The sequence below is a fragment of the Peromyscus leucopus genome, chromosome 11 (assembly GCF_004664715.2).
Source record: "Peromyscus leucopus breed LL Stock chromosome 11, UCI_PerLeu_2.1, whole genome shotgun sequence".
Lineage (NCBI taxonomy): Eukaryota > Metazoa > Chordata > Mammalia > Rodentia > Cricetidae > Peromyscus > Peromyscus leucopus.
In genome coordinates this window covers 37,425,569-37,569,747 of record NC_051072.1, presented here as the reverse complement: position 1 = coordinate 37,569,747, position 144,179 = coordinate 37,425,569, and the positions used below count along the sequence as shown (strand labels likewise).

The 144,179-nt window shown below is 40.7% G+C and overlaps 1 protein-coding gene across 5 annotated transcripts; it reads right to left on the bottom strand.

Moving 5' to 3' along the window:
- Positions 1-36,291: 36,291 nt before the first annotated feature.
- Positions 36,292-115,030, bottom strand: Gpbp1 (GC-rich promoter binding protein 1). 5 transcript variants are annotated; one of them, XM_028884372.2, is made up of 13 exons: positions 114,625-115,030; positions 112,368-113,326; positions 86,721-86,840; positions 68,520-68,643; positions 68,167-68,390; positions 63,924-63,990; positions 62,907-62,966; positions 55,899-56,083; positions 54,496-54,636; positions 52,995-53,162; positions 51,528-51,715; positions 47,977-48,079; positions 36,292-37,280 (listed from the first exon to the last, which is right to left on the bottom strand). In XM_028884372.2, exons 3-13 carry the CDS (start codon positions 86,781-86,783, stop codon positions 37,122-37,124), a joined length of 1,482 nt encoding a protein of 493 aa, XP_028740205.1. In that variant the 5' UTR covers positions 86,784-86,840; positions 112,368-113,326; positions 114,625-115,030; the 3' UTR covers positions 36,292-37,121. The 5 variants fall into 5 exon arrangements, with proteins under 5 accessions (XP_028740205.1, XP_028740197.1, XP_028740214.1 ...); XM_028884364.2 differs by having other exon boundaries at positions 112,382-113,326; XM_028884381.2 differs by lacking the exon at positions 62,907-62,966 and having other exon boundaries at positions 112,382-113,326; positions 114,625-115,028.
- Positions 115,031-144,179: the final 29,149 nt, after the last annotated feature.

Below are 144,179 nucleotides of genomic sequence, written 5' to 3'. Positions count from 1 at the left end.
TGTGTTTTGACAAATGGTGTTTATGTAAGAAACCACTGTTGATGTGATCTTTCTACCAACCCTGCGCGTGTGACGTAGATGGACGTTGTTCTATTTCAGGATAAGCCAGGCCTCCTGAAAGAGGAGAATCATCGCTCTGTACAAAGACTAGAAGTCCCCCATAGGTCACACGCCATACACAGTATGACCTTCATGAGCTTTGGTCTCTGTGTCAGCACGTCACGTCAGCACTATTGGCATTTGGACCGGATAACTGTGGAAGTTGTTCAGCATCCTACAACATCCTGACCCTCCCCCAACTAGGTGCTAAGGGTACTCTCCCAAGTTATAGAAAATATTAAATACTGTTAAACGTCCCCCGGAGGAGTGGACAGAGTCACACACTCACCACCCACCTGCACTAAGAGACTCTGCTCAAAGTTAAAAGAATGTGATTCTTCTAAAGGCCAGAAAAGACATAGACCGTTTGCACACTGAACGGGGTGGTCCGGTTTGCTCCCTTATCTGTATCCTCAGAAAGTCCATACTGGTCCTGCTTGCTGAAACCTGGAGACATGATTATCTAAAAGACCTTGAGGACCATTTCCAGAAAACTCAGAAGCAGCCAAGAAGGATGAGTGTACACCCTCCATTAGTCTGCTCCCTGGGTTCTTTTTAAAATGCCCTTCCTGTTAACTTTAAAAAGGAAGGAAATTTGATGTGCTGTGATGTGGAGGAAATGTAAAGACATCACACTAAGCACAACAAGCCAGTTCCACAGACAAACACGACATGATTTCACGTTTGCACAGTGCCTCAAGTTAGCCAAATCACAGACACAGAAGACGGAGTGGTGTATCCCAGGAGCTGGGAATGGGGCTAACGGGGAATTGTTGTTCACTGGATATAGAATTTCAGTTGTGCAAGATGGAAAGAGCTCTGGAGAGCAGATGTATGGTGATGTGCACGTTCATAGCATTGCCAAACTGTACACAAAGAAATGGTTAAAATGGTCAAGTTTTATGTTGTGTTCTTTTACTGAAATAAAAAAAAAAAATACTACTAGTAAAGAACACTAGGAACAAACAGCAGGGGAAATTATCCCTGTGCTCTACTGGAGTCAGATCAGAGGCCTAAAGGGTCATCAAGCACAGGCCTGGGCCCCTCCCTCTGTCCTAACCTCCCAGGCTGAACCCTAACAATGAACTGAATCCACCCAATGCCCTAACTGAGAAACAAACAGCTTTTCCTTACACATGTTTCTCCAATGACTCCTTTTAGGATGTTTTAAATATGTACATCTAAAACCATCTCCTATCCCTATTTTAGCCAAATTTCTAACGTTTTGGCTTTTTCAAGTTGATAATTAGGCCCTCAAGAATTAAAGTGACGTGCTGAGAAATTCCCACCCAGGACCTACTAACCCCAGTACACACCAGAACATCAGTAGCATATTGGCGTAGGTGGGACAGAGCAAGGTCATAGAAAGAAGATGGAGACTGAATTTGGAGGTTATTAAGAGTCTGGTTCTTTCTATGGTGACCAGGAAAGGACTCCCACACCTTAAAATTTGGTGACTAATGATCCACCTGTAGCATCCTCAGCTAAGTAGAAACCACTGTCAATCACACATAAGTCATATGCTCTTTTGTGGCTTCCAAAATAGTTACACAGATTGTATGCTCACCTCCTCTGGTGAGGACACCAAATGGGAGTAGAGAGTGTTGTACTCAGTCCTCGTTAGGGGCCAAGAGCTGCTGTCAATGATTACCCCAGCCCGCCTTCCTCACTACCTTGGGATTCTTTCCTGTTGCTGCCCAATGCCAGTCCGTGTTTTTCCTAATCTGTAGTGGTGTCTCTAAACTGCATTCCAAATAAGGCATGTGTGTGTGTACTGGAGGTTTTTTTAAGCTATAAAATATGAAGTTATATCATTTTCAGAAAGTGGATACAAACTGTAAATAATTATATTAATCTAATTAAGCCAATCACAGAAAGACAAATATTGTGAGTTTTTTCTCACTTGTGCTTCCTAGATTTTATAAGTATATAAAATCATATATATGACATGGAAGTAGAACTATGTAGTAGGACAAACAGAAGGAAAAGGGAAGGAAGGAAAAAGGAAGGATTCGAGAATATAAGGAGGACACATACAGGATATACATATATGAAAGCTTGAAAATAAAAGCATATGCATATGTATAGCATATAGGTATAATTTATAGTATATGTACTATGTATAGTGTTTAATAGCATGTATATGATAGAGGATAGCATACATATATATAATATATGACACACAAAGTAATATATGTACATGCACATATAAGAAAAATGCTGTAAGCCTGTATTTAAGACCTCCTCCCTCCTTCAATAAACAGCATTTGGCATTAAAAAAATATATATCAAAATAATAATAATAATAATAATAATAATAATAATAATAATAATAATTTGGAAGAAATTCATTACATGGCAAAAGTACACACTCAAGAAGTGAGTCCAGGCTTCGCAATTCAATCACTATGTCTATACTCCTCCCCATATTTTTTAAACTTGTATGTATGTATGTGTGCCTGTTCAAGTTTATGTGCACCACATATGTGTAGGTGTCCATGGAGGTTAAAGGCTATCAGATCACCTGGAATGGAGTAATAGGTAGTTGTGAGCTATCCGATATGGGTGCTGGGAACTGAACTTGGATCCTGTACTCTTAACTGTTGGCCCATCTTTACAGGCCCTGTCTGTAATTTTAAATGGAGCTACTAATTGTACTCTTTTTTGTTGTTGTTCTGTTGTTTTTTTTTTTTTCAAAACAGGGTTTCTCTGTGTAGCCCTGGCTGCCCTGGAACTCACTTTGTAGACCAGGCTGGCCTCGAACTCAGAGATCGGCCTGCCTCTGCCTCCCAAGTGCTGGGATCAAAGGTGTGTACCACCACACCTGGACCTAATTGTACTTTTAAATAGGGCTACTAGGAGATTGTTTCTCATTAAAACTTTTATTACAAGCAAAAAATAAAAATGCTAAAGATAACAGTATAGCTTATTACTCTAGAAAACAATGTAGCCTTTCATGGGTATCAACGTTAATGAAATCAACATGACATTCAGTTAAGTATGATGATTCTGTATTTTACCTGAAACACTATTTGCCGGGGGGTTGGCATTGAGACGTGGTTTCTCTGTGTAGCCCTAGCTGTCCTGGCATTTACTATGTAGATCAAGCTGGCCTTGAATTCACAGAGATCCACTTGCCTCTGCCTCCGGAATGCTGGGATTAAAAGCATGTGCCACCACGCCCAACTTGAAACATTATTATTAAATCAATGGTGCAAGCGGGCAGTGGTGGCGCACACCTTTAATTCCAGCCCTTGGGAGGCAGAGGCAGGTGGATCTCTGTGAGTTCCAGGCCAGCCTGGGCTACAAAGTGAGTTCCAGGAAAGACGCAAAACTACATAGAGAAATTCTGTCTCAAAAAAAAAAATCAATGGTGCAACCATAGTTATCTCAAATCAATGATAAACTGCCTCATAATCATCTGAGAGGTCACCTGACCCCAGGATAGTCCCATATTCAGACAGGATGTTCCAAAGCATTCATGCAAAAGATGAGCTGGTAAGGCACTTCCTGGTGATCGAGAGCAAGGAAGACTGTCCCACCAACAGCTGTCTCCTACATAATGACAGCTTGAGGATGTAGATTGACCCTAAAAGCCACAGATTTTTTTACTGAAATATGTGTATTTCACTCACTTATTTCCATGTTGCAATATCTGAAAAATAGTTTGCATTAAAAGTATATCTCAATGACTCTCGAAGTATATCTAACCCAAATATGAAAAGAATCAGAATTCTCCAAAGTAAAAAACGAAAAATTTCTTTCTTGCCAAGTATGGTAGCTCATGCCTTTGATCCCAGCACTCAGGCAGCAGAGGCAGACAAATCTCTGTGAATTCAAGATCACCCTACATTGAGAATTCCAGGACAGCCAGGGCTGTGTAGAGAGACCCTGCTTAAAAAAAAAAAAAAAAAAAAAAAAAAAAAAAAAAAAAAAAAAAAAAAAAAACCTTTTCAATTCTATCTTTACTTTCTAAGAAGTTGAAAAGTAGATATCCAATAACAAATAGTTGATCATTTCAAAGTAGGTTAATCTGTATTAAGCTAGATATTCTAAGATGTAGACCTTGCATTCACGTTCTTTTTACTACAGTGATCTCAATACAAAGCTAGACTTCCACATTCGGCTGTAAATTTTAAAATACATAATGGACTACACTCATGATTTTAAAAGATTTATTTTTAGCTTTAATTATCTACACACTTGTATGGGTATGTGCAAATAAATGCAGGTACCCATGGAAACCAGAAGCATTGGAACCCTAGGAGCTGGGGTTACAGATGGTTTTTAGTGGCCTAACATGAGTGCTGAGACTAACTCGAATCCTCCGGAAGAGCGGTACACACTCTTAATCACTGAACCCTCCTTCCAGCCCAACTGAATTGCCTTAGATGTGGGGGTCAGTAGCAGGAATAGCGTCCCTTTAGCCACATGAAAACAGGAACAAAAACCTATGCTATATTCTATCAAATTCACGCCTCATCCTCCTGCCTGGTGGGATTCCAGACATGTGTTGGCATTCTTGCTAGTAGGAATATATTTTTGCTTTACCTTTACATTGTTCTGAAAGTGAGGGTTGTCTGGGTTTGTTTGGTTTTTTGTTCTGTTTTTTTTTTTGTTTTTGTTTTTGTTTTTTTGTTTTTCTAGACAAGGACTCACTATGTAATCTTAGCTGGCCTAGAACTCATCATACAGAGCAGGCTGGCCTCAGACTCATAGAGATCTACCTGCTTCTGATTCCTGAGTGCTAAGATTAAAGGCATAAGGGTCCCCTGCCCAGGTATTTTTTTTTCAAGACTGGGTCTCTCTGTGTAGTTTTGGTGCCTGTCCTGGATCTCACTCTATAGACCAGGCTGGCCTCAAACTCACTGAGATCTGCCTGGCTCTGCCTCCCAAGTGCTGGGATTAAAAGCGTGTGCCACCACTGCCCAGCACACAGCCATTTTTAAGTCTTCATAAAACTCCCTTTTATGTTACTTTCTATCATTATGTTCTAAAATGGGTGATAAAATGTGATTATCCCTTACAGTAACTGATAGCGTGTTTGCTGTCTGCTGTAATCTATCTGTATGCTCGTGTATTGCATTAAGTTTCCTCCGGTGCTTTTGGACTGGTCTTAACTGTATCATGTGAGTTCATGTATCCTCCTTACCTGAGTGAGCTCTGGAATCTTCCTGCTGACAGACCTGGCAGACCTAAGGCAAGCTTGATATCAAGCACAGTAAAGGGTTAACGTTGGTGACAAGACACGGTAATACTCTTGGGTGCTTGAGGAGTTTTCTGTTGCAAACAGCTAGCAGATTTATGACACCAGAGGTCAATAACTTTTTTTAAATGAGGTAAATTGGAATTCTTGGGTTTTTTTTTTTTTTTTTAAAGTGTAGGAAGGTCAGATTGCCATGTTGCTTCTCATCCTGCCGTGTGACCGGGCAGTGATTTATACAGGACATGCAGAGTCCTGATGACGGCGTGTGGGAAGTTGGAGAGCACAACCAGGAAGGGTTTGGAAAAGCTATTACAGTTTGTAAGGGAGGTTCTTCCCTATAAAGCTTGGTCAAATCTGAATGGTTTAAGCGGGTCCTGTCCCTAAGAGGGCAACATCTGTTATGAAATCCATGGATCATACTAGAAGGCTTTGAGTCATACGCATCATCTTCTTTGTTAATTATACCAAGATCCTAGAGGGTGTGTGTGTGTGTGTTGTGTGTGTGTGTGTGTGTGTGTGTGTGTGTGTGATGGAAGAAGTATTTATGCTTCAGAAGCATTGGTGTGTGATTTCTCATAGTCATTTCTTAAGGAAAGGGACCTGGGTGTGAAAAATCAAAACTCTATCGAGCCCAAATGAGATGGTCACCAAAGAGTGACCCATCAAACCCAGAAAGTTGTACAGAGGCTACATTGTGGGTTTCATCAAAGGAAAAGTGACAGTGTGGTACTCTGGGCCACCCACCTCCCTTTGCCCAGGCCAGCTCCACTTCCAGGGGCTCCTCCCGCAGGCTTCCCATGAAGAGTTCTGCTTCTCTCCAACAGTCTGGTAATCCACACACAGCTGGTGCATTATCCTTTTTACCATTTCAGCAATTGACCCCCCACTCCCAAAACTGGAGTCTCAAATGCAATCAAGTCATAAAACTAAGAAAATAAAGAAATAGAATGAATCTCCCGACTCAAGAAATGTACATTGTAATGGATCCAACAAAATGCAAAGAAAAAAATTATTGCCTTGTATTCTAGAGGGATCTATAAGACGAAAATGAAGCAAAACAGATTCTTCTCCTCTTGGAGAGAAATAAGGCTCGGGAAAGATTTGCAGTGGGTGTGGGTTGTTGGAAATGGCAGGACAGGATACTAGCTACTTCAGATAGATGTGTGACCTGGAGCGGAAAGACAGCCAAGGTGGAGGTCAAACATGCCAGAACCAGAGCTGGGTGAAGGACACCAGAACATGAGCTTCCGATGATGACATCAGAGGTGCTGCAGAAACAATACCTTGATGGCTGCCACAGTCCCAAGCTTAGCAGCACCAACAGAAAAAAAAAAAGGTGGGGCAGTTTGGGGGTAGGAGCTGTTGGAGTGATGTGCCGTTGCTCAAGAGAGATCAAACGTGCGTTAGCATTAGCTACTTCCGAGTTTCAAGCACCCTGCCCATCCCTCCATCCATCATCAAACGGGCTGAAACTAAGAGGAGGGGAGAGGTAAGAAAAGCCCTGAGCAGCAGTCACTACACTACAGAAGGCATCTTGGCACATTCCAGGAAAAGAACCAGCAAGTGTGGAGAACTGCCGGTCTGCCTCTCCAACCAGCCCTCTTTCCACCATGCCATATTAGGCCACCTGGGTTGACCTCAACCATTTCTGTGAGCGAAACAGCCAGAGGACATCACTGGCCCAGACAGACTTAGCTGTTTGTTTTCCACGGGTACCATAGCAAACCTTTGACAACAGAGACGTATTGTCTCAGCTCTGAAAGCTACAAGAAGGTGTCGGCAGGGCCGTGGTTCCTCTAGAAGATGTGGGGAAGTTCTTCCTGGCTTGTCAGCAATCCCTGGCATTCCTTGGCACGTAGATGTACCATTCCCATTGGCTGTTTTCACAGGGCACTCTCCATGCATGTGCAGCTGTGACTTCACATCGTGTTTCTATAAGGGCATCAGTCACATTGCATTAGGGGCCCCCCACTCACACCAGTATAACTTCATCCCAAAAAATCACATCCACCATCAATGAATTTCCATTCTGAGGTACTGGGAATTAGAAATTCAACATATCTTCCCAGGGACACAATTTAACCCTCAGCAGGCCAGCACTGAGTTTGTGGCACAAACCATGAAAGGGAAGTTTCCTCCTCATGTGGCTTGCTCAGTGACCTTGCCCACTCTAAGGTCAAAGACAGTAGACTGGGATATAATCTAATACGGAAAGCAAGTGTAGCTTAGTGCTTACAGGAGCAAAAGATATTGAGCCCTCCTAATGCGAAAAGCTTGTATTAATCTGAAACCCACAGTGATCTATGCCTCTGAAATCTACTGCTCCATAAACATCAGATTCCACAATTTGCCTCATTCTACAAGACCATACAGCACTTTATGGAAACATAAAATTGGCAACTCAGCCCTTAAACCATATGTTTTAATCAGTTTTCAGCTAATCAGGCAAAGAGTTTGTGTGTCTGCTATTTGGGGACTATTTCAACGTCTCCCAAAGATTGTAAATGTCCTTATTTGCAGCAAACTGTACCCACGACGGTAGCAAAATCGAAGCCAAAGCAGTGCAGCTCTGCTACCATGAGGCTATGCTCCCCACAGGTGAGGAAGTAAACACAGACATGGCAATTAGGAAGGAAAGCTATCCATGAAGAGGAAACTCCAGGCAAAGGCAGGGTGAGGGGAGGCCGACTCCATGCAGGCAGCGTGGAGCTCCAGTGCACATTAATTTACCTCTGTCTAAATACTTAGAGGTGTGCAAGGAGATTAGTTGTCCTGGAGCCCGGAGTTCAATTCGTTATGAACTTGGCTCAGAACGAGTCTCTAAGAGTCCTGATACAATCAACTGACCTTTCTATTCTCCTGATACAAAGAACTCTGAACGTCCAGGTGACTTTCTGTTGCCCCTGTGTCTTAGCTTGCTTTCTCTGTTGCTGTGATAAAAACACTGACTGCAAGCAACCTGGAGAAAAACAGGCTTATTTCAGCTTCCAGGTTAGAGTCCATCATCAGGGAAAACCAGAGCAGAAACTGTGCAGAAACCTGGAGGCAGACGCCAAAGCGGAGGCCATGTAGGAGTGTTGTTTATGGAATTGCCGCCCATGGCTTGCTCAGCCTGCTTTCTAATACAGCCCACGGCCACCTACCCAGGAATGGCACTGCCCACAGTGGGTTCGGCTCTCCCACATCAATCAACAGTTGAGAAACTGCCCCATAGATATGCCCACCAATCGATATGATGGAAGCAATTCCTCACTGAGATTCCTGCTTGCCGGGTATGTCTAGATTCACATCAGGTTGACAAAAACTAAGAACAGCACTCAGCAAATGATGACAGCTATGTAAGCAGAGAGTATTTCAAATACGATGATCCGGAAGCTTTCGGACACACCTGGGGGTCAGGGCACCTTGTATCCACCAATAGCGTCATTTGAGAAGAATTTGCTTCTTTTCGCAGAATCCTGATTTTTTTTTTTTTTAACAGCAACAATTAAGAGCATCAAGATTCAACCAAGAAAGCTGGGCATGGTAGAAAACACCTTTGATCACAACACTCAGGAGGCAGAGGCAGGCCCCTCTCTAAGTTTGAGGCCAGCCTGGTCTACAGGGCAAGTTTCAGGACAGTTGTGGCTACACAGAGAAACCATGTCTTGAAAAAAGCAATGAACAACAAAAAAAGATTCAACCAAGCAATTCTCCACTAAGTAGCAACTGTTAGAATCCTGCTCCAAGCCCCTCGCCATAGCTTACTGACCAGGCTGGATACATTAAATAGTTCCTATCCATTGTTCTCATAGCCCGTCATAAGATGCAGTGGCCCCACAGCCCTCTTTTCACTCTCCCACCGTCTAGCATCTTCTTTGACTCACTGAAGTGTCCCAAATGTGCACTTGAGAGTTCACAGTCCGTTTCCTTACTCATCCTGGCCCTCTGCCCACCCTGCCACCACCCTGCCTCTTCCAACAGAAGGCAATGACACAAACTGTACTTTTTTTCTTTCTTCACTTCCGCTAGAGATGTCAGCCATGTAGCAGACCTCTGACACCCTCATTTCCAATCCAGCATCTCACCAGACACGAAGGACCCTCTCTAAATCAGGAGAGTACAGGGTTGTGAATACAGGTCCCACACAGGGGATCCGCCAGCAAGTGCCGCATAAAGGCTTTGCCTATTCCCCCATCCTACCCGTGTGGAAGTCCTCTTCAGCCGCAGGCAGTGAATAGCAGATCTCCTGTGGGTATTTATTCAGACACACTCAACCAGAGCCTGGGGTCGGTCCTATGTGGCCACTTGCTTCAGACGCTGAAGGCTTTTTCTCCTCTTACTTTTTTATTTTTTTTTTTTTTTTTGCTTTGTTATTTTTTTACACTTATTTTTTTCCTGGTCATTTTTTTATGGCATCTTGGCTCCATGGGTGCTGGCTAGTTTTGTGTCAACTTAACACAAGCTAGAGCCACTAGAGAGGAGGGAGCCTCCACTGAGAAATCAGGCTGTGACAAACCTTAATTTTCTTAATTAGTGATCAATAGAGGAGGGCCAGCCCATTGTGGGTGGGACCACCCCTGGGCTGGAAGTCCTTGGTTCTATAAGAAAGCAGGCTGAGCAAGCCATGGGGAGCAAGCCAGTAAGCAGCACCCCTCCATGGGCTCTGCATCAGCTCCTGCCTCAAGGACCATGCCCTGCTTGAGTTCTTGCCCTTAGTGGTTTTGATAAAGAACTGCAATATAGAACTGTGAGTGAAATAAACTCTTTCCCCCTCAAGTTGCCTTTGGCCATGATGTTTTCAGCAACAGTAACTGTAACCCAGACCCCATGTGTCACCTCTGCGATCACATTAGACTATCTATACCACTCTAAGTTCTAGGAGTCTTCAGTTAAGGGCTGGCCACTACCACTGCTTGTTACTCAAAGAGGGTGTGCTCATTTCTCAAAGCAAATCATCCTCAAGCAGGCGGTTCTCTGTGAGTTCTAGGCCAGCCTGGGCTACAGAGCGAGTTCCAGGGAAGGCACCAAAGCTATACAGAGAAACCTTGTCTTGAAAAACAAAAAAAAAAACAAAACAAAAAAAAAAAAAAAAGAATCATCCTCAAGAAGGAATGTCTCAACAGCAGTTATGGGACCTGAACTGTAGCCGGAGAGCTTCTCTCCAGGTTCCGCCAAGCCCCAAAAGTCCCACAACCCACATATAAAATAATCACTCAGATGCTTATATTACTTATAAGCTGTATGGCTATGGCAGGCTTCTTGTTATCTAGTTCTTCTATCTTAAATGAACCCATTTTTATTAATCTATAAGTTGCCAAGTGGCTCGTGGCTTACCGGTACCTTACATCTCGCTTGTCATGGCGGTGACTGGCAGGCCTATCTCTCTGCCTTCCTGTTCCTTCAATTCTCCTCTCTGTTAGTCCCGCCTATACTTCCTGCCTGGCTACTGGCCAATCAGTGTTTTATTTATTAACCAATCAAAGCAACACATTTGCCATACAGAACATCCCACAGCACTGAACCCTCCCCTCTTTTATATCCTGGACAAGAAGAACCTAGAGACCAAGGGTTCTGTGATTCTGACTGTGAGTAGCAGGGCCACCAAGAGGCACCTAGTGCACTATGGGAACTTCCAATATCCAAAACAAGAATGCAGCAGGAGCGGAAGAAATAAGAGAGAGCAGTGGCGGAGGGGGGGGTGAGTAGGCTCAAAACACACTAGATACATAGATGAAATTATCAAAAATGAGTAAATAATATATCAAAAGCAACAAAGGGCTAGGAATGTAGCTCAGTGGCAGAGCCTTAGTTTCAATCCCTAACGAGAGAGAGAGAGAGAGAGAGAGAGAGAGAGAGAGAGAGAGAGAAACAAAATCTATATTATTAAAACCATGAATATTACATAAGTGTGACTCACTGTACTGAGCATCTGGCTAATGTAAAAAACCAAGGTGGGTGTATTACAGTTTCCCACCCAAGAGACTAGAGTAGGCTGGAGATTGTCTAAGTGTGGTCCCTCAACCCAGCACCTGGGAACTTGTCTGAAATGCAAATTCCAGCCTCCTGCCCAGATGAAGTCAGCCCAGGTGGGATCAACAGTCCACACTGTAGCACGCTCTGCTCTGACCCAATGGCATGCTGAAACTTGAAAGTGGTAGCCAGTGGAAGAAACGCTTGCAAGCATTCAAAAATAACCACCCGTGGCCTATAGCATGAGGCAGTGTGAGTGAGCACGCGTGCGTGCGTGTTGTGTGAGCACCAGCTCAAGTCTGGAGAAAACACAGTGTGAGAGTGTGTACTTGCACGTGAGCCCCAGCTCAAGTCTGAAGAAAACACAGTGTGAGAACGTGTACTTGCACGTGAGCCCCTGCTCAGGTCTGGAGAAAGCACAGTGTGAGAGTGTGTGTTTGTTCTGTGTGAACCCCAGCTCAGGTCTGGAGAAAGCACAGTGTGAGGGTGTGTGTTTGTTCTGTGTGAACCCCAGCTCAGGTCTGAAGAGAGAAGTTTCACTGCTTTCTCTTAACCTGCAGGTTCTTTCCTCACCTCTTACAGGGTGATGATTCAGGCACCATGGTGAGACTGTCAGTGAACTGCTAAGATGCACTGTTCTCATCTGAGTTTCATTTTGCCTGTGTGATACAGGACCCCGGGGTCACAGGTCCTCAGGAACAGGCTTCCTGTGTTGCAGTAAAGCTCTGTGCAGTGAAGGGGCTTCTGGTGAACTCCGAGCTGACTTTTGATGGGCTTAGAAGCAGAAAAAGCCACCAGAAATTTTTCCTGTGGAAACAAACACAAGCCAACCTCCACAGATCTCCCGACTCTATTTCCATTTACAGCAGACGAGAGAATTCTGAAGACAACTTTTAAAGACAGATGAAACATACGAAAATATTTTCATAAAAGGATCAAATAGCTAGCAAGAGAGTGAGGAATTACTTGGCAGGGATCTAGTGAAAATTGGATATTCGGAGACACGGGACCCACATCTGGGGCTGTTGTTGCCCCTACGAGGCAGATAAAAGACAGAGCAGTGTTTTTGACGTTTTATGAGAATAACAGGAAAAAAGGTAGTCTCAAGTCCAGAGCCTCCAAGGAGTCACCAGCACTCAGGGTTGACTTCCCGGTGGCTGCATACTGGAAACTTCTTCTCAACCTGCTCTCACACGCAGCTTGCCTGCAGGTCTCAATTTCTCAACTCCATTAACATGATACTGGATTCTATGTCCAAACACCTCCAGGCACCTAGTGCAGGCCAAACAAAATCCTCTCCAAAGGAAGATATCGTAATAAATCTCAAATTATGTTTGCACATTTTTCAAACCCAGTGCCTGGCACATGGACACGTGGCAAAATCGGACCTCACTAAGTGTGGTGGCACCTGTTTATAGTCCAGCCCTTGGGAAGCAGAAGCAGGAGAATAATGAGTTCAAGGCCAACCTAGACTACACAATACATTCTACACTTGCCTGGGTTCGATGAGAGCCTGTTAGAAAACTATACAAAATAATATGATAGAAGCAGGCGTCAAGGAGACAGGGGAATGTGAACAGGCAAAAAAAAAAAAAAAAAAAAAAAAAAAAAAAAGATAAAATACGTACTTTCGTAGTCCATATGATGACTATGTTCAAAGAGATCAAAACAAAACTAAACAATTCACCAAGGAGTTAGAAAAGGCAGGCCATAACAATACAGCTTTTGGAAAGGAAACTGTGAAATTCAGAAACCAGGGAATACAATAATCAAAATCAACACAAGCTACTAGATTACAGCCAGAGTGAAGAAAGACAGAGTGGACTGGAAGATCTACCAGAAGAAACAGAATGAAACAAAAGGGATGTAAAGGATGCAATAGAGAAGGAGTTCATGAATCTAACAGTGAAAACACCAAACGTATTTGACTGGACACGCAGGAAAGAGAGTGACCCAGGCCCAGACACGCTCAGGTGACTTCCCTTCTCACTCAGGCAAGGTGATCATTTTCATGACAGTCTTGCAAGTGACTCTACACACCACAACAGACCTGAAGGAAGTCAAAAGGGAACATTCACCCACTTCAAACAAGGACTTTCCAGTCGGTACAACCCAAGTGATTCAATATTTAAATCCTTCCTTTCTACCTATGTCAAAACACAAATTCAACACCAGTGGTTAGTTACAACATTGTTCAAACAGAAAAACTTAGCTGGACACTGATCCCAGCACTCAGAGGTCAGAGGCAGGTGGATCTCTGTGAGTTGGAGGCCAGCCTGGTCTATGGAGTGAGTTCCAGGATGGCCAGGGCTGTTACACAGAGAAACCTTGTCTTGAGGGGAAAGAAAAAGAAAAAGCAATTAAGCACCATCTACTTTGATATAGTAACTCTAGGAAACTCTAAATGACCGGGTTTTGTAGGACTACGTGCCATCAATTACACAACATGGTTAAGGCATCTTAGAGGGGAACAGAGCAGGGGACAGCAGTACCTTCCACCCCCTGTCCTCACAATAAGGCTTAGGTTTGAGCCCTGTGCTAAAATTTGGACAGAAGCGAAAGAAATTGTAGAATGCTCTGACCGATGAGACTTAAAAGTGCTCTGAGCTGGCAGGGTGGCAGTCCCCAGTTCCAGGAGCATAGCTTTCAGTTGGCTCTAAGGAATGGAGTAGTCAACCAGAAACTTAGAAAGGTCGGAGCCCTGACGGGGGCAGGGGCAGGGTGAAACAAGCGCTCCTCGGCCTTTGCAGCGGACACCCAACACCGAATACTGAGTTCCTAGTCCTTTAGAGCTGTCTAAGCCAATAGCAGACAGAACCCAGCAACATTCAAGTAAGACAGTCATGGGTTCCCACCCAAAAGTAAGGTCTCTATGCTGTTGTTAACTGCTGGTTCCTTACAGGGCTCTGGTTACGCCTTAGGTGCACAGGGAGACGAGGAGTAGTTCAGCCTCAAGGGCAGAAATTGACACTGAGACAATGGGTCACTGCACAGCCTCATGTCGTCCTCAGAAACAACTGGCAAATCAGAAGCCAGTGGAGGAGCAGGATTCGAGACTCGAACAGAAACCTCTCACCTCGCCGTTGCGGTATTATTCTAGGAAGAGTCCAATGTAAGCATAAGGCCAAACGGATAGACTAGTGTTAAGCAGTCATTCTTAGCCTGTCTTTTGCCTTCCTTTAAATGCCAGCACTACAAGTGACGCTGAAGAGTTGTCTGGGCCTCCTGCTTCCTTTGAGTCAGGATGCCAGACTCCTCAGGAGGCACCGTGTGTGTGTGTGTGTGTGTGTGTGTGTGTGTGTGTGTGTGTGTGTGTGTGTGTGTAAAGACTCATTTCCTACGTCAGTGTGATCCCAAAATGCCTCCTCAGTAAATAAGCTGTTTGTGTTGTCCCTCAGAAGACACCCACCTCTGTTTTTGCTATCACAAGGAAGAAGAGTATGGGCAAAGTACCTGGACATACAAAGAATTTTTTTAAAGTTTAATCTGAGGCCCAAGACAGAACTATGGCCCAAGACAGTCTCCTGGCATGGAGGAAGGGATGTGGAGACAAGGACAGGGTGAAGTCACCATTTCTGCATCTCTCTGTCTCCTTCCCCGACTTGCTCTCCTGTGTTTCTTTAAAGGTCAGCCCCAAGTAAACTACAGTGGGTGTTCTTTACCTCTGAGGTCCCACTTACCATGAAACCTACATTTGTAAGCAACCATAAAGGGGCAGGCTTTGGGGAGGTCCTTTGGACCACAGGGTCCAATGTTTAGTGACTAAAATGAACACGCCATGAGACATTTCCTCAGAGCAACAGCTTTGGGTGAGGTGGAGAACTCAAGTGTGGGGCTGCTGCAGTCCTCGGAAAGTGAAAGAGAAAATCCAGAGAGTTCCTTCACTGGTCACAAATTCCCGTTAACCCTGCCGGTTGCTGCCTCAGAGAGCCTCCCGCTTGATGTGGAGTACGGTACTGATGTGTTAAGGGGTATTACTCTTCATAATGCACACAGTGCTTTATGTACATAATACCTCATTGAATCCTAATCTTCAGCCCAGGGAACAAGCAGTGAGTTTTTATACTTCCCTTTGAAGAGCAGCAATTACTGGAGACAGGAAATGAAACGCCTTGCCAACTCTCCTTCCAGAGATCAGCCTGCCAGTAGGTGACAGTTGCTGGCGCTGGGACATCCATTCTTTCCAGGACACATATCACTCAGCCACTTGAGTAAATTTCACTCAGTTCTCAGCTCTCATATCCCGCAGGTGGGGTCCATTTTTGTCATATACAGTCAAGTCACTGATGTTCAGAAAATATATAATGATGTCAATATATCCTAACCTAACCAAGTTCCCGTTACTACATTACTATACTAGCTGTGATATACTAACGTGTGTGTGTGTGTGTGTGTGTGTGTGTGTGTGTGTGTGTGTTTGTCTGTCCAGCCTAGTTTAAATAATCACCTTGGAAATGTATTACTGTTTCAGAAATTCAAAGACTTTCAGCATTTTTTGATCCGTTGTTGGTGAATAATGGATCGATGGATGGACAGTGAGAAAGAACACTAGCAATGATCTAGCATAGATATCCATGCCCTACGGAGCACACCAGAATTACACTTCTCCTCTGCCACAATACCCAAATATATACCACAGACCTATGCCACCAAATGTGTGATTTTGTAGGAGAAGGTGAAATTTGAGATCTACTTCAAATCAGACTCAGGGGCACAATTCTGCTTAAGAGCCAGTATCTAGAGTGACTTCATTTTCTAAATGAGGTAGAAGAGGTTATGGGGCGCACTCACAGTTGTATAACTCAGGAAAGACTGCCACCATAACCTGGTACTCCAGGCTCTGTTGGCACCTCCATTAGAAGTTCTTACCAGAGCACATCACCCAGCATCAAAGCCATTTTCTATTTTTCAATAGAAAGCTCCACTCTCTGCCATCAGTGACCACATCTGGCCATCTTGCACACAGGAAAGTGTGGCACATCTTTTCTCCCACAACGTGGATGGGGATTGGAAGTGTTAATTGAGAAGATATCCCGGGTTATCAGGTCCCATGTTATGCAGAAGAAAGAGGGTTAGAATAAAGCATGTAAAAAAATAAATAAAGCCAAACACAGCCTAGCTTTTTGACTGCAGAGAGCATCTTTCAAGACACTACTGGGTCATCCCTCTGAGCATGCTCACATGACCCCCAGAATCTATCACCTGAGGGAAGGAAGGGTATTGGTGGAATCTGCTTTAATAGAGAGACACGAAGGTGGAGAGGCTGTCTTTCCCCAGAAGATATGGTGTATCCTCAGAAGACCAAAGCTAGCAGTCTTTGGAGAGGAACTGGGAGAGTTCCCTGCAGGGATCAATGTTCAGAAACACTGACTACAGCAAGTGTGTACTTCATGAGAAAATCACGGTGCCAGGGAGGTCATGTGGAGGAAAACACAAAGCAAGCACAAAGATTTGAGTGAGATCGTGTAGAGAGAAGCATTTCCAATATCAGGGCAGCCCTTTTAGGAACTAGTTAACAAACACCATTTTTTCAGGAAAACAGCCGCAGAGTTGGAATGAATTTTTTGCCAACGGTGTTTTGCTGCCCTCTGGTGTTCAGTTTTTATTTTTAAAAAGGAGTTTAACAAATCTGAATTAGTTTGGCTTTTCTGTCCCTTCCAATCTCCCAGAAGTCAATGATTCCTCGACTGTCATTGTAATCATCAGATTATATCACAAACTGTGTTCAGTTAAAGACAAGTTTGGTGGTTGTTGATTGAGACAGGCTCTTACTGTATAGCTCAGCCTGGCCTTGAACTCACAATCTTCCTACCTGGCCTCCCAGATGCTGGAACAGGCATGCACCATCATGCCTGGTACACATGGATATTTTTATGAAAATGTAACATACACATCTGAGTGAACAGAGTTAGCGATAATGTACTGTACACTTCAAAACAAAGCAAAGATAAAGAGTTTTTAATTTTTTCACCAAAAAAGGGGGCAAATGTTTGAGAAGACAGACATATTTACCATCATGTGAACATCACATAAAATATACATTTACCAAGACATCATGTGGTACTGATAAATATGTAAAAATGTCTGTAGCAATTTAAAAATAATACTTTTAAAAATCTAACAGATGACTGTTGTTTGTTTTTGCTCTTTTGTGGGGCCCCACCACCCAACTCCCAAGTAAATCACACATGGAGGCTTATTCTTAATTATAAATGCTCAGCCTTAGTGTGGCTTGTTTCTGGCCAGCTTCCCTTAACTTAAATTATCCTGTCAACCTTTTGCCTCTGGGCTTTTTTCTCTTACTTCTGTAAATCTTTTTTGTTGTTGTTGGGTTGTTTGTTGTTTTTGTTTTTTGAGACAGGGTTTCTTTGTGTAGCTTTGGAGCCTTTCCTGGAACTCGTTTTGTAAACCAGAATCGCCTTGAATTCACAGAGATCCGCCTGCCTCTGCCTCCGGAGTGCTGGGATTAAAGGCATGAGCCACCACCACCCTGCACTTCTATAAACTTACTCTTACTCCTTGGCTTGCTGTGTAGCTGGGTGGCTGACCCCTGGAGTTCTCCTCCTCTGGCTGCTTCTTCTTCTTCTTCTTCTTCTTCTTCTTCTTCTTCTTCTTCTTCTTCTTCTTCTTCTTCTTCTTCTTCTTCTTCTTTTCTCCTTCTCCTTCTCCTCCTTCTTCTCCTCCTCTCCTGCCCCCTTCTCCTCCTCCTCCTCCTCTCTTCCTCCTCCTCCTCTATATATTCTCTCTGCCTGCCAGCCCCGCCTATTCTTTCTCCTTCCTGCCTTGCTATTGGCTGTTCAGTTCTTTATTAGACCATCAAGTGTTTTAGACAGGCACAGTAACACAGCTTCACAGAGTTCAACATATACAACATAAACAAAAGTAACACACTTTAAAATAATATTCTATAATACATGACAACTTCTTAGCACATAAATGTCCTTTCTGGGTAGAGAATTTCAGTTATGTGCGATGTATGCATTCTTGAGATCTCATGTGCAATGATGCCTATAATTAATAACCCTGTATTATGCACTTTAAAAGGAAATTTTACAAACATTCTTCCTTTCTCCTTCAGGTACCACCCACTAAGCTGAGCTGCAAGGTGATTCCCACAAATAGGAAGGATACTTGAAGGAATACATGATAAAGCCAGACTACAAGTCACTATTTGGGATACTCTAATACAGTCTCTAAGAAGAGTCTAACACCTGCCTGAGAGAAGACCTTCGGTGCCCTGTGGCTTCCAAACCAGAGCGGGCATCTGAAGACTAGTGGTTTATGCAGATAGCCCCAGAGCTTCTGAAAAAGTAGTACCAAGATATATTATAAGAAAGAGGTGGGTCAGGATAAAGAAGAGACAGCTCCCCATGTGGGGCTGGAGAGATGGCTCAGGGGTTAAGAGCACTTGTTGCTCTTCCGGAGGACCTGGGTTTGATTTTTAGCATCCACATGGTGGCTAACAACTGTTTCTAGCTCCAGTTCCAGAGGATCTGATGTCTTCTTCTGGCCTCCACAGGCACTAGACACACAGGTGGTGCATATATACCATGCTGGCAAAACACTCACATGCATTAAATAGGATAAAAATAAAAATAATGTGTAGGGCCTGGGGATGCATACCTTTAATCCTAGCACTCAGGAGCCAGAGGCAGGAAGATCACTATGAGTCTGAGGCCAGCCTGGTCTATATAGTAAGTTCCAGACCAGCTGGGACTACAAAAATAAAATAAAATAAAAATAAAAAATTAAGATTTATTTAAGTGTGTAAGTGTTTTGTCTGCGTGCATGTCTGCACACCGGAAGAGGGCACTGGATCCTGGGGACTACAATTTTAGACAGTTGTAAGCCACTATGCAGGTGTCAGGAATGGAGCTCAGGTCCTCCGGAAGAGCATCACAACTCCAGGGTGATTCATCTATATGCTCAAGCTCAGACACTCCTGACCTGCTGCTGAAGCAGAGATTCTTGATAAAGAACAGACTAAAATGGGATTTTTTTTTTTTTCACTTTTGATAGCAGAGAAGGACAAGGTGGCCTACTGCAGCTCGGGATTGAGTCTGAACACCACACAGGATGGTACTTGGATTTGGAAGAGGAACCCCCAGTAGGAGGAGGATGCTGAGGGCTGGAGCACTGAGAAAGGGGGGTGCATGTCACTCACATGCCCAAGGTCATGATGCTCACCGTCTTTGCTCTCCCAGCCAGGCAGTAACAAAGCCTGACTGGTGAACAGCCGAGTATAGTTAAGTTAGAGCAGGCAGTGAGAATCGAGAGTAAGCAAGGCCTCATCTACCATAATGTAAACTGGACCTCTCCCTGACCCTGTACTTACATCACTGAAGGCCGCCCGTAGCCAATGCCTCCTGTTGATAAACACACACAAATGACTAATACACAACCTCCGAGGGACAAAGAGGGGACTCCTGAATTCCTATTGGAAAGTTTTGGGGTTTTCAGCCATATGAAGGTATCCCTTTTTTTTTTTTTTTTTTTTTTTTTTTTTTTTTTTTTTTTTTTTTTGGTTTTGGTTTTTCGAGACAGGGTTTCTCTGTGTAGCTCTGCACCTTTCCTGGAACTCGCTCTGTAGCCCAGGCTGGCCTCAAACTCACAGAGATCCGCCTGCCTCTGCCTCCCGAGTGCTGGGATTAAAGGCATGCACCACCACCGCCTGACCTTTTTTTTTTTTTTTAAGCATTATTATATTTGTTAAAAAATTGTCACATGAAATCTCTGTAGCAGGATTTAAAAAAAACTGCTTTACAGAAGTGGACATTAGTTAAAAGCTAAAGACAGTGAGAGAGAAAACTGTCTTTCACTAAGGCCCCTCAGTACCTTTTTAAATGTGCACTTTATTGTTAAATTACTTAAAAAAAAAAATAACGATGTTCTTCCCAAGTCAGTGGTCAAAATGGCTGGTTCCTACGTGGTGTTTTTCCCAAGTCATTTTCCCAAAATGGCTCTTTCTGGAGCGTGGAATTGGAGAGACTGTGGAGGAGGCATGCTGTCTTCTGAATCGTTCTGTAGCTTTGTATGCAAAAGGATTTTCCTTCTTAACTCTTGGGATTCCTGAAAAAAAGATGTCAGGGCAATTATATGAATAAATTAGCCTCACTTCCTTCAGAAAAATGAGAGCTGTAATACTTCTTGGACACAAAGTTTAAACGTTGTGCTGCGCCAGGAGCTCTTTGGCTCCCTCTGCTGGTCACTGATATATATGTTTTTGTTTTGGGATTGTTCTGTTTTGTTTGTTTTTGGTTGGTTGGGGTTTTTTACAAAAATACTCAAGTCTAAGAAGCTAATTTGAAGCTAGAAAATTCATTAGTTGAAATTTCTGAGAGGAACTATATAGAGATATAGAGATAGGTAGGTAGGTAGGTAGGTAGGTAGGTAGGTAGGTAGGTAAATAGATGATAGACAGACTGACAGATCCCATTAACTCTTCAGATATACTTGACATTTGCTACCAAGTCAGAAAAGATATTATTTCTTTCCATTTCTGTGAATTCAAAAGTCCTCCATTTTTTTCTCAGCCAATAATTTCACAAAGCTCCAAGATGTGTTTCTCTAAATGCTGCATCTATAGACAGACTAGAAATAGAAACTTCTTTATGACATTTGTTTGCTTTTCAGGTAAGTTCAAGGGGCTGTACAGACAGAACCCTTTAGGGATTCCTGAGTATTTACAGTCTAAAGATAAAGAGGGCCAGGCAGTGGTGGCACACACCTTTAATCCCAGCACTCAGGAGGCAGAGGCAAGTGGATCTCTGAGTTCCAGGACAGTGTGGTCTACAGAGCAAGTTCCAGGACAACCAGGGCTATGCAGACAAACCTTGTCTTGAAACACTCCCCTCTCCCCCCAAAAAAGATGGTCTACCTTCTCTAACTTCTGCTCACCAAAGGACATCCTGGCAGAGAACCAGTACTGGTAAAAACCTACCTACCTGATGCCTCTCATGTATCTGGGGGGCACAGGTAGCTAGCTCTTAGGTACCTTATGGATTCTCAGGGTTTTGGATTACATATACTATACACTGGCCTTTAAAGCTAGACAATATTTTATTCTTTTTGGGTTTTTTTTTTTTAATTTTTCCATCCTGGCATAACACATACATGAATCCTAGGACCTGTGAGGCTGAGGCAAGATAATCATGAGCTTGAAGACAACCTGGCTAGAAGAATAACTCAGTGGGCAAAATTCTCACAGTGCAAGCAGCTCGAATCTCGCCACCCACATAAAAAGCCAGGTGTGACAGCACAAATTTGTAAACCCAGCGACAGTTTTAAAAATTATATGGTGGTGGTGCTGGTTACCACACAGAAAGGTCACAAGCCACAACAAAACCCAGTATCAGAGCTTTTTTAGGAGGAAGTGGGGGAACAGAAAAGAACCAGGCCTGGGGGAGATACACGTGCAGAGAACAGAGAGAGAGAGAGAGAGAGAGAGAGAGAGAGAGAGAGAGAGAGAGAGAGAACAGAGAGAACAGAGAGAACAGAGAGAACAGAGAGAACAGAGAAGTGAGGAAGGGGTCTGTGTCTGGCTTTTTCAGGAGCAGGTGGGCTTACAGAGCTATGCCAGGCATGCGCTGATTGTGACACTGCAAGTAGTCACCAGTGCACACCGATGACGTAAGATGCAAGACCCTTTGCTTAGCTCCTGAACTGCACATGTGCGGTCATGCAGCTGGAGCGAGGGCAGAATTCTAACACCCAGTACTAGGGGGATGGAGACTGGAGGATCCCAGGGTTTGCTGGACAGGTAGTCCAGCCAATCACTGAGTTCCAGGTTCAGTAAGAGACCCTGGATGGTGGTTTGAATGAGAAGCATCTCCCCACACACACACCAACATAGGCTCATCTATTTGAATGCTTGATCCTAATTGGTAGAACTGTTTTGGGAAGGATTAGGAGGCTGGTTTATTGGAGAAGCTATGTTACTAGGAGTGGGCTTTGAGGTTTCAAAAAACTACCAGACCCTCTCTCTCTCTCTCTCTCTCTCTCTCTCTCTTCTCGCTCTCTCTCTCTCTCTCTTCCTCCAACTTGCAGATAAGATGCTACAATGGCAACTCCATGCCTGCCTGCCTGCTGACATACTTCCCACCATGATGGTTGTCTTAGAGTTTCTGTTCTGTGAAGAGGCATCATGACCACGGCAACTCTCATAAAGGGGAACATTTAATTGGGCTGGCTTACAGTTTCAGAGGTTTAGTCCAGTATCATCATGGTGGAGACGTGGCTGCACACAGGCAGACATGGTACTAGAGAAGTAGCTGAGAATTGTGGTGATATACTGTATACCCCAATATATTATGTACCCTAATAAACTTATTTGGGGATCACAGAACAGAGCCAGCCACTAGATTAGACATAGAGGCAAGGAAGTGGTGGCACACAACCTTAATCCTATCACTCAGAAGGCAGAGATCTGTCTGGATCTCTGTGAGTTCAAGGCCACACTGGAAACAGAGCCAGGCATGGTGGCACACGCCTTTAATCCCAGCACTTGAGATCTCAGGCCTTTGCTACCAAGTATTTGGGACGCACACACGCCTTTAATCCCAGCCCTAGGAAGGAAGGAAGGTGGCAGGGCACAGAAAGGTATATAAGGCAACAGTAAACAGGAAGTCTCTCTCTGGAGGTCAAGGAATTGGTAAGGTGAGGTTGGCTGTGGCTTGTTCTATTTCTCTGTTCTTCCAGCTTTCACCCCAATACCTGGCTCCAGGTTTTCAATTAATAAGACCATTTAGCAATTCATGTTACAGATAATCCTATATCTTTCAAGCAACAGGAAATGGCCTGGGACACTGGGCTGTATCTTGAGCATATATAAGACTTCAAAGCCCACCTCCACAGTGTCACAACCACCCACTACACACTCCCTCCAACAAGACCACACTCGCTCCAACAAGGCCATAGCTTCTAATTTGGGGGGCCTTTTTCTTTCAAACCACCACATCCCACTCCCTGGCCCTCAAAGGCTTGTAGCTATGTCATAATGCAAAAAAAAATTGAATTTAGCCCCACTTCAAAAATTCCCATTGTCTATCATAGTCTCGAAAATGTAAAGTTCAAAGTCTCTTCTGGGATTCATGCAATCTTTTAACTGTAATCCCCTATAAAATAAAAATGAAAAGCAGATCACATACTTCCAACATATAATCACACAGGATATATATTACCATTGGAAAACATAAGGAAAGGAGCACAGCAAGGAAATGCCGGACCAAAGCAAGACCAAAAACCAGCTGGGCAAACTCCAAACTCTGCATTTTGCATCTCCATGTCTGATGTCAAAATGTTCTTCAGATCTCCAACTCCTTTCAGCTTTGTTGACTGCAACACACCCCTTTCTGTTGGGCTAGTTCCACTCCATTAGCCGCTCTCCTCTGCAGGTATCCCACGACTCTGGCATCTCTACATCTTGGGGTCTCCAAGGTAATCCAGGCTTCAATTTTATAACTTCACAAAATAGACTCCCTGGGCATCCATTCAGGGACGCCCCTGACACATGCCTGGCCTCAGGGGCTTTCCTTAGGAATGCAGGTAAATTCCATAAACCCTTTCTTTTATTTTTGACTCTAAAACCAGAACCATGTGTCCAAAGCTGCCAAGTTCTGCTGCTTGCTGGACTGGAGGATGGCCCCCTCATTTAATTACATCTTCACCAGCTTTCTGTTTTCAATGTTTTCCTTCAGTGTCTTAAGCTTGGCTGTCCTGAAACTGGATCTTAGACCAAGCTGGCCTCAAACTCATAGATCTGCCAGCTCTGCCTTCCCAGGGCTGGGATTAAAGGTGTGCCCCACCACACTCAGTTCTAAGCTTTTCTTCAGTTCCTTTTCACAAGCTGGAAACTTAGCCAGGTGGGATCTTTCCCTGAGGTCACCACTCTCTTTATTCCATTCCTTAATCTGTTTACAGGTTAAGAACACAGGATTTAGCTCCATTCTACTTTTGGGGCTCCTTTTCTCCTTAAATTTAACATTTTATAATTTATCCTGCTCAGCTTGCTCTTCTTCATTATAAATCTTCATTAGAGTTTCCACTAATAACCACGTGACAGAGTCTATACTAGGCGGTGTTCAGATTCCTCTGCCAATGGAAGTAATCCAAAACTCTTCACTTTAGTCTTAGGCAGACTATTAGGACAAGGGCAAAAGGCAGCCATATTCTTCACCGAAATATTACAAGAACAATGTCCAGGCCACAGACTAATATCCTTCTCCTCTGAAACTTCTTGAGCCAGCCCCTCAGTCCTTCAAATCACACTCAGCACCATTGTCTTCAATGATCCTACTAGTATGGCCCAGTAAGCAGCAGTTAAAATGCTCAACTGCTTTTCTAATCCATAGTCCCAAGGCCCATATTCCTTCAAACAAAAACATCATTAAGCCTATCACAATAATACCCCAGTCCCTGATACCAACTTCTGTCTTAGGGTTTCTATTTCTGTGAAGAGACACCATGACCACAGCAACTCTTATAAAGGAAAACATTTAATTGGTGTAGCTCACTTATAGTTCAGAAGTTCAGTCCATTATCATCATGGCAGAGAACATGGTGGTGTGCAGACAGACATGGTGCTGAAGAAGTAGCTGAGCATCCTACATCTTTCAGGCAATAGGAAGTGGTCTGGGACACTGGATGGAAGCTTGAGCATATATGAAACTTCAAAGCCCACCTCCACAGTAACACACTTCCTCCAACAAGGTCACATCTCCTAAGAGTGCCACCCCCATTGGGGGGCATTTTCTTTCAAGCCACCACAATGGTCATGGACCTACCTTCCAAAACTGTAAGCAAGCCTCCAATTAAATACTTTATTTAGTAAGTTGCCTTGGTCATGGTGTCTCTTCACAGCAACAGAACAGTAACTAAGACACCCTGCCTTAAAAAAAAAAAAAAGTGTGGGAAGTGTTCAAGGAAGAATTGACCTCTACCCCTCATTGGTACATGTAAGGAACATGCATATTACACACAAGTAAAATAAACATTTAAAGACATCCTTTGGATTATGAAATATAAGTTGGTATAGCCTCTTTTAAAGGCACTTTCACAAAATTAAATAAAGGCATATCGACAGAATCTACTTTTAAAATCACTTTTAAATTTTTAAAATTTTTATTCCCTATGACCCAGAATTAATATATTTTATTATTATGTGACTCCTCTTCTAAAAAGGACAGGCTGGTAGGATTGTTCAGAGGGTAAAGTTTGATGGCCTCAGTTCAATCCTCGGGACCTTCTTGGTGGAAAGAGAGAACTAACTTCTGCAAGTTGTCCTCTGATCTCCACAAGTTCACAATGTTGCAAACATCACACAGGGACAGACAGACACACACCCATACACAGACATATCAATAAGTAAACAAACACCATTTTAAAAGTCGACAAGCTTTGGAGTAGAAAATATGCTGTGGGATAACACTCTTGTACACTGTAAAGATTTGTCAATCCTATTGGTTTTGTAACACGCTGATTGGCCAGTAGCCAGGCAGGAAGTGTAAGCGGGGCGACCAGACTAGAAGGCTGGGAAGAGGAAAGGAAGAGATGGAGTCGCCAGCCTGACGCAGAGGAAGTGAGGTGAGAATGTTAGACTGAGAAAAGGTACCAAGCCACGTGGCTAAACGTAGACAAGAATTATGGGTTAACTTAAGCATAAGAGCTAGTTAGTTATGAGCCTGAGCAACAGGCCATTTTATAACTAATACCAGCCTCTGTGTGTTTATTTGGGAGTGAACTGCTACAGGACCAGGCAGGACAGAAACTTCCGTCAACAAAAGTATATCATAGAAAGAGCCTTACAATGTAGTTTCATACATTGTTAAATGCATAAATTCTCTCTATGAACATACATATCCATATAAATGAACAGAAAAACATTAGGAAGGCTACATGTTACATGAGAACAATAAGACTAGGAATTTCATTCAAAGGAATCAGCTTTGCTCTGTCTTAGTCAGTGTTCTGTTGTTGTGAAGAAGCATCATGACCACGGCAACTCTAATGAAAGAAAGCATCTAACTGGGGCTGTCTTATGGTTTCAGACGTTTAGTCCATTATCATGGTGAGGAGCACAGTGGCTCGCAGGCAGGCATGGTGCTGGAGAAGCAGCTGAGAGTTCTACACCTGGATCCAGGGGCAGCAGAAAGACAGAGACACTGGGACTGGCTTGAGTTTTTGAAACCTCAAAGCCCACTCCCAATGACACACTTCCTTCAGCGAGGCCATACATCATAATCTCTTCATAGAGTGCCACTCTCTGGTGACTAAGAATTCAAATCTATGAGCCTATGGTGGCCATTCTCATTCAAACTACCACAGTCTCTAAACTTTAATTATTTACAAACATAATGGATTTGTTGATTACTTGAGTAATTAAAGCTTAATACATAATTTTCTCTCCTTTCCCATCCAGCTCCCTTCTGCAGAAACAATTACTTCTTAAAAAGTATTTTACAACTTCCCCATGCTCAGATGCACATGCATGCACATATACCTCTTTATTTTCTTTTTAAATTTCCTTTTAAACTAGAGCCATGCCATATGTAATATTCAGCAGTTTTCCTTTTTCACTTAATATTTCAAAGGTATCCTCCAGGCAATATGCAGAGCTATTCAATCTCTCTTATATTTTTACAATAGTTCATATTATGGCTGTAATAATTGAAAGGATCAGTATTGGCTCAGGACCTCCCTAGATGAAGTTCTCAGCACAAAGGAGATTTGTTTGCCCCAGAGGGACAAAGTGCAAGGAATAAGAGACAAAGACAGGAGATAGAGGATGAGGGAAGAGGGGAAGGGAACAGGGAAGAGGGGAAGGGATATCTGTCCCAGAACTGGAGACAAGGACCGCTTCTGGATAGAAAAGACAGACATGGCCCATAGGAAAACAGCAGTTTACAAAGGTAAAAGGGGAAACCCAGTATCAGGACAAGGTGTTTCATTTTAATTGGCGTGTTAATTAGGGCAGCCAAAGGCAGCTTTTTGATTGCTAGACTTTAGTACTTTGATAGCTGGACCTTGGCAGTCAGCCTCAGGAGGAAGTGGCCAAATAAGGGAACAGGCCTCGGTGGCTAGCTTTAGGAAAGTAATCCAATGGTTTTTTTAGGAAGGCAGAGAAAATGGGGAGAAGGGTAAGGCCTACCAGAGCCATGTTTGCCATGCTCAGGCTGGCTAGAGTCCCTTCAATTATTTGTACAAAATTCCAGAGAGACCCTGGGAAGAGGGAGAGAAAGGGAGGTAGGAGGACAGGGCAGAGAGAAACTGTTTAACATGGTAGGTGAGATAGCTTAGCAGTTAAAGCAAAAGCTTGAAAACCTTGTCTGCTCACCAGACAAAAGGGAGAGGGAGAGAACTGAGTATCCAAGTTGTCCTCAGGCCTTCACACATGCACTGTGGACTGTGTAACCTCCCCACCCAACACACACACACACACACACACACACACACACACACACACACACACACACTACACACACCATACACATATACCATAATAATGTTCTTTAAATATACATTTTTTCCCTTCTCACAGAGTCACTTTGTAGCCCTGGCTGGTCTTGAACTCACAAAGATCCACCTTCCCCTCTGGAGTGTTGAGATTAAAGGTACTGGAAACGATGTCTGACAAACAAGTATTTTTAATGTAAATGTTCTACTGGGCTTTTTTTATTTTAATGACTTTGAGATAGTATCTCACAATATTGCACGGGCAGGTCTTCAACTCCTGGGCTTAAGTAATCTTTCCACTTAATGAAAACTGAAGGCCGGGTGTGGTGGCACATGCCTGCAATTTCAGTAGTTGATGGGTGCAGGATCAAGGCTGGCTCAGCTACATAGTAAGCCTGAAGCCAACATGGGCTGCATAAAACCCCGTCTCAAGTAAAAAAGTACAACAGAAGAGGGGCCGTATCATAAATGCACTTGATGGAAACCTCTACACCAGATTTTCAATCACAGAACTGTAATTCTTTCAACCTTTCCTTTCAGGTGCTTTGGTGAACTTCAGGGCCACATTGCCCTGAACTGCCATCCCTATGACAAGCAGTTCTCTGAATGTAGTCATCCACTGCTATTCCATAAGGGAAGATACCAAAATCCAGAGCCTCAGGTCCCTTATATAATTGTATAACCTACATACATCCTCCCAAATATTTAACAAACACTCTACATACCTCTTATACCAATACAGCGTGAATATCATATAAATTGTCATACTGTATTATTTAAATAATGGTAAGAAAGAAGATTGTGTGTATTCTGATAGTCACATTTTTTTTTCAGATATTTTCAATTCATGGTTGGTTGAATCTATGCATGTAAAACATGCAGCTAGAGAAGGCTGACTATACTGATCATCAGGGTGACTGAATGATCTGAAAGTCAATATGCCTGTAGCATGTTCTCAAGTTTGTCAAATTCCAAACAGTAACAGGGACAAGGACCCACATTATCCTATTCCTGTGAGTTCCATGTAAATAGTTTCCTTCACTCTTTTAACTTGAAGTTCATGAACCCACAAACTGACATGAAAATGTGTATTTTGTAAGAAGCATAACAAAAAGTAACCTCAATAGAAAATGCAAAAATGCCCTTACCATTCTAAATGAGATAAATATCTACTCTCAAAAGAAAAGCAGTCACAGAGGAGTAAAATAGACAATGGTTAGGAAGACAGGCCCAAAATAGCTCGAGAACCCTGCCAAGTACAGAACTCACTCCTCTTAGCCAGGACACTAACTGCAATAGTACAAGTCGCTAAGTTTTCCTGAGTAATAAGAAATGAACAAATATGGTACACTTGTCAAGAAATGTATTGTGTAACTATCTCACAATGAATAGGGCCATTTTAACTTGTATCAAAGTGAAAAAGGTGGGGATAAAATTCATATAGTTTTTTGTATAGTGTAGAAAGTCTTATTAATACATAGAAATAGCAACCTACGTCTAAAGTGTGCTCAAAATAATAATGCATACAGTAGTCTTTCTGGGACATTTTGCAACATTATGCCACTTGAGGGCACCAGAGATCCATGCTGTCAATGTAACTTGTTTTTTCCAAATTCTGCTGGACACGCCACACAACTGTAATCCTGACACCTGGCAGATGGAAGCCAAGAGAGTTCAAGGTTATCCTTGACTACATAGCAAGTTTGGGGACAGCCTAAGCAGCATGAGACAGAACAACCGATGGGGGCGGGAGAGAGAGAGAGAGAGAGAGAGAGAGAGAGAGAGAGAGAGAGAGAGAGAGAGAGAGAGAGATTGTTCATGAAGAGTTCACACCCTTTCAGTGAGCACTGTTATTTTATGGACAAAAAGTAAAATTTTTTGCTAGTTTTTCAAGACAAGGTCTCCTGTGTAACTCTACCTGTCCTGGAGCTCATTGTGCAGACCAGACTGGCCTCAACCTCACAAGAGACCCACCTGTCTCTACTCTCTGAGATTAAAGGTGTGCACCACTATTGTGCACATAATTGTATTATGGTGGTGGTGATGATGATGTCGTTGTGTAAAGGTATTACTGATGGGCTGCCTTGGCCAACTTTTTTTTTATTATTATTAATTTCAAGCTAGCCTTAAACTCACTATATAGCCAAGGATGACCATGGACTTTCTGAGCCTCCTGCTTCACCTCAAGAGCTATGACTATAAGAATGTACTATGGATTGAACCCAGGGCTTTATACAACAGTTACGTCAACTCCTAGTTTAGTACTTTCCTCCATGGTTAACATGCTCCTCTCGATTTTACATAAGGTGCAAAGGACGAGATTTCAAGTTTTCCTTCCTTATTCATGACACAGTTTTAAGCAAGAGTACAGACTTTGAAATGAAGGTACTCAAAGATAAATTGAAGGTCCATTGAGTTTGGCATTCCAGTTTTAACATCTGATGACTCCTTGCAGTAGTATGTGGCTCACCAACCTTCTTCTTCCCCTTTTCTATAGGTTCTCATGTAACCAAGGCTGGTCTCTATCTCCCAAATGCTGGGATCAGAGTCCACCACACCTGTCTAGTTCCACCACTCTCATTCCCTTATACCTTTTCCGAACACCATGAATTCTCCTGAACCCAAAAGCTCTATGTTAGATGCCTTTGCAGACACTTGTTTTGCTTACAAGTTCCTTCCACTCCTGCATCCCCTTAATAAGACATTATTCACTTATTAAGCCCCAGGATGCTGTAAGATTGTCAACTATTTTCCCATTACTTTACACTACCTGATGCTGTGACTGAGAATATTTATCTATTACTTTCCTTGAATATAAAAATTCATACAACTTCCAGGGTGGACCGTGTAATCAATGTTTTTGTATCCCCAGCCATGAATACTATTTTATTCCCTATAAAACATCTACTGCTGAGAAGCCAAGAAATTATCTCGAAGCAGGGTGTGGTGGCATATGCCCTTAAATCCCAGCACTCTAGATGCAGAGGCAGGCAGATTTCCATGAGCTCAAGGCCAGTCTAGTCTACATAGAGTTCAGGCTAGCCAGAGCTACATGGTAAGACTCTGTATTAAAACAAAATAAAAATCTCCCTTATGGAGAATGAGAAGGTCTGTGCTTTAAAACTGGGCCCCCCCCCCACACACACACACATTCCACCAGCTTTCCCATTTTCTCAGTAAATCTTCGTTTATGTTATGCTAAATTTCACTAATTTAGGATAATTATTTTCTTTCATAAATACAGCATTACAAATGCTTTATAAACAAGGAAAGGTTTTCTTATAATGCTTAAGCACGGCTTAAAAAAAAAGCACAAGTAATGGTGTAAAGACTAAAAAACACACCTAAATTTGATGTTTCTAGAGGCCTACATTGTAATCCAACAGGTAGCAGCAGCCCACTGCCCACAGTTAAGACTCTCCACTAAACTGACACACAATTCCAGCTGCTTTGGTGATACAGTGGCACAGTTGAACACATGCAACAGAGATCACAGACTTGAGGAAAGCTAATAAACCCAAATAAACACCTTTCTACCTCACCATGTTAGGTCATTAAAGGAACTCCTCTACTTAGTCATTGATGTTTCCCCTTCCTTTAGAAATGGCATTAAGGTGTTGGGCATAGTGGCATACAGCCTGTAACTTCAATACTTTAAACGCAAAGGCAAGAGGGTAGCTAGTTCAAAGTCATTCTTAGCGACAGAATGAGTTCAAAGCCAGTTATGGGTTACTGTGCTAAAAAAATAAATAAAAATTTTAAAATCCGGGCACCTGTAGAGATGACTAAGGTTAAGAGTGCTATTCCTGCGGAGAACTTGAGCTAGGTTCCCAGCACCCACCACAGGCAGCTCACAACCACATGTAGCTGAAGCTCCAGGGGATCTGAAACAGTCTCCTGGTCTCTGCAGACACCCACATGATATGAGCATGCATATACTCATACACAAACTCATACACATAAACACATGCACACACAGAAAAACAAGCAGTACACGTTGCCTACTAAGAAACAGCACACTAGAATCTAAGTTGTTTTTTTGTTTTTTAAATTATAGAGTAAGCCTACAACTTAATTTTCTCAAAATATAGATGTCACCTTGAACCTGGTAAGCTTAAGATACCAAAATACCCATTATAAGTGTATTCTCCAGCTCATTACCCTTATACCTTTAGCATTCCAGAATGCAATAAACCTTCAAAGAAAGGAGTTGGCAAGCCAAACCAAACTTACCTTATTTCCACAAAGTTTGAAATGGTATGACTAACAGAAATAGCTTCAAGTATCTGCCAAGTATGGAAGCCTAACCTTCCAATTCTTTCACACTCACACACAGTTTGACCACTGAAGTCCAATGATCACACTTTGTCAAAATGGTCAATCTTTCTAAAGGCTGAATAAAATTAAACTGCCAGCTTACAACTGAGCATAATGGCAACTAAAGAAACAAAAATGATAGCTATTTTAACTTAACTGGGAACTCAGATAATTCATGCCATTACAACACTGCCTGTTTAAAAAGTCATTTTAAATGTAGAATACCAAGACTGTAAAACAACAGCTTTGGTGGTACACACCTCGAAGGGAAAAGACAGGTGGATCTGTGTGAGTTCGAGGCCAGTCTGGTCTACAGAGCAAGTTCAAGGACAGCCAAGGCTACACAGAGAAACCCTGTCTCCAAACAAACAGAACTTTTGAACTGTTTACTATGGCTTAGGAGTCAAGTCAAGTGTGTGAAATTATTCTTCTTATTCTCACAATAACCCATGTGGAAGTGAGATTCATGTCTACAGTGAGGTATCTGTATTAAAGTCACAAATCTTAAGGGGTAAAGCTTCAACTAGGTGGACTTCTGACACCTTGTATGTCCTTAATTTAGGAGTCCTAGTTAAATCGACAGCTCAGGCCACAACCATCCAATACAAGTTCTGAGTGGGGGTGACACAACACTTACCTGTCCTTTTAAGCTAGTCAGTCCACCACCAACAGGCAGACAGTTTTGAGAAACACTACTCAAGTATTCTCACATATCGTAGCAGTTAGGGACCTGCTGTACGCAAGCACCACACCAATGTCCTAACAGACCTAATGCTTCCATACTCCAACCACCTGCCCGATTGTTTCTACAGAATACAACTCCACAGTGGATCACATAGCCACGGTGGGTACCTACAGAAGAGCTACAAAGACTGGGAAACAGTAGAGGGAGGGGGCTCATAGGGCCCCTACCCTTCCCCGAGTAATTAAAACATACCCTAAATTAAGGGTTGACAGGGGAACAAGAAACATTTCTCCAGTGCTGGAGTCACTGGTAGGGTGGCCACAGTAAACAATAAAAAAATTCACTGGGTCACCAAAAAACCACATCCAGAACAAAACTCAACAAAATTCCCACAAGAAAAGGGAGGGAGGGAGGGAGGGGGGGGGGGGGGGGGGGGGGGGGGGGGGGGGGGGGGGGAGGGAGGGGGGGGGAGGGAGGGAGGGAGGGAAGGAAGGAAGGAAGGAAGGAAGGAAGGAAGGAAGGAAGGAAGGAAGGAAGGAAGGAAGGAAGGAAGGAAGGAAGGAGAGAGAAAGGAAGGAAGGAAGGAAGGAAGGGAGAGAAAGGAAGGAAGGAGGGAGAGAGAGAAAGAGAGAGAGAGAGAGAGAGAGAGAGAGAGAGAGAGGGAGGGAGGGAGGGAGGGAGGGAGGGAGGAGGAGGGAGGAAGGAAGGAAGGAAGAAGGAAGGAAGGAAGGAAGGAAGGAAGGAAGGAAGGAAGGAAGGACCAGGTGGAAGTTGATAGATGTTATTTGGAAAGTGAGACTAACAAGACTAGAAGGGGATAAAAGGAGGGGGAGACAATATGGCCAAAATATTTTGTTCATGAAAGAAATGTCATAATAAAACTGTATAATGTATTGCAATAAAAGATATTGAATATCACAAAATATTCTAAGTGTTTAAGTTATACCCAGCTAATAAACCAGTCATAAAATCTGTCTAATGAGGCTAAGTACTGAACTATACATTCCCAAATACTAAACTAAGGTTAAAAGGATCAAAGCTCTGCTTGGAAACCATCGCTATGGTTAAATCCGTCTTCGGCCTTACCTCGGGAAACATGGTAAGCAGGAAGGAGAAATGAGGCCTCTGCACCACTGGGTCTTTACAGATTTTGCTACTGCTTGAAAAGTCTTCTGCCCATTGCCTTCCCAGCTACCTTATGAATTCAGGAAATCCTGACTTCCCAAAAGTCAAGCATCCAGTTTCTAGCTGCTGATACTTTGAATTTCCATAAATCTATCAAACTCAAATAAACAAAGTGTCAACCCAAACATAACCAGATTTGTTTATGATACCAATTTTATGTTAAAATTTAGGCTGTTGGGAGGTTGTGGTTTTTAAACTTTATTTCTTTTGACTATTTATTGTTAGTTTATTATATAAACATTCATTTAAAATTAGGGATATGCCAAATGATTTTTTTGGTGACTTAAAATTGGTTTCCAGCCGGGCGGTGGTGGCGCACGCCTTTAATCCCAGCACTCGGGAGGCAGAGGCAGGCGGATCTCTGTGAGTTCGAGGCCAGCCTGGGCTACCAAGTGAGTTCCAGGAAAGGCGCAAAGCTACACAAGAGAAACCCTGTCTCGGAAAAAAAAAAAAAAAAAAAAAAATTGGTTTCCAACATCAGAATTTCTTTGGATGCTCCATAATTTCTTCAAAACTTCATAAAAGCAGTTTTAAGATATAATTTAGGTTAGACGGTGGTGGCACACGCCTTTAATTTCAGCACTGGGAGGCAGAGGCAGGCGGGTCTTTGTAAGTTCAAGGCCAGCCTGGTCTACAGGAAAGGCGCAAAGCTATAGAGAACCCCTGTCTCGAAAAACCAAAAAGATATAATTTAGTCGGAAATTAGGAAACTAAGCTAAAATTGACAACGGAGTTGCTTAAAGTGAGATCTGTATTATTTTCAAATAAAATTAGTTTTTCGAAGAATTTAGTATACTTATGGAAATTATATTCACTCTAAATCATCTTAAATTCAAACAAGATACATTTTGATAAGCCATTTTAAATCATTACCATAAGATTTCCCTCATTAGTTACAACTGATACAAGAAATGTGGGAGTGAGGAGTCAAAGAACTTACAAAAAATAAGTCCCAAGAATTTTGGGGCAATGTATTAATGGTTCACTACCTTGGTTGTGGTGACTGTATAAAGTTTTGGCAATGTATACCTCAACAAAATACTTGTTTAAATACTTGCTGTGCAGAAAATGAAATGAGTATTCAAACTGTGCCCTTAACAACCACAAGCTAATTCTGTTCAATAATTGCACACTAGACCTGCAACTGAACCAAACCAATCTGCATTTGTAGACTCTCCTTTCAATATGATCCAAACTTTTATTAGGAGCCCATTCTTTAGATAGCCAAGTTAAAACTGTGCTAGCTTTAAACATGTGTGTCTATCTCCTTAATAACCAAATGTGTTTATGCATCATTTGATGGCTAGAACTATATTGCTTTAACTCACCATATTTATAAAATAGTAATTCTATTAAAGTATAACAAACACTAGCTAAATGCTATCTAGATTTCAATCAAGGCAAAAAAAACTGCCTGAATATAGATACCCCAAAACAATTTTTCATTATCCTAGTATGCAAATAATAGCACAATCCAAAGACACTCAATTTTATACTGCCAGCTCTGTTGTTTGATCCCTTAGGTATTTTTGTGGCTGACACAAGTTAACTTTTCCCATTTAGATTGAATTGTGGCAATTTTCCAAATTTTTTTTAAAAGGCCATTTTTAAACCTCTATTTAATACTTTGTTAATACTTAGCCTCAAAAACTTTATGGAGGTAAAAACGTTGGGTTTTTTGGTTTAATTTATCCATTACCCCAGGTCTCAGTGGGAACCAAAACAAGAAAAAAAAATAAAACAAGTTTCTGTAAAAGCTGGAGACGGATACAGAAATATATAAAACATTGTAGCCTTCTAAGAAAGCAAAAAGACCAGTCTGGCGTAACACTTCTGGTCTAAGACTACTCTCTTTACAATAAGAATATACTGGGGCTAGAGAGATGGTTTAGTGGTTAAACTAAAGAGTGCATACTCCTCTTGCATAGGACCCAAGTTCAATAACTGGACCCACACCAATATCAGGCAGCTTACAACTGCCTGTGACTTCAGCTCCAGAGGATCTGACACCCTTCTGTCCTCCTCAAATGCAGACATACACACATACACATAAAAAAATAAATAAAAGTATTTTTAAAAATAGAATATACCGATATGAATGGGGTTGGATAGAGCAACAAAAGCAACTGAGGGAAAAACAAAGCTTAAAAATTGATTACAAATATACAGAACCAAAATAGTCTAATACACCATCAAAACAGAAATGATTCCAAATTTTCCTTGCAAATGAAAATAGTCAAGATTCATTCAATAGCTTTGTGAATTGGTAAAAATTTAAGCTTTTTCTAACCTCAAAGAAATTACATTTTTTTAATGAAGAAAAGTATAAAGTTAAGACATTAATACAGCATGTTGCACTTGGAGACCGGTACCTTGAACACTACAGAGAACAACAATATTCTGAAAATCCAGTTTATTTTCCATGTTGTGGACAGATCCAGTCAGTGTGATCAGGTTTTCTGCATGTGTAATAATTTATCAAAATAAGTTTTCCCACAAGTCTTCCAATCAGCTATGAAAATCCTGATCTGACAATACACCAAATAAAGAAAGCTCTTGACAAGCACCTCCTAAAGCTCGAAGAACGCCTGGAAGAACACCTGGCACGTCTCCTCTCTCCCATCCACTGCGCTACAAAGGGCTAAAGAGCAATGTTTTGAAAGGTGACTTAGTACAAGACTTCAGTTCGAGAAGTTAATGTTTTAGTGCACTTTGCTCCAGTTTTAGCCAACATGCTATGTTTTCCTTTTTGCTGTTTTGTTTTAGGGGGAAGTGGGGCAAGAAGGTGCACAAAGTAGAGTTGATGGTTTCCACTGTTGGAAAAAGGTTTGACTCTGCAAGCAAAACTGTAAGCTGCCTTTGACCTTAAGACCTGAACATTTTAAGACAGAAGCTTTGCAAAACATTACACAATTTTTTATTATTAAATGAGAAAATCTCATTTGTTACATCGTCACATTGCTAGTCAGAGAAATGCTGCAGTGATGAAGAGAGTCTATGTTGGATCAACCAAAGTCCTCATTTCTACAACATTCATTTACAAAGAAATAATGTTCAACACAGCCCAACACAACATTCTTGGTTTTCTTCATATTGAAGTCCCCCAAAAAAATCATCTTCTAATGGGGTAGTTCACTACATAAATTATAGTTCTTCATTTTTACAATTCACCCCAAACGGCATGAGAGATGGATCACACTAAAATGTCTAAAGCTGTTAGGAAATCCTTCACACATCGTCGTCATCTGACGTGTCACTGCTACTTGTCTCTGTGTCGTCATTCTCAAGTGTGGGTTTGAAAGTGCTGGTTTTCCAGGGTCCAAACTTGAAGTCACAGATCAGGCCATTTTTCAAAATACCATTTTTCCTCAGCCCATTCTTCTGTAACTAAAATGTCAAAAACAAGCAAGTTAATTTTGCCCCAAGAGTTAATACTACAAGCATAACCATGAAGTTTATTCATAATCATGAAATAATTAAATTTTCATTGAAAATTCCAGATATAATTATATCATGCCCCCTAAATAAGCTATTTCAATAGTCATGGGTAATTGACCATATTCTAACATGGTGTTTTCTAATAGCATCAACCTAAACCTATTCTTAGTTGGGCACAGTGGCCTATCTGTTAATCCCAACACCTGAGAGGCAGGAAGATCTTAAAGTCAAGGTGAACCCTAAGCTACACAAGAGTTCCAAGCCAGTATGGCTACAGAGCAAGACCTTGTTACAATAAGAAAAGAAATGGAAAAATAAAATCTACTTTTTGGGAACAAACATTTACCACCACCCCCAAACCACGGGGGGGGGGGAGGATCTTTTAAGTACCAAGAGCAGAAGTGACTCAAAATTGTCACACTAAGGTATCATGCTGTGGATGAGTTACAATTTCCTCAGTTATGATAAAAGATAAGTTAAATATAAAGCCTTAGACTCACAAATATAAGACAGACAGGATATCTTCTTTAATATTGTAACTGTAATTCTTGCTTGATAATTTTGTTATATGTAATTTTACTATGTTAAAGTTAAAACTTCCTTTTTGAATAAAAAAGAAAAAGGGGAAGTGCTGTGGATGATTGATTGATTAATAAAACAGATTAGCCAGTAGCCAGGCAGGAAGTATAGGCAGGACTAGCAAAGAGGAGAATTCTAGAACAGGAAGGCTGGGGTAGAGGAGACAGTGCCAGCTGCCACCATGAGAAGATGTTAAGGTACCGGTAAGTCACGAGCCACGTGGCAACTTATAGATTAATAGAAATGGGTTAATTTAAGATATAAGAACTAGATAACAAGAAGTCTGCTGCAGCCATACAGTTTATAAGCAATGTTTACTCTGTGTGTTTCCTCGATTGGGTCTGAGCAGCTATGGGACTGGTGGGTGAGAGATCTGTCCTGACAGTGGGTCAGGCAGGACTCTAGCTCCAGTATCAAACCTTCCCAAACTTCTGTTGTTTTACATAAACATTGCAATAAATATACTTGCAGGTGCGACTAAGGCAAATAATCCAAAACCATTAAACTAATCTCTTTATTATCAGGACCTAAATTAAAAAGGCCGGCAGGTGGTTTTATTCACGCTTTGTAAAATAAGTAAAATGAAGTATACAAAGTAAGAGTCCTATACTTAACCACGCAAAATTAAGATACAAGAAAAAAGCCTCAATACCCAAAGTAAGAAATAAAAAATAAAGATTAAGCCAGGCAGTTGTGGCGCACGCCTTTAATCCCAGCGCTCAGAAGGCAGAGGCAGACAGGTCTCTGTGAGTTCAAGGCCAGACTGGTCTACAGAGCGAGTTCCAGAAGAGCCAGGGCTGCAGAGAGAAATCCTGTTTTGAAAAACAAAAACAAACGAACAAAAAAAGTAAAGATTAATGATGATGATGATGATGATGATGATGATGATGATGATGATAAACCTGAGTCAAAAACATTACCTCTCAAAATGGGGGAAACAGACACCCCAATTAAAAATAACATAAAACTATAAAACTAATGACAATATATACTCTTATTAACTCGGACCTTTTGAATTTCTCATGAAAACCATGAGGCTAATGTTTATGTGCATCTCTAAATGTTAAGTTTGCAGAGATCAAATTAAACTAAATAAGTTAATATTTAGAACTGTCTATAGGTTTTACAGATGATGGTTCTTTATGAGAATTTCTATTCAAATCCAAAGAGCTATAGCTAATGTTAAATACACAACACACACGTACATACATAGTGGCTTAAGCTTTAAGTTTCCCTTCCCATTTCTGTCTTAGCATGTTTTCTATCTTGATTTAATTTTGATGCTCACCTCCCATCAGTTTAAACAGTGTCATCATCTTTATTTCAAAAAACCACACGTCCATCTCTAATGTTCCCAGATACCTGACATTTACAAGTATGTCTGGTCCCTCTCGGAAAAAAAAATGCTTCTCTATTCATCAAAGTTCTATTCTTACTTCACCGAGTTTATGAGCCAATATAACCTCATTTTGTCACAGCTTAAAATCATCTGTGGACAACTTCAATGAAAATGAATCTAAATAAGTATGGTGGCATAAACGTGGGGGGGGGGGGTATAGGTCCATGTCAAGTGTCTTCTTCAAGTGGTCTCCATTTATTTGCTTATGATTGTTGTTTAAACAAACAAGGGTCTATAGTTAAACCTGGAGTTCTGCTTGTAACACGTGGGAAGCAAAGGAATGAGGACTGTGAATTCAAGGCCAACCTGAACTACAAAGTCCCATAGCTGAATGGGATATATATCAAGACCTTCAATTAATCATATCTAGTAATCATATCTAGTAATCAAGCCATCCATTCACCTCAGCTAGCCAACAATTCTATCTTTTCTGTGTGTTACCGGTTCGTGTGCATGTGTGTGCACGTGCTGACATATGTATCAATCAACGGACATGGAGGGTGGGGAGGTCAATGCCAGGTGTCTTCCTCAATTTCTATTTTTAAAGGGCCCATCTCTGACCTTGGAGTTCTGCTTCCTATTATCCAGCATTGAGATTACAGGAACACACTGCTTATGTCTGGCTTTTCTTTCTATAAAGGTGCAAGAGATCAGCTCTTCATGTTTACACAGCAAACACTTTACCAAGGAAGCCATCGCATTCCAAATCTATGTCTTTATTCCTTAAGTTTTCTATAAGCCTGTGCATCACCCAGTAACATCTACCTTGACATTTTAAAGTTTCTTAAACCAGTTCCTCTCTCCTTCTACACTACTTATAATAAATATACTATCATTACATTCAGGTATTTCAAAATCCTCATGATTGTAGTTCAGATCTTTTATTCTTAGACCTAACATTTCTCCAGTGTAGGCTGCAATCCTAATTGCTGCAATATATTCCCAACTTATCAGCCTGATTCCACTCTTAAGAACCACACTCACAGGAGGCAGAGCCAGACAGATCTCTGTAAGTTCAAGGCCCAGCCTGAACTACAGAGCGAGATCCAGGACAGGCACCAAAACTACACAGAGAAACCCTGTCTTGAATCCCCTCCCCCCCCCCCAAAAAAAAACCTTACAGTGTATCCTTTATAAGTGTACCTATCTTACCAAAACTTCTAATGAACCTAATAACGACACAAACTCCTGACATGACATTTAAAGCCCTTCATATTCTGACTCCAGTGTATCTTTCTTCAACATACCCCTTTACCATGATTAAAGGTAAGTAGAGTAAGTAATTCAGCTGAACTCAGGCTCAAATTCTAATTGCTCAATTCATTAACTGTGTTATAGAAGCTCTAATTTTCTCATGTATTGGGTAGTATTAATAAACCTACTTCACACAAGGGCTTAAGAAAGCACTTAACATGGTACCTAGTGGAAATTACGAGCTAAAGTTAACAATACATTGTGAAGTCACACTTTAAAGCTTTCCACCCAATTCTCTTTCTGCTTCTACGAGCCCTAGCAAAATCTCTTACTTTTGCCTGTTTACAATTTGTTCCAACAATGTAATTCTTTGATCTTATCTGTCAAAGGCCAATTCAAATCCATATCCTTAATTAAATTCTCCGAAGTCACTGACCACTGGGGAGTAAATTCTATGAGGAAAATTACTGATTTTGCATTTCTCTACCACCCTACTCATTCGCTCTTTGATCCTCACCTGCAACATTTAGACTATTATCACAATCTGCTTTACATGGGAGTTTATACTCTCACTAAACTGTCTGCTAGAAAAAGGAGTTCAACTCTGGATAGTGAAGAATATCTAAACACTCAGTACATGTTTGTTAGAGAGGAGAGTTTAAAAGCAGAATCATTAAGCTCCAACTCTGTTACCAGGTACAATGCAAACCCTTCTAAAAACATCTTTAATGATCTTTTTTGGGTACCTAAATATCAAATGTTTTATATAACACTTAATATAAATATATCCATGCCTTCATCATTAGTTCAGAAAATACAGACTTTATATATATATCATTAGTTTCCTATTCACAGCGTACAAAATTAATATCTTTGTGGCAGTTACGTACTTTATTATCAATAAGGTTTTAGCTACATGCCTCAGCCATCACATGATTTTAAAGTCTTGGTAATATAATATTGCTTTCCTTGGAATACTATTCATAGCAATGGTGCTTAAGTACATTTTGAATGGTACCTTTCTTTAAACTCAAAATAAATCATTCAAGCTGGGGATAGCTTAGTGGTAGAGCACTTGCTTAGTAGCACATACTCCAGAAAAACTAATTCCTAAGGACAGAAAGCGGATTGGTAAATGAATACCAGTTAGAATTAGGTATAATAAAGACTGAATACAAGGGCAAATGAAAAAATCTGGATGGAGAGAAAACTATTCATCTGGATTATGATCAGTTTATACTACTGAATAAAAAAAAGCTCTCAACTATTTAAAGTGAAATTCTGTATAAAAACTATGCACATGCCTAACAAAAAAAATTAGACTTTCAAAACTACTATTATCTATGGTCATCAATTTCACAATCATGTTAAAAACCAGGTTCATTAAGAACTTCTGAATTTAAAAAAAAAAATTAGTTGGAAAGAAGTAAGAAATAGCAAAATTATCTGTTTGCAAAAGACGAAATTCCAACACCAACAATGTCCTCACCACCAAAAACTATTGTGAATTTAATATACACCAAGGTTACAGTATATAAAAGTCAACATGAAAGATCAGCTGATTCTAAGACAATGAATACTGATAACAAATGACTTAAAAAGAATTGTTTAGCAAACAATTCCATTGCTGGGCAGCGGTGGCACACACCTTTAGTCCCATAAGGCAGAGGCATGCAGCCCGAGGCCAGCCTGGCCTACAGAGCAGGTCCCAGAACAACCAGAGCTGTTACAAAGACAAACCCTGTCTTGAAATCCCTCCCCCCAAAAGAAAGGGGGGGGGAGTAGGAAAGGAGGGAGGGAGGGAAGGAGGAGGGAGGGAGGGAGGAGGGAGGGAGGGAGGGAGGGAGGAGGGAGGGAGGGAGGAGGAAGGAAGGAAGGAAGGAAGGAAGGAAGGAAGGAAGAAGGAAGGAAGGAAGGAAGGAAGGAAGGAAGGAAGGAAGGAAGGGAAAACTTCATTTATACAATGTAAAGAGTTTTAAAGTCTGATATACTTGCACACCAATGGAAAAACATCCTCTCATGCTCATGGTTTAGAAGATTTAATATTGCTGAGATGCTAATATTACCCCCAAATGACTTACAGATTCAATGCAATCACATTTGAAATAACAATGTTATTTGTTTGAGAAAAAAAAGAAAACCCACTATTTCAGTAAAAAAGGGAAAGGCAGACAAGAGAGGGTAAGGGGTGGGTGAGGGCTATGATCAAATTCACTACATACATTTGTAAAATCTCACTGAAACCATTATTAGTTTGTGCATTAATATACATTAATATAAAAGGCTTTAAGATAAGGACAAAAGAAAATTCCCTACTAAATTTTACATGGAATATGTTAAAGAAACCACAAAACAACCTTTTAGAACAAAGTTGGAGGGCCATACTTCCTGACTCTCAAAACTTACCACAAAAACACAGTAATCAAAGCGGTGCAGGGCTGTGGAGTCTGCCTAGCCAGCACTGCCTGGCAATCCCCAGCACTGCATGAACTAGGTAGGTCTACCATTTAGTCTGAGAAACCTGGCTAGAGGGAAGGGTGGCCAGTGCTAAAGACTCTGTCTTAAAGGGGCTCTTAAACTGACACCGACCCAAGAAATGGAGAGCCCAGAAAGAACCCCTGTTTATATAGATGTTTAGCTAGGGTACTTGTTATTTATCTGTTTATTTTAAATTTTTATTACATTTAGAGTGAGAGTATGAGTGCATGCATAGGTCCACAATGCTTAAGAGCTAGTTTAGTTCTCTCCAAAGGGTCCTGAGGATCAAATTCAAAGTTATCCTTAAGTTTCTCTCTCTTGTCTGCTGGGTCACATTAACCCAAAAAGTAATTTAATATGCACATGAAGTTGGACCTTTACTCTACATTATTAAAGACAGAAAAAACTAAACACTAAGATCTAAAACCTACCATCTGTCCTGCCTGCAAGAAGTGCTGGGGAAATGGTGGTGAAAACTTGTGAGAGTGGCCAATCCATAACTGGTCCACCTTGAGGCCCGTGCCACAAGAGGGAGCTCATGCCTGACCTTGCCTAGACAGCCAGGAACCAGAGGCACAAGAGCCCAGAGACAAAAGATAGAACCAAACACAACTGGCACCCCCCCCCCCAAAAAAAAAAAAAAAAAGAAAAAGAAAAAAGAAAAAGAAAGAATAATTCCTAATGATACTCTGCTCTACTCATAGATCAGTGCTACCCCAACTGTCAAATGGGTGTCAGATGCAAAGACCCACAGCCAAACATTAGGTAGAGCCAGGGGAACCCCGCAAAAGAAGCGAAGGAAGGACTGTAGGAGCCAGAAAGGACGAGGACACTGCAAGAACACAGCACATGCAGCACACACTCAACTAATAAGCAAGGCTCATCGGGGCTCACAGAAACAAACACAGGTCTCTGCATGCATGTATCTTAGAGTTGTTGTACTGACTCTTTTGTCTATGCTTGGGATTGGGACCCTTTTCCTCCAACTGTGATGAGGATTGGTGTCATCTTATTTGTTAGGCCATGTTCAGTAGGAGGCCTGCAGGAACACGTTCATTCATGATCTCGTTCTCTGTCTCTGTCTCTCTCTCTCTCTTTCTCTCTCTGGAAACAGGAGGAATTGATCTGGGGAAAGGGGGAGGGACTGGAAAGAGGAGAAACTGTGGTTGGGATGTAATGTATTAGAGAAGAATAAAACAGTGTGTGTGTGTGTGTTTATGGACAAGGATGGAAGGGAGTGGGGAGATGGCTCAGTGATATAACACTTGCATTAACATGGGTTATTAGCCCTGGCTATGATCTCCAGCATGTAGTCAAGAGGGAGCACAAAGGATCTGAACAGATATTTACTCCCAAAGAAGCAATATAAATGGCTAATAAGACTATAAAAAGATGCTCAAACTTCATTAACTGTAGTGGAATGAGAATAATACCCACATAGAACCTACACCATTTCCACTTCTTTCTCCATTCCTCTCCCCTCCCCTCCCCCTCTTCCTGACTCCTACTTTAGGATTTAAGCTCTGAGTTACAGTTTCGGTGCAGCCATCCATGCCTGTCTGTCACCATGATCCCCACTATACTGATCATGGACTCTAACCCTGGGAAACTGTAAGTCCCAAATAAACTCTCCCTTCTATGCATGCCCTTGGTCATGGTGTCTTAGCACAGCAATAGAAAAGTAACTAAGACACAAATGATTGGAGAAATGCAAATCAAAAACACTGAGTTAACAACTTATACTATATAAGAGATAAGATACAAACAGAAAATAATAATGTGGAGACACTGGAGCACTTCTTGTATATACACTGTTGGCAGGAAATGTAAAATGATATATCCCCTGGGAAAACAGTAGTCTTGCTAAAACCTTCTTTAAATTACATTTATTTATAAAGACTTATTTTCATAGCATGTGCATATGTAGCATGTTTGTGCACCATGTACACACCTAGTACCCAGAGGTCAAAAGAGGTAATAATGGGACCCCATTACTGCCATGTGAGTATTTGGAACTTAACATGGGTCTTCTACAAGAAGACCTTGACACTGAACTCTATCTCCAGGCCCCACCTATATTCATCAAGGAATATGTGGGGAAACACATGTGATAGAGGACAATACATAGGCTCAGTTCTCTCCTATCCTGTGGGTCCTGGGAATCCAACTCAGGTCATCAGGCTGTATCTAGCACCTTTAACCACCGTCATCTCGCAAACCCTAAAAATTTGGGTTTTTTAGGTTTTTTTGTTTGTCTGTTTGTTTGTTTGTTGTTGTTTTTATTCAGCCAAGGGCAGGGCTTCCATGGATATCAACCAAACATGCATATTGAGTTGCAGTATTAAGGCTGGACAAGGCAACCCATTAAGAGAAATAGAGTCCGAGAGGAAAAAGAAAGCATCTTCAACAAATGGTGCTGGTCTAACTGGATGCCCACATGTAGAAGAATGCAAATATCTATCACCTTGAACAAAACTCAAGTCCAAGTGAATAAAAGACCGCAACATAAATCAAGACACACTGAACCAATAGAAGAGAAAGTAAGGAATAGTTTTGAACACATTGGCACAGGAAACAACTTCCTAAATAGCACACCAATAGTGCAGGCACTAAAAACAGTTAATAAATGGGACATCATGAAACTGAAAAGCTTCTTTCTATAAGGCAAAGGACACCATCACTAGGACAAAACAGAAGCCTACAGAACTTCACCAACTCCACATCTGACAGAAGGTTAATTTTCAAAATATGTAAAGAACTCAAGAAACTAGTCATCAACAAACCAAATAACCCAATTCTCTAAACAGAGAATTCTCAACAGAGGGATCTCAAATGGCCAAGAAACACTTAATGAAATATTCAGTATTCTTAGACATCAGGGAAATGCGGATCAAATTGGCTCAGATTCCACCTTACACCTTTCAGAATGGCTATGATTAAAGAAAAAAAAAAGTGACATGCTGTCCTGGATGGGAAGCAAGGGGAACAAGAGGAACAGTCTTCCATTGCTGGTGTAAGTGCAAACTTGTACAGGGACTTTGGAAACCAATATAGCAATTTCTCAGAAGACGAGGAATCGAACTACATATTATTAAAAAGTTTACTCTTCTTTCCATTTTTTTTTTTAAAGGAAAAAACTTCCACTTTTTGACAGGTAAGAAAAGACTGAAAGAGAACTAACCATTTTGATTTGTTGGGCAAGTGTACTGTACATGAAGCAGTAACTTTAAAAATTTCTGCTTCTTTTAAGGACACATGTTATAATAAACTGTTGGATTTTTTTAAATTGCACTCCTTAAATATTTCTGTTAATTCTATTTGCACATCTTTCAACTTTTATCTATTACACATCAAGGTGGTATCGATTTCATACATTTTTTTCAAAGTCTCAAAGATTATATTAGCACTCACAAGCCCTGAATAGTATTTAACATGCTAGTCCTATTTTACAGAGGAAGAATTAGGGTCATTTAAGTAAAACAATTTGCTTACTTCATAGCTATACCAGCTATTCCACTCTTGGGCATATACCCAAAGGCTGCTCCATCATACCACAAGGACACCTGCTCAACTATATTCAAAGCTGTGTGAGGGTTTTGGATCCTCTAGAAATGGAGTTACAAGCTGTTGTGAGCTGCCATGTGGGTGCTGGGAATTGAAACCAGGTCCTCTGGAGGAGCAGCCAATGTTCTTAACTGCTAAGCAACCTCCCAGCACCGCATCATGTGAATTTTTACAATCAAAGTCAGGTTGTCAGGTTTGGTGTTAAATGCATTGACCTGCTGAGTTATCACCTGGGGCCAACTTTTTTTCAGTAGCAATTTTACTGTAGACACACAAATTGAAATCAAGAACTTCTACATTCAGGCCGGGCGGTGGTGGCGCACGCCTTTAATCCCAGCACTCAGGAGGCAGAGGCAGGTGGAACTCTGTGAGTTCAAGGCCAGCCTGGGCTATCAAGTGAGTCCCAGGAAAGGCGCAAAGCTACACAGAGAAACCGTGTCTCAAAAAATCAAAAAAGAACTTCTACATTCATTTTCATACCAGCAATATTCATAGTAGCCAGAAGGTAAAAGAAACCCAAGTGTCTATTAACAGATGAATGAATAAACAATATTCGATACATGCAAATAATGGAATACTACTCAGCCTCATCCCAGGAAGTGCTACATATACAAACCTTGAGAGTATAATGCTAGGAGAAATAAGACCATCACAAAAATACAAATAGTATATGGTTACACTGATATGAGGCATGGGAAACTATCATGTTCATACAGACAGAAAGCAGAATAGTAGTTTCCAGGACTAGAGGAACAGAAAGTTACCATTTGTGGTACTGGGTTAGTGTTTAGAATACAAAAAAAAAAAAAAAAAAAAAAAAAAAAATTGTGGAAATGGAGGGTGGTAATGGTTGTCAAACAGTATGAATGCATTTAAGACACTGAGCTGAATGTAGGGGTAGGGGAGATGATTAAATTAGTAAATTTTATGTGGTATGTTTTTAAGCAAATTTTAGAAGTACAATGAGGAAAATACTAAATTCACTTTGACCAGAACTATTTTTTTAAATCTATAATAGATTTAGAAAAATAACTTTTTGATGCTCTATCAAATGTTTCCCAGTACTCTTTCAGAAAGGAAAGTATACAGACCTAAAACAAGATTGTTTAGAATATTAAATATTCTTTTTTGAAAGTATCAGAGGCGAAGTTAATTAAAACTTGTCACCTATGTCAAATCAATAACCAAATTAAAGGTCTAGATAAGAAAAAAATTGTAAGTATTTTGTTTGCCTAGACACTGTACACACAGTAAGTCACTGCAGATTTGTCTCAAAGGAAATTCTGGCCTATGGAATGATGGCTAATAAATTCCTAGATAAATAAAACTATTAGGCTGCCCCCACCACCATGGTGTCTACTTATAATTTGGTTGTTCTACTTAAGGAAGGGCTGTTTTAAGAGTGAATCTAAAAGGCTTAGGTTTCCTTACCTGTTCACTAATAACTTGGAATTCTCTCATTTCATCCTCAGTTAAGGGAGCACATGTTTCATCATTTTCACTGTCTTCCTGCCAGCCCATCTCCTTTAATAATCTGAAAAGAAGAAAAGTAATTTTAATTTAGAGCTTCACCTGGGTAATGCAATTGTACCCTTAATACTATGTACAAGAAAACACGATTCACAGTCTGCTACACAGTTCCCCAAGATACAAAAGGACTTCTGAGTTTATTTTCTTAAAAATGAGTAATTGAGCAAGCAAACCATATTTAGTAGTAAATAAGAATGAATTGCTTGACTGCTTAATCTTCAGGGTCAAGGTTCTCTATGCTGGAAACTTCCAGTAGGAAAGTCAAAAATAAAAAATGGCAAACCCTTGTACTATTTAGTGATAATGCCATTTTTTTCTTTTTTTTTTTTTGGTTTTTTCGAGACAGGGTTTCTCTGTGTAGCTTTGCACCTTTCCTGGGACTCACTTGGTAGCCCAGGCTGGCCTCGAACTCACAGAGATCCACCTGCCTCTGCCTCCTGAGTGCTGGGATTAAAGGCGTGCGCCACCACCGCCCGGCCATTTTTTTCTTTTTCAATACCACCACAATCCAACATATTCTCAACTGCTCATTAGATTTTCTACTTGGAAAAGAAAGGCTGCAGAAGAATGCCCTATCTTGCATTTTACAATTTATCTTCTACCAATGTCTTGGGTGTATGACATTCACTATCCTCAGTACACAATTCATTCTAAAAAGAGGGATTATGTTCAACAATAACAGAAAAATTATTTTTCAAAGTTATCAGCCTGGAACTATATAATGAAAAATAAAAGTTTACACTTTTCACTTTTTTTTTTAAAGAAAATACTTCCATTTTTAGGAAAACAGAGCTAAGAAAAGACTAACAGAGAACTAGCCATTTTGATTTGTTGGACAAGCATGCTGCACATAAAGCAGTAACTTTGAAGTTTCTGTGTTTTTTAAGGACACTTAAAAAGGTATTTTTAATTGTACTCCTTAAATATTTGTTATTTCTATTTGGACATCTTTCAACTTGTATCTATTACATATCATGGTGTTATCAATTTCATACATTTTTTCAAAGTCTCAAAGAATATATTAGTACTCAAGAGATATGAACAGTACCTAACATGCTACTCATATTTTACAAAAGAAGAATTAGGGTCACTTAAGTACAACAATTTGCTTACTTCACAGCAAAGAAAAAGAATTTTAGTATTCTGCCTCCAAAATTATTATGTTCCACACTGAACTATTGCCTCAAAACCAATACAGTCGAGTCAGCATTAATTATTTCTTTGATTTCTATTCACTGGTTTTCTGATACACTGTCTTGACTATAACATAGATGGCTGCCCTTAAAAATGGCATTTCTACTTAACCTAATCATTCAATATCACCTAATCTAAAGCTCATAAACTAAGACTAATAGAACTTACTGCTTTTGCTATGACCATTTTTCCTTCTTTTACTTATAAGAATAGAAAAACATTTGTGATACCCTGTGCTCAATCAACAACACTAAAAGAAATGGAGAAGGGAACAAGTATTCTTAACTCTCCCGCTGGATTATTTAATACAAAAGAATTATCTCTAGAAACTATTGTTCATTACTGATAAATGCATCCACTATAAGCATATGTACTTATACATCCACTATAAGTTATATGTACTTATGAACTGCAAATAAAGTTAAGTGAAAACCAAAGCTATGATATCTTTTTTCACATATGAAATCACATTTTCATAAAGAAATTAAACCTGAAGTCTACAAGTAAACTAGAAGAAATCTAAATGCAACTTTGTAAGCTTCGAGAAAAGAATGTTTTATGGGCTTAAGGTATAGGACTCAGTGGCTGAAAGCTTGTCTAGCAGGACAGGTTCAATCCCCAACTCCCCCACAAACAAAAGGAGGTTAAGAATAACCATAATTTATTTGCTCTAGGATTAGATTTCCTAAATTTAAATGTTAACTACACAATTTACTGATTTTGAGACACTGAATAATCAACATCTGCCTTGACTCCTCTGTGAGACAGAAATAGTCAATGAAAAACATACAAGTACATATAATCTTTTAAAAAGAAACTGCCTATGTATATATACATTTGTTCATTTCTGTATGTGCACATATGTTCATACAAATATAAGTTTTCATTAATTCAAATGGGCACTTTTCATTTTCCCTTTACATACTAGGATAATACCCAATACAGTATTACTAACATGTAACTTGCACCCATGTAGAGACTGCTCCAAATTAATATAATTGGATGTGCTTGGTTTCTATAAATTTCTACCCAGTGTTATACAGGATGTGCAATTCTGCTATTAGTAGCTTTTACATAGATTCTCATTTTCAATCTCCCATCATTATCTTCTTATGAATATAGTTCATATACCTCACTGTGCACCAGTCATTATTTTCATTTCTCTACATAAATCTATCTCATTAATTTAGGCAGAAGCCCTAAAGAAACATTTTCTTAATGTTCACAAAAACAAAACAAACAAAACATCTTATACATGAATGCTTGTAAAGGCATTACTTGTAATACTTAAGAAGTGGGGGAAAAGACCACTAGATACTCTTTCAGAAAACCAGGTCTCGATTCCCAGTATCTACATGGCAGCTCACAACCATCTGTAACTCCAATTCCAGGTATCTGATGCCCTCTTCTGGCCTCCATAAATACCAGGTATACATGTGGTGGTACAGACATAAATGTAAGCAAATACTTAAACACATAAAATGAATCTTAAAAATGAATATAAAGTCATGCAGCCATACAATATACTACTGAGCAATAAAAAAAGAACAAAGTAATGGCATACTCTAAAACAGGAATGAAAATAGGCTTAATCAAAGCCAGCATGAAAGAGCTGAGATACAATCCTAAACTCCATATAGAAAACAAATCAATGATTATGTAAGTCAGGGTGAAATGATTAAACCACAGGGGAAACACAACTGTAAATTCAATAAAAATCATCTGCCCATTTAAAAGCAAATCAACCTTATTTTTAATAAACATGTTAAAAAGCAAACAAATTAGAGTTAGGTGTGGTAGCACATTCCTTTAATCCCAGCACTCAAGAGGCAGTGCCAGGCATAGTTCAAGGCCAGCTTGGCCTACATACTAAATTCCAGGCTGGCCAAGGTTATATGGTAAGATCCAGTAACAAAAGAAAAAGAAATAAATTCAGGGTTAAGACTATAGCACTTGTAGCCGAGCGGTGGTGGCGCACACCTTTAATCCCAGCACTCGGGAGGCAGAGCCAGGTGGATCTCTGTGAGTTCGAGGCCAGCCTGGGCTACCAAGTGAGTTCCAAGAAAGGCGCAAAGCTACACAGAGAAACCCTGCCTGTCTCAAAAAACCAAAAAAAAAAATAAAAAAAGACTATAGCACATGTAAAGTAACAAGTGAGAACCTAGATCCAGTACCCATCAAGAAGCCATCAATCACTTAAACTTGGTAAAATCTTGAACAGAGATTATGGTGGCTAAAAGGTAGAAATAATTACTAACCTGTGTTCTGCCTCAAGTGAACTGGAAAGAACATCAGTTTGTGGAAAGGTTGAAGAACGAATGATCTGTTGAGAAATCACTGAAGCATTGCCATTCTCTTGTGGAATTTCATTTTCATCAAAGTTTCTGTTTATATCTCTTTCTTGGTGAGTACTATTGCTGTTATGCAAATTAAATGAGTCGTCATCCTGAATTTCAGGGAGTTTAAAATATAAAGAGTGAGTTCTAAAGAACAGTTACTAACAACTAAAAGAACCTATCTAGACTCTCATGAAAAATACATAAATCTAAATTATTCATCATTAAATTTCAAAGGTATTCTCACAAAATACCTAAGGCCAAAAAGGTAACGATGAAGGAAAAGAAAGAGCAGTAATTATGCAACTGGTACTTACTATGTAGTCCCTGCTGGACTCCGTCTTGCATCAATCCTCCTGTTCCAGTCTACAGAGTACTGGAATTACAGGCATGTACCACAGTGCCAAGATAAAAGGATTTTTAAAAAAGGATAGATTTGTGTCCAGGCATGGTCATGCACACCTGTAATTTCAGCATCTGACTGGGAAGCTAAGGCAAAGGATCATAAATTACATGTCAGCCTAGACTACTTACTTAAGACCCTGTCTCCAAAAAATAGAAATAGAAATAGAAATAAAAATAAATAAATAAATAGATAAATAATAGATAAATAGATAAAACAAAATCCATGTGTTTTTGCATAGAAAAATACAAAATGAGAAGTTTCAGGAAAAAAAGCTAACTAGCTTTCTTAACAGGGAGATAAAATTTTTTTTACTACAATTTCAAAATAGGTTTATTGAAGGCTTATTTACAACTGTGTGGATAGAAGCACCCCTAAGGATGGAGGCCAGACAATAGGTCTAAGAGAAAGGGGAAGACACCACGGAGATCATCATTAGGGAGAGAGTCAAGGAAGTAATCTGTTGAAGATGCACACAGGAAGGGAACCAGGGGATTAGAGGCTCTGATCTCACTAACTGCCTTTTCCATTTCCTGCTAGGGCTTCTCAAAACTGAATCAAGCAAAGAAAGCAGAGCCCATTTCTAATCCTGCGAAGGTATTCAGTGACTACACAGAACAGCAATGACAACCAAGTCCAGCACATCTGAAACAAGGTACAGAGCCGACCTGGACTCTAGCATCAGGGTTAGGCGCCATCACAAATACTTCTGCCCAAACCAGGTGTGTGGGTGTCCAGCTTTCCAGAGGTGGAGGCAGGAGAATAAGAAGTTCAAGGTTAGCCTCAACTACACAGAGTTAAAGATCAGTCTGGGTTATATAAGACCCTCAAATATTCCCCAAAGAAGACAGGAACCTGCTGGCATGGGCTTAGGAGGGGGAAAAAAAGACCAAGTTTTAATTGGAGTTATCAAGGTTCTAAATATTTATCCACATAGTTGAAAAGTACGTTCCTGTCAGATGAAGAGTCACTGCAATTTCAATTACCTTCTCTGAGCCAGCATGGCTCTCATCTTCATGTTCCTCTTCTACTCTGTCCCTTTTCAATGCTTTCAAAAAGTCACTCTTCTTATCACTGCGCATTCGTGTCAGTTTAGTTAAACGAGGCTGCTGATTAAGTTTGTCAACAGGCGAGGAAGAATTTGAACGATTACACTAATGGGAAATGCAGAAATACTAGTAAACATGTAACTAGATACTCAATGTAAAAATAAAGTGCACAATTATCACAGCTTTTTATCATACACTTATTTGTAAGGTGAAACTGATTTCAAGGTATAGATCACAGTAAACTGTTATCTAAAAGGGTTATTAGCTCAAGAACTTTCTTATTTCAGATATAATAAAGGTCAGATAACAAACAGAACTTAAAACATAAAACTTAAATACATAAAATCAGGAATTTATTGACTTTAAATATTTACACAGCACATAAAAAGCCATTTTTCTGGCCATGCTACAGAGTGCTAGGGTTCTGAAACACCTCCAATAAGATTTTATAATCATTTATGCAATAGGATGACATTACATTGGATTTCCCCAGAGATTTCTGTGAGAGGAAGAGAGGGGGAGAAAATAGTGACTTTTCATTTTGTTTTCTCTTGATGCTTAAGCAGTAGAGCACAAACATCTGAATGTTACAACTGTGTGATAGCAATTTTTTAGTCCACAGAAATAAATCATAAGGCTTAATTGCTGAAATTGAAGTGTGTATTAGAATTAAAGAACAATAAACCAGTTAGAAACACTGGTCCTATTTTAACGTGAAAATTCTACAGATGAGGACATAAATTATATATAGTTTTCATATTCCAATATGGGACCTAAAACAACTTTTAGTCCAAGACTCCAACCAGCAGAGGTGTCTTTGATCCTAGATTAGTCAAGGAACTCCCTACTCTGATTTTCAAAAAAATACAACTACTTGAGGTACCACATACTCATATATACTTTTCTTTCTTCTCTTAATTTATTGTTACTACTAATAATATATCCATCACTCCCAAAACAAAATTGTACAAATTCTCGTTCATAGCCAAGATTTAATTCTACAGTGAAACTCCCACAAGCATCAAATAAACTGCAATTATTTTAACACGTGTCTGAACTAAATTCACTGAAAAAAATTAAAGCATCTCACCTTTAGTAAGTCTATGCATTTAATAAATTGTTAAACTATCAGGATTTAGCAAGTGGGCTTCACAGCACAACCTACGTCCGGAAGCTAACTAAGGAAGAATGGTCATTTATGAAAAGAGGCTCCAAACTAACCTGGGCCACACAGCAATACCCTGCCTGGTCTTTACTTTTAAATACAGTACCATCCTCAGCCAGGAGGTGGTGACACACACCTTTAATTCCAGCACTTGGAGGGCAGAGGCAAGGGGATCTCTGTGAGTTCCAGAACAGCCAAGGCTACCCAAGTGAAACCCTGTCTCGAGTGTGGGGAGGAGGGATTACATTTCTCAAGAAATGGTCAGTGGCCTACCTCTTTCACTGAATTTGTTGATGGACTAATACTCTTGGCAGTTGACTTGAAAGTATTAAAGTTACCAACACCATATGTAGATTCATGAGGAAAAGAAGTCCCAACTTTGTTTTCTTTAGTTTGGCTTTTCCATTGTGTAGGCTAAAGAAAAACATAAGAATCTATAGTTAGCAAAAACAAATTCATGAAAACAGAGAAAAAGTGAACACACTGAACAATGATTGCATATGGCTCACAGAAGTTCTCTTACACTACTTTCACCATCTCTCCATGGTTCTTTGACGTTCCTGACTGTCATTTATTATTCGTTTTTTGTTGTGGTTTTATAGAGACAGTATCTATCTATTCAGCCCACGAGTTAGGCCAGAAGTCACTATCCTCCTTATCAGGCCCTTCAGGGCTAGGATTACAGGTGGAACCCCAGCATATGGCTCCATCTTTTTCTACAAATAAAACAGAGGTTTAATATACAATAAAGACATCTAAATTTGGGGCTAAGAGATGGCTCAGCAGCTCTTGCAGACAATCCAAGTTCAGCTCCCAACACCAAAGTCAGATGGCTTACAAATCACCTGAAAAACCTGACAGCGCTGGGCAGTGGTGGCGCACCCCTTTAATCCCAGCACTCGGGAGGCAGAGCCAGGCGGATCTCTGTGAGTCCCAGGAAAGGCGCAAAGCTACACAGAGAAACCCTGTCTCGGAAAAAAAAAAAAAAAAAAAAAAAAAAAACACAAACCTCTGACCTCTTAAGGCACCTGCACATAGACACACACACACATACTCACACACGTGATTTAAAATAATAAAGGGAACTCGGGTGTGCCGGCACATGCTTTTAATCCCAGCACTCTGGAGGCAGAAACAAGTGGATCTCTGTAAATTTGAGGCCAGGCTGCTCTACACAGCAAGTCTAAGCCAGCCAGATTTCATAAAGACCCTGTCTCAAAAACGCAAGATGAGAAGTTGTTCTCTAACCTCCACCTGGGCATTGTAGCACGTGTGCACAGACAACTACACACAAAATGTGATTTTTAAACTAATACAGTAATTTTTTAAATCTAAATCAAAATTCTTTAAGAGTTAAGAGATTTCTTTTTTGTCTTATAATAAAACTCATGAGCATTTTAAAAACTTAAAACTGAGTACCAAGTAAACAGTATAATGCATGTACCAAGCAAATAAACCCTAGTTCATCCAGTAGAGCAGAAATTATAAAAATTTAATTCTCTCTGCTCCTAAAGTAAAATAGTTCATATGTATATGAAGCTTCTTTTTACAGCAGATGGAGACTACTACAAAAAACCAGCAACTGGTCAAAGTGCAGAGAAAAACTTGAGTTTGGAGTGCCACTTCACAAATGGGACATCTATCCGTACCAAACTTGGCTTAAGCGCAGGACTTACTTTTGTAGGTGGAACAGCAGGTTTGGGGACTAAGCCTTTATAAACACTCGGACCAGTTCCATTCTTAACTGGCTGTGACGGAAGGTTTCCTGCTACTGGGAATCCAGATAGCTGTAAGTCTTTTGTATTACCTTTCTTAATGACCAGCATTCTTGGAGCTCTAGATTTAGGATTCGGGGGATATTCTGCATAAATAAAGCACAAGCATGTGTTATATACAATTTCAAATTTTAGAGTAAATGATCCCATCAAAACCTTAACTGCATTATAAAAAATAATACCAGCTGGTTTGGGGCAAAATAATCTAAGTGAGTAAAGTCAAATTCCAGCTTAAGCATAACCTTATGAAATATAAGAGTTTGGGCAATGCCTACTAATACAGAAGACTGCAGGCTAAGATGTAATTGGAAAACAAGAATTAGTATCTTTACATTCTTCACTTATTTAAAAAAAACTTTAAAATTTTTCATTTTAATGTGACAGTTCTAGTTTCCCCTTAAGCCAGTATTAAAAAGTCAAAATTTCCTATCTTTTTTCAATCCTTTCAATATACTAACAAATTAATAATCAATGAGTGAGGACCCACAATCCCAATACTTCTAAATGTCTATTAGATCCAACTATTAGTTAAAAATAAAAATTATCTCATAATGTCAATTCATTCAAATATTTACAGTCCATATTAATGTAACTTTAGGCATCATGTAAAGTCAGTGTTCTGAAGTCAGTACTGGGAATAACTGCTAAATGAAGACATTTTTAAGATTACTGTACTTGCTGGGAATATGAAATTTTCCCCGGAATTTAATCAGGTTGTATGTATAATCAAACAGGTATTACACATACCTATCATTGTCACAAAGAAGTATATCCTTCATCCCTTACAAAAAGTTCTGAAAATATCAGTTTCATAATTAGAAATTTTACAATAGCTAACTCAGATCAAAATCTCTGAAAAATTCTAAATTTAAATTAGCTCAGGATATAAATGGCATACTTTATTAACTGGTAAGATGGGTAGATGCTTGTGCTGGTACCCTGGCTCCAAACTACCAACTTCCTACTAGATCATCTTAAACTATGAGCCTGGGCCGGGCGGTGGTGGCGCACGCCTTTAATCCCAGCACTCGGGAAGCAGAGGTAGGCGGATCTCTGTAAGTTCGAGGCCAGCCTGGTCTCCAAAGCAAGTTCCAGGAAAGGCGCAAAGCTACACAGAGAAACCCTGTCTCGAAAAACCAAAAAAAAAAAAAAAAAAAAAAACTATGAGCCGAGTGGAGCACGCCTTTAAGCCCAGCACTTGAGAGGCAGAGCCAGGCAGATTTCTGTGAGTTTCCAGGCCAGCCTGATCTACAGAGCGAGATCTAGGACAGGCACCAAAACTATGGGGGGGGGGGGGGGGGGGGGGGCGCCGCGGCCTGACCCGACACTATGAGTACTTCAAACTCTCCAAAAGATAAAACTGATTTATCATCTACTTCCATGCTGACAGATAAAGAATGAGAACTTAGAATTAAATGAAAACAGGGTTACCATACCAAAAATTAAATACATGTTGAATTACTAGGGAAAATATCCTATATATTGGTATCTAAAAGGCCTAATAGCTTTAAAAAAAAGAAAGAAATTTCAAGCACACAAGAACAAAGTATGTATAATTTTACTGAAGATTTTATTATACAATGAAGTCAAGGAAACCAAAAATAGGGGTGAAGATCTCAACTAGAGAACAATGAAGGACACGACTCTACTGTTAGTGGTTTTTAATGAAAATATAATAAAAATTAATAAAAACCCAAGGATATGGCAGCCAAGGCAGGAGGATAGTGAGTCTGAGGCCGGCATGTGCTTAAACTGAGACCCTGCTCGATTCCTCCTAACAAAAAGGTTCTTTGAAGACGGTCATGATAGCACCTATACTGTCTAGCACTTAAAAAAAGGAGATGGGAGATTACTTGTGCCTAAGAGGACCAAAAATGTCTTCATGGCTGGGCAGTGGTGGTGCACGCCTTTAATCCCAGCACTCAGGAGGCAGAGGCAAGCAGATCTCTGTGAGTTTGAGGCCAGCCTGGGCTACAGAGTGAGTTTCAAGAAAGGCTCCAAAGCTACACAGAGAAACCCTATCTCGGGGAGAGAACATAGTATGATCTCATCTCACAACAGGGGGAGGAGAATCCCGATAGTCCAGTGGTTAGGATTCAGATTTACAAAAGGGGATGGAGGGTGTTAAAATTAAATATAAGACAATTATCTTAGCCTTTAAATAACAGCAAGGAATCTGAGGCATAACTGATGTTTACAAAATACAAAAGGTAATTTTAAAGGTATCATCGCAGACATCAGGCTTTGAAACAGTATACCACAATTAAATATGACTAATGACTTCAATAGGGCTAGACAACTAAGTTCATCTTCCTTCCCTCATAGATTCTTCTATGTTAAGTTACTGTAATGGGCTGAGCAGTGGTGGCACACACCTTTAATCCCAACACTTGGGAGGCCGACACAGGCGGATCTCTGTGGGTTCCAGGCCAGCCTGGTCTACAGAGCGAGTTCAGGGCAGCTAGGACTGTCACAGAGAAAGCCTGTCTCGAAAAATTAAAAAACAAAAAGAAAAAAGTTCCTGTAATGGGGAAGGAAGACAGATCGACTGTGTGGGAGTTGTCAGCAGAGGACTGATACACTCCTATACACACTGCTAGATGGAGACGTGAAGGGAGAGTTTCAGTTTAGAATATGCACAGAGAAATACAACAGCTGAGAATGATTAAATCTGCCCTACGGACTCTGGGAAGCAATCACGTAAAATGAAAATACCAAGATATGGCAGAAGAAAAGAATTTTTCCAAGCAAAATTATATAATTCACAACCTAGTCTATGTGTTTAAACACCAAGAAAATGGGTTTGACACAAGCTGAAGACATATGAAGAAATACAATTTAATATATTAATCACTGATTTTTAAAAGTAGAAACAAGATATGTTTGGTGGTGCGTGTCTAAAAACCCAGGATTTGAGAAGGTCCACATCAGCCTGCATTACATACTCAGACCGCTAACTGGAAAAGGGGGTGTGGAATAAGAACAGGATGAGGCAGAGAAGACAGAAAGTAGATTGATAAGTTGTTTGTTTCTTTGAGCCTCAAGTTGATTCTGACTACAAATTTCACCTTTCCTAAAATTGGATTCCTTGAAGCAAGAAAGAGTCTGGCTGTTTCTTCAATGAGGTCCTCAGTGCAAAGAATGATGGAATGCCCTATAAAGAAGAAAGGTGAAGCCTAAGAAATCACTCTCAGAAGAATAAGCAGCAAAAGTAAGAGATCACAAAAGTACCAGATGAAAGATGACAGGGAATTAGAAGGAAGAGAAGCAAATACTGTGTTATGCTCTAAGCATTTAAAGTATCATGATGCAGGAAAATGGGATTTTTGTACATGATTATCAAACTCTAATACTAACTTCCAAGTAGCTCTAACCAATTTATTATACAACTTTATAGAAGTTGGTCTATTACTTATTAAGATGCAGACTTCTCTCATAATTATTACGAATTTTTGATATTTAACTTATACAAAATACACAGAAAAGGCATATGCTATTTTCAACACAGTAACAAATCAAAAAAGTACACTTTTCTTAGAACTTAGCAATAACATGTAAGAGAAGAAAAAAGAAAAAATTATAAGAGAAACATGTAAAGACATCTATATCCTATAAAGCTATTCTGAATAAACTTTACAGAAGTTGCTCAGTTAAGAAAATTTTGAGGCCAGTGAGATGGCTCAGCAGGAAAGGACACGTCACCACACCTGACAAACTGAGCTCAATCCCCAAGGATCCACATGTTTAAAAGAGAAGTGACTTCCACAAGTTGTCCTCCGATCCCTACACACATGCCACTGCCATTTGTAAACACGCAACCACAAAATAAATAAATGCGACATTTTATGGAAGTTTTCTTAGGGATTGGAGAGATGGCTCAGGGGTCAGAGTGCTCACTGTGCAAAGTTCAAACCCTTAACACCCACATGAAAGCTGGTGTGGCCCCACGTGTTCCTGAAATTCCATGATTGTGGGGAGCAGAGATAGGAGGACCTCAAGTTCTTACTGACTGCCAGGTTCAGGGAGATAACCCATCTCCAACAAATAATGTTTAAATAATAATTAACAAATAATGGCAAAGCAAGAAACCCAACATTCTCTTCTGGCCTTGGTAGCCAAGTTTGGTCCAAACCTGGGCTACAAAGTTAAGACCCTGTGTCAAATAGTCCCACAGAGAGAGGGTGCTCTTATTGCAATAACAACCTGTAAGTAAAGAAGGAGTAACAAGGAAACTACTCTGTACACTTAACTTACATTACACTGTTTTATTATTTGTCTCTTTAGATTATTTCTCAATTCTTACACATCTTTGTATGTAAGTTTTTAGATTCACATACTATCTTAGATCTTTGACAACTGTTAATGAACTCCATTGAAGAACTCTGAAGGTAAGTGTTTTCAATTTTCATAGTATTTCCTCCTAGCTCCCTAAATAACTTATCTTACAGTAAGTGACTTTTATTGTTGTCTTGTCATGTGTGCCCTCCCTTCTACCTACCAATGCAAGAATTAGCTCTTCAATTTCTTAAATCAAGGTCTCTGGTAGGGTGAAAACTGGCTTTTGAAAAAATTAGAATATTGTTACAAATAATAAAAAGTATTCAGGTAGCTAAAATTGGAAGATTGAACATTTGAGGACAACCTGAATACAGAGCTTGAACACTTCAATTCACTGATTCAATCTTCTTTTCTGTTTTTCATTATAGTTTTCAGTTACCCAATTTCCTATCATGAACACTTATTTTTACAGAGAAAAACAATCTGCTAAAAATTATTTCTAAAAAAACATAGACACTGTATTTTGCTGTTTCAATGTTATTTAACAAATGTGTTTTGATCTACAGATGTTTTAATCAAGTAAGTTACTACTGTTAATTTTACATTAGTATCAACAGACACAGTGCCTTTCCTTTATGAGGTCTCCTGCTTTATTCATATACAGAACAGGTTTAAAGATACTTTACCAAGCCATATGTAATGGCAAATACAGGCAGGAAGGTCAGAATTCAAGCTCATTAAGACCCTGCCTCAAGGTGGATGGGGGAGCTGGGAGGGAAGGGCTTTGCAAATATAAACAACTCCTATGATAAGCAACCGCAATGTCTCTCCTTTTAAAATTTTAATCCTTCTTTCTATCTGTGCTTCCTGAGTATTAGGAATTGTAAGTGTGTACCACCACACCCACCTAAGCAAGTCATGTTCCTGACTGAAGATTTATTTTCCTCAAACTGTCCACTCATACTCCATTAACTTATCCTACTCAGTCTTAAAGAAGTGCTGCCTTCCCCTTATGATGGGAATTTTTTTTTTACTGTTTTTACACAAGACAGATAGTAAAGGAATGTATTTCAATACTCAAGCAAAACAATCCACCAAAAAATTCTTAATCTAGTTTCTCAAAGACTTTACTGGCTTTCAATACATTATACTTCATTTAGCATAATTTCATTTCTCAACCTGTATGGTTCAAGCTAGCTAAGTTGCAATTCTGTAGCTAAAAAAAAATGGGGGAGGAGGTTGATAGTGGGAGACTGGTCACTAACGTGCTTTGGTTTAGAAGGTAAACAAAAATATCTTAATAATGTACCTTATACTAAAAGGCACTCTATCAGCTATGAGAAAAAAACAGGTTTATCATATCATCAAATACACAAAAATATAAATGCTGACCAGAAAATTACAGTAATTAAAACATTATTCTTGAATGACTGCGTATCTTAAGCACTGACTGTTACAATAATCTTGGTGGTATCCATATAGCATAGTCTATTAGTATTTCTGAATATTTCCAAGACTATCAATAGCCACTGTGGCCTTGATTTCTTACACATACATAAACACTCATTTTTTTCTTTGTTCCTCAACCTCCAAATAAAAAAATAAAAAAATAAAACAATTATTTTAAATTTCTCAGTTACTCACTGCCAAGTATCTTGAATTGCTATTTTAGCATTATGTTATTAAAAACACAGAGATTTCTTAATAGTCATTAATCTTTTGTACCAAATAGCTGTGATCCTGGTTAAGACAAAAATAGTATTGAAGTCCTAGATATATAAAGGTTGAAAGGTGTTACCAATAAAGCCAGCTAAATCCTAAGTAAAAATAAACTTAGGTAATGACTTTATTTTAAATGGCTTAATTAATTTCCCTCAAGCCATTTTTTTAAATTGGAGTATTATGTTATGAATAGGCCCATGTATGATTGACAAAGTCAACAGTTTGGGAAACAAACTATTTTTCTTTTTATACATACTAAATTTTTGTTAGTAAATTTTTGCTTACCTGGAAGTATCACTAGAAAAGTTCTACTGAAGTCTTTGCTAAAATCCTCTCATCTTCCTCAGGAACATAGATAGCTATTCTAAGTGTTGCTATGAGGAAAAGCATACTTGGGAACCCAGGGGGTAAAATGAGAAAGGAATAATGAAGTACGATACAATGAACAGTATCATTGTATTTCTATGGGAAGTACTCGAATTTAACAATTAACCATTCCACAATTAACCTTTTGTTTTGTTTTTAATGCAAACACATATCTTAGTTTACCTAAACAAACAGTTTTACCTCCCATTTAAATATCTTTTCAACTAGTATTCAAAATCCTTAAATCACCTCTGAAAACAGAACCAAAATCTTTATAATAATACATTTTAGTCTAGTTTTCATAACTGTCTTTGTCTTTAAATCATTTCTAAGATTAAGTGAACCAAGGACCGTACACCACACTAGTATCTTATAGTTTGTATGACAAATGCTGACATTCTTGACTTTTAAAATGTACTTTCATTACACTAGAATCCAAATTATTCCTAATTTCTTAGAGATTCTATTTAACACTTTTCAGGAGATTCTATATTCTTATGCAATCAGTTGTTCCCAGAAAAACTGAATAATAAGGAAACATACCTAAGAGAGGAGCTTGGGAGATTTTTTTGGTTGGGTATGTGTGTGTCTGGGCGTGTAGGCCTGGGGAGAGTGGTAGAAATACTAATTTGCAATACAGAAAAAACAATGCCATTCACATGGTTCTAACAAAAATGTCTGACCACCCCCTCCCCCACCCTCAAAAGCCATTAAATAAAAAGGGAGATCAAAAGAAAACAAAATAATTCCCCAGTTTCACCCCCATAAATACAATTAAGACCAGCACAGGGAGTGGCAAAGTTTAAAATAATGCCATTATTATTAGGACTAGCATGCTACCATAAGCCACAATCCTTTTGTTTTAGTAGGCTGTTGGTTTTCAATTAAAAAAATTACAAATGAACATGTGTACAAGTTTTAAAATGGATAGCACTTTTAATTTGGTATCAAGTTTATTTTTCAGAAATCTTATAAATTTTCCATTATTTTAAACTTCACTTAAATCTTTTAAAAGCTTTCTAATTTGTACTATGAGTGCAGTTTCTTCTGTAAGATCTTATCAAATTCAACTCAGCAGTTTTAAAGGGAGTTATTTACCAGAAACTCAGTAAGCTTAAAAATCAAATTTCAAATGTAGACTAATCAAAGGAAAATCTATACAAATAGTTTATCAGTCTACACACAACCATTTTCATACATAGTTATTTCATGTTACAATGACAAGTACTTATTTTCCCAGTTAGACAAATTTCAATGATAAAAAACTAAAAATATAAACTATATATTGAATTATTTGAGATTATCAAGACTACTCTCAAAACTGCATTAACCTGGAATCATTCTCAAAAACGATCAAATACTTAATGTCACTAGCATGTGTAAATTAAGTATTTCAAATAAAATTTATACCCAAATTCCTTTCTTTTAAAGGTATTACTTCAGTATCTTAGCAAATCAAATGCAGTGATTAAAGAGTACCCTATTTTATACTTTTTAAAAAGGCAACCTACAAATACAATATATTTTGTCCCTCAAAAAAATAGGTAAAACATTACTTACCCCATACACCCGCAGCTAAAGATTTATTCTGATTTGGTTCTCTCTCATATTCAGGATTTAAAGATGGCTGAAAGAAAATTAAATTTAAAAATGTAACAAGGCACGTAAGTGTTTCACATAGCAAAAGTCCTTTAAACAATCACATGGTTACACATCTTTCATAACTGAGGAACATGGTCTGGTCAGGTCTTAGTTATAATACTAATTCTCCATAAACTTTGCTTTCAATTTCCTCTGCTAACCATCAAAATGTCTACTGTTTATTCTCACTGCTAATTGGAGACAAAGAGAATCTTTACCTTCATCTAATTATCTGAAGACATCTGGACTAAAGTAGAGAACATAGACACAGGGTGGAAATGTAGCATAATGGCAAAGTGCTGGTCTCACACATGCCAGGCCCTGAGTTCAGTGATAACACTACCCACCAAAAGACAAAAACCCCACAGAGCCAAGGTGTCTACTGGCCCCTATAGTAGCTGCTACTTAGAAAGGATAGGAAACAATGGCTTTTGTCAAGTAGTTCAAAGCAGAGCGAGACAGCAGCAAATGGAAAACCCCAGTCAGAAGTATAATGCTTTCTGCAGTACACAGTTATAACCAAAGAGATGAAAATTACACTCTTCACCAATTCTATTATGTTTTGTATCAATGGAGTGTTTCTGTTAACACACTCATTCTCAGCACTTGGGAGGACGAGGCAAGAGAATTCAGAACGCCACCCCAAGTACATAATGAGTTACTGAGGACAGACTGGGCTACATGAGAGCCGTCTCAAAGAAACAACAGAAAGAACTAAATAGAACTGTATGCTAGTCAACTGTTTCTGCAACTTGCATAGATAAACCCAGTCTCAAGAGAAACAGAAACCAACACAGACATTCCCAAAGCAAAGTGTGAAATTTATTTCAAAGGGTGCTTAGGATTATTCAAAAGAGATATGAGCATTAATGGCACTCTAAAGCTAATCTTGGTAGATGTTTAGACTCTAGAATCCTAAGACTTAACAGTTTCTTTAGAGTAACTTCACAGTATACCAGGTTACTTTTCATATTACCTGGCAACATAGTCTGCTTTCTTTAAGGAAGACATTTAATACTTATAATAAATAAAATGAATCTAAGTACAAATACTTTATGTACAGAAATTAATTATTATTAGCATGGAACTAACATTACTAAAAAGCCCCATAAGAACATATATGTTTACCTGTATAAGTAATTTCCTCACAGAAAAGAACTAAATAAAACTAAGAGTATTTGGTGGCTATATATCCTTTTCTTAATTATATGATAGTATTAAATATACTATTATAAACTGTACAGTTTATTTGCATATATAATTTATATACATATGCATTTATATATACATTAACTATAAACTATGTCTATACTCCAGGTCTAAAAAGTTACAATAACTGATTACCACTACCTTAGGTCTGGAGGTAAGGGACAATAAGAAAGCAGCAATTAGAATGGGGTAAGCTTTTGGGGGGAGGGGTGAAACAGGGTCTCACTTTGTATCCCTGTCTGGCCTCAAACTCACAGAGATCAGTCCATCTCTGCCATCACTTCAGGCAACCATTAGTTTTTATTAAGAGCTTACTATGTATACGTTCAGGGCTGACCATTTAATAATGGATAAAATGTACAGTAACATGCAGATTGAACAGGATGTATTTATGTATTTAGGAACCCTCCTCCCTCCCTGCCCCCCTCATGCATTTATAACAAAAAGGCCATGTATGTGAAAAAGAGAATGCAATTTACATGGGAGGATGAAAAGAGGAAAATGATATAATTTTATTATAATCCTACAAATAAAAAATATTATTTTTAAAAGAGCTTACAATGTGCTTACTGTGTGTTTAATTCACTACATTGTTTAATGCACTATTATCCCCAGTTTGATGATGTAAGTTAAATTATCTGGTGATTATCTAGTGGAAAAAACAGACCATTCAAATGGTAAGGTACAGAAATGTCCAATGTTACTTGATAATACCTAAAACAAATCATTTACTCTTCATTTCCCGTAACCAGTCTCCTGCCCTAAGTCCAATCTGTCAAATCCTTTCCCTAGAGCTACCTGAAATAAGACAAAAGATACCCGAATACCTTACCTTTGGTTATCAAAGCTCCCAAACGAAGCGTCACTGGTTTGTCACTAGTCTTCCACTGGAACAGTTTAGAACTCAAATCTTTTACACTAAAACTTATCCTTTCTTCCTCCCAGGTTTTGTCTTAAGTTTTACACTTAAGTATAAGAGCCTTATACTAACAAAGCCCACATCCTAGCTCTGAGCTACACACACTCCCAATTTCTTAGTGCAACAAGACTTGTTCCTTTTGGTCAAAAGAAGCCTCTCTTGACTTCCCTTACCAAAGTATCTACTACTCAGTCACTTCATCTTCAAATTCTCTGCAGTTTACAAGTTATTTTCTCATTTGATGCTGAGTCTTCCCACTAGGAACAGCTCCATGAGAACACAGATTCTGCCTGTCAAATTAATCTATATATTCTGCATGCCATCAACAGCAACAGACTAATACAACCACTCAAATATATACCAAGAAACAGTAATAAAAAAAAAAAAGTGCTGGTTCTCTACTTACACAACATATGAATTTTAAATGATCAGAAATTAATCAGAGCCAAGCACAACAGTGTACACCTATGTAAACCCAGCACTTGGAAAGTGAAGAAAAAAACATCAGAAGTTAAGACTATCCTCAGCCACAGAGTAAGTCTGGGACCAACCTAGGCTACAAAAGATCTTAACTCAAAACAAACACAACAAAACCCAAAGGAAAACTGTTTACTGGGTCATTTTTCTGTAACTTAAGAAGCACGGTATTTAAAGAAGACATACTGAGATTAAGGAACAAGAAAAGATGAAAACTCTGCTTTCATTTACCCAAGAGGATCACATAAGTCCATCAGTTCCAGACAAGCCTGGGCAGCAATAGTAAAACTCAATTGATCAATTAGCAAAATACACTTTCAAGACCCCGCGTGCATGAGTGCTTGCTTGCTTGCTTGGCGTGCGTGTGTGCGTGCGCGTGTGTACACAAATGATAGATTATGAGGTACTTGTAAATAAACCACTAAACTCGTGAGGCTTCTAGTTCTAAGGGGGTGTATTCAATTTTCATAAGGAATGAAAACAACATAAATATGCCAAAAGGTTCTGGAAGGAGTCAGAAGGGAGAAAGAAAGAAACCATTTTAAAGCAGAGTTAGTGACCAAAAAATTCCATTTAGAGTGGCCAGGGGAGATGGCTCAGGAGGTTAAGGTGCCTGCTGTCAAACCCAAAGTACACACATTGTAAGAAGAGAACCAAATCCCTGATGTTATCCTCTGGAGGCTTGTGTGAGGTGGCTCATGCTTTCTATCTCAGCACTTGGAAAGTAGAGACAGACACTGTGTGCTCAAGGCCAGTCTGGTCTACACTGTGAGTTCTAGGGCAGCAAGAGCTACATGGCAAGACCCTATCTCAAAACATTAGTACTAAGAACAATATTTACCACACTATACACTTTCATTAATTTCACAGTAAAGGTATTTATCTTTTTTATTTTATTAGTGGGTATGATTAAATACCCTAGAAAATTAACAGAAAGGAGGAAAGTATTTATTTTAGTGCATGGTTTCAGAAAGCTCAGTTCACTAGGGAAAGTCATTGTGCAACAGAAAAATTCAAATCATAGGAGCAGGAAACAAAAAAAGGAGGTAATTCCTTTTATTCCATTTGGCCCCCAAGCCCACACTCAGGATGAGTCTTGCCCTCTTTCAATCCTCTGGAACTGGCAACCTGGTCTACATGGCAAGTTCCACGAAGTCCAGGACTACATAGTGAGACCCAGTCTTAATAAAACAAAAAGCCAAGTTAACCTTGACCTCCACAAATATACTGTGGCCTGAACTAACATACATACAAGCACACACACACAAAATTAAGAGGTAATAAAGAAATGCGTGATTCCTTATAAAATATGAAGTTTAAAATAAAGTAGACAGAACTTGGCATAGTGACTCATGCTTGAGTTCAACTCAGCCTGAGCTGAAGCATGAAACCCTGACTTGATACAAAACACCCACAACTGAACAAACACCTGTTAGAATGACCCTACAGAAAAATTACCTGTGCTGATATAAAATGAACGACAAAAACCTACGAGTGCCTTGATACTGAAATGGCACTTGCAGAAACATCATTTGTATGAAAATTATAGAAACTTACAAAGTCCTCAGCCTCAAACTGTCTGCGTTCTCTCTTGTCTTCTTTCCTCCCAGTGTCATTGTCAGGGATGCTGTTTTCATGTAGTCCTTGGCTTTTTCCAGAATGGAAAAGACTGCTACGAGAACGGGAATTTCCACCATGGTATCCCCCTCGATGATTTATGTTTTCTGTACCATTTCTGCCATGCGTACGCCATCCATTTTTTTCTTTCCTCCCAAAATTACCTTTATTTGATAACAGTAAAGTAATATAAATTCAAAGATAGTTATACTTAATGACTGAATAGTAATCAAAACATCCTAAAAAGATTATGAAAAAAATTATGAATTCTATCATTCCTTAGCAAATTTTACCTCCGTTAGGACGTCCAATACCAGAATCAAAGCCATCTGAAGAGTTGTGTCGTCGACGACTCACATCATAACGATTTTCTGTCCATGAAAAATTTTCAGAATGCTTCTCAAAATTCAATGATGACTGAAATAAATTAAAATAAATACATTTATTAAGCCTAAATTTAACTTTAAACCAGTAGCACATCAACTTATTTCTAGTTTAAATGGTTAAGAATACATGCAGTTATTTCCAAGCTATTGAATATGTATAAAATTAATCATACTGTTATTCTCTTTCCTTCTGCTTTACCAAAAAAGGCATACTTTTCTGAAAGAATTCAAGAACTACACCTCCTTACTACACTACTGCTTTCCAACAGTAATACCAACAGTAGCAATAATATACCCCAAGATAAACAAGTAAAAATGTGATGCATTTTTAACATATAAAATTCTGTACTACACTCTATTTGATGTAAACATTTTCATTCTTTTTTTCTACAAGAAAAATTGTCAAGTGTGAAACATTTTTAAGCTCCCTAGACTTTTCATAAAGTAGTTAAATACAAAAAGAAAAAAAGAGGAAAATAATACAGAGTAACTATTTCAAAAATTAAGACTACAAAGTACAAGTTATTTATAATGGTTACTTAATGTATATATGTGAATGATATAATCACAATCAAAATTCTCAACAATTACAAAAAATTTTATGTAGTAAAGGGATTTGTGTGTCATTAGAAAAGGAAGTGGGGAAAGGTATAGTAGTGCCTGTTCTTTCTTTCTCTTGAGACAAGGTCTCAGTGTGTACCCTTAATGGGCCTAGAAGCCTAGCTGACCAGGCTGGCCTTAAGAAAAAGGGCCTCCTTAAAAAGAAGACGGAAAATCCATGAACTGGGAGACACAATAAGCTATAGGAAACAACACAAATAATGATATCCTAACATGGAAAAGTAAGCAAAGGTATTCTTAGAAATAGACTAGAAATATCTAGTCCTTTAGAGTCCTGATGTGTCCTAAGTCCCAGGTGCTGAAGAGAGTTCCAGGACTGCCCATATGGTTTGGGACTAGCTTTGGTCTGATTTCCACTTGGTATGATTTCCACTCTCTTAAAATGGCCATGTTCACTGTGCTATTATATACTGAAGTATGAAACTTGTTTATTTTAAGGGCGATTACCTTGAACTTCAGAAGAGACAGTGGATTTCTGAATAGTGTTAGGACTGTGAAAGACTATGGGAACTCTGGAAAGTGAAACAAATATATTTTGCATCATGAGATAGCTATGGGCCTGTGCCGAATTCAGAATGGAATGTTGAGCGTGAATGTGTTTGAACACTTAAATCACCAGTTGGTGGCACTGTTTGGAAGGTTATGGAACCTTAGGGAGGTAAGCCTTGCTGGAAGAGGGAAGGAGGCACAACCCACTCTACTTGATTCTCTGTTCACTCTCTGCTTCCTGTCTGTCCATGGAATATTATCAGCCTGTCTCCAACTCCTGCTGCCATGAGAGAATGACTCCCACAAACCATAAACCACAATAAAGGAGAGAACAGAAAAATGCAAAACAAACAAACAAAAAAAAAAAAACAAACGGCAAGAACAGAATAGTATTTTTGTATATTAAGTGAAACTAAAAAAGACAAAATTCAGTGATACAAAGTAAAGGCTAGTAAGAGTACACACAGATAAGACATGCCTACAAAATTATGACGATTTGGCCAGTTGCCATATTCAAGTAACACAATCAAATATTTTTACAACTAATGCAAACAAGAGACTAATCTATCAGTAAATAGCTATTAGTTTAGAGAGTGGAGGTATTAACTGCCTGACCAACCAAATTTGCTTGACATCAGGTAATAAGAAGGGAACTGGAAAATTCTGACAAGGCCCCCTCTCTCTCCTCTCTTCTTTTACTGTTCTTACTTCTAAATTCCTACTTCCATTAAAGAACTGGGTTAAATACTCAAAGTTTTAAGTGACAAATAACCCAGTATTTTACTGGTTACAGACAAGGTTTGGAATGTGGTGATGCTTTATCATAAAGTGAAAGTGCTAATCTGAAAATAGGTATACAATATAAACCATCTTTTACAGTAACTTTAAAAAAGTTTACTTAACAGCAACACTCTTTACAGACTAAAGTTACTTGCAAACACAATGAAGTTAGGTGGTAACAGGCTCCACCCAATTTAACAATGCTTTAGCATAGCAAACTAGTTTGGAAAGGTACATGACCAATTTCTAATTACTAGTGTGTAAGAAAATACAAATAAATATTCATCTATTCCAAATTTGAAGAGTACATGGACTCATATGTAAATATTATAGAACTAAAACCCTGAATTTTTTTTTCCAGAGCTGAGGACCGAACCCAGAGCCTAGCAAGCACTCTACCACTGAGCTAAATCCTCAACCCCAAAACCTGAAAGAATTTAAAATAACATTACCCTCTACCTACTTCCTTTCAGAGAAATTTTTTTCTATTATTTGGTATCCCCAAATCAACATTATCATGACTTTTTGTGTAGCTTCAATATTCACTAAGACTCTAAAAACAAATTGTTACCATCAGTTATTATTCTGTGATCACACATATCTGAACATAAAAAAGGGGGGGCTTAGAGAAATTGCTAGCATTTTAGGCAGAAAATAAAACCAAATTATAGGCATTAATATACATAATTCAACCTTGTTTCTCAATCTTAAATACACAATTAAGCAATTAATGAATTTTAGTTATTATAATAACACTGTAGTCATGAAAATAATACCTGTCTTGGGAAGAGGGGGGCAGTAATCAATAGGGCCCTCCAATCTCTGGAACCTTCATGCCCAACATAGTAGTAAACGCCAATCTCAGCTACTTCAATACGATTTTCCTTGTCCAAACAACTTGCTGTTTCTTCTGTTACCCTACCCCCTACCCCCCCCCCCCCCTTTTTTTTTTTTTTTTGCTCTCCAATTTTCTTTCTCTTTCTCTCCCTCTCCACTTCTCAAAAATAGGCATTCTCTGTGTAAACCAGGCTGGCCTCAAACTCAAGAGATTCGCCTGCTTCTCTCACACTTTTTAACACACTACAAATGCCAATTTGATATTTGTCCTGACTCCATAATTAATCAATTCACAATGCCTTTGTCAAACCAAATTGATTTTGTATGCTGAACTATGACCCTCTATTAATCTTTATTGTCCTTTCTATGATACTCAATACTAGCAAAAGTCTCCTCCTTTTAAAAATGCTTGTCTTAACCAGGCAGTGGTGGCACACGCCTATAATCCCAGCACTGGAGAGGCAAAGGCAGGTGGATCTCTGTGAGTTCGAGGCCAGCCTGGTCTACAGAGTTAGTTCCGGGACAGCCAGTGCTACACAGAGAAACCCTGTCTCCTCCCACCCCCCAAAAAGGTGTTGTTTTAAAGTGGAGTATCACATTTGCAATACCAGTACTTGAGAGGGAGAAAAGAGCCAGGGATTCAAAGACCCTATCTCAATTATTCAATCAAACAGGTGAGAAAGGGTCTTCCTGTGGTTTTTTCTGGACATGGGTTTTCTGCTATACATAAAAAGGAGCAGACAACTCTCACGTCTTCCTCTTTCCCTGTGTGATTCTATACACATTCATTCATACTTCACATCTAACAACCTGAATAGTCCAGAGATTCTTTTACCATTTCAGATCTCACTTCTGATCTGCATTCTCTACTGATAACACACTGATGTCTCTCAGTGTGGGTTTTGTTCTGTTCTGTTTTTCAATTTTATTCATTATTATTGCCCCCTCTACCCACCCCCTGCACAATTTCTCCTAAGGCAAGGTTCTCTCCTTCCACTTTCATGATAGTTCCAAGGATTAAACTGAAGCTTGCATGACACGTGCTTTTATCCACTCTTAAATTTAGACATATCCAAACCATATCTCTACCATCACATTCCTATTTCTAAGTGATCTAAGCCTATAATCAGAAAATAAATTTTCATTAAAAATAATGACACTTTGTATGCAAACTTGAAAAAATTAAGGGGCTGCAAGCTAGCTCAGTGGTTAAGAGCATAAACTGCTATTCCAAAAGACATGAACTTGATGAATTTGATGAATGCCTATTGTGCAAGCTCCAAGGGATCCAATGCTTCTGGTCTGTCAGCACCTGCACTAATGTGCACACACACACAGAGATGGATGGACTGACATGGACACACACAATCTTTTTAGAGTTCTAATGGGGGGATAAAGTAAGGAGGCGAGAACTAAGGACTGTCTTTGCTAAATGCATTACCTAGCACCTACTAACACCTTAGTTTTTAATCATTAGCACCATGCTTCCACCCCTCCCCCAAAAAAGGGTGAAGCCATTCAAAAATAGAGAATAACTAATACATCTAAATTACAAGACAATGAAAAACACCTTTTGAACTTAAAAAACACTGAAAGGAAATTCAAATTGAGGTAGCAAAGTACAGCAGGAATGGAAAATGTTAATTTGGCTGTATGTTTGTGCATATATATACATATACATTGTAGGGTTCTAAAAATTATTTTTGTTTCTTTAATAAAAAAACTTCCCACTGCTACCCTTCTTTATTTTACTAGTAGGAATGTAAAGTTGTACAGTCACTTTGGACACTAGTTTGGCAGTGTTGGTTTTGAGTTTTTTGTTTTGGTTTGGTTTGGTTTTGGGGGCGGGGCAGGGGAGGGGAGGTCCCAGACAGGGTTTCTTTGTGTAGTCCTAGCTGTCCTCTACCTAATCTCCCAGGTGTTGAAACTAAAGGCAAGTACCACCACTGCCCAGCCAGTTGGGCAGGTTTGGGTTTTTTGTTTTGTTTTGTTTTGTTTTTAACTTAAAAAGCCAAGTATGGTGGTGCACACCTTTAGTTCCAGCACTTAGGAGACAGAGGTAGGAGAATCTCTGTGAGTTTGAGGCCAGTTTGGTCTACAGAGTGAGTTACAGGACAGGCAGGGCTATGTAGAGAGACCCTGTCTTCAAAAACAACAAAGCCAAAACAAAAACAACAAGAAAGAAAAAAAAAAAAAAAAAAACATGAGTGGCAGTGCACGCCTCTGATCTCAGAATTTGCAAGGTCATCATCAGCTACACACCAAGTTTAAGGCCAGCCCGGGGTACAGTAGATACCTTCTTAGATAGATGACAGAACACAGCAGCAATACACATTACATAGAGAGCTATATGACTTTTCAAATATCTTTACAGATTCATACACTAAGTTTTAGATAGCATTATTCAAAATAGGAACGAATAAACTGTAAACAAACCAGTTGTGGTAATGTACACCTTTACTGCTAGCAACTGAGAAACTGAGGCAGGAGAATTGGAAGTTTTAAGACAGACTAAATTAAGTATCAAAGCCATATCCAAAAGAAAAGAAAAAAGACAAGGCTGCAAACAATTTAAATGCCCATCAATAGATAAAATGTGGTAAAGCTATATAATTTAAAATAAATACTGATAAATGATACAATGTACATCAATCTAAAAACAATTTTTAAGTGAAATTTAAACCATTGTTCAAAATTCACTTGATGTTATTCCATTTTGGTGAAATATCTAAGCAAAGGGGAAAAAAAAAACAGATGGCAGCCTAATGCTTGCCTTAGGTCTGAAGAAATGAGAAAGAACTGATTGAAAAAAATTATTCTCTAAGGAAGAAAAATCATCAATAAGCCTTGATTTTAAATGGCTTGAAGTCATTAATTTTTGAGACCATGCCATCTCATTACCTTTGCTGACAGAACATCTCTGACATGTGAGTTGTAATGGCTGCATAGACTTTCCAATGATCTAAAAGCTTCTTTTTCTGAAAGCAGAACTCCTAGTTGACCTTGAAGATATCCTATGGGTAACTCAAAAGGGCAAATGGCTTTGCACTTGCCTTCACAGCATCTTTCCCTACCTTTACACCTGAATTGCATCTCTGCTTAACTATGTATGTAGTCATGTTTGTCCTGAACTGGCTGTACAGACTGTCACAGTGAAACTCCCTCATCTCTTTTCTTCTCCTCAGATTAATGAGGACAAAAGGAAAGTAACCAAACCATTTGCAAGGCTCACAGGGGCATCATAGCTCTGTGCTCACGTATGTTCTGGTTGCCAGGTTTCGTAACACCCCATTATATCCTAGACCACTGGAGTAAAGCTTCAAGGTCCCCAGTCAATCTTTCTGCTTGCCACCTTATCTAAGGATAAAAGGAGCTTGACACTTACAGTGACTTAACATAGTTATTGGTTATATCCAATCAATTTCTTGGTATGCAGGCTTTCCAAATAAATCTTTTTACCTTTTCCCCCCAATAACCTGTCTTTGACTTGTCCTTCAGTTGGACGCTTTGGAGCAATAAGAGGTAACTTTGAACTTCTTTCTGATCCTCCTGTCTCCACCTAAAAGTCCATACAGGGGTATGCCACAATGCCCTGTCTTTGTGGTATGGAGAACTGAGCCAGAATGTACGTATGCTAAAAAAGTACTCCATCAACTGAGCTACATTCCCAATCCTTATGTAGATATTTTTAAATGAATGCAAAACTATTCAATTTCCTTAATACATGACTAAAATAAGGCAAAAAATAAGTAAAAATAAAAACAAGAATACTTAACAGTCATCAATGAAAACCTCTACCATAACTTTCCAATAAAAAACTTTCTGACACCATCTATTAATATCTATAATATCCAGGAGTGGTGTTATATGCCTTAAATCCCAGCACTATAGTAAGACAGAGTGATTTCAGTTCCAGGACAGAAAAGGCTAAAGAGACCTTGACTCAACACAAACAAAAATCTATAACTCTCCAATGCTGCTATTGGGTACATGTAGCTATTAGGCAGTTGAAATAACATTAGTTCACGTTAAACTTCATTGGTTCATATTTAAGTAAACTGGCTCATGGAAGGGTGACTACTGTATTGACAGTGAAGAATCTACATTCTTTACAAATAACTATCAAAGATCTAAGAGATGTGAAAAGAAAAACAGTGCCTCAGTAATTCTGAAGCCAAAGCCAGATGTGGTGACAAACACCTGTAATTTCTGCACTAGGGAGACTGAGGTAGACCAGCTTAGGCTATATGGTGAATTCAAAACCTGAATGGATTATACAGCAAGATCTCATCTCAAACAGAGAAGGAAAGAAAAAAACTAAAGTCAAAGTATAAGTTTGACAGCTTATAAAGTATAAGCTTAATTAATATCAAAATCCAATAAATAGAGCTGGGCATGGTGGTGCACACCTCTAATCCAGTGCTAGGGAGGCAGAGGCGCATCAGCTGTGAGTTCAAGGCCAGCCTGATTGTTGAGTCGAGGACAGCCATGGTTATGCAGAAAGACCATTTCAAAATAACAAAAAAGAGGGTGGAGGGTAAAGTTGTAGTAGGAGAGATAGCTAAGCTACTAAGAGCACTTAGCTGCTTTTATAGAGGACCATGGTTCAATTCCTAGCATCCACCTGGTGGCTAACACCCCCACCTGTTACTCCACTTCCAAGGTGTCCTAACAGCATTGAAGGCAGGCAAAATTGTGTGTTTCACATACATTATGAATTGAAGAGTGCAACAGCCATGCCATGACTGGAAGGCAGCATTTGGCTACACTCCCCTTCTTCCTCCAGTTCTTACACACTTTCAGTCCTTTCCTGCAAAATGTCCCCTGAGCCTTGAGGGGTGATATAATTTACCATGTAGGTCCAGAGTGAGAATTTTAAAAAAATCTTCAGTTTTTCACTCAACATTTGTTTTATCTGAGGTTTGGCTCTTTTAAAGACAAGGTCATGCTATAGCCCAAGTTGGCCTGAATCTCCTGGAAATCCTCTTGCCTTACCCTTCTGATTACAGGTATACACCACCAGACTCAGCTACATTCAACATTTTAGTTTGCTTGGTTTGTGAGACAGTCTCTCTGTTATGCAGCTTTGGCTGCCCTGGAACTCTACCAGGCTGGCTTCAAACTCAGAGATTCACCTGCCTCTGCCTCTGGAGTGCTGAGATTAAACTTGAGCTCCATCATGCTGGCCCTTACATTCAGTGCTTTGTCCCTCAAATAGTTCCTGAATGGGAGTAAGGTGGGATAAGGGGAAGATTATCTCAGAAAAAGAAGACAAAGTTTATCATTTATGATTGTAAACAGCACCTTAACAAACAAAACACATCTGGCATGCTAAGATGAAAAGGTATTGGTTTATCTATTAAAGATAACCACTTAAAAAAAATATATTCAACATCACCAGTTACATTTAGCTATGTGCTTATGAGTCACAGCTATTGTGAGGGACAATCTAGAATGGGACCAAAGAGTCTGTACATTCCCTGCTGGGAGCACCAAAAGCACAAGGTCTTAATCATTTTATATCCAAGCCCCTTCTGATGTGTGCTTATGCTGCAACTTTCTCAAGAATAAAGAATAGTTTCTCAAAGAATAGAACAAAAACCTATTGGACACATACCCTATCATCATTAACAACCCTCCTCCCCCCAAAAAAAAGGAAAAAAAAAAGTCCTCAAAACTGGAGTGACACGTGTCCATGAAGTAAGGTATTTGCATATGGGAATCGTAAGTCAATCTCTTAATCCTTCTCCCTCCAGCTCCCCTTCCCCTCCCAAAGGTTCTTCTAGATCTAAGTACTGGGCCTATAATGCACAAAATAACACCAAATACTGAGTTACTTTAAACATCCATGAATTGGTAATACATGACTCTACGCCAATCTTTTCTATACAGAGGAAGGAAGAGTGTATGTATCACTTCACATCTCCACCATGCAACACTTTTCCACAGTTTGGAGAATTCTGGCCTCCTGCTGCTGCTGCTGCTGCTACTGCTAATATTGACTGTAGCCTTAATTGCATGTTGTACAAGACAAATTAAACGAATTTGGTTTCAGCATCTATCAATCAATCAGCGTTTGACAGCCGAGAGTATGTAAGGGCTGAAGAGTAGTAGTTGGGAGAGTAAATCTACCATATGCCCACCCTGCGAATCCCCATACAAAATTTTTATGTGCCAAAAATGCAATGCTACTACTGCTTTCTGCATGGACCATTGCTTAGTCGTGTTTGAGAATGAACATCAAGGGTTAAGTAGTAGCCTCCTCTGAAACAAATAGGGTTTTTTTTGTTTTGTTTTGTTTTGTTTTGTTGTTTTGTTTTGGGGGTTTTGTTTGTTGGGGGTTTTCAACACAGGACTTCTGTGTAACCCTGGCTTTCCTGGATCTCATTCTGTAGACCAGGCTGGGCTCAAACTCACAGAGATCTGTCTGCCTCTGTCTCCTAAGTGCTGGGTGTGCACCACCACCACCCAACAAGAACAGGTTTATTAAAAACGTAGTTGATTCCCTAAATTCAGTGCAAAGGAAGCATCTATCTTAGCCCCTCTCCCTGTTAATCTCCAAAAGCCTTACTTAGGAAGCATGACAAACCAGAGCCTCTAACATTCATTTTTACTGTCTGCCAAGTCATCAGTCATACACTTGGGTCTTTATGTCTTCTCCTAACATCCCAAAGCAGAAGGCATGTTTATTTGCAAGAAAGAAAAAACCTTTCAAAGCCTCCTGAAAAGTTGCCAGTGCAGTAAAACCTAAGTAAGAAACATTAGACTAAAATGAGACACAGAAAGGTGGTATTCAAGAATGAAATTAAAATAATTCATATTAAATATTCATATTAAAAAATTCAAGATGGACTAAAGCATAGGTTAGTGAAAGTAGAGCACTTGCTTATTAGCATTTGATAGGCCCAGTCATAATAAATAAGAAAAGCAACACCCACAACAAAGTATGGATTAATCAAGGATACTAATTAGGAAACTAACATGAGATATAATATTAATAAACCCATAATTTAAAAAAAAACTATTTAAAATAGTACTAAGATACTATAATTTATTTAGGGAAATACATGTAACAATAAAAAAGTAATTTGACTTTAAAAACACTATGGCTGGGCTGTGGTGGTGTGAGCCTTTAATCCCAGCACTCGGGAGGTAGAGCCAGGCAGATCTCTGTGAGTTTGAGGCCAGCCTGGTCTACAAAGTGAGTTCCAGGACAGGTACCAAAACTACACAGAGAAACCCTGTCTCAAAAAACCCAAAACACTAAAGATAACATACAAGACTATATATGCCTCTGTATATATTTCACCAATCCATACTAAGAAAAGTAACAAAGAGTATAAACAAATAGATCACGGAAACAAAAACCCAATGTCTAAGACAAGATGGGAAATGGACTGTGAAGAAGTAAATAGTAAGGACATGTTGACTGTATAGGTAATGTTCCATTTCCAAATTGAGGCAAAATGTTTAGGATACTACTGTGTAGGTGTTTGTAAGCTTACAAATTTCATTAAAACCTTTTGTATAATATGTTTCAGAACACTCAAACGGAGCTAGGGGTGTCAATTACTGACAGAGTACTTTTTTTAACAAAGCTACTTTTAATACTTTGGGGTGTGCCCAACAGGAATAAAGAACACTGGGAAGAGGTAACCTCCTCACCCCCAGAAGCGACCCAGGGGGAAAGAGGCTACCTGAGGGGAAGGAAGCACTAAAGGAACCTGCTGCAGACTCAGGGCCAAGGGAATGCCATCGGTGCTGGGGCCTGGGAGCTGTACTACAGGAGGAAACTCGAGCATGGCGGGCCTGGCTCCAGGCACACAGGCGCAGGGCAAGAGGGTTGGACACAAAGCCACGAGGCTACTTGGGTTCCTCCTTCTTCTCGTCTGCCTTTTTCTGCTGCTGCCGCATGATCTCCGAGTCCTCTGCTTGCGGGCGGCAGCAGAAAGCCCATCATCTTGAGTCTCTCTGCTTCTTCTTCTGGCAGGCGAGCTCTCGCTTTTTACCGCGGGTCATGCGACAGCAGCAGCTCCGACCTGCCTCTGTTGCGTCCCCTCGTTCGGGCGGCCGTTGCAGGCCCAGAGTACTTTCTTAGCATGCATAAGATCATCGTTTCAAGCTCCAGAACCACCCCAGCAAAAAGACAAATCTTTTGGGGTTTTTTTTGTTGTTCTGTTTTTAGAGACAGGTCTCTGTGTAGAATTGGCTGTCCTGGAATTCGTTCTGTATAACAGGCTGACCTTGAACTCAAGATCCACCAGTATCTGCCTCCTAGTACTGGGATTAAAGGCATGGCACCACAACCCCTGGGCAAAAGGACAAAAAGGGGGGGGGGGCAAATCTTAAAGTATCTACAGGAACTTATGCAGCTCTAATACTTTAGAAAAAACTATTTCTCGTCTCCTAGTCTGTTTCCCTATTTATAAAAGGGACTCTAGCCAGGCGGTGGTGGCGCACGCCTTTAATCACACACAGCACTTGGGAGGCAGAGGCAGGTGGATCTGAGTTGAGGCCAGTCTGGTCTACAGAGCGAGATCCAGGAAAGGCACAAAGCAACACAGAGAAACCCTGTCTTGAAAAAAAAAAAAAAAAGACTCTACAGAATACCTAAACACTGAAAAAAATCAATCGTTTAAGCAGCCCAAGCAAGACTGTTCTCTAAAACAGACCATATTGTAGGACACAAAACAAGTCTTAACAAATACAAGAAAAATCAAAATAACTGATTACATTCTAGCTGACCATAAAAGACTAAAACTAGAAATTAATAAAACCAACTTAAAAAAACGCAAATTCCTGGAGACTGAACACTACTCTTAAAAGATGAATAGCTCATTGAAGAAATGTGGAAGGAAAAATTCGTAATTCCTAGAACTAGGAACTGGGGGTATAACTCAGTTGGTAGAGTACTTGCCTATCACCATCATCATGTGATCCCTAGCATGCCCAAATTGGATACAGTAAAGCGTGTTTACGGTCCCAGGACACAGGAGGTGGAAAGAAGAAGGCCAAAAGAAAGTAAGGTCATCTCCTCAGCCAATATGCCTTCAAAAACAAAAACAAATCTAGGATACCTCAATAAAACAATTTATATAAACACACCAAAAAAAGTCTACATAGAACAATGTCCCACAAAGATACTTCAATGAACTCTACCAGTCTGACTGAATTTCGGATCTGCTTATCCTACAAAAGATGCATTAGACTCAATGTGAGCTTATACTGCTTATATTGCTTTTAAATAGTCTTACTAGATAACCACTGCCATGAAAGAACAAATGACAGGCGGACTCAGTGTAATAGACCACACTGGGAAATGAAAACAGAAGACTGTAAATTGGAAGCCAGCCTCAGATGCAAACCAAGCTGGGCTACAAGGTAAATTTGAAGCCAGTCTGGGAGATAGAGAGATCTTGCATTTAATTAAAATAAATAAAATCTCAAAGTGGTAATGATACTCTTGACAGCCACAGAAGAATATTAAAATACAAATGTGGTATTCACCTCTAGTAGAATTTCATCATAATTTTTTATTGTTTTGTTTTAATTTTCTACAACCAACATGCCTTTTTGCCCCCCTTTCTTGCTTTATTCTTACAAGGCTGGAGACTGAACCTAGGGCCTGTGCATATTAAGCAAAAGGTCAATAACCCAATTACAACTCTAGCTTATCCACCCTTTATTTAACACTGCACTCTTGGGATCTTCTTTTTTCTAACACTTAGTACTACGATAGCTACAGTAGCCTGTTTATAGAAATTACTTACCTCTTCTACATTAGAGGAGTAGAATGAGACAGGGTCTCTCGATGACCTGGAACTCACCAATTAGGCTGGGCTAACTCAGTGGGACCCAGGGATCCAAACTGGGACTTGTCTCACTAGCCCCAGAGCTAGGATTAAAGGCACAGACTAACATTTTTTTTTTTTTTAAATGTGAGTTCAGGGATGAAACTCAGGTTCTCCTAAGTCCCATGCCAAGCCTTTTACCTAGAGTCATCTTATCTGACCAGGTCAAAATGGTTTGGTTTTGTTGTTACTGTTTGAGACAGTCTCACTATATACTCAAGCTGGCCAGGAGCACAACTTGTGGCATGTAGTCCACACTGACCTCAAACTCAGAGATTCACACCTGCCTCTACTTCCTAAGTGCGAAAATTAAAAGCATGTGTCACGACACCTTACCCAAAATGTTACTCTTACTGCAGGCCATATCCAGATCAGCGAGAGATAAGTGAAGGTGCTTGTTGCCAATACTGAAAATCTCAGTGGGCCCTCGGACCCCGCATGGTAAGAGAAAACAAATTCAAAAGTTGGCCTCTGACCTCCACATGTGCAACATCGAAAACACGGGGGGGGGGGGGGGGGGGTGTTGGTGGTTAAGAGTACCTGCTGCTCTTTCAGAAGACCCACATAGTAGCTCACAATCATCTGTAACTCTAGTTACAGGGGATTAGACACCCTCTTCTTGACTCTGTGGAAACCATGCATGCACATGGTACACAAACTTACATAAAGACTAAATACTCACACATATAAAATAACTTTTAATGGATTAATTCAGAAAAAAATTTAAAGCATTGGTTTAAAGAATCACAAAAGTTATGCACTGGTGCACAAACGCAAATGAAACTTATTTCATTAGATCTATACACACGTAAAAATGCTGTGTCAACTGTCCTAAGGCACAGGCATAACCAGATGCATGTAGTTTGTATTCTGACCACATGATGGGGCTAAAACACTACATGTCTCAGAAAGGCATGTAAGGACAGTTATAACATTATCATCCTTAATTCATCTATCTGTACATCATTCTGAACTAAAACTGAGAACTATCATTATACTGAAGGAAAGAATGGTAAGCCGGGCAGTGATGGCCCACACCTTTAATCCCAGCACTTGGGAGGCAGAGGCAGGCGGCTCTCAGTGAGTTCAAGGACAGCCTGGTCTACAAAGAGAGTTCCAGGACAGCCAGGACTGTTACAGAGAAATCCCTTCTTAAAAAAACCAAAAAAACCAAAAAAAAAAAAACACCATGGTAAGTCATGTTTGTTCCATTTACTTAAGACAACATTAAAAGCAGAGACATACATGATACAAAAGTCCCAGCAGAGAACAAGCAGTTACAAACAGAAATCTAAGACATGATTTTTAAGATGAAAAAATAAGCTGAGAGGTTATAATTTTAAAAAAGAAAGAAATCACTATAGGCAGGAGTGGCGGGCACAGGTAGAGGCAGGCAGATCTCTGAGTTCGACGCCAAGTCCAGCCTGGTTTACACAGTGAGTCTCAAAACAGCCAGAGCTACAGAGATCCTGTCTCCAAAAATAATATTAATATTAATAATAATAAATTACTGTACTATTTTATGTGTGTATATATATATCTCACATCACAAAAAGCACAAGCTTGTAGCTGTCTCTTTAGGGCACTGGTTCTCAACCTATGGATCTCGACCCCTTTGTCAAACCTCTATCTCCAAAAAATATTTACAATACAATTCATAACAGGAACACAATTACAGTTATAAAGTAGTAATGAAAATAATTTTATGGCTGGGAGTTACCACGACATGAGGAACTGTATTAAAGGGTCCTTCTTTAGGAAGGCTGAGAACCACTGCTTTAGGGGAAGACCAAAAAAAATAAAAATAAAAAACTCAATCTTAAGAATTTAGACTGATGATCACTCAAATTGATGACTACTCAAGAAGTAACATGTTTGGTTAGAAAATATGGAGCTAACTTGCGTGTCAAGAGTCTGTAAGCTCAGCTACTAGAGAGCTGAAACAGGAGGATCACATAAATTCAAGGGCTGGTTGAACTACAGAGAATGTTTGAAGCTAGCCTGGGCAACTTGGTGAGGTTCTGTCCCAAATAAAAAGCAAGGTGCAGTGTCACACACCTGTAATCCCAGAACTTAAGAGTTGGAAGAATCAGGTTCAAAAGTTCAAAGGTCATATTCCACCACACAGAGATTCAAAGGTCAATCTGGACTACATAAGACCCTATCTATCTTTAAAAAAAATAAACAAATAAATAAATAGTAAAAAGCTCAGTAGCAGTGTTTAGTGTTTGCCTGACAGGTTAGGCCTAGCTTGGGATGGAGAGTAACCTACACTCAACTCAAACAGAATCAGAATCTATCTATCATCATGATGGTCTATATACATACTGAATCTAGAAAAGCACTAAGAGTTTACTGTACTTTAACAGTCCTCAGCCCTTACCCTGGGTTATTAATACTTAAATAATGATAAACTTACAAACTTTTGTTAGGGCAGTTTCACTTTCCAAATACTCTTTTGGTAGTCGTAAGACTCTTTTACAAATAAAATAAGCCTTATGTTCCTTTACACAAAATGGTGAAAGGAAATAGAAATGCATATAGACTCCAAAGTTAGTCTTTGGGCATGGGAGAGGCTGCCTATAAACTAGATAGGTTAGAGCAACAGGGGTCTGAGCAGCACAGATTGTAGTAACTATGCATGGGGAAACAAGAAGGAGAACAGTAACACAAATTCATCTGGGTTGAAAGTGATAGAACACACCTGTAATCCCAGCACTTGGAAAGTAAACAGGAGTATAAAAAAATACATGAGACCTTGGCTTAAGAAATGAAAATTTGCCAGAAGGAAAAAAAAGAAAGAAAATTGGGGGGACTGGAGAGATGGAGATAAATCAACAGTTAAGAGCACTGGCTCCTCTTCTAGAGAACCTAGGTTCAATTTCCAGTACCCTATGGCAGTTCACACCTGGTAACTCCAGTTCAGGGTTTCTGACACCTTCATACAGATATACATGCATGCAAAACACCAATGAACATGAATGTGTGTGTGCATGTGCGCACACACATAAAAGAAATGAAAACTTTGCCAGTTGGTGGTGGCCCACAACTTTAATCCCAGCACTCAAGAGATAGGCAGGCAGATGGATTTCTGTAAATTCAAGGCCAGTTTGGTCTACAGAGCCAGTTCTAGGGAAGCCAAAACTACACAAAGAAACCCTGTCTCAAAAGAAAAAGAAATTAAAAATTTTAAAAATAAATAAATCTTTGCCGATCTAGTGAGAGTCTCCTTTCCTAACAATTTTTGTTATAGTCTTACAATCTACAAAATGGAATTTTTAATCATTTTCTCTAATTCCAAAAGGAATTGTATGCCAAGAACATAGAACATAGAATAAAGTCTGGTTTCACATGAATTAACTATATAAAAATATGTGAGCAAGTTAACCTTCCAAAAAACCTACAAAAGACAGTAAGCTTCAATGACCACTAAGATTCACCTTCAAACTAAATTCTATTGCCTAGGGAAGTAGGCTCAACCCATTTTAAAGGAACAAATTTCCAAACTAAAATCATACTCATGAGAGCTATTTTTAATAAACTTTTTTTTTTTTTTTGGTTTTTCGAGCCAGGGTTTCTCTGCGTAGCTTTGCGCCTTTCCTGGAGCTCACTTGGTAGCCCAGGCTGGCCTCGAACTCACAGAGATCCGCCTGGCTCTGCCTCCCGAGTGCTGGGATTAAAGGCGAGTTAATAAACTTTTTAAAAACTACCTGTACACCTAAAAGTACTAGATGGCTACCTCATGACGGTAAAGGCTCAGATGATCAAGACTCATTGGATTTCTCTACACTGCAGAAGTAGATGGATTAAGTCAGATGGATTGTTTCTGGTTATCATCTCTATAAGCTACAATACTTAAGATTAATTTGAAATTGTTTCTTTTATTCTTTCTTTCTTAGTGAGACTTAAAAGAGGGAATCTTAGAATAAGTTAGTTGTTAAAATAACTTTAAATATAAAGGACAGCAGAAAACAAATTAATAATTTAATAATTTAATAATAAAATTTCATCTCCACTATGAGTATATTTACTACATGAAGTATATCTGGTCTCTGTCCCTGTACCTGGTCACAGACCTCCTAAAAAGCTGTGGAAATCCCTAAGTGGTGGGATTACTTACTAATAAGCTCCTTTAATAACTCCAGAGTTTATGCTAATGTAATTAAGACAGCCCATAAGACAGCCTGGGAAAGTTCTGAAAGGCCTTCTCAGTAATACACACTAGTCATCTATATCCTTTAAGGCTAGCAAAGCAAGTATTTCCCTGAGTTCTGTTAGCCATCCCTCTGCAACTGCAAACAACGATTCTGTCCAACTGCAACTGAAGAGGTTATATTCCAAGTGATAATTATGAAACCAGGGTTCTTTTTCTCTGCCCCTCCCCATTCACAACTGAATGATCTATTTCAGGTTTTTCAGACCAAGAATATTGAGACCCAAATTTTGCTACTTAATAGATTTTTACAATGGTAAGAAGCAGTGCTCAAAGGAACTCTTCAAAACACAGCATGAGAAAGTTTAAAATTAAAGGATCATCCATCAGAAATAATGGAGGGTTTTTTGTTGTTGTTTTTGTTTTGTTTTCCTTGGAGACAGGGTTTCTCTGTGTAACAGTCCTAGCTGTCCTGGAACTCGTTCTGTAGCCCAGGCTGGCCTCGAACTCACAGAGATCCACCTGCCTCTGCCTCCCAAGTGCTGGGATTAAAGAAAGGCATGCACCACCATGCCCAGCCAATGGAGATTTTTAGTGGGAGGTGTGGGGAGGAGACAAGAGGGTGGTGGCCACTCTCAACAAATAGCACTAAGCTAAACCAATAAGGCAGCTAGCACAGAGAGAACAGGGAAACAAGAGACTTCTTTTTGGAGGTCAGAAAAACCTCAAAGACTGACCTCAAAAACCACCTTTTATCTAATTAAATTGAGTCAGAACAAGGAGCAATTTGTGCCCCAGGGCATTGTTGAAAACAACACAGCAACCAACCAGCAATTAATGGGACCCAGCAGAGAGTTGTGATATCAAAGACAGCTTTACAGAATAACCAGTGTCCATGTCCTTTACTATGGAATACAATCCTTTCACTTTCCCTCTGTCAAAAACAAGAGGTCAATAATTGAAATTCATGGAATCTAAAATATACAACATTCATGAAATTATGATCAAATTAAATATTTGGCCAAGTACTCTACCAACTAAGTATCTCATGTATGCTAAGGTATCATTACTACTTAGCAGTAAAGTAACAAAAATTATTTTTAAAAAATAAGATGAGAAGTTCAAACATCTGACTTAAAATGCATGGCCTCTCAACAATGCAAAAACCATCTTGAACAAAGACAACATGGAAACTGCCTTCACTTTTCTCCTTACACTGTGTCTTCAACCCAGGGACTTGGGAAGGTTAAGGAGGTCCTCTACCAAGGAGCCACACTCAACCACAGCCCAAGTCTTCACACTTTGGTTAAATCTGTGTACATCATGAATAAAATCAAGGCAGACAGAATGGCACAGAGATTCAGGGTGGAAAAGTACCTTTGTTGATGATGGCGGAGTAGGAAAATTAAGCCAGGCTGGAGCAAAGTCATGCTGCGCCATTTAGGTCCAGTCTCTCCAACTCAGTGAAACAAGGCTTCAACACCTCATGGCAAGTCCCTGTCATATAAAAAAAAAAAGAAAGAAAGAAAGAAAGAAAGAAAGGAAAAGAAAAAAGAAAGAAAGAAAAGGGAAGAAATTAGATCTGTAGTTTCTAACCAAAATTACAACTTTATGCTTTATCTCCTTTAAATTACAATTGGCTGGGCATGGTGGTGCATGCCTTTCAGCTCAGCAATCAAAGCCAGCCTGATCCATAGCAAGTTCAAGAACAGCTGACTCCCTAGAGAGACCCTTCTCAAAATGGGGGAAAAAAGTAAATTACACTGACCAAACTGTAAGATTCCATCTGCAACTGCTAAATCACAATTATAGGAGACCATTGTTTTGAACTAAGTTCCGGAAGTAGATCCCAAACTAAAATAAAAACAAAGTTTCCCACACTAAAGTTCTACATGACTCATCTCAAAGTTACTTATTGTCCAAAATTAAAACAAAAACAAAAAAAATCAAATAGCCAACTTTTCTAAACAGATCAGTTTCAAACACCATATTAATGTTCCTCTACTTTCATCCTTGCCCCCAAAAAAACCTGAAGGAACATGACAGTAACCAAGTGATTGTCTATTACTGTTTCCCTGTCCCCTCTTTAAAAGATTAACTTTGAAAGTATCAAACCTTTTGTTTCCTTCTTCAGCTCTTACATCTATAGAACCTATTTACATTGAGTTCATCAGAACATATTTTATAGAAAAAGGCTTCCCAATTTCTAGAAGAGCAAATAAGGCCTAGTAAGATCTTCAAATTTGTAAATTCCTCTTTTCACATAATGAAATTCTAGTTATTAAAAAGATCAGTTGCATTGTGGAATAGATGGCTATAAGAAGCAAGAATTGGGGGGCTGGAGAGATGGCTCTGAGGTTAAGAGCACTGACTGCTCTTCCAGAGGTCCTGAGTTCAATTCCCAGCATGGTGGCTCACAACCATCTGTAATGAGATCTGGCACCCTCTCCTGTCTACATAATAAATAAATAAATCTTTTAAAAAAAAAAAAAAAAAAGAAGAAGCAAGAATTGTTTGAAGTAACAGTAATTACAAAACTATGGAAAAAGTCAAACTATACCCTTTAAACCAGGGCAAATTTTTTAAAAAGTTTACCTCAATAAAGCTTTTTTTTTTTTTTTTTTTTTTTTTTTTGGTTTTTCGAGACAGGGTTTCTCTGTGTAGCTTTGCGCCTTTCCTGGGTCTCGCTCTGTAGACCAGGCTGGCCTCGAACTCACAAAGATCCGCCTGCCTCTGCCTCCCGAGTGCTGGGATTAAAGGCATGCGCCACCGCCACCCGACAATAAAGCTTATTTTTAATGACAATCAGAATTATTTCTAACATAAAACTGTGTGACTTGCATGGTACAATCTATAATGCCGGGACACACACACCACACACACCCACACACACAGGGGGCTGCTCATATATCTGTGCATCACACATGTACCAGTGCTCAGGAAGGCCAAATGAGGGGACTGGATACCTTGGGACTGGAACTGTGCAGATGGTTGTGGGCCATCATTTGGGTGCTGGGAATAAAACCTGGGTATCTCTGGAAGTGCAGCAAGTACTCTCAATCACTAAGACATCTCTCCAGTTCTGTGATATAGTCTTACCCAGGTCCCCAAAAAGAATTTTAAATATAATCAACTGACAATATTCAGAACACTCAAAACAATATTATAAGAGTAGCTGGGCAGTGATGGTACACACCTTTGATCCCTGCACTGGGGGGCAGAGACAGGTGGATCTTTGAGTTCAAATCCAGCCTAGTCTACAGAGAGAATTCCAGGACAGCCAGGGACAGAGAGAGAAATCCTATCTCAAAAAAACCAAACAAAAAATTTAAAAAGGGATGTATGTAAGAAGTAACACAAGAACTCCACATGACAAGATATTTTAAAGGGTCATGAAACTAAAAGAAAAACCTGATTAATCCCTCTTTTGGTCACTTGCTTTTTACAGCCAATATTAAGGTCACCTAGCTAAGCAATACAGTCTCATTAGTTTTGCTATACATACTACCTCTGACATACTAGTCAGGATGGTAATAGCTACCTCATCAATTTTTTAGCAACTTGAAGGTAGCTTAAATCAATTAATGCCACCAACCTTTCACTTTGGCTACAAAGTTGCCTGATGACTGTTGATTTTTGACATAAGAAAGAAAAATCCCTATTTTCTATACTTGGTCCTAAAGAGAACCACTACTTTATTTCCAATCACCTTTATCTACATCTCAAATCACCCAGAGTACCTTGATCCCATAAATGCCTTAAAAGCTGTCCTCAGAGAGCTAAATGAGACTTCAATCTCCCGTGTTTGACCACTATGTGAATAAACTCCCCTGTATAAAAGTCATTATTTTAATAACTAGCAAAAAAAAAAAATGGGCCCAGTTTACTAATAAGCAAATGCTACAATTACAACAAATAAGTGGATTTTATTATACTGTTTATGTTTTGTTTTATTGAGATACAGTCTTACTTTGTAGCACAGGCAGGCCTCTCATTTCTGATTCTCTTGCCTCAGCTTTCCTAATGTTGAGATTATAAACATTCACGATCATATCAGACCAAAACATAGTTTTTAACAAGCAAAATAAATGAAATGTACAGACACTGTATAAACTACTCAAAAGCCAAGATTTACAAAAAAAAGGAAAGAGGGAATAAGGGAGGGAGGGATGGCACAGCAGGCCTGCTGACCTCAGTTCTATTAAGACTCATATGGTGGAAGGACAGGGTCCACTCCAAGATAACCTCTAAACACACACACACACACACACACACACACACACACACAATAATTTTTATGCTAAAATTTTAAAACAACCATATAAAGAACATTATTCAAGGGTATGAACTCATTAATAAAGAACCCTCACCTGACATGAATAATCAAGGCCTAAGTATGCTGCTAAGCAAAAACGGAGTGCATATCATGTCTGATAATGTCAAGTGTCCAGAACACATAAGGAACTCTTAAAATTCAGTAAAAGCTGGAACAGTGGACTATGCCTTTAATCCCATCAGCAAAAGCTGGAACAGTGGACTATGCCTTTAATCCCAGAACCTGAGAGGCAGAGGCAGAAGTGCATGTGGACCAAGGAGTCTGAGGCTAACCTCTACATAGGGAATTCCAGGACAGCAGAGTCTACTACATAAGGAGACCTTGCCTCAAAAAAGGAAGAAATGAAGGTTAGGAGGGAGGAAGGGAAAAAAATAACAATGAAAAAAAAATAAATATAATAAGCAAATGCAACTAGGTATTTCTAGATATTTCCTCTAAGACCTATAAATACTCAATACACATATAAAAATACCCTCAACATCACTAGAAAAATGGTTATTAGAGAAATGTAAGCCAAAACTACCAGAAGATACTAGCTCACACCCACTAGGATATCTATATAATCTCTAACAGCAAAAAATAACAAGTGGTATTGAAGATAGTAAGAAACTGGAACCCTTGTATGTCACTGTTACGAAGATAAAATTGTACAACTACTATAGACTACAATTTGGCAATCCTTCAAAAAGTTAAAACACATAATTACCCTATTGTCCACAATATCTTTATTCACTATGCTCAAAGAATTAAAAATCATACTTAAAATTGTGTATACCAATGTTTGCATCACCACTTATCAAAATCATCAAAAGGTAGAATCTTACCAAATGTCTATAAACAGACAAAAGGACAAGTAAAATGTGGCATACAACATTTTTTTGTTTAACTTTTTTGTTGTTTTGTTTTGTTTTTTGAGACAGGGTTTCTCTGTGTAGCTTTGCTCCTTTCCTGGAACTCACTTGGTAGCCCAGGCTGGCCTCAAACTCACAGAGATCCGCCTGGCTCTGCCTCCTGAGTGCTGGGATTAAAGGCGTGCGCCACCCTATATATATATATATATAGCATGGAGGTCCCTAGGACGACTGTGGCTTATAATAAATTTCGGTTTTACTCAACTATTGAAAAAAAATAGCCAAATGAATGGAAACACATGAACTATGAACCAAAGGCTGAGGGGCCCCCAACTGGATCAGGCCCTCTGAATAGGTGAGACAGTTGATTGGCTTGATCAATTTGGGAGGCAACTAGGCAGTGGTACCGGGTCCTGTGCTCATTGCATGAGTTGGCTGCTTGAAACCTGGAGCTTATGCAGGGACACTTGGCTCAGTCTGGGAGGAAGGGACTGGACCTGCCTGGACTGAGTCTATCTACCAGGTTGATCGCAGTCCTCAGGGGAGGATTTGCCCTGGAGGAGGTGGGAATGGGGGGTGGGCTGGAGGTAAGGGAACCCGTGGCTGATATGTAGAACTGAATGGTATTGTAAAATAAAATAAAATAAATTAAAAAAAAAAAAGGTGTGCGCCACCACCACCTGGCTCCTTTAACTTTTTTTAATGTTTTATGTTTCTTATTTTATGTTTGTGTTTTCTCCTGCTTGTGTGTCTTTGTGAAGGTGTCAGACCCCCTGGTACTGGAGTTACAGACGGTTGTGAGCCATGTAGGTGCTGGGAATTGAACCCAGGTCCTCTGGAAGAGCAGCCAGTGCTCTTAATGACTGAGTCATCTCTCCAGTCCCCAAAACTTTCTTTTAGGAAGATAAACACATTGTATAATTATATCATGATATGCAACTAAATGTTAATAAAACTGTACACCTTAAATGTTAAGTATGACTTTTAACCCAATGAAAATAAGTGAGAGGAACACTGTATTATAAACATTCAATTATAAATCTAGACACACACACATATATTATATATACACATTTTGTGTGAGAATATATTACCTATGCAATCTTTAAGTTACTCCCCCATCCCAAAATTTATTTATTACAGCTCTGCAGTAAAACAGCCTCACAAATAGCACCTTAATAAACAGATCAAAGTGAACATTACTAGTAATGAACAATTTGACAATGTGTGCCACAGGGCAGAAAGCAATAAACAAAACCAAGCTTCATTCCTTTTTCTACCTCAAAGATGCCTAGCTTCTATGGAAACACAAGAAAAGCCAACTTAGGCAGGTGAGATGGCTCAATGGTCCACAGCACTTGCTAATAACCTAAGTTCAAATTCTAGAACCCACACGGTACAAGGAAAGAGTCAACTCTCAAACTCTGGTCTGGATATCAACATGGCATGCAAGGTGCATCCCCACCACACCCACCAAAAGGCAATCAATCAAATCAATCAATGTTGGGAGGGGGTGTTTTCTGTTTTAAGAGAAAGACAAAATAACTAGCTCAAAAAAAAAAAAAAAACCTTCAAGAATATGTTGCAAGGCTGGAAAGAGGTCAATGGGTAAAGGTGCTTTCTGCCTAATGTGATCAAATGAGTCCAATTACCAGGCCCACATTGATTAAGGCATAGAACAGAGACCTGCAATTGTGCTCTGACCTCCTCACAGTCACCATGTTACACTGTGCAAACAAAATCAATGAGTAAAACCCAGTTTAAAAATTCAAAAGAGGAATCAGGTTAATAAAAGCCAAGAAAGATTTTTTTTTTAATAAACTGGTCAAGCTGTTAAACATGTTAATTTTTTGACATATGTGCATGTGTACTCAGGTACATCCATGTAGAGACCAGAATTCCTTCTCACACTCAAATGTATTTACTAAGCAAGGGTTTGCACCTGAACGCTAGTCTCCAAAGCCACACTGCTCCTGGAACAGTTAACCTCCACAGCACTCAGTCTTTTGAGGATGAAATGTGTATGTTGGCTTCTCACTGGTACCTCCTCATTGCTTCATCTTTGTGTCTGATTGCTCCAGGTCAGCCACTTTGTCTTCAAGCTCAGATAGTTTATTTACTCATTTCTATTCTATTCCACAGACTTGTTTATTGACTTACAATGGTTTTCATTTACAGCATTTCAGATTGCTTTTTTCCTCCAATATTTCTATCTCTTTAAAAACAAATCCTCCTTTCCTATCTTGCACTGCTCCCCTTTCTTATTCTGTTGTTTTCCTGTTTTCCCAATCAGGATCTTACTTTCTTCTTTTACCTCTTTAAACATACTTTAAAAAAAAAAAACATTCTTTTTAATTATCTGCCTGGAATTTTATCTAACTCACTCTTGCTAGATGCCATTACTATATGATTAGTAATTTAGTAAGAAAGATATATTGCCTTGGTTTTTGTGTTTATGTTACTGTCTTGAGATTTATGCATCTGGGGTTGTTTCACTGCTTGGGATTTGTGAGCTATATTCTTTCAGTCAACACATTTGCATTCTTCAAATGGTACTTGGGTGCAGTAGAGTTGAAGTACATAGTTCAGAAAATAATTCCCCTGTCCCAGGTTGCCTTGTAGGTCTCTACAGTATCCCAGAGTGCTATAGTAACTGTGAGAACAACCACAGCTACTGAATATTACCACTATGCAAATGTCATACTTGCCAGTTAACAACAGTGGCCCCTTTGACCTCAAGAGCTGTTAGAGTCAACCGAGGATAATATGTTGTATACTGGGATTTTAGTTGCTAAGATTGGGGTTGGAAAGGAAGTAGAAATGATAAAGATAGGGATAAGCATTAGACTGATTGGGGGGAGGGGGGGGACAAGTTCCCTGGATACTATTTAAAGTGTTAAAGCCATTGATGGGCCGGGCAGTAGTGGCGCACACCTTTAGTTCCAGCACCTGGGAGGCAGAGGCAGGAGGATCTGTGAGTTCAAAGTCAGCCTGATCTACAGAGCAAGTTCTTGGACAAACTCCAAAGCTACAGAGAAATCCTGTCTTGAAAAACCGAAAGAAAGGTAAAGCTATTGATGGTTGTAATTAAGAGGTTAAAAGAGAGCAAGCAGGGCAGTGGTGGTTCAGGGCTTTAATCCCAGCACTCATGAGGCAGTGGCAGGAGGATCTGAGTTCGAGACCAGCCTGGTCTACAAAGTGAGTTCCAGGACAGCCAGAGCTACATAGAAAAACTCCATCTTGGGGAAAAAAAAAAAAAAAAAGACAGACAGACAGACAGACCTATTCTCCTCTTACCAGAATCTTTCTGTGCTTTACTTACAAGAAAAAAAAAACCATAAAATTATAAAATTGTTATTTGTTAAGGGTTTCATAAATGGTCTCCCCTCTAAAAAACATCATATTCTGGAAACAGGATGTTTTTAATACTCAAGTTTTTAAGACTCCTAATGGGCAATATACAAAATATGCACACAATAGAAACACACACCTAAAAAAAAACTTTACAGGGTTGAAAACATAGCTTAAGCTAGGAATACAGCTCCAGCTGAGCTAACATTTAACCTTAGTAGTACTATGCATCCATACCATATGAAATCTTGATTTCAACTAGCAATTCGCAACACACGTGAACTTGAAGGGACAGGGATGGGGGGGGGTTGAGGGAGGAAAGATAAGAGGGAAATGATATAATCATTATAATCTCAAAAAATAAAAAAATTTAAGTACACCAATTTATACTTACTGGGTTTCCTCACAACACTGAAGCAGGCTAAATCTTCAACAAATTAGTGTACAGGGACTTTTTGTGTTTTAAGGGTCGGTAAAGGTAAATTTTAAACTAGAATTGTACTGCAAACAGTGTGGACTAATTGGAACAAAATTGAATTCAAATCAACTCATTTACTGAATGGCCAACATAAACAATTTGGGCTAAGCAGTGGAAGATACAAGGCACAAGAGAGCAGTCAGCCCTGATTTTCACAACAAGCTAATAAATAATTGTAAAACTAGGTTGTAGCCACAGATCTTTTCAAGAAACTTAAGTATAATTTTTCCCAGAAGTATTTACTATTAGAAAAGTGCCACCAGGGTACAGTGGCCACATGTTCTGTAATTTCAGCACTCAGGATGCTAGGGATAAGAGTACTGCTACAAGCCAGGCAGCGGTGGCGCACGACTTTAATCCCAGCTCTCTGGAAGCAGAGCCAATCAGATCTCTGAGTTCGAGGCCACCATGGTCTACAGAGCAGAGATCCAGGACAGGCACCAAAACTACATAGAGAAAGCCTGTCTTGAAACCGCACCCGCCCCAAAAAGAGTAGAACTGCTACAAGTTCATGGCCACCCCAGGATACTGAGCAAGACTGCCTGAGAACACCAAAAAGCAGTCAGGAATGGTGTCACCTGTCTGTAGGAAGTGGAAGCTAAGGATTACAAATTCAAGGTCATTCACTGCTATAGAGAATTATAGGCCAATCTTAGCTATGTAAGATCCTGTATCAAAAAACAAAATGTCAACATTGCAAAAGTTCAGATAAAGGGGAGGATAAAAAGGGCAGAATTAGAATTATAAAAAGTAACTGGGTGGTGGTAGACACACCCTTAGTCGCAGAGGCAGGTGGATCTGAGTTCAAGGCCATCCTAGTCTACAAATCAAGTTCCAAGGCAGTCAGGGCTACACAGAGAAACCCTGTCTTCAACCCCCCCCCCCAAAAAAGGTAGTCTATCCCTGAACCAATCAATAAATGACAGAACCTGGAAAATAGGACCCACCTCAGGTCTTTATACACTGCTTAAGGCCAAGAGAGTGATGTACAAGTATAATGTCAGCACTGACCCAGGAGGCTGGGGCAGGAGGATCACAAGCTAAATTAGCTTGGGCTACATTGCAGAAGCCTGTCTCCAAGACACATACATACACTCTCTCTCACTCTCCCCCTCTCCCGACCCCTGAGAGAGAGAGAGAGAGAGAGAGAGAACACCACTCTCTCAAACTTTCCCAAATTTACTAAAAATATGCAAACAATCTGTTGCCTATTCTTCAAGTAACTTATCCTTGAGTACTCTTTTAGTCCATAGATGTATAAAATTTCTGAATTACACTACCATATAGTCATAGTTTTGATGTTGTTTTAAAAAATCTTAAGTGTTGCTGGGCAGTGGTGGCGCAGGCCTTTAATTCCAGCACTTAGAAGGCAGAGCCAGGTGGATCTCTGTGAGTTCAAGGCCAGCCTGGTCTACAGAGTGAGATCCAGGACAGGCACCAAAACTACACAGAGAAATCTTGTCTCAAAAAAACCAAAAAAAAAAAAAAAAAAAAAAAAAAAATCTTAGTGTTTATCCACTAAGTAATAATGAAGTAACTGTGAAGCCTCTTAAAAGGTGCTTAGTTAATCCTTAATTTGTGTTTCTTACACATAACACTACTAGGCTATGTAAATCCTACAGGTGGCATAGTTCAACGTAACAACATGAACAAAATTAAATGTCTTTATGGCGATGGTATGGCCAAAAACTTGAAATTACCATATGATGTAGAATTTCACTTTTTAGAACAGGGTTTAAACACTAATAATAATTATCAAGTAGCTGTAGTATCAATAATTATCAAGTAGCTGCTAATAAACTATCTTTAAATAAGAGTAGCCACTGTTAAACATTTTCAAACTTTCAGAGTCAAAGACACAAAACTACAATACTTTTAAATACTTTTAATTAAGCAGAAAATAAAACCACCTTCAAAGTCTAATACAGAAAGATAATGGAATTTATCACTACTTCTCCCTGCCTTAAAGGCACATACGATGGGAAGGGAGAAAACAGGTTTGGCAGAGCATGTTGTGGAAATTAGAGGACTTCGGTTCTCTTCTTCATACCCTACAGGGCTCTAGGGGTCAAACTCAAGCTGCCAAGCTTGAACCATTATGCACTGAACCATCTCACCCTAAGTAAGTGTTTTAAAAGTAATTTTCCTAGCTATTTACAACAAAATAACAGGAGAGACCAGCCCCCAGCTCCCATCCTGTCCCCGACTTCCCTTCTGGACCAGAGAGTACACTGATAAGACCAAGAAGGAACCACAAGGAGATGGGCAGACGTCAAGGCAGAAGTACATACAACAAAATGAAGAGCAATACAGCATCACCAGAACCTAGCCCGCCTCCAACATCTAGACCTGAACATCAAAAATTGGAAGAAGCAGAAGTAAGTAGCCTTATGAGTAACATCATGAAGAAGGTAGAGGCTTGTGTAGAGGAAAAGACAAGAAAATTGGAAGAACGCTGTAAACAACTAGAGGAAAGGGCAAACAAATTAGAAGAAAACAATAAAGCCCTGCAAGAAAACAATAAAGTCCTGGAAGAAAACAATAAAGTCCTGCAAGAAAACAATAAAGTACTGGAAGAAAACAATAAAGCACTGAAAGAAAATCATGAAAAAGCAATGAAACAAACAAAGGAAACAGTCCAAGAACTGAAAAGGGAAATTGAAAAAATAAAGAAGACACAAACAGAGGGAATGCTGGAAATAGAAAACCTGAGTAAAAGATCAGGAACTTCAGATGCAAGTATAACCAACAGAATGCAAGAGATGGAAGAGAGGATCTCTGGCATTGAAGATACAGTAGAAGAAATAGTTTCATCAGTCGAAGGAAACACTAGAGCCAACAAAGTCATGAACCAAAATGTCCAAGAAATTTGGGACACCATGAAAAGACCAAACCTACGAATTATAGGGATAGAAGAAGGTGAAGAATACCAACTCAAAGGCACAGAAAATATATTCAACAAAATTATAGAAGAAAACTTTCCCAACTTAAAGAAGGAAATGCCTATGAAAATACAAGAAGCCTATAGAACACCAAACAGACTAGACCCCCAAAAAAGTCCCTCGACACATAATAATTAAACAACTAAATGTACAGAATAAAGAAAGAATATTAAGAGCAGCCAAGGAAAAAGGCCAAGTGACCTATAAAGGTAAACCCATCAGAATAACACCCGACTTCTCAATGGAGACTCTGAAAGCCAGAAGGACCTGGACAGATGTAATGCAGACACTAAGAGACCATGGATGTCAGCCCAGACTAATATACCCAGCAAAACTTTCAATCATCATAGACGGAAGGAACAAGACATTTGAAGAGAAAGCCAGATTTAAACAATACCTATCCACAAACCCAGCCCTACAGAAAGCACTAGAAGGAAAATTCCAACTGAGGGAAGTCAGATACACACTAGAAAACACAGGCAATAGATAAAGCCACAACAGTAAACCCCAAAGAAGAGAAGTACACACACACACTACAACAAAATAACAGGCCTCACAATTTTATATTAACTTTCTAGAATCACAAAATCTTCACTTAGAGCTAGTTATATAAAACCATAATACAGGTCTAAATCTATACTGGGAAAAATTAGTAAGACAGTCAAATTTTGTTCCCCCTCAACTTAGGCCCCTTAGGCTTCAAATAGACTATTGCCTTCTTAGCAAATCAAGTATTTGGAAGGTTCTACCTTAATATGACTAAGATCAAAACATTTACAGTCACTTTTATCACCCCCCCCTATGGGGGAGGAGGTGACATCTAGTTTACACAGGAAGTATTTGAAGCATCTTCTTATTCAAGTAGTTTTCAACCTAATTCAGGTTCCAAAGTCATTTCAGCACTCACCTCCTAATACTGTCAGATCATCATCTTAGCATTTTTCCAGAGCTCTGTTTAGTAAGTAAACCCTGGAAGGGATCTGTTAACACTCTTACACAGAACCAAAGATCACTTTAAGAAACTTCAAAATAAAAACCCCACAAACGGACAGTAGTATCAGGACATAATATCATGAATATAATAAATCAATACAATTAATGTAATTAATGAATATCATAGTTATTGAATGAATACTGAGAATGTAATCAATGAATACCACAAATGTAATTAATATCATGAGTGTAATTAATGAATATTGTGAGTGTAATTTAAAAAAAAAGAAACTTCAAAATAGCAAATGATTAAAACTACAGTCATTGCCAGGCATGGTAGCACAGACCTTTAATCCCAGCACTCGGGAGGCAGAGCAAGGAGGATCTCAGATTCCGAGGCCAGCCTGGTCTACAGAGTGAGTTCCAGAGCAGCTATAGCTAGAGAAACCATGTCTTGGGGGCAGGGGAAGACCCATGACCCTGCTGTAACAAATCTGCATTACCTTCTTCCATTCCCTCCTCTCAGATAATACAATACATAAAAGGTATTATTCGGTGTAAACAGTTATAGCTGGGCCAGACAGACGGCAAAACATGAAGGAAAAAAAAAAAAAAAAAAAAAAAAAACACTTGCTTGGAGACCCAAGTTCATTTTCCAGAAGCCACAAAAATGTGGAAGAGAACACACTTGTTCTCTGACCTCTATACGAACATATCATGCACACATAAAAAGTAAATGTCAGCCTCCCTGAGTCTCAAAAATTCTGAGCTAGAAATTGTGTTTACCATTCTATTTCAAAGACTTAGAAATAAGTGGATTCTGGCATTTTAAATTAGAGACAAATGCCAAAATACCTGTGTTTGATCCCTGTGGTTCAATTCAAAATTACAGAAAAAAAATCTTAAAAGCGTCACAGTAGCTAAGTCTTTATCTAGTAAACAGATTTAGAAGTTCATGAAACAAATGATGTAAATCTAAACAAATAAAACAGCTTCTAAATGATCTGACAACAATTTGACTATAACCCTGTAAAAACAAATTTCACTAGTCTCCAAGCAGTTAAACATCAATTTAGAATAATACTAACTACATATACCAAACTTATACCTCAAAAAAGTAAATTATAATGTGAAAAATTCTGACTTTCGATAAATAAATGAGAAAAGGTCCTTGCCCTCCCAGTTTACATCAAGATAGGCATAAGAAATTAAGTGAGGTGATTTCAGCTCTGATGAACTCGGTAGGATATTATGGAGTAAAAGAACTGACAGAATATACAGAGTTGTTCACTACAAATAATTAGACCGAGTACTCAGAGAAAGTCTATCATAGCAGGTGACCGCTGAGGTAAACCTGAATTAGCCAGGTGCAGTACTGCACAGAAACAGTCTCAACTTATTCAAAGACTAAAGCAGGAGGGCCCCTGAGCCCAAAGTCCAATCAGTCTCCCTGCAAGGAAAGGAAATGGAGAAAGAAAGGGAGCAGAGGGAAGTGGCTGGATGGGCTAATGAAAAAACTCAACAACATACCTTTAGACAACAAAGAAACTGGTGTTTTCAAGAGGGGGGAGGAGGTGGACAGAGGCCAATGGGCACTAAGACCACAAAGTTGCAGAGAAAATAGAGAAACAATATAAAGACTTGTAAGTACAATAGTATGTTTAGATCCAAAGAAAAGACACCGTAGGCTTTTAAGCAGAAAATTTACCTTTACTTTGTTTTTAATTATGTGTGCCATCACCATGTTCAGCGCAGGTGCCCAGAAGATAGAGGGAACCATGGTAGCTGCAACCAAACAAGTCCTCTACAAAAGAGTCCACACTTCTCACCCTTAAACCATCTCTACAGTCCCAAGTATTAGCACTTTGAAGGATGATTATGTTCTGTGAATAAGCTATAAGGTATAAATGGTAAAGAAAGGCGGCTAATGAGTCATTCAAATGAAAATAAGATGTGTCTTGGACAAATGTAGAAGCAATGGGATAGAAAAGGACATAAGAGATTTGAGGTGGAACAAACAGATTTGCTAATAGAGTCCAGGGGAATGGATGCCAAAGATGATTCCCAGATGTTTCAGTCTGATAAGGAAGATTTACTGAGATAAAAATGAACAGGAAAAAAGAGGGAAGAGTAACAGGTAGGGCAGACCACTTGCCTTGCATGCGTAAGATTCTAAATTCAACCATTCCCCCCAAAAGGCTAAGGCTGTAGCTCAATGGCAGTATGCTTGCCTAGCATGTTTGAGACACCCAAGCCCCAGGTCCAATCTCCAGTACTACCAGGGGTGGGGGGAACCAATGACTTGAGGTTGCCCAGTAATATAAGAGTACAGTTTAACACATGGAGAATTCAAGAAAGATGGTTACATGATATGAAGATATGGACTGGACATTTAAGATTACCTAGCTAGGGCCAGGCATGATGATCCATACCTATAATCCCAAAACTCAAAACGACTGCCACAAGTTCAAGGTCATTCTGATCGACACATCATGTTTACAGGTCAACCAGATGCTGTCACCCCCCCCAAAAAAAACTTATATCTATAAATATATCACTTAAAGCTATGATGCCATACCATAGATTACTCAAGTAATCATACCTAAGTATGATCCAAAAGTATTATGCATTGTCTTAATTTTAGATGTTTCCATGTATATATAAATATGTAAAACACCAAACACATTACCCTTACTGCTCATTTCAGTCCCTTCATTTTATATTTACTTATATTCTCCAATTCACTCTCTCCCTCTTGGCTGATTCCATGGTCCTCAATTTGCCATTCTGGGTTGTCTTAGTTTTTGTTTTTGGTTTTTTTAGAGGAGTTATTGATGATAGGGTTTCATTATGTAATCCTGGTTGGCCTAAACTTGCTGGTAGGGCAGACTGACCTTCAACTCTGCCTCCAAAGGGCTGAGATTTCAAGCCTGAGCCACCATACCCCACATCCCAAATTCTTAGTGGACCTCAACCCCAAGTGGTATCATCTAACTTAATATGGCAGTGGTGAAAACATCTGGCATCAGTAAAGGAAATTAAAAGGATTCTCAATGCTTGGTAACCAAAAATTTAATAAATCTGATGTTCTGACAGTATTGACCCATACTACATCAAGCACATTCACAACAGCTCTGGTTCTAAGAGCAACATTCACTTCACTGCCTGTGCTGTTACATCACACATGCTGCACAAATGAGCACTGAATGAATGATGCCTCAAACCCCTCTGATTCAAAACTATACTATGATATCAAATGTAGTGCTTTTACTATACAAAGTTGATGCTTTTAAAACTAATGGTTTAATCACAGAATACAAAAGACTCAGTAGTTTCCTCTCACCATTCATTCCTCAGCATATACCATATCAACTTATCTTCAGATTGTATTGTCAGAATGTTTGATTTTTTTTTTTTTTTAAGAACTGTTTAGGGCAACAGCTCAGTAAGGTAAAGATGTCAAACCAGACTTCATTTCCTGGGACACATGGTAGAGACAGAAGGTAGAGAGAGTAATTCAGGTAAATTGTCCTCTGATCTCCACATGTATGCTGTGGTACTCACATCCAACCACGTAATAGATAGATAAATGAACTGGTGGATGACTGGGTAAGTAGGTAAATTTTAAAAAAATAGGAAACAAAAAGTTTGAGTTGACTACAATTCACTACACAGCTGAATTCTCCTCCTGCCTCCTCCAAAGTGCCAGGATTACAATATTGCACCACCATGCCTGGCTGCTGACAAAATTATCTGTTAAACGAACTTTGGCTTAAGATTATAACACACTTTTCCAACAACGAAATGACCTTAAACATATTTCTGCCATTTTGCACCGTGTACTTAGAACAGACGTTCTTGACATTATTATCAATAACACATGAAAAATGTTGCAGATGTTCTACACCCTACAGTTTCAAATATCCATCAAAGACAATTTTTGTAAAAATAAACAAATAAGCACAGCTGAACATGGTGTGGCATGTCTGTAATCTCAGCATCTTTGAGGTGGAGGTAGAATCAGGATGCTCAAATGACTACATGCCAATTAAGAGGCCAGCTTTGGTGACATGACACCTCTCTCAAAAAATTGTTTATTGATGGGATGAAAAAAATAGACTTTTCTAGATTCAGACATGGCATTCTAGAAAGCAAAAGTATTATATATATGTAAAAACTTAGTGCTTTACAATTAACTTATAGCAAAACAAGTTAACTTTCTTGGGCAGTGATTCAACCCTTTAACAAAACAAGTTCCTCATGTTGTAGTGAACCCCAACCACAAAATTAGTTTCGTTGCTACTTCATAACTGTAATTTTGCTGTTATGAACCATAATATAAATATTTTTGGAAATAGGTTTGTCAAAGGGGTTGCGGCCCACAGCTTAAGAACTACCATTCTTGGTTGATAAAAACATCCTATACATTCTTGGTCTGATAAAGCTTTGTATACACTTGAGAGTATGTCAATAAAACTAACTTCCAAGTGGGTCCATGAAGAAATGTAAGCAAATAAACAAGGTCTCATGTCATCTACACTGTCCTCAAACTCACTACTTAACCTTAGCGAGAAGAATATCCCTAAACTTCTCATCCTCCTGCCTTAGCCTCAAGTGTTGAGATTGCAGGGAAATACCATGCCTGGCATAAAAGATCAATTTTGTAATGGAATCAAGACATTCCTTTTATTTGTATTTAAAGTTTTGTTTGTATGAAACTATGCAAGTGTACACTCAGTACACGTGTTGTGCTGGTGTATGAGCTTATTGGATGACCAGGTTCTTATGTGTGTGCTGAGAACAAGAACTCAAGTCCTCTCCATTGTACAGCAAATACCCTTAACCAGTGAGCCATCTCTCCAGCCCCAATTTTTAAAATATTTTTCTAGTGTAAAAATGTAAAACAGAGACTTGAGAGACAGCTCAGCAGTTATGAGCACTGGATGCTCTTCTAGAGGTCCTGAGTTCAATTCCCAGTAACTACGTGGTGGCTCACCACCATCAATAGTGGGATCTGATGCCCTCTTCTGGTATAAAGGCACACATGCAGATAGAGCACTCATTAAGAAAATAAAAACATCTTTAAAAAAAAAAAAGGTAAGATTATGTTTTATGGTAATATTTTGCTCTTAAATTAATTTTATGTTTTATCCAGGCAGTGGTGGCACACACTTTTAATCCCAGCACTCAGAGACAGAGGTAGGTGGATCTCTAGGACTTCAAGGTCAGCCTGGTCCACAGAGCAAGTTCCAGGACAGCCAAGGCTACACAGAGAAATCCTGTCTTGAAAAACAAAATATAATTTTTTTTTTCCTCTACAAGAACCATTAACCCAAGCCTGATGTTTGTTTTTATCTTCAATTAGTGGTACAGGGAAAGTGATAACCACTTTTTTAATCATTCCTTTTATTTTAAAAAAAAAAAAAAACTACAACATAGGACAGTGCAGACTAATTACAATTCACAACTACACTGGCAGAAAAATTAGGGGGGAAAAAGCAAACTAATCAGTGGATTATTCAGTCTCATATGTTCTTCCTTAAATGTATAAATTATATCTTACAAAGGAAATTAGTTTCCTCCAATAGTCTCACTGGGTAGTCAAACCACATTTAAGGCTAGGCCCCATGCCCAGCAGTAGATGACCAACACAAAAGGAACTCAATGATATTTTTGGAGATTTTTATATCATATTGCTTTGTTTGGGCATTTTTTTTACCTTACTAGTCTTTTGCTTATATATAAAACAGTTTCAAATTCTGTATTTTTACAGGTTTTGTGTTTCAGGGGCATGTCCTTTCATGTGCATGTATTTCTCATGCTTTTTCTGTTTTTTGTTTTAATTTCACTCTTCTAAAGAAAGAAAGAAGGCATAGTTGGAAGGTGGGAAGATGGAAAAAATCTGGGAAATGAGGGAAGGGAAACCATGATCAGAATATATTGTATAAGTAAAATATTTTCAATATAAAAAATGTATAAAGTTACTCTGGCAGGATGTACTTCAGTGGCAGAATACTTGCTTAGCATGCATAAGGCCCTGTGTTCAATATACGGTATATGTAAGAAACTATTTTTAAAAAATTAGATGCTGGCCGGGTGGTGGTGGCGCATGCCTTTAATCCCAGCACTCGGGAAGCAGAGCCAGGCGGATCTCTGTGAGTTCAAGGCCAGCCTGGGCTACCAAGTGAGTTCCAGGAAAGGCACAAAGCTACACAGAAACCCTGTCTCGAAAATTTAAAAAAAAAAAAAAAAAATTAGATGCTGGTATGGTGGCCCAGATCACATATCTATAACTACCAGTACTACATAGCTGAAATATGAAGATGTCAAGTTCCAAGTCAACCTGAGCTACACTGAGATACTATCAAACAAAAGGGAGGGGGGGAATGGAGGATTAGAGATGGCTCAGCAGTTAAAAAAGCACCAATTATTCTTCCAGAGGACACATGTCAAATCCCAGGACTTCACAACTATCTGTATCTAACTCCAGTCAGTTCCAGGGGATCTAATACCCTTCTTCTGGCCTCCACCAACATCAGCATGCCCATGTTCACACATACAAGGACATGAAGGCAAAACACTCATCCACATAAAACAACAATAAAAGCTTTTAAAATATTTTCTAAAGAGAAAAAAAAAAAAGACCATACTAACCAAGGACATTGTTTAAAAGACAACCTTCGATCTAAGCACTGGGAAGACAGAACCAAGAAGTAAGAGGATCATCCCAGACTAGCCTGTTCTACATAGTAAGTTCCAGCCAGCCAGAAGTATATGTCAACACATGTATGTGTGCACAAAGGAATGAATAGTGTTTAATATTCTAGATTAATCATACGTATGACATTACATACTTAAATGTGTTACTTTATTACAAATTCCCTTCATTTACCTTTATTACAAGTATATATATTATTTTGATCTAATATGAAAGAGGGTATTTTGCCTCAAAAAAAGACAGTTAATTCTATCAACTAAGATTGAACTAGATATCAACTAACTAGAAAAGAGCCTAAGAGATTAATAAAGCACTATGTGTGTCTAGTGTACAGTTCTAAAGAGGGTTTGGTTGTTTTTTTGTTTTGTTTTGTTTTTTTGTTTTTTTTGGTTTTTTGGTTTTTCAAGAAAGAGCTTCTCTGTGTAGTTTTGGTTCCTGTCCTGGAGCTCACTCTGTAGCCCAGGCTGGCCTCAAACTCACAGAGATCCACCTAGCTCTGCCTCACCAGTGCTGGGAATAAAGGCGTGTGCCACCATCGCCTGGCCTTCCAAAGAGATTTGAAGGGAAGGCTCTATTACTCTGAAGGCTAAAATAAATCTTCCCTATTTTACATGGTTTCTATGAGGTTTTTAATCACAACAAAAGTCTAACAGATGACTTTTAAAAGAGCTAAAGTATAGGTCAGTGGTTTACGCTTCCCTAAGTGCTCTTCCTTTTTGTCTTGCCCTAGGCTCTATCTCCAACTCCAAAAATACATCAAGTATACCCAGTGTAACACTTGCTTTTATACCTTAGAACTTAGGAAGCTGACGAATACAAGTTCTGGGCTATAGAGTGGAACCCTGTCTCAGAGGGAAAGAAGGAAAAAGGGAAGGGAAGAGGGGTGGGGGAGAGGGAAGGAGGAGAAGTGATGGAGGAAAAAGGAGAGGGGAAGAGAGAAATGGAGAGGAAGAGACAGAGAAGATCAGAGAAGAGAAGGGTGGGGGTCTCCAAACAGGTTTCCACCATTCATGTTCTAGTAAACTAAGGGATAAGAGCCACTACTAGGACACTGTTTCTACTGGAACAGAAATTACACTTGGCAGAAATCAGTCCCCAGCACCACTTTAAAAGAGAAAGGAGAAAAAAAAGAAAACAAAAACCAATTCAAATTCCAAATTCTAGTTTTGTCACCTAACCCCTTAGGTAAATTATTTAATCTTAGACTGAATTTCTTTGTATGACTGATTTGAGATACCTCATTTTAGTAAATGTTCACAAGGACCCTAAGAATTAGTTATGGTTGGACAGGAGAGATGACTCAGAGGTTAAGAGCACTTACTGCCCTTACAGAGGACTTGGGTTTGATTCCTATGTTCCTGAGTGAAGATTATCAACCTGCAAACTCTTACCATATTCACCTAGGAAAAAAAAATTTAGTTGCTGCCCAAAATAAAATATCTTCTAAAAGAGAATAGTAATTTGCTTTTCTCGTTAGCACCTAAAAACCTAACTGTAAGCCTTGATACAGAAATACATGGGTTCAGAAGAAATACTAGTTGTATAACCATGGCAGAGTGTCTGAAATCCCTGTGCCTGCATTTCCTCCACTGTAAAATGAGAGTATGCAGGCCTCCCACACAGCTGTCTAGAACTAAACTTTCCAAGGTTTGCAATAGCCCAGGACATGCTATGGACACCAATAGGCAGTACTTATTAGTTCTTATGATTCATTCATTGCTGAAAATGATGGTACAACACCCTGTAATCTCAGCATTCACCCATCTGAGGCAAGAAATCAGAGGTCAAGGCCAGCCTGAGTTACAGTAAACAGTCAGCCTGAAATATGTGCTAAGATCCTGTTTCAAATGATTCGCTCATTATGATCAAGGTTACTATCTACAATATATGACTGTCTACAACAACAAAGTTTTAATGGGCAAATAACCAGGTGTGGTAAAATATACCAGAAATCTCAGCACTAGGGAGGCTGAGGCAGGAGGATTAGAAATTCCAAGCAGGGCTGGGCGGTGGTGGTGCACGCCTTTAATCCCAGCACTCGGGAAGCAGAGCCAGGCGGATCTCTGTGAGTTCGAGGCCAGCCTGGGCTACCAAGTGAGTTCTAGGAAAGGCGCAAAGCTACACAGAGAAACCCTGTCTCGAAAAACCAAAAAAAAAAAAAAAGAAAAAGAAATTCCAAGCAGACTAGGCTACAAAGCAAGAACAGGAGGGGATGGAAGAATAACAGTGCTACCTTCGTTAAGTATTTAAATATCTAGACTTATAGAAGGAGAGAAGCTAATTTCTGACAGCCATCCTCTGACTTCCACATGAACACATACATGTGTAAACAACACATGTACACACAGTCTTTAAGGTTTTCATTTTAAGTGACACAGACAAGGCCAAGTATGATGGTACAGACCCATCATTCCTTTAACTGAGGAGGCGGAAGCAAGAGGATGACCACATGTTTAAGACCATTCTGACTGCACAGCAAGCCAAGGTTAAACATTGAGACAGTGAGATGCTGTGTCAAAAACAAAAATATGCACAAAAAAAATCAAGATATATGGTCATAACACAAGATCATCTGACCTGGATTCAAATCTCTTATTTATCTCACTTTCAAACTAAACTGTCCCATCCTTCAGTCTTTCTCTTTAATGAGTATTTTGGTTTTTTCCTTTTGCTGTGCATCAGGTTCACCAGCAGCTTTACAAACAAAAACTTATGTATAAATTTCAGGCCAAAACCAGAGAAAGTAAGTAAAGCACAGGAAATATTTAGATCCACATTTGTAAGACTCTTCGGTTAAAACCACATTTTAACTTGTAACCAAGCAAGTTATCATCCAAACAGTTATTAACAAATAGCAAAACTAAACGGCACCTTCTCTTCTCTTCACCAACCTCTGTTAGTACAATCAGGGTTAACCTAAGGGGGGAGGGGTTAAACTGAATGAATGAAAAGTGGTATCCACAAGAAGACAGTGTGAGCAAAGCAGAGCAATTCAGAGTATAGACTGCGCTGGGGTTTGTTTGTCCAGTCTGAATGAGTTTAAAGCATACTGATAGAGCACAGGCTTGGCTGAGACTACTACTACTGAGAACTAAAACTTGTTTAGCATGAAAGAGGCCCATCCCCAATCCATATTAAATAGTTCTCTGAAGATATACAAATGGCTCAGTTAGTATAAAAAATATTCTATTGTCATTAGAGAAAGCCTATCAAAACTATTGTTTACAAATAGGACAACTAAGGACTACAGACAGCTGGTGATTAAGACAGACCCCTTGCTGCTGCAAAGGACAGGTTCCCAGCATCCGCATCAGGCACCTCACAACTGCCTCTAACTCCAGCTCCATGAGATCTGGTACCTCTGGCCTCTAACATGCACTTACACACACACACATTAAAAAAAAAAAAAAGAAATGTAATGGGTGGGGGCTATTGAGATTATTTGATTAAGAGCACTGGATTCTCTTCTAGAAGACCTGTGCACTCAGTTCCCAGCACCCACATGGCAGTTCACAAGTGTCTATAACTCTAGTTCCAGGGGATCCAATACCCTCTTCTCATCAGGCACAAACCCAGTGTACATACAAACATACATGCAAAACTCATACATATAGAAAATAAAATAAAATCTTTCCTTCTAATTCATTTACTATACTAACTGAAAGATCAGTGAAAATCATAAGCCATATGCTTATTGTGGGGGGCAGAGGGGGAGATCACTTGGATTCTAATACTAAGTGAGCAACTCTGTTCCAGCCTCAACTTTCCTAAATATTAATTTCCTTACTTACTCCTCTACAATTATACTACTTTCTCATAGTATTAAGAATGGATTTCAGCCAGGCGGTGGTGGCACACGCCTTTAATCCCAGCACTTGGGAGGCAGAGGCAGGCTGATCTCTGTGAGTTCAAGGCCACCCTGGTCTACAGAGGGAGTTCCAGGACATCCAGAGCTGTCTCAAAAAAAAAAAAAAAAAAAAAAAAAGAATGGATTTCATTCCCAGCACTAGGGAGGCAGAGGCAGGTGGATTCCTATGAGCTCTGTGAGGCCAACCTGGCCTGTACAGAGTGAGTTCCAGGACAGCTAAGGCTACACAGAGAAACCCTGTCTTGAAAGAAAAAAGGATTATCATTATCATGCAAAAGTATACAGCAAAACACATGACACCATAATCTAACTGTAACTATTAAAACACCTCATTTACCTCATTTAGAACATAAGTAAGCCAGCACTCAGGAAGCAGAGCCAGGCAGATCTCTGTGAGTTAGAGGCCAGCCTGGTCTACAGATCGAGATCCAGGACAGGAACCAAAACTACACAGAGAAACCCTATCTCCCTTTAAAAAAAAAAAAAAAGTATGCAGCAAAACATATGACACCATAATCTAACTGTAATCATTAAAACACCTCATTTAGAACATGAGTAAGAGAAACTGGAAGAATAGGGTAGGGGAAAATCAGTCCTACCATTACTAACTAGTGATACTATGCAGTTCAATTTCCAGAAAGTAAACATTGGAAAACTGTCAAAATAATCAGATAGAGTGGAGCTGTAGAAAGTTTGCTTTAGTTTGCACAAAGCCATAGGTTCAAACAAGTGGGAGTAGAGGGGCATGTCCACAATTTCTACCCTGGAAGAGGCAGGGGCAAGTGATCAGAAGTCTAAGGTCATTTTTGGCTTTGAAGCCACCCTGGACTACATGAGAAGCTGTCTTAGAACCAAAATTCAGAGATTGAGAGCACTGGCTGCTCTTCCAGAGGACCTCAATCTGGTTTGCAGCACCCATTTTAGAGCAGCTCACAACTGCCTGTAATATGACTCCAATTCCAGGGGTATCTGACACCCTCTTCTGGCCATGACAGGCACTGACACACATTTTACAGAAATATTTTTGAAGTACATACATCTGGGTTTTTTGTTGGTTTTGTTTTAGGATTTTTGTTTTCATTTTTCAAGACTAGGTTTCTCTGTGTAGTCCTTGCTGTCCTGCAACTCAGCTCTGTAGACAAGGGTGGCCTTGAACTCAAAAGAGATCGCCTGTCTCTGCTGAGATTAAAGGGGTGCACCACCAAGCCCAGCCAAAGCACATCAGTTGTTGACCAATTGCTGTAGACAAAGTTCACAATAGACTACCAACAAGTCAAGTATACAAAGCTGGTTTCTTAAGTAATTTACCCTGATATCATTGCTTGAAAATACTGGAAATTTCAAAATCACAAGGAAACAAATGTGGTTATTTGCTATGAATTAAGGTCAGGTGATTTCTGTGGAGTGGTTTTTGTTTGTTTTGTCCCCACCCAGTGTCTAGTACTTTTTTGACTAGTCTGAAACCCATGATGTACACCAGACCCACCTCTGACTCCTGAATGCTGGGATAAAAAAGGCTTACAACACCAGGACAGACCAAGTTCAATTTCTTATTCACATTAAAGATACATAAAGATACATACAAGAAATCTCAAAAGCCAATTAAAATAGGAATACATAGAATACAAGCTCTTGAATCCCAAGTGATAGATGAACGTTCTCATCAATTTATTAAAAAAACTTGAGAAAAGGCCTGGTGTGGAAGCACACAGATGAATTTCAGCACTGAGATTTAAGTCAGGAGAACCAATGTGTTTTGTTTTTGTTTTTTTTAAAGAACTACTGAAGATCTTCTAACACAGAAAACACATATAATCCACTCTGTTAGAACATAGGGAATTGAATTGTAATCCCAACCTCAGCAGAAAAATAAATGTTAAGCATGAATATCTAAATACCAACATTCATTTAGACTACTGGTTGTTGTTTTTCTTTTCTTTTTTTTTTTTTTTTTTTTTTTTGGCACAGGGTTTCTTTGCATAGCTTTGGCTGTTCTAGAACTAGTTCTGTAGATCATCAGGCTAGCCACGTTCCTCTGTCTCCTGAACCCTGGGATTTAGTGCATGCACCTCCACCGGATGGCTAGACTATTGCTTCTTTTGCTTTAAAGGAACTAACAGAACTCAACAGGTTAGCAAGGAGAAAAAACTGCTTAGAAATAAATGAACAATTTACTAGTTAGTAAATATTTGGAAGAGTATTGAAAAATTACAATCTTCTAGAACAGGTATTAGATGAGATAAATCAAATATAGTCATTTTAACCTATCTACTAATTGTGTGAAAATACACCCAAGTGAATTTTTTTTCCGTCCCAGAGCTGAGGACTGAACCCAGGGCCTTGTGCTTGCTAGACAAGAGCTCTACCACTGAGCTAAATCCCCAACCCCGGAATTTTTTTTTAAAAAACACTCCGGAATGCCCCAACTCCTTTAATCTCAGTGTACACCTTTAATCCCAGCACTTGTGAGGCAGAGGCAGGTGGATCTCTGTGAGTTCGAGGCCAGCCTGGTCTACACAGCGAGTTCCAGGACACGCTCCAAGCTACACAGAGAAACCCTGTCTCGAGAACACCAAAAATAAAAAAATAAATAAAAATCATTCAGTTATCACTAAAAAGTTTTACATTTGTTAAAAGACTTTCAAGTAGACCAATTAATATCCACAACTTTAAAAAAACTATCTCTGAACTTAAGCCAGCACCCTCCTGGGGGAGGGGAGTATGTAATCAGTATGCTAGTTAAAAGGTTTTGAAGTCCATTTGCTCAGTTCCTCTGCTTCTTTCCCAGCAAAGTTTAGGAAATTTAAAGAGTATGAAACACGCCGGGCGGTGGTGGCGCACGCCTTTAATCCCAGCACTCGGGAGGTAGAGGCAGGTGGATCTCTGTGAGTTCAAGGCCAGTCTGGGCTACCAAGTGAGCTCCAGGAAAGGCTACACAGAGAAACCCTGTCTCGAAAAACGAAAAAAAAAAAAAAAAAAAAAGTATGAAACACAAAAGTGCTTCAATAAATAGTTTCAAAAACTTAATGTCTATAATGAGTTAAAATATTAGGAATATTTGTACTATTTCATAAGATACCGGATTTAAAACCAAACATGCAGCATTCTTTTGTTTTACAACTGCCTTACTCTAAGCTAGATCACTAAACTTTGTGTAGTAACGCTGTCTAAACTCATTTAGAAAGTACACCAGCAATCAAGACACAAGACATTTAAAATGTAAAACCAATCAGATATGTAAAATGTGTAGGATTTTTTTCTAGGTTTCTACTATTCTGTTATTCATAGTCTAAAGTGAATACTGACAGATGTTTTTAACCTTAAAAACACAAAAACTTTAAACTTAAGACTGTAATAAGTTTGAAACACTTGTAAGCCTTAAAATTTTCTCCACTTCAATTTACTACATGGCTAATGACTATTTTCAGACTATCCAGAAACTGAATCAAAAGCAAAATTTTTTCAAGAAACTGAAAGGTTTCCAAGAATAACACTGGATCAATTTGACTCATATTACAGATTACAAATGAATATCTAATTTGCTCACCATAGAGTACTTACAAATTCCAAGAGGACTGCACAGGAAGGTGCTGGTTTTTTCTCTATAAGCTTTATGTTTTCCAGTTTGTTTTTTTATTTTGTATCCTCTGAAATATCCAAGTTCTTTGAAGATACTTAACCTACGACTATTTGACATAGAGTTATTTGAAGTCAGCTACCCATATTTGTTTTGAAGTTTTCATATGGCTCTATCCAGAATTAGCCAAGTTCCTTGGATTCAAGAGCAAGGTCTTCTTTATTATTCCATGTATTTGTCACTGTTGTACTTATCCACTCCAGATGAAATATCCAATTTATGTGCAGAAAGCAGAAACAAAAAGAAAACTTCACATCTGAAGCTTACTTCTACACATCAGCATACAGAGACAAATGGCTATCTCAATCCTACCATGCTGGTGTGACACCGGAACATCTTACTCTCCCAAGTAAAGAAAAGGGAAAAGGGAAAAAACTCTGTATTCTTTCAATGTCTTCATTTAGAAAAGCTGTCCCATTGTAATAGGAAAAGAGCCAAAGTCAAAAATTACTAAAACTTTCAATAAAGGTAAAAAGAACTGCCACGAAACTTCAGCAATATTTAAACAGTAATTTGAAACTACTCAGTACACAAATCAAACATATCTTACAGTTTTGGCTGAAGAACACCAACAGGAGAGGGGGAAGAGACGAAAATAACACCAGACGAAATACTTTAACCACTTATATAATCCGTTTGAACCAAAATACTGAAGAAATGACTGGGTCTTTTAGCAGCTCGTTGAATTGGCTTACTACTATCAATTCACTTCAGAGATGATTCTTGTCAATTTTAATAAACTTCTGGGGCAAAATTACCCCAAAAAAAAAAAAAAAACAGAACTGTAATTCCAAAATGGCCACTTGAAATATCCGAGGCCTTTTTTAAAAACCTAGAAGATGATCTTCATATCTGCATAATTCAATCACCTGTAAAAGTTATAAAAAAAAAAAAAACTTAAATCACAGTTTTGATTTTTCAAATGAAAATCAACCCCCCAATCAACCTCTGGTCCGTCTGTACAGTCCTAAAAAGAGCTGGGGAAAGAGCCTAACCCTCGGTAAAAGTCTACTGAATGAAAAGGACTTCCAAGTCTAGGGGCAGAAAACAGTGAATGATGGAATCACCGAGCAAAGTTCCGATCGGAACTGGGAACTATGCGTACGAACAACACTGGAGGTTGTTGTGTGCAAAACTTGACAAGTTTCCGAACAAATACTAAAACCACGGTGCTGGCACACCACCTTACAACTGACCTCCCCTAATTCCATGCCGTGTGCCAGAGGAAAACAAATGGACAGGCGGTGCTGCCACGGAGCGTTGGTAAGCCTAACTCCGAGAATGGAAGGCAAAAACAGAATGACGCTCCTTCCAAAACGCAACGTCTGGGAGAACGGAGCAGCTGGGTTGTCCCCCACCGAGGCTGGCTGGGAAGGGGAGAGGGGAGCGTGGCAAGGAGAGGTCTCTAAGACCCGCCTGAGGGGCGACTTCCCGGCCTCAGACAGCAGCAGCAACAGCAGCGGGATAAAGGTGTAAATCCCCCGTTCCCTTGAATTAAGCAAACAGGTTTCGGTCCAAACTCAAGGGGTGGGAGATACGGGGACCCCACTCGCCCACCGCGTTAAGGGACGGTGCTCTCTCCGGAAAAATAACAATAATAATAACAGGTCCCGGCCGGCCGGCTCGGAGCCCACACGACTTGGGAGCGCAAGGAGCGCTCGGCGGGCAACAACTGCCACGGAGCCGGGCGCGGCGGGGAAGGGCGCAGCGGAAGGCCACACGAGCTCGGCCGCGGCTTCCCCGCCCCGACCCCCGGGTGGGGGTAACCGGCTCGCTGGCTGCACCGGGAAGGCGCGTGCCGGGGCCCCAGGTAGCCCGACGCCGCCGCTGCCGCCGCTCCCGGCCTCCGCCGAGCAAACCCCCCCCCCCGCGGCCGCCGAGGCCCGCCGCCCACCTCTCCGCGCTGCCGCTGCCACCGCCGCTCCGCCGGGCTGAGTCAACGCCGAGGGCGGGCGCCCCGAGCCCCCACGCCGTCCGTCCGTCCGTCCGTCCGTCCGTCCCGCCCGCCCGCAGCCTCACGCCTCGCGCCACCAACGCCGCTCGCCGACCCCTCCAGCCCCAACGCCGCCGCCGACACGGGCGCTCTCTCTCCCCCCCTCCTCCTCCTCCCGTCCCGTCCTCCCCGGGTCCCCGGGACTCCGGGGCGGGGCCCAGGGGGCCGTGTTACCTTCTGCCCCAGCAGCGGTGCCCCTGGCCTGGGGGTGCCGCGGCGCTCGATCCCGGGAGGAGGTTTTCGGTACTTTGAATAATCCCCTTTTGCCGCTTTTCCCTCCCCCACCGCCAGCCTCGCTCCCAAAATGGCGCCGGCCCGATCCGCAATGTTCGGGGGCCCAAGTCTCGCGAGATCGTGGATGGGAAGGAAGGCAGGCAGGCAGGAAGGCAGGAAGGTGGCTCGAGGCGGGGAAGAGGACCCGAGAGGAGGTTGAGAAGTACGCGCGGGAGGGAAGGCGGGGCGGAAGAGGGGGGGGGGTAAGAAAAAAAAAAAGAAGAGGAGGCAGAAAAGGGTGTGGAAGGAGCCGTGCAAACTGGACTCCCTGGGCGGGGCAGCAGCAGCAGGAGGAGGAGGAGGAGGAGCAGGGCCTCCACTACGGAACCTTCTGGCCCAAGCAACCGCTCACGCCCCCGCTCCGGGAAGCTCCGCCCCCTACGTCGGGCGCCTGGGGGAGGGGAGGGGGCGTGGTCTGTCCCGGGGGCGGGGCTTTGAGGAAGACCCGGAGGCGGGGCCACGCGCCGGGGAGGGAGGGGCCGGGGGGCAGGGGGAGGGGAGAGACCGCGGAGGCTCGGCGCGGTGACGTCAGGAGCAGCTGGAGCCGGGGATTACCCCCTGCTGCTGACGTGGGGACGGTGAACAATCCCGAACGTTCGGGGTGGAAGTGGGGGGGGGGCGGGATTCCCGGCCGTTCCCCGAGGGGCGCCCCTCGCCGGCCCCCGCCACCCCTCGAGCTCGTGCTCGGGACGCTGGGGTGGGGAGGGCACGATCGGGGGAGGGCACGAGCGAGGGCGGGCCCGGCGGGCGGGCGGCGCTCGTGCGTCCGCCGGCCGGCGGAGCCCAGAACGGCCGCGGCGGGCGCTCCTCGCTCGCCCGGCTTGCGGCGGCTCGCAGGCCGCTCGCACTCGGCGCCGCGTGGGCGGAGCCGGCCCTGCTAGTGCCGGAGTGATTGGGCGCCGCGGTCGCGTGCCACCGGCGGGGCGCGCCGGGCGTTTGACACGCGGAAACCGGGTCAGGGATCCGGGGGCTTGGCCGGAGCCCGGCTTTCCCAGGAGCGCCCAAGGGCTGTTAGATAGCGTCGCACTGGCGACTCGTGTTTCTAACCACCCTTCAGTAGGTAGATCCTTCCCACAGAGTTGTCCTGGGAATCCGCATAGCGCAAACCATAGTTGTTTAAAAAAAAAACAATCATAAATGTTACGGTATTCAGCTTCCCTTAAACGTGGTAACTGAAGGTTCCCTTTGAAAGAGGTGAAATTGGCATTCCGGGAGAAGAAGCGTGTGCTTAGAAGAAACGAGAGGGAAACGTCATAACGAGGGAAAATAAATAGTTGTTGTTTCTACCTTCGCCCAAGCCCCGGGAGCGTCATATCACAGAAACTAAGTCTTTATATGCATTATGGGGTTTGTAGTTTAGTGCAATGCTCCTAAAACTTCCCCGAAAGTCCGCTGCAATGTAAACTCACCCTGATTTGCAACTCAGCCTTTATACATCGTGGAGATTGCCACCTTGGGCAATGAATAAATGTCACCTGCGTAAAAGGGCAAGGATTTAAAACTTACGGGATGCTATCTGTTTTAATCCTGTACCAGTGTCTAAGGTGTTTTCCCCCTTTTTCACATAAGGGAACTGGTTTCATATTAAGAAAAAGTATTCCAAGTTACTCTCTGGACCTTGGCTGCTCGAGCCTGACTACCAGGTTTAAGCTTCAGTTTATTTTAGGTGGGTTTGTATAACCGGCAGGCAGAGGTTGCAATGGGCGTGGAGGGGGGGGATTCTCGTTGCTCTGTCTCACTCAAAGGAGTTATGTACCTAAGGATAACCTCGAACGCCCGATCCTCCTGTGTCAGCTTCCCAAACGCTGGGGTCACAGCCATGCCACACCACACCCAGCTCTGCTAATCCAAACTCTTTCCATCATGCCAGACTTGCATCCGTAAAAGTGATGTATATATTGAAAGAGAACTTGGGTTGCTTTTGATTTTTGAGCTAGGATCTCAGCTATGTAACCCAGACTAGCCTGGAATTCTCCTTATCCCTTCGAAGCCACAACACCTGGTTTTATGTTCCTAGTCCTGAGGATTGATGTCAAACTGGACAGAATAGGAAGAAGTGGCAATTATGGGGACATGAGAAGAAAAAGGAGCGCCTCTCACTGGCTCAGAGTCAAGAATTCAGTGCAAGTGAACAACTCTTGCCTTGAAGATTCCTTTGTATAGAAAACTATTCCAAGAAAGTTAAAATATCCTGGAGTCAGCAGGGCGAGGGTGGCCCACACCTTTAATTCCCAGCACTCAGGAGGCAGAGGTAGGCCTGATCTACAGAGTGAGTTCCAGGATAGCCAAGGCTACACAGAGAAACCCTGTCTCTAAAAACCCAAAATGAAAAAGATCCTGGAGTCATGGGTCACACCTTTGCTCCCAGAACTTTGTGAGCAGATCACTATGAATTCCAAACTAGCCTGTCAACATCGTGAAAAGCCAGGCCTGCCAGCACTACAGATGAGACCCTGCCTCAGATTTCAAAGAAGAAAGTTAAAATAGCAGTGAACTATGAACACATAAGGACTCAGTACGCGCAACCTCGAGTATGGTCTTGTTCCTTTCCCAGATACTTTCTGGAAATTTGCAATCAAGCATACTTGTATTTGGTGACAGCACCCTAATGTCCCTTACAATCCTAGTGAGTTGGGGCTTTAACTTTTCAGCTGTAACTGCCCAGTGTACCTCAAGAACCACTCTATGATCTCATTTAAATTTCTTAGCAAGTCTTCCAGCTTCACCTCAGAACACACCAAAATCTTACATACAGATCCTGTAAAGACAAGGAGATGTGGCTCCCTTTGAAAAGGCCACACCTTGCCGGGCGGTGGTGGCACATGCCTCTAATCCCAGCACTGGGGAGGCAGAAGCAGGCAGATCTCTGTGAGTTCAAGGCCAGCCTGGGCTACAGAGCAAAATCCAGGAAAGGCACAAAGCTACACAGAGAAACCCTGTCTCGGAAGAAAAAAAAAGAAAGAAAAGGCCACACCTTTGCACCTGGGTGGGTGTGTATGTGTGTGTGTGTGTGTTTCCACTGAGCCCCTGTGAACAAATCTATGCTTAAAAACAAGCAAACACCTAAGTATACTCTACCTCTGCTTCACATTCTCTTGTCCTGAAATTCTTTGCGAGTGAAGCCCAGGTTCCAGCATTCCCTGAAAGGACGTCCCTGCAAACAGCTCCTCGGGGTGCTGGGTATTGCAGTCGCTGGGTCTTGGTCAGCTTGCCCCAACAGCACTGGCTGGACCAAAAGAGCTAACTTTTTTTTTTTTTTTTTTTTTTTTTTTTTTTTTTTTTTTTCGAACAGTTTCTCTGTGTGCTTTGCGCCTTTCCTGGAGCTCACTTGGTAGCCCAGGCTGGCCTCGAACTCACAGAGATCCACCTGGCTCTGCCTCCCGAGTGCTGGGATTAAAGGCGTGCGCCACCAACGCCGCCAAGACCTAACTTTTTTAAAGTATCCCATCTGGCTGGGCGGTGGTGGCGCACGCCTTTAATCCCAGCACTCGGGAGGCAGAGGCAGGCGGATCTCTGTGAGTTCAAGGCCAGCCTGGTCTACAGTGTGAGTTCCATAAGAACTAGGTCTGTTATGCAAAGAAACCCTGTCTTGGAAACAACCCCCTCCCCACCAAAAAAAAAAAAAAAAAATGTGAGGTCTGATGTTGCACACCAGAAATCCCAGCACTGTGTGGAGGAAGCAGAAAAATCGGGAGTTCAAGGCCATCGAGACAGTTTCAAAACGTCAAAAAAATGATGGGAGAGTGGTAAATGTTTAAAGGACAACAAAGTACCTCTCTAGATGTCAGACTAGTAGAGGATCTTTCCGTCATACCTGCCAGGAGCACGTGCTGCTTGTCTAATCACAGAAAGGAAAAATGTGGACCTGTTACCAGTTATCCCATTGTTTGCTTTTACTGGTTTAATGAAGTCTACCCAAGGCACACCACATAATAGACTAGTCTATAAATAAACATAAGATTGTACCATCTGAGGGAAGAGAACTTGCACTTCTGTGACTAAGCTCTACAAGAAATTTTTTTCTTTTGTTACAAAAATTTTTAATTAGCCAGGCAGTGGTGGCACACACCTTTAATCCCAGCACTCGGGAGGCAGAGCCAGGTGGATCTCTGTGAGTTCGAGGCCAGCCTGGGCTACCAAGTGAGCTCCAGGAAAGGCGCAAAGCTACTCAGAGAAACCCTGTCTCGAAAAAACAAAACAAAAATTTAATTAGTTCTTTCAGTAACTTTGTAGATATTAGTCACATACATCAACTAATATAGCCCAAGTTTGTATGAGCCCAGGTATACAATGCTGTATAAGCTAGGATTTTCTTTTTCTCAATTTACAGGTAAGAGTGAAAACTGAGAAACTGAGGCGGATCTCTGTGAGTTCCAGGCCAGCCTGGGCTACCAAGTGAGTTCCAGGAAAGGCGCAAAGCTACACAGAGAACCCCTGTATCGAAAAACCAAAAAAAGAAAAGAAAAAAATTAAATTAAATTTAAAAGGTGCATTACTACCTGCCTATCACGTTGCAAGACCTGGTGCTGGTTCTCTCTAGGACCACAGAAGTGGGTTTGGTTTTTCCTCCAATTACAGATTTAAAAGGCAGAAATTTGAAAGTCAAGCAAAGTCATACTTTACTCAAAGAAGACAATTTTATTAGGATTTAAAAGAAACACCTCCGGGCAGGTAAGCTGTAAATCTCAGCAGTTGCCCAGAGGAGAATGGAACTGATGAGGAAAAAAGCATGCTTTTAAAATTAAGCCAGTATGGAAGTCAAACACATGATGGGAAAGAAATTCTAGAGAAAGAATAAGAAGGCTGAAAGAACCAGAAAAACATGGCTTGTAGGAAGAGTTCTAGGGGGTAGGGATCCGGGAAGTCAAAGGGTGCTGTCTATCAAAGGGATAATTATTCCACCTATGGCTTTGACGCGGTTAAATTGAGCCCATGCTAAATGTTGCCTTCGCTTTCCTGAGGGGAGTGGGACCGTGGTCTAGTCATTGACCAGCCCAGCTGGATTAATTTATATTTTGAGTAGTCTGAAATGTAAGCTCTCCACCAAGGCCAGAGATTCTTTACCAGAACCTTTTTTTTTTTTTTTTTTTTTTTCCTGTTTTTTGTTTGTTTGTTTGAGACAGAGTTTCTCTGTGAAACAGTCCTGGTTATCCTGGAACTCACTCTGTAGACAGGCTGGCCTCAAACTCACAAAGATCCACCTGCTCTGCCTTCCTGAGTGCTAGGATTAAAGGCATGTGCCACCACTGCCCAGCAAAACCTTTAATTTTTTGTTGTTGTTTTGGTTGGTTGGGTTTTTTTTTTTTTTTTTTTTTTTGGCGGGGGGAACAGGGTTTCTCTGTGTAACAGCCCTCTACATCCTGGAACTCATTAACTCATTTTGTAGACCAGGGTGGCCTCAAACTCACAGAGATCTGCTTCTCCTGGTGGCAGTCTGGGCGCCAAATGTAGCTGGAAGTTTTCCTGTGTCTGGGCCCAGTCCTATAGCTGCTCAGACCCAAGTAAACACACAGAGGCTTGTATCAATTAAGAATTGCATGGCCATTGATATGGAAAATTAAATTAAATTATAAAATTAAAAAAAAAAAAAGAATTGCATGGCCAATAGCTCAGGTTTCTTACTAGCTAGATCTTACATCTTAAATTAACCCATTTCTATAAATCTATACTTTGCCTTGTGGCTTACTGGTACTTTACATCTTGCTTCTGGCAGCAGCTTGCAGAGTCTCCTCTCTCTCCAGTTAGAATGTCCCACCTAACCTTATTCTGCTTCACCATTGGCCAATCAGCATTTTATTTATCAACCAATCAGAGCAACACACATCCACAGCATACAGAACGACATTCCACAGCAGAGATCCACCTGCCTCTGTCTCCCGAGTTCTGGGATTAAAGGCATGTGTCACCACAGCCCAGGCCAAAATCTTTCTTCTTGACCATAAGAAACTAATATTCTCTTAATGGACCTTTATGGTGAGTGTGTCAGTATGATCCCCAGCCTCACAAAAAAAACAGTAAAGAATAGTTTGAATATTCATCAAAGCAGGGCTTTTTGCTTTATACATTGTTGTGTATTTATTTGAATATATGAAATAGTATATATTTAAATATACTATTTTATGATGATTTATAGATGTAACCAACCGTCTTATTAAATAAGAAACACAGAAATAATGCAAAAGAGAAAGCCGAGAGGTCAGAGCTCAGAGCTAAAATCTCACCCTTTCGCCTGCGGTGTCCCAGCTTCCCGAAGGAGACCCTATTTCCTGTCGGTTCGTCTATTTAAAGTATTTTGTTCTGCCTTCTCATTGGTTGCAAACCCAAACACGTGACTGCCTCGTCACTGTCTGAATGTACAGCCCCCTAGGTCTTAAAGGCATATGTCTCCAATGCTGGCTATATCCCTGAACACACAGATATCTATGGGATTAAAGGCGTGTACCACCACCGCCACACTCTTGCTATGGCTCTAATAGCTCTGACCCCCGGGCAACTTTATTTATTAACAATGATTAATGCTCAAAACTCAATTGCCATGTTGGTGAAATGGCTCAGCAGGTGAAGGCTTTTGCAGCCAAGCTGGTTCAATCCCTGAAACCCATACGGTAGAAGAGGAGAACCCAACTCCTACAAGTTATCTGCTAACCAACACACACAAATTCTCTCACTTATGCACACACATGCACACACACACACACACACACACACACACACACACACACACACACACTAAATGAGTAATTAAACTATCCCAAAGTGTCCATCAACTCAAAGGAATAAAGTAGGTATTTGAAATAAATATTTATATGGGAAACTGCCGGGAGGTGGGAGTGCATGCCTTTAATCCCAGCACTCCGGAGGCAGAGGCAGGAGGATCTCTGAGTTTGAGGCTAGCCTGGTCTATAAAGCGAGTTCCAGGAAAGGCACCAAAACTACACAGAGAAACCCTGTCTCAAAAAAACCAAATAAATAAATAAATAAATAAATATCCTTGAAATCTGTGTTCTTATTGCAAAATCCTGTAGACATGGTTTTAAAAAAAAAAAAATGGGCCCTTGAAACTGGGGCCCCTGCAAGAGCAGTAAGGAATCTTAACTTCCAAGCCATCTCTCCATATCCCGTGGACTCAAAGACCCTTAAAAACAGTATTACCTCTCAGTGCTATCCACAGCAACCAGTACAGTTTCAGCCATGCTTCGAATGCCCCAGGAATGTTTGTTGAATGCATGGCTTCCCGCTGTGAAGATTAACTTTAATTGCCAACTTGATTGAACTGAAGACCGCCTACAAGATTAATGAAGCACACCTCTGAGGGTGTCTGTAAGGGCAATTAGGGAGATCAAGAGGGCTCTGACCTAATGAATGGATTAACCATTGATGGCTTCTTGAATAGAATGAACTGCATTCTTGGGAGGCGGGGAGAGGTAGGAAGTGGGGACTGTGGTGCATTCGCCCTAGCACTTCCCATCTCCCCTGATTCGCTTCCCAGCAACTGTGATGAGCAAGCCGCTATGCTTTGCCTGCTCCCTCTGGCAGGGAGGGAATTACAAGCCCCAATAAAAATGTCCCTCTTCCTACAGCATTGGTAACAGCAGAAACTAACACTTTCGTCTTTGTGTTAACTACTTACTGTCTGTACTCAGGACTTCTTTTATCCTTGAAAGGTCTACCGAAGACTTGTTTCCGTTCTTTGCCGGCTCTCCTTCTCAAATTCTTATTATCTTCAAAGACCCTGCTGAAGCAACACTCTGTAAGATAAAGCTTGACTGTCCTCTCAAAGTAGACATGTTTTATCTGTCCTCTTTTGTAACCTCTCCTGATAGAGGACAAGTCTATGGGACACTGTTCTTTTGTTTTTACTTTTTTTTTCATCTCTTGCTCCCCACCCCCCTTTTTTTGTTTGTGGAGAGACAAGATCTTGCTTTGTAGCTGTGGCTATCCTTGAACTTCCACATTCCTGCCTCTGCCTCCCAAGTCCTGAGATTATAGGCACGCTTCATCCTGTCCAGATATCGGGGACATTGTTCCATTCACCCGCTTGCCCTGCCAGGGTTCAACCCATAGTAGAATTCAGTGAAATGAAGGTCTTTGTTGAGACATGATCTTACAAGGCTATCCAGACTGACCTCAAACTCATACTCTTCCTGCCTCCGTCCCACGAGTGTCAGGATTATAAGCATGACCCCCTTGCCTAGGTCTGGCTAATAAATTGAGCTGTATTACTTATTGAGGCTTAGAGCACTCTTAGTACAATTCCCAGTCAGGGGACAGAAGCAGGGTACCCACATAGGTCCTGTTCTGTCTTTAGAGACCAGTTTCTGAGATCGCTGTGAAGGTACAATACAAAGAAGTTTGCAGTTGGTTTTCGACTTTTGGGCAGCCCATCACCCAGCTCCCAAGTAAACACCACAGGAGCTTATTATTACTTCTGAATGCTCCGCCTTAACTTGGCTTAGTTTCTAGCCAGTTTTCCTTAACTTAAATTATCCCATCTACCCTTTGCCTCTGGGCTTTTCCCATTCTCTTACTTCTGTAAATCTTACTCCACGGCAGCTGGGTGGTTGGCCCCTGAAGTCCTCCTCCTTCTCTGGCTACTTCTTTCTCTCCCCCCAAGATTTCTCCTTCTATTTATTCTCTCTGCCTGCCAGCCCCTCCTATCCTTTCTTCGGCCTCACTATTGGCCCTTCAGTTCTTCATTAGCCGACCAGGTGCATTAGACAGGCACCGTAACACAGCTTCGCAGAGTTAAACAAATGCAACATAAACAAAATAACACATCTTAAAATAATATTCTACACCGGGCGGTGGTGGCACGCCTTTAATCCCAACACTTGGGAGACAGAGCCAGGCAGATCTCTGTGAGTTCCAGGCCAGCCTGGTTTACAGAGCCAGGACAGGCACCAAAGCTACACAGAGAAACCCTGTCTCAAAAAAAGAAAAAAAAATATCCCACAACAGAAGTCTCCCCATTTTTTCACTGTTGGGGTTCTACCTCTCCACAGATAATTCAAATTAAAGCTCACATGCCTTACTTGGACAAAAATCAGAAACCCAATTTCTCCTTAGTGTAATCACATCCCCCTTCCTTCCTGGCAAGTTTCACAGACATGTGCTGCTGATTAATGAGGCCCTTTCCTCAAAGGACCTCACAAGGGAAGAACTCATGCTTTATCCACTACAGTATCCCCAGCACCTAGCACAAGGCTGGCCTGGAGTAAGCAATACTCTATAATGAGTGGCTGGTTAATAAATATTTATTGTTTATTTAGCAGTTCTGGGGGTTGATGCATGCTAGGCAAATACTTTAGTTCTAATTTGTATTCTAAACCCAAGATAAGATATTTTTTTGATTCGGCTTTTTTTTATTTAAAATTTTTTTTTTATTCATTTTACATACCAACCACAGATCCCCCTCATCCCTCCTCCTGCTGCCTCCCCTGCCTTCCTCCCAGACCCACCCTTCATCCCTTCCTCTAAAAGGTTAAGTCCTCCCATGGCGGGGACAGCAAAGCCTGGTACATTCAGCTGAGGAAGGACCAAGCCCCTTCTGATTGCATCAATGGTGAACAATGTGTCTGACCATAGGTAATGGGATCCAGAAAGCCAGCTCCTGCACCAGAGATAGATCTTGATCACACTGCCAGGGGCCCCTCAAACAGACCCAGCTACACAACTGTCTTCTGTATGCAGAGGGTCTAGTTCAGTCCCATGCAGGTTCCACAGCTCTTGGTCTAAAGTTTGTGATTTCCTATGAGCTTGGTTCAGTTGTCTCTGTAGATTTCCCCATCATGCTCTTGACCGCCCTTTCTCATGTACTATCTCTTCCCTGTCTTCGAATGGGCTCCCAGAGCTCAGCCTGGTGTTTGTGCATCTCTGCATCTGCTTCCATCAGTTACTGGATGAAGGCTCTATGATGACAGTTAGGGTATTCACCGATCTGATTACCAGAGTAGGCCAGTTCAGGCGCCCTCTCCACTATTGCTAGTCTAGTCTGGGGTCGTCCTTGTGGGTTCCTGGGAATTTCCCTAGCACCAGGTTTCTTCCTTATCCCATGTCTCCCTCTATCAAGATATTTCTTTCATTGCTCTCCCATTCTGTCCCTCCCCTAGCTCGACATCCTGTACTGTGGTGGTATTGTGTTCCCCAAAATATTGTGTACCTTAATAAACTTATCTGTGGTCCGAGAACAGAAAAGCCACTAGATACTTAAGATAGGCAGTGATAGCACACGCCTTTAATCCTAGCATTCCAGAGGCAGAAATCCATGTGTTCAAGGATACAGCCAAGAAAGGTGACTCATGCCTTTAATCCCAGGGAGTGATGGTAGAAAGCAGAAAGGTATATAAGGCGTGAGGACCAGAAACTAGAAGCATTTGGCCTGGTTAAGCATTTGGCTGGTAAGCTTCTAGGTTTTGAGCAGCACAGTTCACCTGAGACCCATTCCGGATGAGGACTCAGAGGCCTCCAGTCTGAGGAAACAAGACCAGCTGAGGATCTGGCGAGGTGAGATAGCTGTGGCTTGTCCTGTCTCTCTGATCTTCCAGTTCACCCCAATACCTGGCTCAGGTTTGATTTTATTAATAAGAACTTCTAAGATTCCTGCTACACTGTACCCTCAAGTTCTCATCCCCTACCCCCTCTCCTCTAATGCCCCTCCCTCATCCCCAGTTTACTCATGGAGATCTCCAAGATAAGTTTTTTTAAGGAAACCATTTCAGGAATAAGGTGTTGAGGTTTGGGTGTTTTGTTTTGTTTGAATTCTCATTGTGAGGAGACTAAAGAGATGGCTCAGTGGTTAAGAGCACTGACTGAACTTCTAGAGGACCCAGGCTCACTTCCCAGCACCCACATGGCAGCTTACAACTCTGTAGCTCTGGTTACAGGGGATCCGATGATTTCTTTTGCACTGCACACACATGGTGCACAGACACATGCAGGCAAAACACATAAAGGAAAAAAAATACAATTTCCCTAGGTCTTTGGATTTTCATTTTCAAAAGCTCCAATCATGAAATTTGGTTAAATAATTGGTATGCTTTCCTTTTTAAGATAATTTTTAAAATGCATTACTTGAAAATTTCATGCATATATACAATGTATCTTTAGCATATCTACTTCCAAATCCCTCCTTCCAATGCCCACCAGGCCCCCCAACACATCTCCCCAGCTTCATGCCCTCTTTTTTTTTTTTCTTTTCTCTTTGTTAATAATCCACCGAGCCAAATTAGTGGGCCTGTATGGGCATGGGTGTGAGGTCATCCCCTGTGGTATGGGCAAACTCCCAACGGTCACTCCCCCAGAGAAAAGGGAACCTTCCATCCCCAGTTGCCATCACCTGCCAATCCTCCTCTCAGTGGAGGATAATTCACCAGTTACGATAGTTAACAGTGATAGTTAGGACTGGGGGTGTGACTCAGCTGGTAAGGTGGGTTCCATCCCCGGCACCACACAAAAGTGGGCGCCACACAAAAGTGAGCACATGCCTATAATCCTAGCACTTGGGAAGCGGAGGAAGGAGGATTCAAGGCTGGCCTTGAATGAAACCCTGTCCAAAAATGAATAAATAGAAGATTAATTGTCAACTTGACAAGATCTAAAATCACCTTTAAAAATGCTTTGGAAACTTTATTGAATGAATGGCTTTCAGAGCAATTATGTGGAAACCCTCACAAACATTCCCTTCACATGAGTTAATATTCTTTATAATATCAAGACTAATTGCCTAAAGATCGTGTAGGAAAACTGACAAGCTAAAAGACATAATCAAAGTGGATCAAAGGAAACTATCGAGGTAAAACTAAAAACCTCTCATTTTGTGCCCAGGATTCAGCCTTTATGTTTCAGAATTAGTGTGGTTGGGGGTCAATTCAACATTAGTGAGCATAGGTCACACTAACTGGCTTTTCTTTTTTTTTTTTTAATTACAATGTGAAGCTGGGCAGTGGTGGCACAGGTCTTTAATCCCAGCACTCGGGAGTCAGAGGCAGGCGGATCTCTATGAGTTCAAGGCCAGCCTGGTCTACAGAGTGAGTTACAGGACAGCCAGGACTGTTATATAGAGAAACCCTGTCTCGAAGGAAAAATTTTTTTTTTACAGAATTACAATGTATGTGTGTTTCTGTGTGTGTCACAACATGTGTGCTCTTTTCCCCCATGTGAGTGCTGGAGACTGGACTGAGGGCTGGTGACTTGGTGGTGGCAGGCACCTTTACACACTGAGCCATCTTGTGGCCCCCGACTGGCTTTTGTTAAAGGTTCAGAAGAATGTGTTGGGTATCGTAGGGATGTCCATAATCCCAGCATTTAGGATGCAGAACAATGAAAAGTTCCAAGACAGCCCAGGCTACATGAGACTCTGGCTCAAAAGAAACAAACAAACAAAAAATGTATGTGTAGGAGAGTGATGTCTTAGTATATGCTTCAGAATTAAATATTTGTAAGTTTGTTGTGAGCTTTCTAAAATTTTTTTCTCAAGCAGGTATGCATCACCCACATACACGTGTGTATTTTAGCAAGATTGGGATATGTTATATACAATAAATACTCTGCAGTTTGTCTTTTTTATATTTATATTTATAGTGTTTATTTTTATTTTGATTTATGTGTATGTGTTTGTATGTCTACCACTTTGTACAGGTGCCTATAGAGGCCAAGAGAGGGCATCAGATGCCCTGAAGTTGGAATTCTAGGCAGCTGTGAGCTGCCTGACTTGGGTGCAGCTACCGAGCTTGGATCCTCTGGCAGAGCAGCCAGTGCTCTTAACCCCTGAGCCATTTCTACAACCGTGTGTGTGTGTGTGTGTGTGTGTGTGTGTGTGTGTGTGTGTGTGTGTGTGTGGTTTATTAATATGGACATTATATATATATATATATATATATATATATATATATATATATAATGTATGTATTTTTAAAGTGGCCTGTGGCAATTGTACATTCATACACGTATACACTGTACTACTCAACGTAAGCCAATATCTCCTAGAACCTTTGTTGTTCCCTCCTTTCTTTCTTTTAAACTTTATAATTTTATGAAAGAGAGAGAGAGAGCCGAAGTACATGCGTGAAGCTCAGAGGATCACCACCTTTCTGTGTGTCCTAGAGAGCAAGCCTAGGCTACCAGACTTGTGCAGCAATCTCCTTCCCAGTATGAGCCGTCTGGCCGGCCGCCATCATTTCTTTATGATGGAACCATTCGAATCCCTTTTCTGCCTTTTGTGGTGCACACTACATAGTTCTGTGTACCCACCGCACTATGAACGACCACACCAGAGCTTCTCACTCCCCTGTGACTGAAGCTTAGGACCTGTTGATCAATGCTGATAAGAAGGGCCCTTCAACTCTCGTGAGATGGATTCTGAGAGCTCCCTTAAAGGAGAGAGGTCATATGTCTTTTGGTGCCCGGCTTATTTCACTTCGTTCTGACGGTGTCCTACCATGTTGCAGCAAATGACAGGGTCTCCTTCTTCTTGGCTGATTTCATTGTCTCTGTGACGCGTTTTCTTCATCCATTTGTCGGGTGATTGACCCTTAGGCTGCTCCAAGCTCTTGGCCATTGTGAATCACACTTCAGAGTAAACACATACATGCTAGGGTTTCTTCAGTGTACTGATTTCATTTCCACTCGATGCATATCCTCGTGTAGAATTACTAGATACATGGCTGTTCTGTTTCTAGATTTTTCTTGTGTTTTGGTTTGGTTTTCAGACAAGGTTTCCAGTAGTCCAGCCTAGCCTTGAACTGACTAAGTAGAGAAGGAGGACCTTGTGCTCCTGATCCTCCTGTTAGTACCTCCCAGGTACTAGAGCTACAGGTTTGTGACTCTGCTTGTCTCTTTCAGTTTCTTAAACTCTCACACTGTTTTCCAGAAAAGTGATCCTAATTTCCATTTCTATCAAAATAATATGAGAGGGGCTTCGGAGTTGGCTTACCATTTGAGAGAGTACTTAGCACTCTTGCAGAGGATGTGGGTTTGCTTTCCAGTACCTACTCGGTGGCTCACAACCATCCAACCATTCATAACTCCAGTTTCAGGTGACCTAACATCATCTTCTGACCTCCAACTACACATGTAGTACATACACATGCATGCAGGCAAAACACTTCCGTACACAAAAAAATTCAGCAAATCAACAAAAAAAAAAAAAATTAAGTATCACAGTTCTCACCGGAATACATTATTTATTTACTTCCTTCTGTTGCTAGTGCCAAGGATTGAAGCCAGGACCTTGTGTGTTTGAAGTAGTAGTGCTCTAAGGCTGAACTACAACCCTAATCCTGTTCTCCTCCCCCACCTCTCTCCAGGGCCATTCATGTAATTTCACATTTAAGTCTCAGATGAGGTGGGAAAGGAGTCACCGGTTACATTGAACGCGTCTGTGGCTTGTCAGGGAAGACAACAGCGTTTACATTGTCTTTACTGAGGTGCCCGATGACGGCTGAACACTGATATATAGAGGCTGGAGTCTCCTGGGTCAATGGCACAAAGCAGGTGTGGAACTGCCTGTGGAGAGAGGATCCTCCCCCATGATCATAAGTGACAGAGTCCATTGCTGCTCCCCATAGAGAAGGAGGCTTCCCCAGTCCTGGGTCTGGTTCACAGGACCATCACAGAGGAGACCTGGGAAGTCACTGCCCTTGGGTGTGTACAGAGTGTCTCCATAAGGATAAAACAAGGGCTCACTTCCTGGTTTCCCCTGGTTCCAGGGAATTGTCCAGAATCCTGAAGTCTCTTCTTCATGTGGAAACACCACCACCCCCACCACCCCACCCCCGCTTTATGCCCCTTTGACAGAGACTCTGGAAAATAGCTCTAGATGCCCTGCGGATGGATCTTTACCCCTTGGAGGCGACTTCCTGTTTAGCTTCTTGTTCCTGCAGAATAACCTGGTTTCCCAACGACTCCAAGATCTAATCAAAGGGCCTGGGGCCTTCCTGCCTGCTATTTTCCTTCCCTTCATCTCTGCGGGTTGATGCTCAAACGTCCAATTTAGCGCGTGATGCATTTTCACTCGGTGTTTTGTCTGTTTGCATGTCTGTGCACCACCAGTGTGCCTGGTGCCCCAGGATGTCAGTTCTCCTGGAACTGGAATTATACAGATGGTCGTGAACCACCGAGTGGTACCGGAATTGAACTGTGTCCTCTGGAAGAGCAGCCAGTGCTCTTAACTGATGAGCCATCTCTCCAGCCCTATCTTTCTTTTTCTTCATATATTTATTAAGTTGAGTATCATGGTACACGCCTTTAATCCCAGAGTTTGGGAGGCAGAGGCAGGAGGAGCTGAGTGAGTTCAAGGCCAGCCTGGTCTACATAGTGAGTTCCAAGACAACCAGGGCTATATAATGAGACCCTGTCAAAATCAAAACATGACAAAAGAAAAAAATGGGGCCAGGGTGACAAAAGATTTATTTGTTTGTTAGTGTGTGTGTGTGTGTGTGTGTGTGTGTGTGTGTGTGTGTGTGTGTTACATGCAAGTGCCAGGGGAGGCCAGGAACTAGGATTACAGGAAATTGTGAGTTATCCCATGTGGATTCTAGTAACAGAACTCAAGAACTCCCATCCTCTGTAAAAGCAGTAAGTAAGTAAATGCTCTTAACCTTTGGACCATCTCTTGAACCCCTAGTTGTCTTATGTTTAGTAATAGCTATTTAACCAGAGCGAGGTAGTGTCTCCTTGTCGTCTTCCTTCCTTCCTTCCTTCCTTCCTTCCTTCCTTCCTTCCTTCCTTCCTTCCTTCCTTCATTCATTCGTTCGTTCATTTTCAAGGTAAGTTTCTTACTGTACAGCACTGGCAGGCCTGGAACAGTGAACCTATTGCCTCTGCCTCCTAAGTGCAGGGAATACAGATGTATGCACTATACCCAGCCTCTGTGGTGTGTGTGTGTGTGTGTGTGTGTGTGTGTGTGTGTGTGTGTGTGTTTTAATTTCCCTGATGATTAGTGATGTTCAGTATTTTTTCATACACTTCTTGTCCTTTGTATATACCTTCCTTGAGAAACATCAAAAGAATTTCACTCATTTTTAAATGTGTGTTTGTTTGCATGTCTTCTATATTCCAGATATTAATTCTTTTCCAATGAATCACTTTTCTCACACTCTGCAGTGTTGTGTTTTTGCCCTGTTTATTGTTTAATTCCATGATGACTTACCTTAATTGTCAACATCATTTACTAGATGAAGAAACACCTGGGAGATCAGTGAAACACAATTCTGAGGTGTCTATAAAGGCATGTCCAGAGATGATTATTAGCAAGGGACTGACTACCCTGATGGATTCATGATGTGATCCCATTCTAGGGAGGTGGTACCAGGTAGGAGGAAGGACCAGCAGGGAGGACCAGGTTGGAGAAAGTAAGTCACGGAAGTGTGACTGGCCCTTTCCATATTCCTCTCTTTCTGATTCTTTTTTTTTTTTTTTTTTTTTTTTTTTCAGACAGGGTTTCTCTGTGTAGCTTTGCACCTTTCCTGGAACTCACTTGGTAGCCCAGGCTGGCCTCGAACTCACAGAGATCCACCTGCCTCTGCCTCCGGAGTGCTGGGATTAAAGGCGTGCGCCACCACCGCCCGGCTTCTGCTTCTTTTTTAATTAATTATTTTATTTTATTTGATGTGCATGCAGTGCCTGCAGAACCCAGAAGAAGGCATCCGATCTGCTGGAACTGGAGTCACAGGCAGTTGTGAGCTGCCAGGTGGGTGCTGGGAATCGAACCTGGGTCCTCTGGAAGAGCAATCAGTGCTCATAACAACTGAGCCATCTCTCCAGCCCTCTTTTTAAGCTGCTCTGCTCGGCCCTGTTCTCCCTGCAGCGATGAACAGACACCCCTGAAACCACGAATCCAACAACTCTCTCCTCCCCTCAGCTTTCTGGGAGGTGTTTTGTCACCATGACAACGAGCTGCCGCACCTCAGTGCTCAGGTGCTTTTAGCTGATAAAATCCCCTTTGCCAGTGTTTGCTTTTATTACTTGTGCTTTGGAATAGTCTCAAAAAAAAAAAAAAAAAAAAAAAAAAAAAAAAAAAAAAAAAAAAAAAAAAAAAAAAACCTTTGTCAGGACCAACGGCCAGAAGCATTCCCTTTGTTTTCTCTTCATAACTCCATGCTTACTACTCTTATATTTACACCTTTCATCCATTTTGAGTTGATTTTTTTTAATGTGATGAGGAGAGAGATCTGGCTTCTTCTACATATTGGTATCCAGTCTCCTCAGCACGATTTATCATTTATATTCATTTTGTGTATGTGTCTATACACTTGGGTGCACATGCATGAGCATACGTATGCACCTGTATCTACAGGTGCACACGGATGAGGAGGCCAGAGATTGCTATCCTGTGTCTTCCTCAATCATCCTCCACATTGGTTTTTTGAGTTCGACTCTCTCCCACTGAAGCTGGAGCTTACTCTGGGGAGCCCCTCCCATCTCCACCTCCCAGCCCCTGGAGTTTTGATTGTGTGGGTGTGGGGACTCAGGTCCCCACGCTGGTGCAGCAAGCTTTTGGCCAGCTGCGTGGTCATCTGCCACACACACCGCCCACCCCTACACCTTTATTAGAGAGGTCTTTCTTCCCCAACCGGTTTGCTGTTATCTTAACTGGCTGTAAATAAATGGATTTATTTGGGGGGTTTCTGTTCTGTTCCCTCTGTGTCTGCATGTATTTTTATACCGATGCCATGCTAGTTCAGGTATTAATTTTTGTATTGCATTTATTTATTAGGGGGGCACACATATGGCACATGGAGGTCAGAGGAAAACCTACGGAGTCAGTTCTCTCTTTTACATTGTGGGTCCCAGACATTAACCTCAGATTGGACTAACAAGCAGCTATTCTCCTATTTTCCCAGTGCCAACATCCAAGACACACTATTTCAGTTTTATAGCTTTTTTTTTTGCTGTCTTTGTGTGTGTTTGTGTGTTTGTTTGTGTGTGTGTGTGTGTATGTATGTATGTGTGCATATGTGTGTATATACCTGTATGCTATATACACAGTGTGTGTGTGTGTGTGTGTGCGCATATGTGTGTATATACCTGTATGCTATATACACTCTGTGTGTGTGTGTGTGTGTGTGTGTGTGTGTGTGTGTGTGTGTAGAATGCCATTTTGATAGAAATTGCTTTGAAGGGAAGATGAGATGACCCAGCAGGCAGAGGCTCTTGCCTTCTTAGCCTGACAACCTGGGCTCAATCACTGTGCCTACATGGTAGAAACAGAAAACTTACTCCCATAAACTGTCTTCTGAGTTCCATGCAAACATCATGGCATGTGCCTCATGCCCAAATATAACCATAAATACTCTCCCTGCTACCTACAATAAAAACATTTCTCCTTAACCATACCTTGGAGTGGTCATGTCCTCACTTTTTTATACAGTTTTGTTTTGCTTTATAGTAGTTATGAATGAAATTGTTTCCAAGCTGTTCTTTTTCTTAATAGTTCCTCCCTCCCTCCCAGCCTTCCTGTTTTGTTTTGATGTGATTTTTTTTGAGATAGATTCTCACTCTGTAGCCCAGACAGGACTAGAACTCCTTATGTAGCCAAGGCTGGCCTCCAACTCTTGGCAAATCATCTTTCTCCATCTCCATGGTGCCAGGATTACAGCCATGAGCCACACACCTAGTTTGTCTGTTTTTTTTTTTTTTTTTTTTTTTTTTTGGTTTTCAAGACAGGGTTTCTCTGTGTAGTTTCGTGCCTTCCCTGGAACTCCCTCTGTAGTCCAGGCTGGCCTCAAACTCACAGAGATCCGCCTGCCTCTGTCTCCCGAGTGCTGGGATTAAAGGCGTGTGCCACCAATGCCCGGCCTTGTCTGTTTGTTGAGAGACCTTACGTCTTGTATCTCAGTCTGATCTCCAATCGCCTACACAGCTGAATACAACCTTGAGCTCCTGGTCCTCCCTCTGCCTCTGGAATACTGTTGTTGGCCACCAGGCCAAGCTACTGGGTTACCTTTGTTGTTTTGGATGAGGCCTCTCTCTGGGGCCCAGGCTGGCCTGGAACCCTGAATCCTGGCTGCAGCCACCCTACAAGTGTGTGCCCCTTCACCCAACCAATCCGTTTGCGTTTTTTTACTTTAATGAACTCTGATAAGTTTGGATGCACACAGCTGTACAAAGAGAATGGGTTTTCGAAGGAGAAAATCCTGAGCTTGAGTTTTAGCTCAGTTCAGTTCAGATTTAGATGCTGTTGCTGGGCTAGCTGTTGAGAATACAGAAATGATTGAGACACACGTCCCACCCTCCAAATGACTAGAGACCAAGATATGAACTGACATAATATCTACTTTGTTCGCTACCCTGTCCTCTCTTACCCACACTTGGTGGCCATTCAATTAATACCGCGTTTTTAAAGTACCATGGTAAAGGCTATCGGACTTTTCACGAGGAAACCTTTAAAGCAGAGGCTGGCAGTTGGGAAAGAATTCCAGGAGGAAGGGCCTTCCAGTTAGGGCTGTTGCAAAGATAAAAACAAGCTAGAGCAAAGGCCTTTGCAGGGGTGGAAAGAGGTGATGGCCGGCACCCAGGCTTCAGGCCTCCCGGAACTAAGACTGGAGGACAGAGATCATATCCTGACACTCCTGGAGAGATTAGCTGATAGCCTTGGGCTTTGGATTCTTGCTGTAGGAAGGGCTTGCTATGATCCTCTGGAAAGAGATAAGGAAGAGAAAGAATGTAAGAGAGTTTCAGTAAACAAGGTGAAAAACAACCCAAGCTGGGACCATATTTCCCTTTCTCCTAAAAGCCACAATTCTCAAAAAAAAGCCTTAATTCTCCTTGAAGAATATTACCATACATTGTAACATGAATCCCCCCGCCCCGCCCCTCCCCATCAGGGTTTTTCTGTGTAGCTTTGCGCCTTTCCTGGAACTTACTCTGTAGACCAGGCTGGCCTTGAACTCACAGAGATCCACCTGCCTCTGACTCCTGAGTGCTGGGATTAAAGGCGTGCGCCACCACTACCCAGCGTAACATGAATCTTAAAAGGTCTTATTAATATAAACAAACCCAGGGCCAGGTATTGGGGTGAACGCTGAAAGATCAGAGAAACAGAACAGGCCACATCCAGCCTCACCTTGCCAACTCCTCAGGTGATCTTGTTTCCTCAAACTGGAAGCCTCTGAGTCCTCATCTGAATGGATCTCAGCTGAACTGCTGCTAAAAGCTAAAAGCTTTAAAAGCCTCTAGTTCCTATTCCTCATGCCTTAAGTACCTTTCTGCTTCCTGCCATCACTTCCTGAGATTAAAGGCATGTGTCTTTCCCAAACAAGACACGAGATCTCAAGTGCTGGGATTAAAGGCCTATGTCCCACCATTTTCTGGCCTCTACGGCTATCTAGTGGCTGTTCTGTTCTCTGACTCCAGATAAGTTTATTAGGGTGCACAGTATATCAACCACAATATATACTGTTTCTTTTCTTTTTTTCTTTAATTAATTACTTACTGTAGTGTGTGTGCTTGGCATGATTGTGTGTGTGTGTGTGTGTGTGTGTGTGTGTGTGTTATTCAGGTGTGCCTGAACCCTGGCACAGTGTGAAGATCAGTGGACAGCTCTGTGCAGTTGTGTCTTCCTCCTTTGTATATTATGTTCTGGGGGTGGAACTCAGGTGCCCAGGCTTCCGAAGCACCATCAAACCACCGAGCCCTCTCACTGGTCCCAAACTGTTTCTTCTCCTTAAAACATAGTGCTCTCCCATTTCCTACCACTCAGCTTATACACTTTCAAGTCTTAGCTCTAATGTCAGTTCCATGGGTGATGGTTCTGAAGCCTCCCCCTTCCTCTTTCCTCTTAGAACATTGATCATAGCTTAAAAATAAAAGTTATGTATCAATGTATTTACTTGATTGCCTCATTGACTGGACTCTGGGTTTCACGAGTAATTGAATTAGTGAATGCATAAAAAGCAAGGGGAAATGGAACAATATGGGCATAATTAAAAGTAGCATGTAAGAGCTGGGTGTGGTGGCACACTTGAGAGGTATATGCACAAGGGATCAGGACCTCAAGGTCATTCTCAGCTACAAATCAAATTCAGGGCAAGGCTGGAGAGTGTGAATCTGTTTTAAAAAAAAAATGGGGCGGTGGAACTGGGTGTGGTGGTCCAGTCATTAATTTCAGCATTCTGGAGGTAGAGGCAGATAGATCTCTGAGATAAAGGCTAGCCTGGTCTATCCAATGACTTCCAGGCTGTCAGGACTACATAGTGAGACCCCATATGAAAACAAACAAGCAAATAAAAGAAAAACAAGCACTGTAGAGACGACTCATCAGGCCAAGACGCTTGCCGGGCAAGCCTCGCCACTGAGTTTGAGCCTGGAACACACTTAAAGGTGAAAGGAGATCACCAACTCCTCAAAGTTGTCCTCTGTCCTCACCTGTATATGTCTCACACACACACACACACACACACACACACACACACACCTGCACGCACACACTATGTACACGCAAACACGGTAATAGTAAATAAAATTTAAAACAAAAAGCCCAGGCAGATTGACTCACATCTGTAATCCCAGCACATGGAAGGCAGAGTCAGGCAGAACTCTGTGAGTTCAGGGCCAGCCAGGGTTACATAGTGAAAGAACCCATCCCTCACAGAAAAAAAAAAAAAAAGGGGAGGAGGGAGTGCCTTCCTGGAGTTAGGAATCAAGAGTGCAGTTTTGAACATGCAGTGAGTTTGAATTTCCTATCACACATTCAAAGGGACAAGAAACAAGATTCAACTAAAGTCCCACAGTAAGCCCCGAGTGCCAGGACATCTCCATCAGTTTAGGAGCTGTCCTAAAGCTTTGTACTACTATCCAGCTCGGTTTAGGAAAGGACTGGTTTCAAGTCACCTATTGACTTTGGAACCTGCTAGAGTCCTCCTCTGTTTTGATGCCAGTCACCGGCCCATGCAAGTTATGCTGTGGAGTCATCCTAAGTGATTCATGTCCCCGAAACGACCATTTCAGAAGAGATGTCTCAGTGAGAGATGGATGAAGCAAGAAAAAAAGAGGAGCCGGGCATGGCGGCACCCGCCTTTAATCCCAGCACTCAGGGGGCAGAGGTGTGTGTGGGGGGGGTGTCCCTGTGGATTCAAAGCCCACCTTGAATTCCAGGACAGCCAGGACTACCTAGACCCTATTTCAGAAGAAATAACAAAGGCCTAAAGAGAAACAGTCCCTGAGAAAACTTCTCCATGGTGGTGATCAGGACAGGGAAGGAGAACAGATGGGCACTTTTCACTCTGCTTGAGACAGGGTCTCCTTGTTAACTTTTTCCCTATGTACTCCAGGCTAGCTGGTCTGAGCACCTGAGTTGGCCTGTCCCTGAGTTCCATCTGGGATTGCCCCTGCTTGTACTCCCACTTCCCATTCTGCTTTTATTCGGGTTATGGGGATTCAAACTCCAGTCTTTACACTTATTTTAGGCCATCTGCCCACATCCCACGGCCTTTTTTTATTTTAACTTAGCAATTATGATTGCTGTAAGGATTATGTCCTTAATTAAGTCACCAGCCTGTGACGGCATCCCAGCCTAAAAAGTGGGCATGCCCTCTGTGCGCTCTCTCCTTTCCATATCGCCTCTCCTTCTGTATTCTCCCTCCTCCTCATGCTCTCTCTCTCTCTCCCTCTCCCTCTCCCTTTTTCTCCCAATAAAGCTCTAGAAAGGTAACCATAGCTCGTGATTCTTCCGTCGTCACCGATACATCAGCACTCTCCTCCCGCCACTTAACCAACAATTGCCTTTTCTGGTTGATAGTGGCAAATCTGTGTTAGATACAACAGCCACTTGGTCAGTAGTCCCGTGGTGTTCTGATTTTACTTCAACAATTTATGGTATCAATAATGTTAAGACTGTCTTCCGTGTTCTCCCATTAAAGCTAATCAGGGGCCAGCGAGATGGCTCAGTGGGTCAATGTGCTTGCCACCAAGCCTGAAGACCTGAGTTCAATCGCAGGACTCAGACTGTGGAAGGCAAGAGCCAAGCCTCACAAGTTGTCCTCTGATCCACATACCGGGTGTATACATCCTCAGATACTCCTACCCCATCTCCCAAACACACAAAGTAGAATGTAAAAAAAAACACTGATACTGTGATGTACATCCTTATACACGCCTTAGGTACAACACTACTACCTAATTATACGTTAGACAACCTACAAATTAGATCCCACTTTGGTCAAAGCTTTTCACAGTCACCTGACCTTCCTCTTGTAGATATACTCTATCGATTGTTTTTTCTTTCAACAATGAGCCATTTGATGAAGACTTAAACGTCTTGGCTTTTGCTTGCTTTGTTTGCCAGACTTCCAGACACTTCAAGATTTATTAGCAATTTCATTTCAGAATTGACAGGCGAGAGAACAAGAATTGAATTCAAACAGAATAATGTTATTACTTATCAACGATGTTGATTAAAGGCTTGAGAAAGGAGTAGGAGGCACGATGAGATTGAAATGCTCACATCAGCTATGGATTTCCATTACCTGGTTTCTTGTTTCGGGGAGTAATTAGGTGCTGCCTCGACCAGGACTCCGAGTTACTGTAGAAGTCAATGTTCACCCCAGTAGTAACTGAGGTTGCCTCAGAACCACACTTCATTTGTACAGCTATTTCATATCTAATTATTTGTGTTGTTTTTTTTCCTTGTTTTTATTCCCTTCTCTCTCTAGTTTTCTTTTTCCAAGTCATAACATTATTAAAGCAAAGTCTAATATCTGTATCACAGAGCAGATAGACAGTCTGGTGCCTCTACAACCCTATCAAGATCCCAACTAAAGGAAATATATTAGAGATTTTATTAGAAATAAAAATATGAACTCTCTCTGTTCCTTCCTTCCTCCTCTTCTCTCTTTCTCTCTCTCTCTCTCTCTCTCTCTCTCTCTCTCTCTCTCTCTCTCTCTCTCTGTGTGTGTGTGTGTGTGTGTGTGTGTACATACGGATGGCTATGTTGGAGTTGTAAGCAGTTGTGAGCTGTCTCACTGGGTGCTAATAACAGAATCCAGGTCCGAGGGAAGGACGGAAAGAAGGCTCTCTTAACCACAGGGCCAATCTCTCCAGACCAGAGCATGCTAGTTTCTGGAGGAACTCATTTTGAGAGTTGTAAGTGGGACTTACCACATCTGACTGACCATTTTCCCCATGCCCACCCTGATCTAGGTGTAGAAAGGGGGCATTAGAACACCTAACCAAAACAGGACATCTCCACAGCACCACTGTTGATTTGGCGGCACATGACTTGGGCTACACCAATCAAAACTTTATTGCTTTGCCGTATAGACCATTGAGGAGCCATTCTTTTGCTACTGGGGTCACTAAAATAGAAAAAAAAAAATCTGGAAACTCCAGTTTAAAAAAACCTGGAATTTTCTTTCTGCCATTGTGCAATTCTCAGACACAATCAGAACCTTAACATCTTTTGAGCAGCTGGATGGAGTCCCTCCTGAAGCAGTGACCTCTGGACTTCACAGTGCTGCAGGCAAATAAAGTCTGCTCAGGGGCTTTGCTGTTTGTGTTGAGTTTTGGTGGTTACCCTCGTTACCTGGAGTGCCTGTGAGCACAGAGCCTCTGTGCGAAGGTGACTGAAACCACCCAATGTTTTCCTTTTTCTGTGACATCCAAAGTGAATCCAGGAAGACCTTGAGCTTTTGGTAAAGGATCTGGGCACCCGAGACAAGGGGAGGTGTGTGCAGCACTTCTGATATTTCTCTCTTTTTGTGTCAGCTGCGTGGCTACCTGAAAAGAAGAAGCCAGTTCACTCATTCTGTTCATAAAGATGTTTCCCCTCAAAGCAGCACGGCTTTTGTGGAAAGTAAATGGAAAAGGAAACAATTTCTCCTCCACAATTTTTCCCTGTCTTCCAGGGCACACGCTCTCTTACTTCAGCAGAGTGCAGGGAATCTGAGCAAGACCCCTGGAAATCTCCCTGTACCTCACATCCTTCTCTGCTGCGTGTGACAAATTCAGCTGAACCTCTGGACATGGAAAATGAATTGGTGAAAATGATAATCACTTTGATGGCAAAAGAACTTGGTGGATTAAAGATGGAGAGAATGAGAAGTTGAAATGGGAGGCTTAGGAAGAGAAACCTAAACCCTCTTCCCCAGTGAAACATTAGGAGGCAAAATGACTTTGAAATTGGGAGTGGGGGCGGGGCAGAAAAATAGGTAAAAATCTCTTTCCCTCCAAAAGATTTTTATCAAGGCTTAAAGGCCTAAAACAGATGGTTTTATAACGTAAAAAATGTATTTTATAAAGCTCAGTGGTGGTGGCACACGCCTTTAATCCCAGCACTCAGGAGGCAGAGGCAGGCGGATCCCTGTGAGTTCAAGGTCAGTCTGGTCTACAGAGCAAGTCCCAGGACAGGTTTACAGAGAAACCCTGTCTCAGGGGGAAAAAAGGGTATTTTGCTTGTAATTATTTTAAAATGTATTTAAAATTTTATTGTGAAAGACATTGCAAATAAAGTCACATTATATTTTAAAAGCTTTTTGAAATAATTTTTTTTTGTTTGTTTGTTTTCAAGATAGGGTTTCTCTGTATAATAGTCCTGGCTGTCCTGGAACCCGCTTTGTAGACCAGGCTGGCCTTGAACTCATTGAGATCCGCCTGCCTCTGCCTCCCTGTCTGCTGGGATCAAAGGCGTGCGCCGCCGCCGCCGCCGCCGCGCCGCCGCCGCGCCGCCGCCGCCGCCGCCGCGCACCGACCACCACCACCACCTGGCAACTTTTTGGAGTTTTTTATGTGTGGGTGTATGTATTGTCTGTGTGTAGGTATGAGCATGTGTGTGTGTGCTTGCTCAAAGTGGCCAAAAGAGGGTGTTGGGTCACCTGGAGTTAGAGTTGTAGGTTGTTGTGAGCAGCCCAGTGTGGGTCCTGGCAATTGAATTCCACTCCCCTGAATAAGGTTAAGTAGCAAGTGCTCTTAACCTTAACCATTAAGTAATCTCTCCACCCCCAAGAAAATATTTCAAAACAAGTTTATAACTTTACCGTTACTAAAGATAGAAGCAGACTTATGAGATGCACATGTTTATTTTTTTGCATAAAAATTAAGTATTGGCTGAATATTAGATAACACAGGACATAGTAAACCTTTAGTGTTTTCCAAAATTTATTTTGAAAAAAAAATTAGGCTGGTAATGGCACACACCTTTAATCCCAGCACTCGGGAGGCACAGGCGGGTGGATCTCCAAGTTCTAGGCCAGCCTGGTCTAGGGCCAGTGCTCCACAGAGAAACCCTGTCTCGATAGATAGATAGATAGATAGATAGATAGATAGATAGATAGATAGATAGATAGATAGATAGATAGATAGATAAGAAGAAGTAGGCATTGGATCCCCTGGATCTGGAGTCATAATAGGTTATGAGCCACCATATGGGTTCCAGGACCAGGGTCCTCTCGAAGAGCAGCAAGTGCTCTTAATTAACCACTGAGCCATCTCTCCAGCCCCTCCAGATCTCTTGATATTTTGACTTTATAATTTTTAATGCTGAGAGTGTGACTTTGCATAAATAGCCACAAAATGACAGATGTACGTTTAAGTTCATTTGGAAATACTTGGAATTTTTGTCCTCATCCCAAGCCAAAATCTATTCAATGGTATCTTATTTCCTTTAACAATTATTTATTTGGGGCTGAAGAGATGGCTCAGGGGTTAAGAGCACTGACTGCTCTTCTAGAGGTCCTGAGTTCAATTCCTAGCAACCACATGGTGGCTCACAACCACCTGAAATGATGCCTTCTTCTGGCCTAAGGGACACATGCAGGCAGAACACTGTATACATATAAATAAACAAGAAAAATTAAAAAAGAAAAAAAAACACAATTATTTATTTATTTGTTTTGTTTTGTTTGAAATAGGATCTCACTACGTAGCCCTGACTGGCCTCGTATTTCCTTTGTAGACCAGGTTGTCCATGAACTCACAGGAATCCCCCAGCCGCGGCCTCTTAAGTACTGCTGTTCTTGGTGGTCCACCACCACATTTGGCTTTATGCACTGCTGGGAATCAAAACCAGGACTTTGAGCATGCTCGCCAAGCACTCTACCACGTGAGCTACATGTCTAGCCTTGGTTTTTTTATGGTATTTATTTATTTACTTATTTATTTGCTTAATGTTTTTGCTTAATGTTTACACACACACACACACACACACACACACACACACACCACACACACGCACGCACGCACGCACGCACTCACGCACGCACGCACGCACGTACTCATAGTGTGTGTGTGTGCAGAGGTTTACTGACGGCCATCTCTGCAGCCCCCATGCCTGTCCAGCCCTTTATATTTTTGCTGTTTTGTTTTTCCAGACAGGGTTTCTCTGTGTAGCCCTGGCTGTCCTGGAACTCAATTTGTAGACCAGGCTGGCCTCGAACTCAGAGATCCACCTGCCACTGCTTCCTGAGTGCTGGGATTAAAGGTGTGCGCCACCACACCTGGCACCCTTTACTTTTTAATTAGTGCAAAATAATAGGTTTCTTTGTGGCTCTTTTCTACGAGTCGGGTTTTTTTTTTTTTTTTTTTTTTTTGTGTGTTGTTTGTTTGTTTGTCTGTTTGTTTTGGTTTTTTGAGACAGGGTTTCTCCGTGTAGCTTTGGAGCCTGTCCTGGAACTCACTCTGTAGCCCAGGCTGGCCTCGAACTCACAGAGATCCGCCTGCCTCTGCCTCCCGAGTGCTAGGATTAAAGGCGTGCGCCCCCACCACCCCCGCACGACATTTGTTTTTGTTGATTTTTTTTCCCCCTCATCTCCTTGTTCTCTTCTGCCTTGGGCAATCCTTCCCATTTCAAGTCAGGGTCGGTGGCCATGTCAGAGGAGCTGCAGTCAGCAATGGAGCTTATGGGGTCCAGTTCACCAAACAGCAAAGCTAAACCCGGGAGAGGCAAAGTCCCACCCCAGGGGGATTATCTCCATAATACTTGCCTAGCTTCCTCCAGCTCACTGCTGTTGTGGTCCTGCTTTATTTGGCGTAGTGTGAAAGGATCCCAGTGCATCTAGGATAGTGAGACTGCTTCATGGGAAAACGCCATTCCTCACTGGGCAATGCACTTGCAGAACAGAATGAAGATGATTTTTATAAAAGCAATGATGATTAGTTAGATCGATGATTTAATTGAACTTTGTGTCAGCCAAAAAAGATACAGTTGGCCAAGTAAAGAGGATTAGGGAATGGTTTAGGGTATTCTGCCGTTTGCTCCAATAAGAGATACAAAAAAGCAAAAATAAGCTAGAAGTCACCTTTCCTCTGTTAGATGTGAGATTTGCGAGGATGGAAAATAACAAGGAAGTCTCATACATTATAGACCCATGGATTCTGCCTGTGGAAAAACAGGCCGATGATCAAAGAAAGCAATTATGTCCCCACACCCAAGGTTAGCTCTGAGTTCCTTGGTCATGTAGCTTACAGAATTAATCACAGATTTCAGTATGCACCCTGAGAAAAACAAAGTTGTGAAAGGAAATTAAATGACCCTATTGTGTGTAAAGAAACTTGGAGGGTTAGCTGAGCACTTGAGTCAAGTTTTGTAGGAACTGCTATGCTGAAACCTCAAACAGCTGCCTGCCAGTCCAAAGGAACTGGCTGAAATAGACTTGGCTTGCTTAAAACTTTGTTAATCAGTAATAAAGAATCATTGCTTCGGGGTGAAGATGTTATGGTGGGAATTAATACAAAGAAACACATTCCACCACTTGTGGGCTTCGAAGTCAAATTTCTACCTTGTGAGCATCAGGTGATTTCTTCCTATGTAAAGATTTTAATTTCTTTTGGGAAATTATGTAACTTGTGGTTTTAATGTTTTTTTAATTTTTAATTGTGTGTGTGTGTGTGTGTGTGTGTGTGTGTGTGTCTGTGTCTGTGTCTGTGTATGTGCATGTGAGTATCTATGGAGGCTAGAAGAGAGTGTCAGAACCACCTGATATGGGTGCTAGGACTTGAACTCCAATCTTCTATAAGACCAGCAAGTGCTCTTTTAATGGCTGAGCCATCTCTCCAAGCCCTAGACAAATTGTTTGAGATATTCATTAATGGTTAAGGTTTGCAACCTATACGCAACCTATTTTTATTTTAGGTTTTCTTTCTTTTATGAGATAGTGTTATAGTAGCCGTCAACGCCTACTAAGGAAGAACTCAACTGGTCAAGAATATGCAATCTAAGCCGGGCGGTGGTGGCGCACTCCTTCGATCCCAGCACTTGGGAGGCAGAGCCAGGCCGATCTCTGTGAGTTTGAGGCCAGCCTGGTCTACAGAGTGAGATCCAGGAAAGGCGCCAAAGCTACATAGAGAAACCCTGTCTCGAAAAAAAAAAAAAAAAAAGGAGAGAGAATATGCAATCTCTGTCAGACTGGTGCTAGGTCCAAAGAGCCCCCCCAAATGGCAGAGCTGGGGACAAAGTCCTAAACAGAAGGACTTTGGCTGGGTAAACAGAAGGATTGTTATTTGGCAAATAGAGGTCTAAGGTGGGTTTC

Bases quoted from the DNA above. Each gene is read 5' to 3' on its own strand.
- Gpbp1 (XM_028884372.2), bottom strand. From the start codon at position 86,783: ATGGCGCAGCATGACTTTGCTCCAGCCTGGCTTAATTTTCCTACTCCG. The intron at 62,967-63,923 runs GTAAGTAATGTT...CACTCTCCCCAG, and splicing joins TTTAGCTGCGGGTGTATGGG to GCCTACACGCCCAGACACAC. The intron at 53,163-54,495 runs GTAGGCCACTGA...ATTTCCCATTAG, and splicing joins CAACAAATTCAGTGAAAGAG to TGTAATCGTTCAAATTCTTC.